The sequence below is a fragment of the Xenopus laevis genome, chromosome 7S, assembly GCF_017654675.1.
Source record: "Xenopus laevis strain J_2021 chromosome 7S, Xenopus_laevis_v10.1, whole genome shotgun sequence".
NCBI lineage: Eukaryota > Metazoa > Chordata > Amphibia > Anura > Pipidae > Xenopus > Xenopus laevis.
The window spans coordinates 57,198,996-57,343,174 of NC_054384.1; positions in this window are offsets into that span (position 1 = coordinate 57,198,996).

The following is a 144,179-nucleotide window of genomic DNA, read 5'->3' on the forward strand; positions in this document are numbered from 1 at the left end:
AAATGTGTGAATTCTGACACCAAAGTAAATTCAAATTTACTATTCAACTGTTAATAAAACTGCCCCTTAATAAGTGGAATAGAGTAGTCTTTGTAAATCTATCTTGGAATCATTAAGATTCATATACTTTTAATAGAACTAAAGTGGCTACATGAATTTAGGGGCCGATTCACCAAGGGTTGTATATCAATGGTTAATTAACCCTCGATATTCGACTGGGAATTAAAATCCTTCGACTTCGAATATCGAAGTCGAAGGATTTTAGCGCAAATAGTTCGATCGAACAGTCGAAGGAATAATCCTTCGATCGACTGATTAAATCCTTCAAAATGAACGATTCGAAGGATTTTAATCCAACGATCGAAGGATTATGCAACAGAAACTTTTCATAAAGAGCATACACGGGAAGAGTAAGAAGGCAAACACACAGGTTTACAGGTCAAACATGACATGACATTGCTAAGCAACAATAGACCCTCCCTGCATTAAGTAACATGCACTGGAACAATTACTGTCAGTTGTTTTCCAACACCCCTTCTCAACAGTATCGAGATTATTCCACAAAATCCATTCTTTCAATCAGTTTCTCAAAATGATCCTTGGGTAATGGTTTGGTTAATGCATCTGCCACCATAGTCTCTGTTGGACAGTACTGCGATTCAATGATGCCCTGATCTTGAGAGTCCCTCAAAAGGTGATATTTCACATCAATGTGTTTAGTATGCTGGTTCACCTTTTCTGTTTGTGACAACTTTATACATCCTTGGTTGTCTTCCAAGAGTAGGGTTGGTTCATGTATGTCCATACCCAAGTCCATCAAGGTGTGATTTAACCAGATAACTTCTTGACAAGCTTGTGCTGCGGCATTATATTCAGCTACTGTTGATGATAAGGCTACTGTGGCTTGTTTTTTACTGGTTCAACATATGGTGTCTTTTCCAAGTTGAAACAAAAATCCTTTAGTTGACTTGCAATCTTTTACATCATCTGCCCAGTCTGCGTCTACATAACCAGTTAACTTTGCTATGTGTACTGCTGGCAATTTCAACTTCTTATTGATAGTCCCTTTTCAAGTATTTTATGATACACTTTACCACATTCCAATCACGATGTGATGGAGATGAAACCTTTCTGCAAAGTATTCCTACTGCTGCTACAATGTCTGGGCTTGTCACTGTCGCTATGAACAACAATTTGCCAATAACCTTTTGGATATTGGTGGTTGTCTGTCAACAATCGCTCACCGTTCTGCCTTTCAGATATTCAACTTCCATAGGTGTTTTCACTTCCTTTGCTTCCTCCATTCCACAATAGGTTATCAGTTCTTGAATTTTATTTAAGTTTTAGTTAAGTAGGAGACTTCTATCCTCATCTCTCCCAATTGGTATTCCAAGGTTATATGTGACATTTCCAAAATCCCTCATTTAAAAGTTTGAACAATATCATCACTGTCCCCTTCTTGCTCATAACAGCCTAGCACATCATCCACATAGCTCAATACATATATCCATCTGGTGGTTCTATCTTACTGCAAAAACATGGATCTGCATTGCTTCTGGAAAATCCTCCATGTAAAAGGACTTGATTTATATCTCATTCCAGGCTCTGGCAACTTGGTTAAGTCCATATGGGCCCTTCTGAAGCTTGCATACCAAATATATGGTTTCTGGATTCACAAAACCAGGTGGTTGCTCCATGTATAGGTTTTCATCAGTTTCACCATCAAGAAATGCAGTTTTTACATCTAGGAGTCTTACTTGCATACCTTTGCTGGCTGCCATTCATAAGTGTTCACACAGTTGTATGTTTCACTACTGGAGCAAAAGTTTCATCATAGTCCTGACCAAATTTTGGTGACTAATCTAGCCTTGTAATGCTCAACTTCTCCATTTGCATTGTATTTCACTGTAAATATTCACTTACAACCTATTGCTGATTGGGGTTATGGCTCGGAAGGTTCTGACCGTTAGATCCTAAGGACCCGATGGCAGGGAGCACAGAGGGCGGCTGAACCAGAATAAGCGTCAGAGCACCGCTTGTTGCGGTTCCTGGCTTCCACCTAAAATTACTGCTCTGAGCGGAAGGAATTGTCTGCACTTAGTATATGCCTGCACCGCTCGCACCAAGTATCCAGCCCCACAAAGTATCCAGTCGGACCTTGTTCTCGCAACAAGGTTTCCGCCAGGTTCCACAACAAAGTCTCTCTCAGACAACTTAAAGACAGCAACTCGCTGAAATAAGGAACTTAAGTTTTAGCCACCAGCTTATCAAGTAACAGAATTAGCTTTTGTTTCGCAGAGCTCTGAGCACTAACAACCAACAAGGGTCAGGTGATCACAGACCCTAAAAAACCTCCAATGGACTAGGATTGGCTGCCAGACCAGATGGTCATTAACCATTGCATGCCTGACCAGCAATCCCTAATAATAAGAGTATCTGGAAACTGATATCCCTTTTGTGATGTGGGTTGACCTTCACACTTCAGTTTCCTCTGTGACCTTTGGTTGTTGAGGTGTACTTTGTGAATTTTCTATCATGTGCTTCATAGAGTCGCCTGTTTTGGCAAGTGGTTTTACCCCTTCTGTCACAGACACTGTCTATTCAGAGGATTCAGGTACTGTATCATGGTTTTTGATAAGGAAGACTCGTCAAAATATACGCTGTGGCTTACTGTCACTTTGCAGGTTTTAGGATTTAGAACTCTGTAAGCTTTACTTTGCTCACTGTATCCAACCAATACACCTTCTGTAGCTCTGTCTCCCAGTTTGTTTTCTCACTTGGAATGTGCACATATGCATGCAACCGAATATTCTCAAATGATTTACACTAGGTTTCTTATCATTTCACAGCTCATAAGGGGTAGCTGTTATAGATTTTGTTGGTAGACGGTTCTGTAGGTATGTTGCTGTGGTTATTGCTTCTCCCCAGAATTTGTTTGGCAAATTTAGCCTTGTTTTCTCCACATTTGAGACATACGTCTTCTGTTCCCTCAGCTATCATTTCTGAACCTTCTGAATTGTGCATACTTTGCCTTTAAAATGAACAGAGAACCCTGCATTTGTTAAACATTTCACTGATAGGAGGCTCCCCTCTAATTCTGGAACATACAGTACAGCCTTCACAAGTATATTCCATTTTTGTCCTGTGGTTCTGACACAGTTCACATAGCCTTGACCAATTCCTTTCACACGATGCTGTTCCCATTTGCAAGGAACACTTTCTCATTTGTATCACAGTCTATTTGATCAAAGAAATGCTTATTAGTGATGGGCGAATTTGCGCCGTTTCGCTTCACCGAAAAATTCGCAAATTTTGTGCGAAATTCGCCCATCACGCGACGGCGCCCGTTTTTGACCACAAATTTTCGCGGGCGGTTTCGCAAATTCGCCGCGAATTTGCGCCTGGCGAATAAATTCGCCCATCACTAATGCTTATCACTTGTTATGTGACTTGTTGCTCCTGAGTCAATACACCCGTTTGATGAGCAGTTATCTTGAGTAAGCTTGAAACATCCACTCCACTGTGTATATATACTATCTGGAGTTTTATGTGCAACACCCTTTGCAATTTCTTTTGCTGTCTTTGCCACTGCATGTTTTTGTTCATTTTTGTATATAAGACAGTCTTTCTTTAAATGGCCTGGATTTTTACAGTGAAAACACATTCTGCTATGTGCATCTCCTTTTGCAGTTTTTCCAGCTTTAAGAGCTGTTTCTGGTGCTATAGTTTCTTTCACAGCTTTTCTTTCTGCGATTATATTCATCAATTAACTTGCCTTTGACATATTCTAGAGTTATTTCTGACTCTGGTCTGACTTCAATGGCATTTATCAGAGGGCTATATGATTCATGAAGGCTGAATAGAAGGAGAGTTGCTAAATGGCTGTCTTTAATTTCCTCTACAATTCCTCTGAGCTGTTCAATGTGCAATTCTAAAGTTGCATTGAAATGTTCCTCCATTTCCTGATTTGTCTGCAGTCTTATGCTGTATAGCTTATGCAGCAGGTACAGTTTAAGTTTGATCTCTCGTGGAATGCCAGTGCATTCCACATACCTTTTGCTGTAGATTCTTTCCTGATGTGAATCACTTGATCATCTTCCAGTAGTAGGCTAATAATGACTTTAGCCTGTTTGTTTCTTTTATCCCAATCCTCCGGATTGTTTTCTGTTTTTTCTGTGCCGAGTACCTCCCACAGATCATCCTTACATAAAAGAATTTCCACCTTAAATTTCCATAGCTGATAGTTGCTGTTATTCAGTTTTGCTACGCCTGAACTCCAGACTAGCTGCCATTTTACCATGTGCTCAGCTTCTGTCTGTCTCTCCAGAGATTCTAAGGATCAGATACCAGTGGTGCTGTGATCTGGGCCCATAACCTGTTAGCAGAGAGCTGATCTGAACATCATGTGCAGATTCTCTGTAAGTGAGGACTGACACACCAACTTCTGTGTGAACAGTAACTTGGTTGCTTTATAGAACTCATCATAATCACTTCAGCATAACATGTGTGCAACATGAACTTTTCATAGAGAGCATACACAGGAAGAGGAAGAAGGCAAACACACAGGTTTACAGGTCAAACATGACATCACATTGCTAAGCAGCAATAGACCCGCCCTGCATTAAGTAACATGCACTGGAACAATCTCTGTCTGTTTTTTCCAACACTGATACCATTATATTCTAAGGGGTATCGCTGCGTAAAAATGGCATCATTTTTTAATGTGCTTATTCTTTGAGCAACTTCTACTGGAACTTACTTACAGAGGTCTGAAACAGAGTAAAATAATGGCAGCAAATCTGGCAATCGCATGGCATAAAACACACCTTGATAAATTCACCATTTATTTTACACATACACCGTTTTTTTTGGTGTACACAGCATAACAAATTGGCCCCTAACTGTTTTGTGTAAAATTGTTGTTGAAATTTCTTTGGTGTATACTGTACTGCTCCCTGAGGAGCTTTCGATTTAGATACAGTTTTCAACCAGGATAGCTGTTTTGCATTTGACCTCAAAATGCTTCACTAAGCTACTTCACATTGTTACAAAAAAGAAAACATCTTCAATTAATTCTCGCAGTAGCAACAAGTTTTGGCTGCTAAAGGGGCAATATACCCTCTTATTTTGAACATTCTTTTTGTCTACTGTTTTAGTCATGGAAAATCTATATTTTTTGTTATTTCTTGCACTAAAAAGGGCAAACAGAGAGCTTTGTCGTTGTAAGCTAGATAATTACCAATATATAACTTCCTTCCTCTCAATAACTTACAAGGACCAAACATGGAGTAGTCTCAATTTCCTTGTTCTCCCTGTTAAGCTCAAGAAATACAAAATTTTGTGATAAAAATAACAGGCAAAACAAATGTTCAGCACAAGGGGGTATACCGCTTCTTTAAAGGGAAAATAGACCCCCTTTTTTACATCAGATATTCAACTGGGCTATGTAGAAAAGGTGCATAAATACTATCTGAACTTCCAAAAATAAATATAAATATTTTTTCCATCTCCAGTGAGAAAACATCCTTATCCCACAAGGCATAGGTTACACAGTAGGAGATAGCTAACTCCCCAGATGACAATGGCCATAAAAAATGTGATATGTTTAACTTACTCTAAAAATAACACTGATACCTGACAGCTAATGAGGTTCTAAATCATTTAATACTTTAACCTTACTTTTTCCTTTAGTGTACATAAATTCCATGTTACTGGGTTACAATAAAATCACAACAACACTCTATTCAAGAGATGCATAAAACCTGTAGAATTTACCTGCCTCATAGATATTTAGTAATTTATTAGGATTACATTTCATGGCAGCACAGGAATCAATGCAGTCTGCACCAGAGACAATTAATAAACCAACTTGTAGCTGCAGGTTCTTTTGCGTCTTTGCTAGATGTAACCTTACATTCTGCTAATATTGTGATTATTGGCAATGATCCTTAAGATCAGCATCTCTACATCAGACCAGAGCACAAGTATGTTGAATGCGGACTACACCAGAATGATGGTCTGCCATTATCAAAGAGATGGGTAGTAACAGGGCATAATGTATTTAATGGGCATAGGGTTTTCCTTTTGGTACAGCAAGAACAGACATAATTTTAGCCTAATTCTTTATGAGTCTTTAAAGTAAAAACAGTTCTGATATAAACAATAAGTTGCTTATTCATTTGGCTCAACAAGACGTCCTTTCTAGAAGTTGGGAACACATTTACAGCAGTTGCCTATAGACAGATATATATTTTTTACACAATGGATAGACTTTATTTGGAACTGCATCTCTTACATGGCAGCTCTGTGTCCAGTGAAAATGAGCAGTTTCGGACTGGCCCACTGGGATACCAGGAGAACTCCCGGTGGGCCCAGGTGTCAGTGGGCCCTCATGCTGCTAAACGCTTGGCCTATTTCATAGCCATTCCCTATTTCTATGAGAACAAAGAGGTTAAATAGATAGAATAATAGATTATAGTATATAAAGAAAAGAAACTAGGAGAATAGAGGTTGAGTGAAAAGAGGAAGAAAATTGTACTGAGGGTGAGGCCCTCATCTAAATTTTTTGGTGGGCCCTTGTCTAAGGTATTTTGGTGGGCCCTTGGTGTCCCAGTCCGACACTGAAAATGAGATATTGTTTCTAGTAATTGAACTGTTATTATTCAGTTACATCATTCCCGTATGCTTGCAATGGAACCCAAGTGGAGTGTGTTTATAAATATAGTGTAAGTAATCCGTGAATGCATAGAGATAGTCTGCAATGTAACAGGAATACTGTTTCTTGGTGGTGCAAAACATTCTACATCTGTCTGGGAGGTCAGAAAATCTAGACACAATAAAACTAATGAAATAATGCATTGACACCTAAGACATTTAGCGATTGGGCAATGCCACACTGATATTTAGCATGATTTATTATATGCAGAACAGTTTATGAGTTGGACTGAGCACCAACATAAAGCAGAAATCAAATGTTCAGTGCTGGAGGGTGGTTGCAGAGAACTGCAGAACAATTCCTGCTTTCGAATACCTTCCTTTCTTTACTCTGCTTCTTTAACCTGGCTCTCGAGTGTGGACGTGCAGTGCATTATGCATGCAGAGCATCTTTAGAACAAGCCCCGTGGGGCAGTGTGTTGTAAGGAAAGCTGGAGAGATAAAGCCCTGGCAGCTCGGCGCCTCCACTGAGTGTATATCATTGTTTGGCATTAAAATTTAACTGATGATGAATTAATTGTTCTTGGAGGATCTGATCTTATGAGTTCATCGAATAGCAAACTGCCTTACATGGCACCCCAGCATGGTGTTTCTATAGCAACGTAGTGACTTTGATACACTCTGTATTGGCATTCAAAGAGTTAATGGACTAGATTTGGCACATCATATTGCCATGTTTATCAGAGAGGTGCATAGCATATGCTACATATATGTTTGTGGGATTATCCTAATTATTTTTTTTCACCAAAATATTCTTAATATTCTTTTTACTACATAAAAATTGGATACATTTGTGCCTTCAAATCTAAAATCAGAACAATATCTTTTTGTTTTATTTTCTAATCTAAAGCGTTATATTTCAAAAGCTTTGTGATCAGGCATGGTCACAAGGTATGTAGAACATATAAAAATTGCACTTACATAATTCTTACAATATACAGCTAATGATGGAAGCAAGCTTATAATAGTGATAATAATTCTGCTGCATGTATTTATATGAAATGAATAAGAAAGTTCACGTTGCATCTCATGCAAGTACCATGATGAGTAGTAATCTGCATTAAAGGCATCAGTTAACAGTGCTGCTCCAGCACTGAATTCTTCACTGAAATCCATTTCTCAAAAGAGCAAGCAGATTTATTTATATTAAATATGACATGGGGCTAGACATATTGTAAGTTTCCCAGCTGCCCCCAGTCATGTGACTTGTGCTCTGATAAACTTCAGTCACTCTTTACTGCTGCACTGCAAGTTGGAGTGATATTAACCCTTCTCCCCCCCCAGCAGCCCATCAGCAGAACAATGGGAAGGTAATCAGAAAACCACTCCCTAGCACAAGATAACAGCTGCCTGGTAAATATAAGAACAGCACTCAATAGTAAAAAGCCAAGTCCCACTGAGAGACATTCAGTAACATTGAGTTGGAGAAACAAAAGCCTGCCAGAAAGCAGTTTCATCCTAAAGTGCTGGCTCTTTCTGAAATCACATGACCAGGCAAAATCACCTGAGATCTTGTCAGGATAAGCCCAGGATCGATCCCTGGTTTCCTGGGTTCTGGACACGGCACCTTGCCAGATGAGCCACCAGGGGCTCTTGGGGCTCATCATGAACTCTTGTTGTTACTTATGTTATCTGCCTGTTCACAGTTTGTTCTTCTGTTCCTCCCTATTCTCCACCCACCTCGTTTACCCTCATGTGTTCCCCATTCCCAATTACCTGCCCTTTATTAACCCCGCCCTGAGCTTTGCTCAGGGCTGAGTCATAAATGTTTCTGTGCTGTTGGATCCTGTGCCCTAAACGCTTTGGACTTTGATTACCTTGTTCCTGAAATCCTTGTTTCCTGTGTGAGTACCCCATTACCTCGTATCCCGTGGAACCCCTGTTTTGACTTTGGCCTGACCCTATCTTCACCTTGCCCTTCTTGCCTTTGTTTACCCTTTTGTTGCTATTAAATCATCGTTTCAACCCTGCCCATGCCTCCTACCATCTTTGGCTACACCCCAGGGCTTCCCCCATATCCGGTCCCCAGGGAGTGGCTCTCCTCGATCACCCTGGTTCCCAGCGGTGATCATTACAGATCTCCTACACCAATATCTTAAATTAAAAAATATACACTTGCTGGTTCAGGAATTAAATTTTACATGGTAGAGTGAATTTTTTGCAGTGTAAACAGTGTAATTTTGAAATAAAAAGTACACCATAAAAATCATGACAGAATTCCTTTAATAAACTAGTTGAGTATAGGCACTAGTGATGGGCGAATAAATTCGCCCGGCGTGAATTCCGCATTTTGCCGCCATGAATCTTTAGCAGAAATTTGTCTGTGAATTCCAAGAACATACAGGTAAATGAACTCCTGTTAAATGAAATAGCTCCTGTTTCAATTTAGTTTGTGAAAATGACTATAAACTGAACCGGAGCAGTGAATGAAGAACAATGTTTGCATCAAAAAGTTATTTGCTATAGTAATAAAGGACAATTATAATAACAGAGTAGTAATACAGCATGGAATAAAACAGAATAGTATAGTTATCTAGAATTAGACATTTTTCGAGAATCTGTGGAAGTTTCATCTGGGTTATGGGTTCATTAAATCTTGCCCAGAAAGATATCAAGGGCAGATCATTTGTCAATTGATGCAGAGGAAAATGTACTGTAATTTAAGTTTTGGCTATAACTGGTAGTTAAAGACTAACATGTATGTTAATTAGCACTATTAAATACATGAGACTGGAAGTAGCTAGTTGGCAGTGTGTCAGGATACACATTTTCTCATAGTGCTGTAAGGAAAAAGTGACATAAAATTCCTTCATACATTTTACATCTTAGATCTCTGACACACTAAACAGAAAATGCAACATGCTATAAACATGTAAACAATCACCCTCATGTATTTCTACAGAAGCCTTTAAGGAAAATCCAGCATTCCTGTTTGAAACAGAATCAGTGTCTCTATGTATTCAAGTACCTCAAGTAAGACTCTGTCTGAATTTAGTGTGGCTGGGCATCAGAAAAGCAGCAACTGATGCATCCACACCAGGGACATGTTAATGAAGTAAGTGGGAGTAAAACATGGACAAGTGTGTGATTAGCATAATAATGCAAGGCACAGCAAAAGACAGCACAATAATTCACTACCCTGATCCTTTAGGGGTTTGCTGAGCTAGTCAGAAACAAATTTGCCTGAATGGCAATCATTTAATTCATAAATATTCTAAATTAGAATTTTGAATCAAAGCATTGAAGGCAGCTCTGCATGCATCCCAATTTTCAATGAAGTTATCCCAATGTAGAATAATGTGATTTCATTAAAATCAGGCCTGTGCTTACTTAGATCAATGGGTTCTGCAATCACTCTCAGAACAGAGAACAGAACAGAGAAAGCTTCTCCATAAAGTAGTAGTTCTCATGTACAAGATTTCTTTCGTCACAAGCATGACCAAGTGCTGGTCAAAGTTTGAAGCTGCATCTGAGTCTGGAAGGACTAATCATCCACCAGAGATACTGCCTGGATACCATTTAGTAATTTCTGGTCACTTTTGAGAGTGCGAGCTAAAAGGAGGTGGTTTCTGAACCTCTGTGTGTTCGTCATTTATTAAAGGAACAGTAACACCAACAAATTAAAACTTTTTTAAAATAAATTAAAATATAATGTGCTGTTGCTCTGCACTGGTAAAACTGATGTGTGTTGGTTCAGAAACTCTACTATAGTTGATATAAACAAGCTTCTGTGTAGCCATGGGGCAGCCATTCCAAGCTGGAAAATGAGAAAAGGCACAGGGTGAACATCAGATAATTTATATAATTTATGTATAATTATAGTATACAATGGGATTCTTCAGAACTTATCTGTTATCTACTGTGTATCCTGTTCTTGAATGGCTGCCCCCAAAGCAGCTTGTTTATATAAACTGGTAAATCAGAAACATTAACACTAAGCAAACACAGGTTTACCAGTGCAGGACAACAGTACATTATATTGTCATTCATTTTAAACACTTTCATTTGTTGGTGTCCATGTTCCTTTAAGTCGCCACTGGCAGAAACTGGCATTAAGGTTCCTTGAGTTATTCAGGAAAAAACAGTGATCAAGTAAGTAAGGAGAGGTGCATTGTGCATGTTAGGCACCATGAGAAACTGAAAACAAATGATCTAATTCATTCACTCACAATTTTACTTGTAACACTAGAATGTACAGTACTGCAGTCAAGTACCCTTGGATTACCTGGAAAAAAAAATGGGCACCCTGTGGGATGCAGGTAGAATTTTTAATGTGGATATGGATGTGGTTCTACTGATTGCAGGTCATATCTATATTTCTTATCTTATATAATCAATACTATCTATATTTTACTCCTTTAAACATTTTTACCCCCTTTTATGCCCCACCCACTTCTGATGATGTAATTTCTGATTTGCAACAACAGCACTTTCTGTTTAATGGTCAGCAGGTTGTGGATTGGGTTGTGGATAAGGCAGTTGCAGGTCGGGTTGGGTAGCAGGTCCAAGCAGGTAAAAAGGCAGCTTGTGGGTTTGGGTTTCAAAAATTGGTTCTGCACAGTACTCATTTTTTTGGTTTCAATGATATGGATATAATCAAATTTATTTTCACTGCGCAATAGTGACAACAGGGACTTTCGCCATAACCACAGGAAGGCGCTCAAAGGACATTTTTTGGAATACAGCCAATTTCGCTGCTCCACTATTCGTCTTGCCCTTCGACCTTTTCTCTAGAGTCAAGATACTTTCAGAGATGGGGTACGATTTATTGCTACGGTACCTTCCTTTTCCTATGATGTAACAACACTGTGTAATACAACCACTGGGACTATGTTCAATTGATCACCATTTCCCTCGACTAGGCTCTCTACTACAATATTCTGGGATCCCCATCACGTGATGGACAAATACCTTGGACAACCTACCACCATGACTTCACGCAGGACAATTACCAAACCTAAAGATAAAAAGCAACCTCAGGAAGTCGCTCAGACTGAAAGTGACACAGAAACTGGGATTCAAAATGATCCTCCCACCTCTCAAATTGATGACATGGTCCATGTCCTCGGCCCTTTGCTGGACCAGAAACTGGCCGGCATCCGGGAATCTGTCTCTGAGATTTTGCTACAAATGACCAATCAATCCCACAGATTGACTCAGGCGGAAGACAGAATATCAACTCTGGAGGACAATTTAACTACGGCACAATCTACTATTGATCTCCAACAAAAGGAAATCTCTATTCTATCGGATAAAGTCGAAGACTTGGAAAATCGTAGTAGAAGAAATAATTTGAGGCTAGTGGGGATCCCCGAATCGGTCAAGACCAAAGACCTGGAGAAACTCATACATGAATGGCTTCCTACCGCTCTGGGCATTGAGGATCAACATCTTCCCTACTTAGTGGAACGATTTCACAGAATTGGCCCGCCGCCTGCTAAGGACGCACAACGTCCATGACAAGTCATTTTCAAACTTTTGAATTTCACTGATAAAACCAGATTATTGGAAGCCTATAGAACGAAGCGCAATCTCAACTATGACGGACATACTATCCTGCTCTTCCAGGATTATTCTGCTTCTGTTACGGCTAAACGCAGAGAGTTTGCACCTGTTTGTAAAAAGCTCTACGACTCAGGATACAAATTCTCCTTGTTGTTTCTGGCGAAATTGAAAAGATACCGGTAGGATTCATATCTTTGAAGACTCCAAACTAGCGTCCAGCTACATTGACTCTAAATCACAAAATTGAGATGACAGTCAGCTCTCTTCTCTGTGGAGTTAACACTTTCGTCTTCTGACGATTGTTTCACCTGCTCTCACCTTCATGGCACTCTACTCCGGGGGATGGATTTGCACTTTTCCGCTGAATTACTGCTGCATGTGCCCTCTTTTGATGTCTTCGGACTGGTCTCCATACAATGGAAGGACAGATACCCCCACTTCACGGACATTTCTTCATTTGTACTCTCTTTTAGGAGACTTTTGCTCAGGGAGTTGGTCCGACGCTTTGCCGCTGAGTGGCTATTTGGAAATGACCTCGGGTCAGTGAACTGTTACTATGCCTGGTTAAACCCTGAGATCATTGACCATATCTCTCCACTCTTCTATGGTTTGCCCGGATTTTGAGACCATGTTGGCCCTCCTACCACTCAGTCTTCATCTGAAAATGTTCTTCCCTGGTTTTCTTTTTTTTTCTTTCTTTTCGTGTGTACCATGCAACTGATGCTACCTTTCCATGTTTTCCTGCATGTCTCCATGCCTTTTTCCTTTCCCTTTTACCATATGACTTGTTTATTGCTACGATGCTAGTTCACTCAATTGAACTTTTCCGTTTTATAATTGCAACTTTCTTATGTTTATATTTACCAGTGAGGTTGTATTCGGCACCTACCGAATATTACGACCACCTTAGATTACCCTTTCTCTTCACTGTATGTAGTTATTTTGTTATTACTTTGTCAAGTGATTAGGATAGATTTCCACACGCACCCCTTCCATACTTACCATAAAGATTGCCCCGGGTTGGCGTCTGCTCGCTGGGACAGACTGCCTACCCCCAAATTACACTGGATCACCCGCCTTGCCCCTAAACGGGGAATTGGTTAATAATGCTAAAATGGGTGAACCTACCCCGCATCTACCTCTGAATACTCCGCCCAGACACCTTAAATTGCTCTCGTGGAATGTAGACGGCTTAAACACCCCGATAAAAAGACGGAAGGTCTTGGAATTTCTAAAACGGGAAAGAGCCCATATTACACTTTTGCAAGAAACACACTGGAAAATTACTGACCAGACAATTTTGAGAGACTCTTGTATACAGGAGCAAATAGCCAGCTTCCTATACGACAAAATCTAGGGGTGTGGTAATTTTACTGAGTAAATCACTAAATGGCTCCGTGACTAAAACATACAAAGATAAAAATGGTCGCTATTTGATTGTGGATATTGAAACGCCAGACACAAAATATACTGTAGTTAATGTGTATGCTCCAAATGACGAAAACAATTTTTTCTTTTCAGAGTTAATGCAAAGGATTGACTCCTGGGGACCCACTAATCTGATCATAGGTGGTGATATGAATACAGTGTGGGACCGCTTCATGGAAAGATCGGATACCACCTCCAGCTACCCGAGCAGAAGGATCACGCCATTGCACACATTCTGTGAGTTTTTACAATTGCATGATACATATAGAATTACCTTTCCCGACACCAAGGACTTTACGTTTTATTCTGGGGCACATCGAACACATTCCAGACTTGATTACTTCTTTTTGGCTGAATCCCAAATTTCTAACATCTTAGACGTCGCAATAGGCAATATAGCTGTTACTGACCACGCCCCAGTCACTTTGACTTTGAAACAGGTAGTTTCCAAAACGGCATCACATAACTGGCGGTTTCCTTCATATCTGACTGAAAATACCGATTTCCAAATTTACCTTAAGCAGCATTGGGCGAACTACCTGGATGATAATTTGCCGCACTGGGACGATCATAACCTACTTTGGGCACCTTCCAAGCCTGTTCTGAGAGGCCATATCACGGCATACTTAATAAAACAGAAAAGACGCTTCAACGACAGGTATACGTCTTTGCAGAAAGAACTTACCACACACTATAAAGCCTTCAAACGCACAAATTCCGAAGACGACAAGAAAAAATACACAGATACAAAGGCTTTGTTTAACACTTTATTACATCACAGAGCACACTACAAAATTTCTCATACAAATAACAGGTTTTATAGATGGGGAAACAAACCAGGCAGGCTTTTGGCTAGATTGACCAAGCTTAACACCACGTCCCATTTCATTAAGAAACTGAAGACAGGGGGGGTTGGGTTCAGGGAGATACTGAAACCATTGTAGCGGAACTTGAATCTTACTTTAAACAGTTTTACGAAGAAAACCAGGATCGTCCGGAGGAAGGTCTATCTTTCCTGCGTGATGCTCAACACTCTAAACTTTCAGTACAAGATAGGGAGATCCTAGATGCTCCTGTAACTGAACGAGAAATCATGTCTACAATAAAACATCTAAAAAATGGAAAATCCCCAGGCCATGATGGTCTGAGTGCGGAATATTATAAAATCCTCCTCCCAGAGGTCGCCCCTTTACTCACCACGCTCTTTAATGATATTCTACAAGGCCATCCCCTATGGAATGAGGCGAATGAGGCGCGGATCATATTAATCCCAAAAGAGGGCAAGGACCCCACTCTCCCATCCTCATATAGACCCATATCTCTATTAAACCAGGACTTAAAAATTTTGACTAAAATCATGGCAGATAGGCTACAGCTCATTCTCCCACACATACTTACCACCCATCAAGTAGGATTCCTTAAAGGGCGATACCCAGTCCAAGCTCTCCGGACGGCAATAGCTACTATGTATCAATGCAACCTGGAAAAGAGAAAACACGGCATACTGATCAATCTAGACGCTGACAAGGCTTTCGACAGAATAACTCACACTCACATCAAACGGCTGCTTAAATTCCAACATTTTGGCATCCATATGCTCAACCTATTTAGAACCTTATATTCCCAATCCTACACTCATGTCACGGCAAATAGATTGAATTCGCATAGATTTCTGATACGGAGAGGCACTAGACAGGGCTGCCCCCTTTCACCATTGCTCTTTAACTTAGCTCTGGACCCCTTACTGAGACACCTACTTAACACTGACACCTTTCAAGGCATTCAAGTAGGCACACAACAGATAAAACTGATAGCGTACGCGGATGATATTCTCCTTTTTTTACATAAACCCCGTACTGAATTGCCAGTAATCTTACAAAAGATCAATACCTTTGGCACTATAGCTGGATTCAAAATCAACCTGGGGAAATCTGAGGCCCTACGCCTACAACATACCACTCCGTAAGATTGGACTAGTCCGTTCCCATTTACAAAAGCCAAAAACCATATAAAATTCCTGGGCATCCATCTCACGCAACACCACAAAGACATGTACAAATCTAACATTAGACACACTATTGGCCAAATTGAACAAGACACTCGGACGTGGTTACACACGAACCTCACTTTTTCGGGACGAATTCATCTAATAAAGATGACTTCATTCCCTAAATTACTTTACAAGTTACAGATGTTACCCTATCGTATCTCCACGACTGATTGCAAAAGACTTCAACACATTTTAAGGACTTTTATATGGAATAAGAAACGTCCGCGTATAATATTTGCCACACTTCAATACCAGAAACATGACGGTGGCCTCAACCTCCCCAACATAATGGAATATAATGATGCTGCCCTTCTTAGATATGTCGGTGACTGGCTCCACCACCGGAATATTTATACCACCATATCTTTAGATACTGCCCTGTCTGACGGATTGTCACTTAACTCGCTATTGCACACTCCACTCCCGGACATCCCCAAAAACATGCAGGAAAATCCTCTTTTCATCCACACATATAAAACCTGGCACTCCATTCGGAAAAAAGCGTCGAAAAAGACGTGATTACCCCTACCAACACAGTCCTACCCGTTTCGGCCTTACTTCAAAAGTACCCATTCCTGCAGATGCACCAATTTTCACTGCTCCAGCTCTTACATTTCATCACACGGCAATGGGCCCAGCTAACGGACATTGATAAGAATAACCCAATCATTGCCAAAACATGATACTATCAGATCCACCGCACATATTTACAAACTAATCAGGACGACTGTCGATCCGGATAATACCACTATGGCCTTTACGAAATGGAAACTTATCATCCCACAGGCTGACAACGCGGACATTCTTCGGCATCACACACGGATGATGAAACTTTTGCCGGCTAGTACATACCAGGAAATGTCCCTGCAATTGCTACACCATGCTTACCTTACACCCCTGAAAAGGTTTCATATAGGCACAACACACTCAGATAGCTGCCTGAAGTGTGAGGCGCCCAGAGCCGATATGATACATTGTCTATGGTCATGCCCTCTTATACAACAGTTCTGGAAGGAAATTGCCAGTTATTGGGAAACCCTATCGGGGAAGTCATTTACCGTTAATGCCACGTGGGCTATATTTAGCAAATTGCAAACTCCAAACATCTCCAAGCCGGAGAGAGCCTTAGCAGAGAGACTGGCGGCGGCAGCCAGGAAGGCTATCTAGCATACCTGGCTGTCCCGACTTCCTCCGCCTCTATCTTTGGTGCGCCAGAAACTGCATCACATATTTCATTTAGACTGGATTGAAACCCTGACGAATAAGGAGAAAAACACTGAACGGTTTTTTGACACTTGGTTGACTTACATTAACACCTTCACTCCATCCACAAAACTACTCACTATCCAAACTTTTCAAACCACCACGTGGTATGAGCGGGAGCTGTTGCTGGGGTCCGATCTTGTCTGTGGGGCGAACCAACTGCTCAGGTCCGTGGGAATGCCGCAACAATCAGCTGTTATGGGACCCCCCAGGAGTCATCATCTCAACCGACTATTTACTGCCGCCCTATCTTGATCATAAACCTTCATGCTCTGTCTCATGGTCTACAGGTAATACACAGTGCGTAACTTTCAATATCTACAACTAGGAGTGTACCTATCCATTTCCCCCTTTTCCTGATCACTTGACTAGTTTTTGGATTATTATTGTCTATCCTGCTTTATCACATTTAAATCTGTACTTGACTGTTTACCTTATTTTATTTTCCTTTCTGTTCCTTTTTTTTTTTTTTTTTTTCCTTATATGCATATTAAAAAACAAATAAAAACATTTGTGAAAAAAAAAAAAAATTTATAAGCAAGTCTCCAGAACAAACCTGCAATAACAAAGGCTAAAATTATTAATGACAGGATCAGTAATATCGAATATTAAAATGACTATCATGTTTGGTTCCATAAAGAAAATAAAAAACTTTGGGGGCTGTCCTTAGCTTCTTCCATTTCTTCTATCTCAGGAAATCACTCATCTTGCTAGGTGGTTATTCATACCATTAATCAGTGGGTGCATAATCTAGGTGCTCCATTATAATAGGGATACTCAGTTTACTGAATTCCCACACTCCACTTAAACCACAATGCCAATGAGACTTTATGAGTAGACCTTTGATTATACAACAATACAGTTATTATAGCTATTTTCAGCTCTCAGAGAAATTTTACATGTGGCATGTAGATGTATCTGGTATGTCAGCACAGGTTAACCGCTTTCATTGTATGGCATTATTGCTCCTCCTAATATACTGTCACAGTGTGCTCAGGAAAAGTATTAATTGCACAGTTGTCAGTCACGTGACCATCATTAACTGTAAACTACAACTCAGTAGCAGGTCAGTATGCTGGAAATAACTAATGCCTGAATTGTGATATTGATATGTGTTCATTCAGTTACTGCAAGATTCTTTATTAACAGGCTAAGCAATCATATCCCATAAAATTATTTTATGTTCCAAATCTTAAATGTTATAAAAAGATATTAAGAACAATTAAACATCCTAAAAGTACAATTTTGGTGCTATGCAATAAACTGGCTTTAAAATTGCAGAACAGGATAGGGCAGAGAAAAGCTGTAAATATGTCTACCATACAGTACATCAGCATAAGCGGGCTGGTGTTCCGCAGCTAGCTTCCTTTGTATTGTACTGCAGCAGCAGGCTCAGAGAGTGAGATTAGCACAGGAAACTCACTTCATTTAAAAGAAAATTGAATGCAGTAAAGAGAAAGAGAAGGAGACTCGCCAGTGCCCAGCAGTTTTAAAGACAACAGTTTTAATTTGTTTTTTAGTCACCTCCTCCCTTTGCTGTCTGCACCCCCTCTCTCCTGTCATTTGCTCTATCCCTCATTCATTCTCTCTGTCACATTTTCACCATCCTCTTTTTTAAATGATTACATTTGTGTTGAGTTTATTAATTCTCTTAACTACCTTTCTTTCATTTAGACAATCTGGTTACCTATGATGCCATCAGTTCTTCTGGAAAATAACGCTTTCTGTTATATAGCTCATTTCTAGCTCATTTAATGTGGCACTTTATAATTTGTAGTATTAACCCTATAAACATAAAGGCGAGTGTGCCATTAAAATTATCTTTAGAAAAATTAGGAGTTAAATGTACTCATAGCGTGTAAGATTATTTCCATGTATCTTGGTTTCCTATCACAGTGTAATATCCTTCTTGTCATTTCCTTCCATTCCTATGGTTTTCTCCTCTATAATCTATCTCTCCCTCACTATTCCTTTCCCTTCATTAACTCCTGCCCTCTTTTCCTCTTTATCATTCTGTGCATCACAGACTCTATCTATTCTCATCTCATTTGTGCTCTCATTTTCTCTATCCAAGTTTCTATCACAATCTCTCATCTCTGCCTTTCCATGCTTGCTATCTGAATATCTCCCTCTGCCGCTCTCAAGTATTTATTTTCTATTGCGAACTCACTGTCAGTTTCCCCACTGTCTTTCCACCCACACTAAAACTCTCTCTATTTGTTTTCTTGTGTCTGCCTCTTTTTTGTTTTTGTGTTTTGTCTGTGATGCTCATTTTGTTCATCAGAAACTGTGAGGAGCAAATTTGAAAGAGAATAAGAAAGGTTGGAAGGTAGTAATACAAAAGAAATTCCTGCAGAAAGCAGAAACACTTATATTGATAACCTCTTTCTTGCTAACTGAGAGACATGTTTGCCATTGTACAGAGCTAGCTGCCTTGCAGAGTCTATGGCAAGTCAGTGGGTCAGCAACTAAACTGTGCTCATCGAATATAAACATATCAGACTGAGAAACAGAAACAAATAGAGTGGAGCAGTAATTAGTGCTTGCCAAGTAAATTCTCAGCGGGCCTACAACGTTTGTGAATAAGAGATCAGGGCTAAAGAAATACTTTCTAAAGAATAACAGATGTTGTAATTGTTGGCAAAACAGAAGACAGAACATTTTTCTGACTAACTCAGGTCAATCATAAGCATACACTGATCAGCAGCTCAGCATACAAACCTTCAGAGTGCCTCATTGCTATCATATGTATAGTTTGGGAACAGAATGTTCCAGTTGAGTTATTTTAATTCTCAGCTACATGAAAAAAATGTTGCATTCCAAAATAAAGTAGAAACAAAAAGTGTGAATGAACCCTAGTTTCTGGCAAAAGTCCAAAGTCATTTAATATTACATATCCATAAACAACAAAAATGCATCATGGTGTATGGGAACCAGTTTTGTAAACTTAAGACAGAGAGTAAGAATTTGGACCAGAAACAAAACATAGCTTTAAATACAAGATCTGTCTACCAAGTTCTTTGCCAAGATTTTCTTTAGGGAACATAATACCTAAATATAAATATTGGTATGGTAATTTTCTTAAAAAGTAATTAGTGCTCGCAGTAACCCACAGCAGCCAATCAGTGATCACGTTTTTTTGGCTAGCTACAAGAAGAACACGGATAGGAAATATTTGATTGGTTAGTATGAGTTACTGTCTATTGTTTCTTCTAATAGTTTTTAGAAACTAGGAATTCAGGAAACTTTTAATGGTTGAAGAAAGAGGATTACTTCTGGAGTGGAGTGCAGTGTTGCAGATCAGTATTTTAACAGTACAATCGGCTGTGGCACCAGCCTTTCTCAACGTGAGAAATGCCAAAATGTCAGTTTTTTGTGCTCACAATAAATACTTTTTGGATTTTTCCTAAGACATGAGAGTGCTCCTTTCATGGACTATATACAGTAGCTACACACACTGGAGGATTGCACTCAGGCACCCGTTTTACTCTTTTTCGTGAGTGCCGGGAGTCCCCAAATTGATACATATATATATATACAAGCCAGGTACTCCGATCCTATAGTCCAGCTCACATATTGGAGTTCACTTTCCACAGGAAGGCTGTTCCGTGGAAAAGTATTTAATTCTAGTGACACTGTTAGGCTACCTGCCTGCGCGAGGCACTCCCAGAGTTGCCATGACCAAGTGATAGAGTGAGTGAGAGTGAGTCTGAGTGAGAAAAGCAAGGAGGTTGAGCAATCCCCCAGAGGGTTATCCCCGAAACTTTGCATGCCACATTAAAATTAATTTAAATCAAGGGTTTCACCCTGCCAGCATTACCTGTGTGCCAGTGAACCTTTTTGCTCTATATCGTTGATGGGTTGCCGATACCCTATTTGCTGAGCACCAGGGATCCATTTTCTCCAGGAGGGTCAGGGTGTGCGTCTGCATTTGGATTATGAAACACTACATAGAACATGCACTTGAGGCACCTGAATGGTTCATTTAATTCATGCATTCAATCATTTGCCCTTTAAAAAAAATCTGAATTGTAGGAAAAAGAATATAGTAAGAATGTCTTACTACCCCATGGAGGAATTAAATAAAGGATTCCAATTTTAAAATTGAGCTTCTCTTTATACATTATCTTAATATTAAGTAACTGTCAGCACTAAACTATTGTGCTTCTAGGAGCGAACCTTTTACTATTCCAGACTGACAAAAGGGAAAGTAGCAAAGGGGAATATACTGTACAGCATATGGTATATGTTCAGTTTAGACAGGGCCGGATTTACATAGTGGGCACCCCTAGGCCCACTGCCATTCGTGGCCCCTGTCCCCTCCCCTTTATTCGTGCAGATTTTCATCATCTGGACCACAGCAATGGGGATTGGTGCATGGGAATTTAAAAAATGATTGTATCTCCAGCGCATCCCCAGTGTTTTTGAACCAATGTGGGTGTGGTTGGGCAGCATGCCGTCCCCCTAAAATCCTGCCACCCTAGGCCCTGTGATAGTGACCTTTCCACAAATCCGGGCATGAGTTTAGATGTATGATTGCAAACACCTTTGCAAAGTGTTATATAAGGAGCTGTGTTCATTTCCTAAGACAAAGATTGTGGACTTGATTAGTAAATATAAATAAAAAAATCTGGACTTGATAATATAATAATAAATATGTTTATTATAAGAAACGCTAGGTAGGCAGAAGTAGTAACTCATATTATTTTTATTGGTGCAATAACGTTTGAGACTAGATGGGTCTTTGTCAAATATTTGTCACTTTGTCTACTCATCTATAGCACCCTTAGTGCCAATCAAGGCAGCACTTCTGCTTGGGGAATGGCTGCTCTGTGCACAGCGATATGTCAGAGGACCAGGCCAGCCCTGTTGTAACAGCCTGCCATAGGGTAAGCAAGTACAGTACAATACAATATTGAGTACAATAAGGAGACGCAAGGTATTAAATAGTGCCGGATTGGAAATATATGGGATTGATTAACTACTGTTTTGATGTCCTAAATCAGTGCTGTCCAAGTTCTGTGGTACCGAGGGCCAAAATTTTACTGGCCTATGTGGAGGAGGGCCCATAATGGAAGTCAGTGTTGACCACTCCCCCTTTTAAACCACACCCACTGTAAACCACACCTATATTACCACAAGAACTTTTAAGATCATATCCACATTAACGGTGGTAAAACCATATGGTTGGTGCTCACTGCAGGGAAATCACTCATATGTGAAAAATTGAAGTCATGTTAAAAACATACCCTTAAATCCATATGCCTCATCCTCCCCTGTGGATAATACAACAACCCCCAATACATGATTAAACACCTTAGGGGCCCTTAACAACAATTTCCAAATGCTAACAAACCCCTAACAGGCTTACATCCCACAGGTAGGGTAGGGCAAGCAGCACTGGGCAAGCAGAGAATGGCACACACAGGGAGGCAGGGCAGGGCCAAGGTATTTTTGCACCCTAGGCAAAGGCTTCAATCAGTGCCCCCCCACCCAGTCCTGCATTACAATTTCCCACCTTACCAGTCATATAGCCCCCTGTACCTGTGCCAGCACCTATCATATTGCCTCCATTTGTACCTATACCAATGGCAGTCAATCCCTCAGATTGCCCCCAGGCCCCAATCTGTACCTGTGCCAGCATAAACCAAAACATCCATCATATTGTTACCCCCAATCTTTACCTATGCCAGCGGCAACCAAAAGAATCCATCATATTGCCCCAATTTGCATCTGTTCCAGCAGTAGCCAAAAATCCATCATATTGCCCTCAAACCTCTGTGTACCTGTGCCAGCAGCCACCATATTGCCCCATGTACCTGAGCCAGCAGCAGCCAATCCCTTATATTGCCCCCAATCTGTACCTGTGCCAGCTAGTGATGGGAAAATCTATTCGCCAGGCGTGAATTCACTGCGAATTTGCGCGATTCGCTGCCAGCGAATACATTCGCGAAACGCCCACGAAAATTCGCCAAAATTCGTCAAAAAACTGCGGAAATTCGGCATCAAAAAACGGGCGCCAGCGTCAAAAACAAGACGCCGGCGCAGTTTCGCAAATGTTTCACCGTTTTGCGAATTTCGTGCGAAATTCGCTAATTTTTCGGCGAAACTACGCAAATTCGCCTATCACTAGTGCCAGCATCAGCCAAAAAATACACACTATTGCCTCCATATATGTACTTGTGCCAGCAGCAGCCAAATATCCATCATATCATCTATTTACGTGTGCAAGTAGCAGCCAAGATATTGCCCACAAATATGTACCTGTGCCGGCAGCTGTCAAAAGGGAGCTGGGAGTGATTTTGTCTGGAACAGGGGGTTTATAAAGTTGAAAAACTATTAAAGGCCAAGCAAAGAAAGGAAATTCCCCTTAAAAGTGTGCCCCACCCGTGATTGCGCCCTAGGTAAGGTGACCAGATTTTTGGAAAGAAATCCGGGGACAGGGGAGAATGTCACCGGTAAATTTTTAGACCACGCCCACTTTGTAAAAAACACCCCCACTAACCACTCCCCATTTTATAAATACACCCTCGGTGAATATATAAATGAACATGGCATGTACAATACCCCAGAATTCATAGTAGGGTGGCAAAGAGGCAATTCCATGTACAATACCCCCAGAATTCATAGTAGGATGGCAAAGAGGCAATTCCATGTACAATACCCCCAGAATTCACAGTAGGCTGGCATAGAGGCAATTCCATGTACAATACCCCCAGAATTCACAGTAGGCTGGCATAGTGATAAATTCAATGTACAATACCCCCAGAATTCATAGTAGGATGGCATAGAGGCAATTCCATGTACAATACCCCCAGAATTCACAGTAGGCTGGCATAGAGGCAATTCCATGTACAATACCCCCAGAATTCATAGTAGGATGGCATAGAGGCAATTCCATGTACAATACCCCCAGAATTCATAGTAGGATGGCAAAGAGGCAATTCCATGTACAATACCCCCAGAATTCACAGTAGGCTGGCATAGAGGCAATTCCATGTACAATACCCCCAGAATTCACAGTAGGCTGGCATAGAGGCAATTCCATGTACAATACCCCCAGAATTCATAGTAGGATGGCATAGAGGCAATTACATGTACAATACCCCCAGAATTCATAGTAGGATGGCAAAGAGGCAATTCCATGTACAATACCCCCAGAATTCACAGTAGGCTGGCATAGTGATAAATTCAATGTACAATACCCCCAGAATTCATAGTAGGATGGCATAGAGGCAATTCCATGTACAATACCCCCAGAATTCACAGTAGGCTGGCATAGAGGCAATTCCATGTACAATACCCCCAGAATTCATAGTAGGATGGCATAGAGGCAATTACATGTACAATACCCCCAGAATTCATAGTAGGATGGCAAAGAGGCAATTCCATGTACAATACCCCCAGAATTCACAGTAGGCTGGCATAGAGGCAATTCCATGTACAATACCCCTAGAATTCACAGTAGGCTGGCATAGAGGCAATTCCATGTACAATACCCCCAGAATTCATACTAGACTGGCATAAAGGTAATTCCAGGTACAAAACCCCCAGAATTACAGGTAAGGGAAGGGTTAATGGTGGCACAATGGGAGAAACTAGGTGAAGCAGCTAAAACTTCGCAAGAGCATTGATGAGAGAATAGTGGGGAGGGAGTGAAACTGAGTGAGACAGACAGAGAAAAAAAACAGAAAATTATCAGCATTCTCAGCCTGCCACTGATCGTCTGGGAGGAGGGGGGAGAGGGGCAATCAGGAGCATACATACTGGATACTGGAACATGATCCTGCAAAGTCCTCCAGACTGAGGTGCATAGGCGCTCCTTTCCTCTTCACAGTCTCCTCGTGGCTGTGCTGGTGATGTCATCAGCCTGCTGCCTGCTTGCTCTCTCCTGCTCCCCCTGCCTGCGTAAATATGCAATGCGGGCCGGATCGGCTGCTTCACGGGGATTTTTTTAAGATAGTGCTGCAGACAGGGACGCTTCACGGGGCAATTTCAAACGGGGACCGAGGTCCTGAAACGGGGCCTGTCCCCGTGAAACGGGGACGAATGGTAAGCTTAGCCCTAGGTGGGCGCCTACTCTGCCTGCCCTTAGTTCCGGCCCTGCAGGGAGGGAAGGCAGAACAAAGCAGGAGACAAGGAAAGCTATCAGTCTCATATGTACTACATATAGTGTCATAGCGCATGCGGCGCGCGGGCTGCCCGTTGGACAGCCCTGTCCTAAATTAATCACACACCAAACACAATTGAATGCTGCATTTAAACTCAAGCTAATTCACCTTTATGTCTGTGCACAATTGCTTACACTGCATTTGCTTCAGATTTTGGATTACAAGGTGGACAGATTTTGAGGTTAAAATTTATAACAGCATACCTCAATACCTAAAAAAATCAGGATGGATATTTCTTGACATTGGGAATATTGTAACTACATGGAGGCATTCATTATTTCAACAAACATTGAGTTATATACCCGTTAACAACATTAACAACCCTTCTGTCTCTAAACTTCTTTCACTAACCTCCTCCCTATGCTTATCTTTGTGCTCAGACTCCCCCTCTCACTCCAATGGTAACGCTCTGGATCTCATATTTACCAGACTCTGTTCAACCACCAATTTTACTAACTAACCACTTCCCCTCTCTGATCACAGTATGCTCACATTTCAACTCTCACTAACTACCTCCTCACCCCCTGCTATTCCCCAAACACGTACTTACCGTGACTTGCAAGCTGTAGACGTGTCACATCTCTCTTCTTCCTTTGACTCTCTTCACTCTAATATCTCAGCCATCTCTTGTCCTAATGTGGCTACCTCTGTCTACTATAGTACTCTCACCACTGCCCTTAATGAGCTTGCTCCTATAAAAACTAAACGTGCTATACCCAAACCACTTCAACCTTGGCATACTGCTCATACAACAGTGCTCCAAAGACATTCACGTGCACTTGAGCGTCGCTGCGCAAATCCGACTCAGGAACAGACTTTTGGAGCTACAAATCTGCTACAAATACCTTGGCATTGGTTTTGAGAAGGGAAAAAGGCTAATATGATCTGCAATCAAGAGGATCCTTTCCTTCTTTTGGGATGTTGACTATTAATGCTTCATTGAAGGAAAGAGGGAGTTAATCTCCTTCAATTGCATCCATTAGGGCCTTATCTAACCAGAGAGAAAGAATTTCACTGGAAGTTTGTACCAGTCTGGTGGAAGGCCATCGGGACCGGGTGTCTTGTTGGAGAGGCTATTGCTTCTTGTTCTTCCACTACGGTAATGGGTTCATTCAGAAGGGCTACCTAGTGTTGGGGGAAATGTATAGCATATAGGTAGGCTGATCTACTGTATAGTTGGTTTGTTGGCATATCGTTTTTTGTAGTATGATGTGAAACAGTCGGCTATGTGGTTGGGGGTTGTGACTAAAGCACTTGAGGGGGAGATAATTTTAGGGATGTTATTAGATGGGGTTTGGGAATTGTAAAGGTAAGCTAGGATTTTCTCATTATTCTCCCCTTTATTGAATGTTCTTTTGGTAGTGTACAACAAACTCTATTGAGTCATTTTGGGCCTAGCTTCCTCTATTGCTGTTTGTGCAGCCCTAAATGTGTAGAGTGTGACAGATCTGGCATTTTATATGTAATCTGCCTTAGATAGTTTCCTCTGCTTCTCCATTAGCTCACAAGAAGCTTCCTTTATATTTCCTTCAATTTCTAAGGTAAGTACTCTCCTCACTGTTGCTTTGCAAGTTTTCTACACAGTTACAGTTCCAGGGTCCCAAAATAAGGGCAGCATCATTCACTTCCCTAATACTGGCTTGTGACAACGAAACCGGGCTATGACACCAGTGTTTCTGACTAGTTTTTGGGATCAAGTTAGTTGTACCAATGGGGGGTGAGTGGTCAGACACAGCTCTAGGTAGGTACTCAACTGAAATCAGCCGAATATGTTCTGAGGGTCAGCCCGGAGCAGCGAGAGGTCAAGCTTGATTCCCCCCTCAAACTAGTCTGATTTCTAACCATTTACTATCTACAGAGTTCATAAAACAATGTTAATAAGACAGGGTTAATATTGATCTAATTGCTTTTTAATAAGTTGCTTTAGTGGTTATGTGAAATCACTCTGTTTTAATAAGGTACTGGAAAAGCACGTACAAAGTCTAACATGCCTCCAGTCAGCCTTTGGTGCTATGTTCTTTTTAGCGTAATTAATAAAATATAGGTTTTATTGATTGGGACACTAGAGAATAGTGTTCCTGATTTTATCGATAGTGGTATTCGAGTCTGTTATGACTTGATGATTTTTTTTGTTTTATAATTAAATGAGACTCACTAACTTTGGCACTTGCAATCTCCCTTCTCAAATAAACAAATAACGTAAGATTGGGCATTCAACTTGCATGATTAATCACATACTCTAACGTTGCACAGATTAAATTAGCCATGGGGAAAAAAGAGAGAAAAGAGGAAACATGACTGCATCACATACAGTAATAAGCCATTGTTATGGTGTATAAATAATAATTGCTCAAAACAGCTATAATCTATGGTTAGTCAGACAGCAAAGCATGTCTAAATATGTCCTAAAACTTTAATTGAACAATATAGACGATGACAGGTTAATAAATATCTAAGTTATTGCTGCGATTTCAGGTTTAAATGGCAAATAAAAGCCCATTTTATGAAGTATTTTTATGATAATCACTGGTTATGAACCCTATTTAAATAGTACAGCTACACAAATAAGAAAGTGGGTTATTTGTGCATCATAATCTTCAAAAACATGTCATATGTCTGGATATAATATAATAAAACCACAAAATGTATTCTATACTGCATTAAAATAATCATGGACTCATAGACATATAATAACAATGAATTTGAAGAGATCTACTGTATACTGAACTATGCCAAACTACACACACATACACACAAATATTAAACTGTAAAATAAACTGAGGCATCACTTCCTGTAAATGTTCAGAAATATGTTTCTCTGTTTTTATTTACAAAATACTTTGTTGGTTTATGTCAGTGATCCACAAACAGTGGCTTGTGAGCAATATGTTACTCTCCAGCCACTTGGATGTTGCTCCCAGTGGCCTCAAAGCAGGTGTTTATTTTTGTATTACTGGCTTGGGGCAAGTTCTGGTTGCATAAAAAACAGGTGCGCTGCCACACTGAGCCTTATGTAGGCTGCCAGTCCACAGAGAGACTTATTTTGTACACCCAAGAACATGTTTCATGATTATGTTCCTCCCTGACTCTTTTTACATCTGAATGAAGGGTAAAAAAAGTTGGCACCCCTGCTCTGTGGGGATATAGCCTCTATTTTTTCTTACATGGGATGGAATCTTGGCATGCTCTTTCTCTTATCAGAAGACTACTGTCCCTCACTATACTCTGTCAGAATAGCAGACAAGATTATTCTTCCTACTACAGATCTACTTTCCTGCAAGACGCATTATTAACTACACACAATAAGAACAAACACGAAAAAGAGAAAAACATACATGAAATAACATTTTTATTTCTAAATTATTCTGTTTACACTGCAAAACATTTTCTCTACCATATAAAATTTTATTCTTGAACCAACAAGTATTTTTTGTTAGTTATGATATTGGTTTGTAGGCAGTAATCTCGGGTAATTTTGCCTGGTCATGTCCTTTCCGAACGAACCAGCACTTCATGATGGAACTGTTTTCAGACAGGCTATTGTCTCTTAATTAATGTAACTGTAGAAGTTGCAGTGGGACTTGGATTTTTACTATTGAGTGTTGTTCTAACATCTACCAGGAGCCATTATCTGGTTACCTTCCCATTGTTCTGTCAATTGGCTGCTGGGGAAGAATAGGAGGGGGCGGTGAAGTGAACTCTAATGACTCAGAATGTATAGTAAATGTGCAAGTCATTGAACCTCTGGGTGATAGTGACCATAATGTGATCTTAATTTTTGGTGCAAAAAGCAAATATACACTGGAGCAACAAAACCCTGAATTTCAGAAAAGCACATTTTAGAGCTGGCCTTCAGAGCATAGATTGGGGCATTATGGTTTCTGCTAAAAACACAGAAAAAATGGCTGTCATTTCAAATATTTAATCATTACTTTTCTCAATGTATTCCCTTAATAAGTAAACGTAAAGGCACCAAGAACCACCCTGTGTGGCTTAGTACAGAATTAAAGACATTAATAGTATTGAAGAGAAAGACAAAAACTATAAGTCTGTAGGGACACAAACTGCATTTAATGAATATATACACTATAATAAATGTTGTAAAACAGCAATGTGGAAGGAAAATATAGAAAATGAGGAGCCCATTGCAGCAGAGGCTCAGACTAACCCCAAAAATATGTGGGTTGAGAGTGTTGCTTTCTTTAAATAATGATGCCAGTATGGTATTATCAGATACTGAAAAGGCAAATTTGCTGAATCAGTTATTTTCTCAGTGTATATAATAGAGGAGCCAGAGTTCCAAGACCTACAGTACCTCATAGCTACACTGTTGGCTTACCCTAAACTTTGCAGTTTAGGATATGGTACAGAAAGCTTTACTAAAATATTAATGTGAACAAGGTGCCAGGGCTAGATGGAATACCAGGTACGAAGAAAGCTTAGTTTGGTTTTAGATCGGCCTCTATTTCTGATTTTTTCGCTTTTATCTGGTATGGTACCTATGGATTGAAGGAAAGCTGATATAATTCCTATATTAAAAAAGGTATTACGATCTCATCCTGGCAATTAAAGGCTAGTAAGTTGACATCCAAGGTGGTCAAATTATTTGAAGGCTTGTTAAAGGAAAACTATACCCCCCAAACAATGTAGGTCTCTATAAAAAGATATTGCATAAAACAGCTCATATGTAAAATCCTGCTTCATGTAAATAAACCATTTTCATAATAATATACTTTTCTAGTAGTATGTGCCATTGGGTAATCATAAATAGAAAATTGCCATTTTAAAAAATAAGGGCCGCCCCCTGGGATCATAGGATTCACTGTACTCACAAACATACCAACAAACCATACATGTTAGGTCACATGAGCCAATTAACAGACAGAGTTGTGTCTTTTGCTTCCACACTTCTTCCTGTTACAGTTAGATTTGAAGTATTTCAGGTCAGGTGATCTCTGAGGCAGCACACAGACCATCATGAAATGGTGGCTCAAGGCAAGAGATGTAAAAGGGCAATATTTACTTAAATATATATTCCAGTTTGTTAAGATTCTTTAATATGCCACTTAATATGATATGAACTATCTGTTGCTTAAGTGTTCATTTTGGGGGTATAGTTTTCCTTTAAGGAATCACATTGAAATTTTTCCTGACAAATAGCGTTATGAGTAGCAATCAGCATGACTTTATGAAGGATAGGTTATGTCAGACAAATTTAATTGTTTTTTATGATGAGGTAAGAAAGATGCTGGACAGCAGGGGCAGTCGATGTGATCTATTTGGATTTTGCCAAAGCCTTTAATACAGTGCCCTGTAAACGACTGCTTTCTAAACTAAGGGCTGTTGGGCTTAATGAGGATGTTTGCACATATATAGGAAACTGGCTACAGGATCGGGAACAAAGGGTGGTTGTTAATGGTACATTCTCTACTTGGAGTAAGGTTCTTAGTGGGATCCCTCAGGGCTCTGTATTGGATCCACTTTTATTTAACTTGTTTGTTAATGACTTAGGGGAGGTTATAGGTAAGTAATATATCAGTGTTTGCAGATGACACAAAACTGTGCAGCCCAATTAATTCCATCTATAATGTAGCATTCTCACAGCAGAATCTTGACAAACTGGCAATATTCAATACTGATAAATGTAAAATCATGCACCTGGGATGTAAACATATGCAATGCACTTATACCCTTAATGGAACTTCACTAGGCAAATCCATAATGAAAAAGCACATAGGAGTTATTGTAGATAATAAACTTGGCTGTAGCAATGCCAGTCAGCAACTTCAAGGGCAAGGGGCATAGATTTGCTGGAGGAGGGGTTATTCTTCCACTGTACAAAGCACTGGAAAGGCCCCATCTGGAAAATGTCATACAGTTTTGGTCTTCAGCACTCAAATGGGATATTAGTGAATAGAGAGGGTCTAGAGAAGGGCAACTAAGCTGATAAAATGTATGGAAAATCTCAACTATGAGAAAAGTCTGTCCATGTTGTTGACTCTGGAGAAGAAGAGCTTGAGGGGTTATATGATAACTATGTATAAACATATAATGGGATCATATAATAATCTCTCTAATGTTTTATTTACCAGTAGGTCTTTCCAGCTGAAATGTGGGCACCCATTCCAAGAAAGGAGGTTCCGGCTAAATGTTTGGAAGGTTTTTTTTTTCACAGTGAGAGCTGTGAAGATGTGGAATTCTCTCCCTGAATCAGCTGTGCTAGCTGCCCATTGCATAGCTTCAAGAAAGGGTTGGATGGCTTTTTAGCAAATGAGGGAATACAGGGTTATTGGAGATACTGTAGCTCATAGTACAAGTTGATCCAAGGACTGGACGAACTGCCATCTTGGAGTCAGGAAGGAATTCTTTTCCCGTCTGTCGTAAACCAGAGAGTGGGGGAAAAATACTTTTTTATTTAAAAACTATTTTGAAAGCAAACTAACACCATAGAAACTGACTCCAGAAAACCATGTGTTTGGGAATTAACTTTTCTGCAAATATTTTGCATGAACTCAAGCCTTGAGGGCTCATAAATCACCTCCCTAGAATATTAAATAAAGTAACATTATAACACTATATTTGTTCAAAGGAAAGCAGTTCATCTAGTTTTTTGGTTGTGTTGAATGGAAGAAAACATGTCACATTTTCTGAGACCCAAACTTCCCACAGCATTAGCTTTCTGCATGTCATATCTTTTTATGTATAGAATGCAGATGGATTTCTACAAATTCTTGTTCAGTATGCAGTTAGTAAGACTGTGCTGAGATCTATGCAGTAAGTAAGTGTCATTGCTTAAAGGGATACTTTGGATTGCTCAGTGTACATACTGTAGGGATTTCAGGTAGTGGGATGTTGGTCTCCTGGGGCAGACCAGACTCACTCTTGCTCAGAAAACCACAAAACATCATGAGTTACAAAAATAGGGCACAACTGACCTGCAGTCAGTTTTATTCCTGAAAAGGAAAAACAGAAAATAACAAAACCTAGGCCAACTTAGCGCTATCTAATAACGAAATCAACCATCTCTGTAAAGGAAGAGGCCTAGTGCACGGCCCTTCCAAAAAAAAAAATACAGTTTTTAGGAAAAACAGAAGTTCCAACAAGTTCTTTACTTGTTTGCATCTCCTGCTTCCCCAGGCACAGACAGCCAGACTCTCCAACTGAAGCCCTATTTAGCAGGGACCAGGCCTCTATTAAGCAGCTACCTGGCTGATCAGCTGCAAACTCTGGTCAGAATATAGAATGTACAATGGAGGGCCCACTCTACTTTCCCTCCATTTGCTCCAGGGACCCCTTATCCAGCTTTAGAAAGCTGGATAAGCATTTACCTACTCGAATACTATACATTTTCCCCTCGAGCTAGTGCATGTACCGTATGAAATATACACCATCTACTATCTTCCCAGCACTTCTCTTACAATACCCTAATTTGATCTAATTTTGTATCCTCGCTAATGAAAGATCAGACATTAGCCACTACTATGCCACAAAAGTAAAATGTAGGGTTAAGACAAAGGGGCTGATTTTTAATAAATGTAACATTTTAAGAATCAGAATCACCTTATTATATTTACAATTCGCATGATGTTTTTAACAAATAATTGACTGATTTGCTTTTTCTCTGCAATATTAAGACAATATATTTTTCTTGAATTTTACTGGGCTGTTACAAATCCATACTGATGCTTAAACAATCCTATAGGGGTTTTCGGCATGTAGAAGGATTTTAGTAGCTTTAATGCATACTACAGAAGTCCCCTTTAACCCAAAATGCTGTATGTGTCTTAATAATGGCTAATGAACCCCCTACTATATAATTTATTGATATATTGTGAGTTTTTTAAAACTCCCCTAAACTCCCACAAATTTGACTTACCGAAATTAATTAATAAAATCGATTTAATTCTAACTCGGGCATATTTAAATGACCCGAATATTCGAATTTAATCCGAAAAAATAGAATTTTTCTCCAAAAAAACTTGAATGTCAGGAAGGCTGCAAACATCTCCAAACTGATCCCTGGACCTCTCCCATTGATTTAAAAAAAGTAATTTGGCAGGTTTTAGGTGGGAATATTCAAATTATATAATCTCAAAAATCAAATTCAAATTTTTTAAAAAAAACTCAAATTGAATTTGGATAGCCCCTTAGTTGAATTTGATATTTTGACCATAAAAAAATTTGAAAATTTGAATTTGATTCTCAATAAATTTGCCCCTTAATAGCTTTATACATTTTAGCAGGGGGGTATATATTTGGCAGTTTTGGTATAAAAAGATTCCTAAAGAGAATACATTATCTTTTAATAAAGTTTACTAAATATAAAGATTCAGAATAATTAGATTTTTTTCGAAAGCAAATGCTACACATTTCATACATTATTACAGTGTTACAGTGTACAAACTAGAAATATTTTCCTTAAACATGATTAAAGAGTGATAAAGTGGCAGATAAAATCTCTCTTGAGATCTAGACTCTTGATACTCCAATCTTATTTTCCATCATCCAACAATCATGCAATCATGCAAGTTCATCAATTGAACATGATTTTAGGTGAATTTGTAGCCTGTAGCCTGTATCTACTTTTTTTTACGCTTGTAGGCATTATGCCAAGTCTGAAGTGTAAAAGTGTAAAATAATGGTGTAAATACGGTGATGGGAATTATTTTTAGAAATACCACAACTAGTTATTTGTAATGGATGACAGCTAGAATTGGAATGGACATGCTTGAATAGAAATATACAGCTTTAAAAATACATCATTTCATTTACACTGCTTTTTACACAGTCCAGTACACATCATTTTCCACAGCTAGATAAATAGGCTCCTATGATACTGTATCTCATGGATATAGATTTACTTCCAGACCCATAAAAATATTTGTTGTTCTGGGTAACATGGTTATTATTGTCTATATACATGGAGATCTGAACTGTGTTGAAAGAGGGCAAATAGGAATGACTGCACTGGCCCCTGCCTATATTGTGGCACCCACAAAGCATTTGTAGGTGGAAGTTGTGTTATTAGTTGAATGGCCAAGCAAAATTATGACAGTAATACCCCATTAAGACTGTCTTTTTACAGGGCCCAGCTTAATGGAGAATTCCACTGAAATAGTAGAACAAGAATATATAATTCTAACCAACTTTTTAGTTGTGCTGAATATTTTTGGTGTTTTGGGTTCACACAATGTGACTTTTGAACACAATTCTTTAGGCACAAATTTGCTGCATCTATTGACACAGGCCACTGTGGGAACCCTGGATCTTCCTCCACCCTCTCCTGCATCACCAGGCACACTGCATATCATTTACAAAAGGGGGTGTAATGGATTCAGAAGAGGAGGTGTGATGGACAGAGTAGCAAAGCAGAACTATACAAAAGTGCGAGGATAGCTTAATGATGCAAGTTCTGTATCTTAGATAAATGTGTAAAGGTGTATATTTTTCCAACAATTGCGGCCTACAATCATAAATTAGCCCTTTTGCTTTTAAATAGTAGTTATGTTTAAAACCTTTGAAAAATCTTTAATTGTTTCTAATTTCATTTTCTTTTATAATGCAAAACTATTTTTTATTCCTTGTTTGAAGTTCCTGTTAAAGGAAAACCACAACAATGTAGGTCTCTATAAAAATATGTTGCATAAAACAGCTCATATAAAACCCTGCTTCATGTAAATAAACCATTTTTAGAATAATAACTTTTTAGTAGTATTTGCCTAATCCCAAATAGAAAATTGCCATTTTAAGAAATGAAGGCCTCAACCTGTGATCCTACAATTCACGGTGCACACAAACAACCAAACAATCCATAAATGTAAGGACACATGAGACAATTAATGGACAAAGTCCTTCCAAACTTCTTCCTGTTACAGTTAGAGCTGTTTTATTTCTGGGCAGGTGATCTCTGAAACAGCACACAGACCATCACAAAATGGTGGTTCAAGGGAGAAGATGTAAAATATATATTAATTAATATTACAGTTAATATATATTCCAGTTTGGTGAGATTCTTTAATATGTCACTTAATATGATAGAAACAATCTGTTACTTAAAGGGGAACTCCGGGTTCCAAACCAAAATTTGGTAAAGAGGCCCACATAACACAGAAACCCCTAATATATCCATCACAGTTACCTGTTTCTTCAAAAAGTATGAATAAATGCCATTTTCTATGCTGAAATCCAGCTGGTTAAAAGTTCTTCTGTTTCTGCATCATTGGAAATTCTGGCAGGGGAGGAGGGACTAAACACTGATGTTACAAATTGTAAGAACTTCTCCACAGCTTACAGACAGCATGCAAAAACTACATAACCCACAATGCATTGCACTGTGATGTTTCATTCCTTATTGAAATTACATGTGCAGGGAACTGTGGGGTTTGGAGGATGCAGGCTGAGGACAGATGGCTGCTGATACAAAGTAACAGTAGTCAGCAAGCTCAGCAAAGTAGTCAGACAGATCAGCAGGAGAGCAGGGAGCTAAGCTTAGGAAATTGTTCCAAACCATTAAAAATCATGACAAATCTGCATATTTTTTAATTGATGTATATTGCAAAGTTGCTTGAAATTATGTTAACTTAAAAAACTTAAGTTATGTTTTTGTGGAATTCCCTTTTAAGTATTCTTTTTGGGGGTTTATTTTTCCTCCAGCTAAAGATGACATTGAAGTTGACAACAAAGGGAAGAGAGAAGAAGAATCTTTAAATAATTGCATGTTCTGTGCCTTCCATAGTTCAATGATATACTGAAAACAGAATGTTGTTTGCAACTTGTTTTATTGCAGTTAATTAAAGGGGCACTCTGACTGTGGATATAGTATCTGTAAATCTTCAATTAGTTCTTCATTGCATTTCTGCAAAAAACTGAAGACTCAGTAAGAGCAATAAATTCCTAGTGACAATTGGGTGGGCATTTACACCCAATAAAAATTCTGTGTGCTCTGAAACATGTCCCTTATTGTTGGCAGCTTATGCTGTAATACTAAACACTCCAGACAAGGAGGGGATTTTACCAGCAACTAGCCCTCATTTTGATTAGCGCTAAAAGTATTAATTTTTTTTTAGAAAATGTTACATGTGGATCCTTCAGTAACATTGGAGTAACCCATTCCCAATGTAAAAAATTTAGTATATTTTTCTAAGTTGTGGTTTGCTGTATTTCACATAGCATTAAAGCAGCTGCTTTATTTTAAGCAGGAATTTTACATGGAGAATATTTACTACTAATATAGAAAATAAATACTAATCCTATAATAATTTAATAAATATATATATATATATATATATATATATATATATATATATATATATATATATATATATATATATGGGTTAAAGTGTGCTGGGAGCTATAGTTATGCAACATCGTGCTTGTGTTATTTTATAAAATAATTGTATTATTGTTCGTTATTGCTTGATAAAGGTTTAGCAACATCATTAAAATGCAAAATAATCCTCCAAGAAGAATGGCAAATTGTCTGTATAAATCTGGCTCAATATTCTTTGTACCTACAAATAAAGAATTCTGTTTTTTTGTCATCGTCTTCCTCCTAATGGCTTGCACAATGGACCCCAGTCCCTGTCCACCAGGTTCCCAATATATCTGGGTTTGTCTTTACTTGCCTCTGCAACACTTCATTAAATCCAAAAATGCCTATATGATGTCCTGTTTCTCAAACAGTGCATCATTGTTGCAGCTGCCCTGACTGAGGATCACGGCATGAGAGGCCACTCCTTCAGACAAGAGGAAAAGATCTTTAATTTGAAGCAGAATACGTGGTTCTTCACAGTGAGGGCAGTGAAGTTGTGGAATTCCCTGACGGATGCTGTTGTGAAGACTGATTCTGCTTTTAAAAGGGGCTTGGATGATTCCTTGGTCAAGCATAATATCCAAGATGATTGTGATACTAAAATCTATAGTTAAACTATAAATACCAATATCTATGTGAGTGTATAGAGGGGTCAGTGTGAGTGTGTGTATGTAAGAATGCTAGGTTTTATTTGGAGGGGTTAAACTTGATGGATTTTGGTTTTATTTCAACCTGATTTAACTGTGTAACCATGTATATGAGGGGTGTCTAACTGTACATAACAACATGCACTGTACATATGATAGATCTGACATTATTACAGAACCCCAGACATAGTACAGGAGATCAGACAAGGTGTGTTACATTAGGGAGCTTCTCAAAACTAATTAATTTCCAGTAACTTTCCCATCCAACAGATATTTGCTGAAAAGTCTGGCCTAATTTAGGTAGGTGTCTGTGATATAAGAAGAGTTCCACTGACTGAATCCCCTTGACAAAGGATTTAGGGGGTTATTTACTAAGCTCCAAATACCCGAAATTCCACGAAATCTGAAAAATTTTTGATTCTTTTATAAAATCGGAATTTTAAAAAAATCACAAATTTTTTGGAATTTATTAAAATTATTTTGACATGCAACAATTGTGACACGATCGACAATTTTTATACGCGCGACTTTTGTCCAAAAGCAATAAAGTCAATGGGTGTCAACTTTGACGCACAACAATTTTTATGCGTGTGACAATTCTGACGCTTGGTAAAAAATTTTTGCCTCAGCAAATTTTTCCATGGCAAATTTTCGCAGCAGTTTCACAAAAAAATGTTCGGCAATCGAAGTATTGAAATTCATTAGTTCATCACTAGTTATCCGGAAATCTGTTATCCAGGAAGTTCCGAATTCTCCCATACTCCATTTTATCCAAATAATCCAAACCTTTAAAAATGATTTTTTTTTTGCACCCAAACTCACACATTCGAGTTATATTTTCAAAAAACTCAAATGTCTGTCAGTTAATAAAAAATTGAAAATTCTAAAGTATATTTTAAACAGCTTTCAGGTCTCATGAGATATCCCTACAAACAACCATGTACCTCTAAGCTATCCATGTTTTGTTTTGGTTAGATCCTTTGTTTTGTTAGGAGTTCACGATATTGATATGGTGATATATCTAAATATGTACCTAGCAAGGACCAAACACTGAGTTACTTCAATGTCCCTCTTACATAAAGACATAAAATGAATAGCAAATGCGGTGTTCTTCCTGACAGCATAATTCAGCAATTGGGAATGAGTGAAAGATTGGGAAACAGATGACAGGGCCAGTGTTGGATTTATTGGTCTAAAAATGCTCCATTAAGTGTTTTCATGCCATTATTGTCGCTATGAGAAATTTTCCATTTAAACAAATGGAAAATGAAAAAAAAAATTAAATGGGATGGTTTTAGGCTTATTAAAACACATTCATATTAAAACACATTCACATTCTGAGAAGCACAATTCAGCAACATCAGGGATTGAGTCCTACAGAGTAAATCTTCCCCAAGCCCTCCAGGGTGAGTAGCCCATTTAATTCTAGTCATAATCCTGCATGCTCTACATAAATGTGTCCTGCCTAATATTCTATTAAAGTGTAATTTTGGCAAGTCAAAATTACACATTAAAAATGAAATAACAGTAGCACGATCGATACTGATGGTAAGCATCTGTAATTAACCTTGTATGCCTATTTTGGCAAGCTAATGGGTGCCAAATGGGGAATTTTATGGTAGGTTTACATCCACTTCATTCTTTTCTTTTTTATTTTAAATCCTTTATCTCCCCTGTCATGTTATATTTTTTTTCTTCATTTTATTCTGCATGCTCTACTGAGCAAATTGGCAAGAGTTTGGCAGAATGAACTATTAAATATTATCCTCATTCTCATAAAATGGAAAAATGAAAACAGAATTTTTATCTAATTATTATTAATTATAATTAATAGCTGCACTGAACTATGCCTATTTTTATACCTAGAGCTGCAGGTTACAGATATTTCATTTAATACAGTAAATACACTGTATCAGACAGATTAAAATACAACAGCCTTTTAATAAACTCTCAATACAACTATGATTTAATTACAAATGATTCTTATTCTAAGAAAATGTCACGTATATCTAAAAGATATTATCATATTTATTAATCATTTTGCAGTTGACCAGTAACTCACATATCATTGTACAGCATTCAATTCATCAGTATTTTGTAGACACAAAGCATTGGACTTCCCAATTTCTTCTTTTTAGTTACTTTTGGGTATGTGAGGAAAGAGTATCTAGGGGGGCTATTTATTAAATAGATTTTTCCAATATTTTGATAATAAAATTCTGGCTTAATTTACTAATAATTCAGATAGAAAATTGCCGGTGCAACAAAATTGTGCAACAATTCAAATTGTCTCCCAAAAAACTCAAATTATTCAGATTATTGAACGAAAAACTCAAATTTATTGGATAATAATAAACTAGCTTCAAACAACCAGAAACGTTCAACAAACATCAAGGCAAAAGACATATTCCAATTGTTTATGGGATCATCTGCCACTGACTTTTACATTACAGGTTTTAACTGGAAAATTTAAATTTTTAGCAGCTTTGGAGTATATACACCTCAAAAAATATGTGTTTTTCTCCCATAAAAATTTAGAATTTTGAGTTTTTTAATTTTTAAAAAATTAGAGGTTTAATAAATAGGCCCCGTAATGTAAAATCCAAATATACAGTATAATATTCTTACAACTTGTTTATTTGGAGCTGTTCTAGCATATGATATTACATCTGCCTATACCTCTTCCATTGACTGTAAGTATACCTGTGGTTATTTGCCTTGAAAAATTAACTATCACCCTTTTTGTTTTACCCTAAGAACCTCCTGGCGTCCATCATTATTCCTATTTTTACTGCACAGTAGCGTGAGAGTTCTACTACATGCTTAATGAATTCTTCCATTTTGCAAAAGCCCTGACCTGAAGTGTTGAGTCACATGTAACCGATGCTCCTATCATTAGCTGGACATTAACCCTTTTTTGGTCTGCCTAGCCAAATTAGCGTTACACCTGCATGCAGTGTTTTTCAAGCTGCTTTCAGATAAACATGTGCAGATCTATCCATGTGCCTCCGAGATTGCTAAAGAATGTCTCATACTTGTCAAACATGCTTCCCATGTTTAATGCAGACACTAATGAACAGAAAAGTAAATCACTGACAAGCAGCATGACATGAATCAAGTGAGTCTGATACATCGCTTTCTTTAATTCAGCATATATATAAAGGTAGTGTGTGCCACTTCGCATTATGTCTTCCCTAATGGCAGGCACATGGAGAGATGCTATTTCCAAGCAATATTTCTATACAGAGAAGCCCATCAACAGAGATAAGCAAAATAATTTTTTCTGGCTGTCTGTAAAAGAGTTTTAAATAAATCTCCAGAACATTCATAAGGCAAGAAGAGAACGAATTTTCAATATTAAAATGTAGTATTAGCCACTTTACCACTAAACAAGAAAGATGCAGACATAGAAGGAAAATGGGAAGTTGTACTATTTGAGGGAATGATTGTTAACATGAGGAATGTTTTCAAACGTTTATTCAGTCAAAATTGAATGGAAGACAGGAAATATTTCTACAGAGATGTTTTGTTCTTGACACTGTTAGTTTGACAGGCTAACAAATATTATGTTTTGGTCCCTACCTTCAAAGTGACATGTACGTTACCTGTAAATAAACATACATATACTGTACATAGTCATATCAAATACTAACAAACTTTATTATTTAACGCAATTATGCTTTGGTAAAGGCATATAACAATATAATGTGGAAAGAAGATTATATTTATTTTAATGTATACATATAGTTACAAAAATGATGATTTTATATAAGACATTAAGGCTGCATTAACAATGTAAAGATGTGTGCAGGATATTTATGTATAAAACAGATGACAGGCGGCAGTAGAAAGCAACAATATCACCTGAATAAAATTAATTTGAAGATAACCACTCATTTGTTATACAGGCACATAAAACAGGCCAATGAAAATCACCTATTAAAACATTACTATAAAGATTAACACTATATAATTAGCGCATTTGCTTTCAAGTTTAAGCAATCTGGTTTTCTAACATCAACCAGTTCCTAGAGCAGCATAATTAGTAGTTCCTTATGCAACAAAACCTTTATAGTCTATGAAGCGTGCATACAATGTTTTGGTGTGAGAACAAATGGGGCGAAGCTTGTTGACAAGTCAGGTTGATTAAAAAAACTTCCTATGTTTTTTGGAGATTGCTGTCTATTCCATTGCATTATGCTATAGTATTGTCCCAGACACTGCTTACATGTAAGAAGTCTATATTTTGAAATTAAATAGAAAAAATAAACATGTTTATTTCCAGACATTGGCCATTGTTTTTCTTCTGTTTGTTAGTTTCTTTTTTTTTTGTAACTTTTTTTATTAGAAATTTTCATCAAATAAATTGTAACCCTTGCATGAGAAGTCACTCAGCAACTCAGAAGGAAGTTTTGTGGTGATAGGGCCAAGTTGTCTTAGTTTCGCCCCTCTCCTACCAAAACCAGCAGCTATAAGAAATGCCAGCACTAGTTGAACAATGATGGTCTATGTCTTCTGGGTGAAAAGCAGGCCACAAAACTTAATTTTTTTGCATGGGTCATATCTCCATGGAGATAACTCTTGACAACATTTGCCAATTCAGAGTATGGCAATGCATAGACACAATGAATTATAAAACAGGGTACCAAATTCTGTTGCCATAACTGCAGAATGTTGACACTTTCTGATTCCTGGTTGAATTAAGGGGGTTAAAGGTTCATTCACACATTTTTCAATGTCAAACAAATGCACTAGATTAGAAACTATGAAAAACAACACAATTTTTAAGTCTTTTAGAAAATCATGTAAAGATTAAATCTAATAGGCTGGTATGCTTCCAATAAGGATGAATTATATCTTAGTTTGGATCACATACAAGGATCTGTTTTATTACTACAGAGACAAAGGGAATCATTTTTAAATAATTGGTTTATTAGGATAAAATGGAGTCTATGGAAGACAGCCTTTCCATAATTCTGGATAACAAGTTTTCAAATAACCAATCCCATTCCTGTATAACAATTGTAAACAGACTTAAAATGTTTTTAATTTCTTCATTGCCTAAACATGTGATAACAGTGTAGGTACAATTTTAATAAAGAAAAGATATTTTTTTACATTACAACAATTTTATGAATATATTAGTGCTTCTGTTCATTCTTTAAGAAGATCATTGATTTTCTTTCTCCAAGGGGATGAGCGACACATTAGCAGCAAAGGAAATAATCCATCCCCGTTTTTAGCTTCTAAGAAATCGAAAATGGCAGAACCCTGAAACCCTTAAAAAGATCACTACTTTGCAAGAATTAACCAGTCTAAATGCTAGGGCCTAATTACTTTTCATATTGATGTAAATCTAGAGTTTACAGGAGCAGTAAAAGATATCTGCCAAACCTGTCACTGGATTACAATACACTATCTTATCCTAGCATACTTTATATCTAGATCTGCACTATGCCTAAAATGTATTGTACACTATCACATTATATGCCATCACATATATATTAATATTAATGATCAGGAAATAAAAGGGCTTCTGCAGTTCATGGTAGAGCAGGTATGGGACCTGTTATCCAGAAAACTCGGGACCTGGGGATTTCTGGATAAGGGACCTTTCCGTAATTTGGATCTTCATACAGTAAAAGGCACATTTATTAAAGGTCGAATTGCGAATTCATGTTCTTTAAATTAACATGTCCAAATTGGTCCCTGGACATCTCCCATTGACTTATACATGAACTCGGCAGGTTTTAGGTGGCGAATAGTTGAATAAAGGGCCAGAATATTATAAATTTTGAAATTTGAAATTGAGTTAAAACTTCTAATTTGAGAGTTCTGACCATCAAAAAAATTGTAAACATTCAAATTTCCAATTAGACCACTAGAAAATCAATAAACATTAAAGAACCCCAATAGGCTGGTTTTGTTTCCAATAAGGATTAATTATATCTTAGTTTGTATCAAGTACAAGGTACTGTTTCATTACCACAGAGAAAAAGGAAATCATGTTTAAAAATGTGAATTATTTGATTAAAATGGAGTCTATATGAGGGGAGATGGCCTTTCCGTATATTCAGAGCTTTCTGGATAATGGATCCTATACCTGTACTTGCAAAAATAGAAACAAAAAAGCACTTGATCTGATTGACAGCTGATACAGAGTTTATGAGCATAGGGCTATTCTTTTTGGCTGGCAGAAAGGAGTTGTTCACCTTTAAATTAACTTTTAGGGGCCTATTTATTAAGCTTTGAATGTTTTTAGTTGAGTTTTTAAGAGAAAAAACATTACATTTTTAGAGTGAAAATAAAACTCAATTCTTTCGAGATTTATTATGCTCTGTAGGGGAAAAGTCTTGCAGGCCTTGCTTGGCCCCCCTTAATGGATTGAACAGTTTCTGGGTGCCCATGAGGCCCTTCTAGAAACTGTTCAAGGTTATGTGTAACATCTGTGAGAAGGTTCGTATTACTGTTATGTTTTTGTTCTCAGTAACAAGGTGCAATATCTTTGAAGCTCGCACATAGTGGTACTCCCTTTATTTTCACATAACTAGCTAATCACACTGACTTGTACTCCTCCTCACTCCCTATACTCCCTTCCGTACTCCTTTCACATACCATTCCCATGAAGTTCCCCACCAGAGGGTATATAATGTGTGGTCAATCTTTTGTTTCTCTGTTCTGACCTACTTGTGTATCAGAACCCACGGAGCTCGTGTATGTTTATTATATAAATAATAAACTTGGATTATTCCTTTTACCTCGGTGATCTCCGGTCTTTGGATTATTCCCTATCAGCACCAAAGCTGCAAAAAATTGGAATCCGAAAATACTTTAGCTAAAACCTGTCAAAGTCATATAAAAGTCAATGGCAGATGTCCCCTTTAACAATTGGAAGATGTTTTTTGCCTTCATGATGTTCAAAGGTTTCAGGCTGCTTTTCGTGTATTCATTCGAATCCAGCGGGGTCGCATGATTTTGTCAAGACTTTTCCCGCACACAATTTTCATTCAGATTTTTTAATACATTTAGCCAAAGTTAGGTTATTTTTCACATAATTAAAGGAAGTAGAATTGGAAGCTGATCTGTAATGGGCCACCTGTGGCTGGCAAAGTCTTTTCTCTCCACAAATGCTTTGCCCTGAGAAGTAGGCATGGCACACATAGATGAACCAAAACAAGACTTTATTATAGCAGACAATGATACAGACTTTTTGTACATTCAAAAATAAGCCCAACCCAATGGCACAGCCATCAACATACCTGTGTGGCCCTTAAGCATTCATGGCTGATACAGCATGTGGCCCCTAAACATTTAATGACTGACATAGCGCGTGGCCCCATAAAATTCCATGGCTGACATGACATGTGGCCCAGAGCACTTCATGACTGACACAGAGTGTTACCTGAAAGCATTTTTATGACTGACACACCATGTGGTCCCAAAGCATTTCATGACTGACAAACTGTGTGGCCCCAAATCATTTCATGACTGACACATGGTAATGTCTCTCTGTAACTCTTGTATTGTGCACAAAGGCTATTTGTTTGCAGCCAATTACTAACAAACGTGTGAACAATATGTATATGTTTATTTCTATTGCAATGTCAGAGATAAGATCCTATCAGCTTCCTGAAGCGCAGTGTCTCAACTGAGAGTATTTCTGTGCCCTCTATATGCCTGTATAATTGCTCTCTCTGTCAGTCAGGTGGCACATTTGCTCGGTGCAATTCATTTATCAATATGAGAGTAGCATGTATTCATTGGACAGGTGCACTCTCTCTTCCCCCATGACTGTGCTCCACCCTCCTACATCTTGCGCCCTGTGCCCTTGCCAATTTTTTGCCCCAGAAAATGTGGCAACCCTAGTGGCAACTCATTATTAATATATATATAGAGAGAGAGAGAGAGAGAGAGAGAGAGAGAGAGAGAGAGAGAGAGAGAGAGAGAGAGAGAGAGAGAGAGAGAGAGAGAGAGAAGGTGCACACTGGGATTTTAAATAGTATTAAAACTTCATCTTTTATTGTTTACATTACAAAGAAACTGGTAAACAATAAAACAAATGTAAACAATAAGAGGTGAAGTTTTAATACTATTTAAAATCCCAGTATGCACCTTTACTCTTTGGATTTTTTGGATTTACAGCCTTAATTAGTAGCACCTGGGTCTTTGGCATCTGTGGATGGAGTGCGCTGGAACTTTGGATTTTGTGTATGTGTATATATATATATATATATATATATATATATATATTTATTTATGGGAAAGTTGTGCTCACCACTAATTTTTAAAACCATTAGGCAGGGGTGCAATGAGGCTGTGACGACAAAATACATATAGACAAATACAAGAGTCCTCTGCACTCAACCCCTTATCAATATATTTAAGACATTGAGACATTTTGTGCATACAGCTACTAAAAAATGCCTTAACCTTTAAACAAAACAGGGATTGTTTGTCTATATATTGCAATATATATAAGCTGGCCAACTACGTCAAAGTCATAACATATCTGGCCAGTCCTATGCTCAATTTTCATCTGATTCATTAAGAATTCTATTGCGTCATTATACATTTTACAAAGGGACTAAGTTTTACATGCAACTTACTTGCTGTTTTCAAAGTAAAAATCACAATCGTAGTTGCCCTTTTATTAGACACCAGTGGGATCACCTGACTATAGCTGGGAAGGGTGGGAGCTACAACATGGAGCTGGTCACTGCTCCTGTATAAACTATAACAAACAATGGAAAGTTGTGCTCACCACTAATTTTTAAAACCATTAGGTGGGGGTGCAATGAGGCTGTGACCACAAAATACATATAGACAAATACAAGAGGTCCTCTGCACTCAACCTATATCAATATATTTAAGACATTGAGACATTTTGTGCATTCATCTATATACTGTACGTACACATACCTCACCTTCTGTACTGATCTTGCAGAATGGAAACATTAGCAGACACCCCATTGTTCTGAGAGACAGGGCTGCACATCAGGATTTCTATGTGACAAGAATCTTTTCTTTCAGCTTACATATTTCTGTAAAACTGAAAAAATAGCAGGCTAAGTCTGCGTAAATAGTTAAACAGACACTTTGAGCTACTGTGGGAACGGTATTATTGATAAAATACTGTTTTTATTATTCTCTGTGGTTATTGATTTCATATTAGGGTTATGTTTAACCTCACAGATTCACATCCTTTATGTAGCATGCTGCAGGCCAAAGAGAAATAGCTGAAAGATTTGTTTTTATGATTTTATGTCACTTTGAAATGAATGATTAAAGCTGTAACACCAACACCAACATAAGAGTTCACTCAAAACTTCTGTGTAATACAGTTTAAGTCACAGGACGTACAGCATAATGATAGCTATCTCAATGCTTATTATATCAAGCTTCATACACAAGCACACAAATACACACACACACACAAACCAGCTTCAAGCCAGTAATGTAAGGTAAAAAGAGCACTGAAACACAAGCATCACAAGAAGGACAGTATAATTATTTCAAATAAATTTTATAAAGTGATTTCTGGTTAGGATAGGACTCAAAAGGTTGGGACAATACAATGACAGTATTTGGAATATTAATTGCACTTTGCACACTGCAATTAGTATGCCCATTTATTGTCTTTAAAAAGATTGGATTTTCATTGGGAACTTTTTTTCAAAATGTTAATTATACTTTTTTTTGCCAGTTTGAGGTTTGCTGTTAAACTGATAGCTCTCTGGGCTAGGGGAATGATTCCTCTGTATCCATATCCAATAATAAAAAAAAACATAAATGAGTGTGATTATTTTCATACTCATGTGTCCCAAAACATGCAGATCCTTCATTAATGTCTGCATTAGTGATGGGCAATTTTGTCCCGTTTGGCTTTGCCGAAAAATTTGTGAATTTCCCATGAATTGCAAAATGCATTGAAGTCAATGGGCATCAAAATTATTTTGACGCGCATAAATTTCAACACCCGTGACAATTAATTGCATTCAATGGGTGTCCGAACAACGTACAACAAATTTTATTCTGACTCACACCCAAATTATTTTGACGCAGTGAATTTTTTCGGCTGCAAATTTTCTCTGCAGTTTTGTGAATTTGCGCCTGACGAATTTATTCGCCCGTCACTAGTCTGCATCATCTGCAGACTTTACAATCTACAGTACATGAAATAACACTGGAAACTCTCAACACTACAACACTGAAGCAACACTACTGCTCATGAGTGTGGGAAGTGATCTCTTACCCCCTCACCCACCCAGCTTATCTGACAGATTTGCCCATAAGTATCTGGCGGCAGGGGGATTTTATTTTTCTTATTAAATAAAATTAAAATTTGTCATATAGGCACCCGAGGGCCATCCTTTTAAAGCTGCCACTCTAGGCATAGGTACCTATACATAAATACGGCCCTGTTTGGGCCCAATATTTTACACCGAAATATTGATTGTTATACTAGCTGTCCTTTTATTGTGGGCAGTGGAGAAAATTGTTCCTCACAGCTGTGTGATGCCTGTCAGCGGAGTGGGAATATGAACTGGTTTTATTGCACTGTAGTATAGCCCAGAATGTTATTGTCACGACCGGCACCCGATACCAGAACAAATGCCAAGCACCCTGGTCTCGGCTCGGCTTCACCAGTAGTGTGACCACCGTTGGGCTTCGGGAGGAGCCCTCAGCTTACTTGGGTGCCACCTGGACTTAACGAGGGGTGCAAGGCAAGATGTTCTGGCTGGCGAAGGGGCACGGCTGTTAGCAGAGTCTTTTGGGCCAAAGGTCACGGTACAAATGGAGCAGGCTAGAGAATCGTCAGACAGGCTGGGTCGAGGCAGGCAGATATCAAGAATCGTCAGGCAGGCAAGGGTCAAACCGGGTTGTCAATCAAGGGGTTAAGCAGGAAGAGTTGTCGTAGGCAGGCAAGGGTCAGGATACAGAATGCAGAATAGACAGGAACAGGCTGGGTCAAACACGGGTAATCAAAGACTAGATTCAGAACAGATCAAACGCACAAGGCTCAGGAACCACAAGAAACAAGTTCTATCACGGGCACTGGCTGGGAGTAAGAATGGGCCTTAAATACCTCCAAATTTCGCGCCAAAACGTGCGCCAATGCGCGCTGGCGTAATCGCGCCAGTGCGCCTGTACCTTTAAGAGGCGCGCAGGCGCACCGCGCGCGCACTAGAGAACTAAGATGGCGCCGGCGCTGGAGGCCGGAACCGGAGCGCGGTGGCCGTCCACGCCGCCGCACCACTAGACCACCAGGTGATTTTATTACATTACCCCCCTCTCCAGGGGGGGCCACTGGACCCCCAGGCTTCCCAGGAAACCTTTGGTGAAATTGCTTCCTAAGACGATGTCATCAACTGAGACCCAGGAGTTCTCTTCAGGGCCAAAGCCCTTCCATCTGGTAAGATATTGTACTTTACCACGCACAAGGCGGGAATCAAGGAACTCCTGGATCTCAAATTCAGGCTGACCTTCAACCAGCACAGGGAGAGGAACAGAAACAAAACGAACATGGTTAGCAGGTTTTAACAAGGAAACATGAAAAGAGTCTGAAATCTTAAATTTAGCAGGTAACTTAAGACGAACACAAGAAGGGTTGATAATTTCAGAAATGGGGTATGGACCAATGAATCTAGGCCCCAATTTGAGAGAGGGAACCTTCAGTTTAATATCCCTAGTAGAGAGCCATACAGAGTCTCCCACTTTATATTGGGGTGCTTCTCTACGGGTTCTGTCAGCAGCTTTTTTCTGAGCTGAGGAAGCTGCTGACAGAGAGTCGTGAACCTGCGACCAAACCCTAGAAAAACGGTAAATACAAGAATTAGCAGAGGGAACAGGGGAACCAGACCCAGAAAATGAAAATGCCCTGGGGTGCAACCCATTAACCACAAAAAAAGGGGACTCCCCTGAGGAGGAATGGGTAGCATTATTGTATGCGAATTCTGCCCAGGGTAAAAGCTCTGCCCATGTGGACTGGTTATCTGAAACATAACACCTGAGGTATTGCTCAAGGGACTGGTTTACCCTTTCGATTTGACCGTTGGTTTGGGGGTGATAAGCGGAAGAAAAGGATAATTCAACCCCAACCAAAGAACAAAAAGCACGCCAAAACTTAGATACAAACTGAACCCCCCTGTCAGAAACAATATTTTCAGGAAAACCATGTAACTTAAAAATGTGAGTGACAAACAGATCAGCCAAGGTTTTAGCAGAAGGGAGGTGTGGAAGGGGTACAAAATGGCTCATCTTGCTAAACCTATCCACCACCACACAAATCACAGTTTTCCCCTGTGAAGGAGGTAAATCAACAATAAAATCCATCGAAAGATGGGTCCATGGCTTTTTTGGAATAGGTAAAGAAATTAACAGACCCTGGGGAGAATTTCGAGAAGTCTTGGATCTCTGGCACTGGACAGGAATTAACAAAGGCCTTAGCATCCTTTTTGAATGATGGCCACCAAACATGACGGGATAACAGGGATACCGTTTTAGCAATACCTGGATGTCCTGCCATTTTAGAATCATGAACCTCCCTTAATACTTGCTCCCTTAACTCCTGTGGTACAAACCATCTCCCCGAAGGGGTATCTGTAGGAGCAGATGTTTGAAGAGGGAGCAACAAAGAAGAAAGGTCAGATTCAAGGGTTGCTATGATCATTTCTCTGGGAATAATGGGAGTACACTCACTAGAGTCAGAAGAAATGGATTCAAAACTCCTAGAGAGTGCATCCGCTTTGGTGTTTTTAGTCCCAGGCCTGAAAGTCAAAGAAAAATTAAACCTTGTGAAAAATAGAGCCCACCTAGCCTGCCTCAGATTAAGACGTTTAGCAGACTCTATATATAGAAGATTTTTGTGGTCAGTATAGACCGTCACTAGATGTTTAGCACCCTCAAGGAGGTGCCTCCATTCCTCAAAGGCCCACTTAACTGCCAACAACTCCCTGTTACCTATATCGTAATTCACCTCAGCAGGTGAGAATTTTCTGGAGAAAAAGGCACAGGGATGTAATTTGTTGGTAGTCGGGTGCCTTTGAGAAAGGACTGCCCCAGCTCCTACCTCAGAGGCATCAACCTCAACAACAAAAGGTAGTGCAGTATCGGGGTGTCTGAGAATGGGGGCTGAACTGAACTCCTTTTTGAGGAATTCAAATGCTTGAACGGCCTCAGGGGGCCACATGCTGGGGTCAGCACCCTTTTTAGTCAGATTAGTGATGGGGGCCACAATGAGGGAAAATTTTTTGATAAACTGCCGATAATAATTAGCAAAACCAAGAAATCTTTGGGTTGCACGTAACGAAAGGGGTTGGGTCCAATCCAGGACTGCTCTCACTTTGCCTGGATCCATTTCTAGACCCTTGCTGGAAATGTTAAACCCCAAAAACTGAACAGAAGAAACCCCAAAAGTACATTTCTCTAGTTTCGCATAAAGATTATTCCCCCTTAGCCTTTGTAAGACTTCACAAACATGATTTTGATGTTCCTTCATGTTGGAGGAAAAAATAAGAATATCATCTAGGTAGACTACTACGAAGATCCCCAGCAGGTCCCGGAAGATGTCATTGACAAACTCCTGGAACACTGCGGGGGCGTTACAGAGACCAAAAGGCATAACAAGATACTCGTAGTGGCCATCCCTAGTGTTAAATGCAGTCTTCCACTCATCACCCTCCCTGATTCGAATCAAGTTATAAGCCCCCCTAAGATCAAGTTTGGAAAAGACTTTTGCATTTTTAACTTGATCGAAAAGTTCAGAAATTAGAGGGAGAGGATAGCGATTTTTAATGGTAATCTTATTGAGCCCCCTATAATCAATACAGGGGCGAAGACCACCATCTTTTTTCCCAACGAAAAAGAAGCCCGCCCCCGCAGGGAAACTAGAAGGTCTGATGAAACCCCTTTCTAGGTTTTCCCTTATATATTCCTTCATTGCCTGGGCTTCGGGCAAAGAAAGAGGGTAGGTTCTACCACGAGGAGGAGTGGAACCAGGAGTAAGGTCAATTGGGCAGTCATACTGCCGGTGTGGGGGTAGAGTTTCAGCAGCTTTTTTTGAAAAAACATCAGCATACTCAGCGTATGCGGCAGGTAACCCTTCAAGAGAAGTAGTTGCCACCACTGAAGGAAAGCAAACCCCACCACACTTGGGACCCCATTGTACAACTCCCTTTGAGACCCAATCAATTAGAGGGTTATGCCTCTGGAGCCAGGGTAAACCTAAAATTAGGGGAGAGGAAGCAACCTCAATGAGGTATAAAGCTATCTCCTCACAGTGCAGATTGTCAGTACACATAGAAAGAAAAACAGTTTGTTTTGAAACCACACCTGACCTAAAGGTCTTTTGTCCACTGCCCATATTCTCATGGGGGTAGTTAGAGAAACCAAGGGAATTTTGTATTTGGCTGCAAAAGCAGCATCTAGAAAGTTTCCCTCCGCCCCAGAATCCACAAATGCGGACACCTTGACAGAGCCCGTAGGCCAGGTTAGTTTAACCGGAATCAAAACCTTGGAGGCAGATTGGGGAGAGGAAACTCCTGCACCCAAATGGAGCTCCCCTTCTCCATTTAGGCTTCGGAGTTTCCCGGCCTCTTAGAACATTGGTTCAGAAAATGACCCTTTTCACCACAGTATATGCAAAGACCCAGGGAACGCCTGCGTGCCTTTTCCTCAGGAGTCAGGTGGGATACGCCTAATTGCATAGGCTCCTCCTAAGGTAGAGGCACAGAGGGGTTAGAAGATTTTACATTGGTTACCATATTAGATCTGAAATTAGTAACCCCTGAGAAGCTTGTACTCCTCTCACCCCTTCTCTCCCTTTGCCTTCTATCTACCTGGATGGCGAAGGACATTAGGTCATCCAGGTTAGAAGGTAGGGGATAATTAACCAAACTATCTTTTACAGAATCAGATAACCCCAAACGGAATTGACTCCGTAGAGCTAAATCATTCCACCCAGTTTCTACTGCCCACCGGCGGAATTCGGTGCAGTACACCTCCGCATCCCTTTTCCCGGAATCGCGGAATCGGCAGAAGATGCACGATCTGGGTCATCGTAAAGAATTGCCATGTAGAAAGTATCAAGGGAATAACGAGCAGGGTCAGAGGAAGGCAGCCTTAGGGCCCAAATTTGGGGGTCACCCGAAAGCAGGGTCATAACGAATCTTACTTTCTCCTCACCAGATTGGAAAGAGTGAGGAAAGAAACTTAGGTACAACTTGCATGCCTCTTTAAAGACGAAAAACTTGGTGCGATCCCCACTGAACTTTTCAGGGAACACAATTTTAGGTTCATTGAGTTTGGTGGAACCCACAGGAGGAGGAAGAGGAGCAGAAACAGGAACAGATTGCTGCTGGGAAGCTTGCGTAGTCTCCAGCTGTCGGGTTAGGTTGTGGAAACCCTGCAGGAGATAATTTTGCATCTGTTCATGGTCCTCCAAGCGCTGTAACAGTGTGGTAAGAAGCGCTTCGGTGGAAGTTGGAGGAGCAGCAGCAGCTTCATCGTGACTTTCGTCCTCCATGGCCCGTGATAATGTCACGACCGGCACCCGATACCAGAACAAATGCCAAGCACCCTGGTCTCGGCTCGGCTTCACCAGTAGTGTGACCACCGTTGGGCTTCGGGAGGAGCCCTCAGCTTACTTGGGTGCCACCTGGACTTAACGAGGGGTGCAAGGCAAGATGTTCTGGCTGGCGAAGGGGCACGGCTGTTAGCAGAGTCTTTTGGGCCGAAGGTCACAGTACAAATGGAGCAGGCTAGAGAATCGTCAGACAGGCTGGGTCGAGGCAGGCAGATATCAAGAATCGTCAGGCAGGCAAGGGTCAAACCGGGTTGTCAATCAAGGGGTTAAGCAGGAAGAGTTGTCGTAGGCAGGCAAGGGTCAGGATACAGAATACAGAATAGTCAGGAACAGGCTGGGTCAAACACGGGTAATCAAAGACTAGATTCAGAACAGATCAAACGCACAAGGCTCAGGAACCACAAGAAACAAGTTCTATCACGGGCACTGGCTGGGAGTAAGAATGGGCCTTAAATACCTCCAAATTTCGCGCCAAAACGTGCGCCAATGCGCGCTGGCGTAATCGCGCCAGCGCGCCTGTACCTTTAAGAGGCGCGCAGGCGCACCGCGCACGCACTAGAGAACTAAGATGGCGCCGGCGCTGGAGGCCGGAACCGGAGCGCGGCGGCGTGGCGGCCGTCCACGCCGCCGCACCACTAGACCACCAGGTGATTTTATTACAGTTATTTAGGGGTATACCAACTGTGATTCTTCTGTCCTTCTGACATTGCTCTAAAAACACATCTGTACTTAAACAATTGTCTTATTTTTCCCCCTAGTTCTGCAGTATTTCCAGATAAAATTATGCAGTTGGGATAGAAGCAGCAATTACTCTAGCAGAGGAAAGCTTAGGGGCCCATTTACTAAGGGTCTAAGTGAATTTTCGAATTAAAAAAACTTCGAATTTAGAAGTCATTTTTGGGTACTTCGACCATCGAATAGGCCAAATTCGACTTCAACTTCAATTCGAATAGAAAATACTTCACAAATGTGACCATTCGAAAATCGAAGTACTGTCACTTTAAAAAACGTCGGATTCGACACTTCGCCACCTTAAACCTGCTGAGTTGCTATGTTAGCCTATGGGGACATCCTAGAACCTATAGCCAGTATTTGGCTAAGTTTTGAGAAGTCAAAGGATTTTTTTGGAAAATCGCACGATCGTACAATCTTAAAAATCCTTCGACTCCGAATGTTGGACTACCCTATTCAATGGTCGAATTTCGAAGTTTTTTTCACTTCAAAATTTGACCCTTGATAAATCTGCCCCTTAATGTATCAGAACCTCAGACTGTCTGTGCCCTAAGGGTTTTAATGAGAGCTGTGTCTCAAATACTTCCTCTAAAATATTTATGTATCTCCACAGGTACTAACAGTCAGTTAGCCTGTGTAGTACTCCTGCTGTGTGTACAATTTATTTTGGGGTACATTACAGAAGATAATTTAGATGTTGTGAACATTAGTTTCTTCAATGTTTTTGAATAAAAATTGCTTTAGTAAATATATCTTGTACTTAACCCTTTAAGTGCCAGCAGAATTTCACATTTTGGTTACGCGAAATGCCAGCCGTTTTTGAAACATTTTGTGCTCTCTCACTTTAGGGGCATTTTCTGAGGGGAAACCTATAGTTTACCTAGGAAAACTATACATTGTTTTTTTCGGTAGAAACTGAGCTTTCTAAATCTGCCTGAGTTTTCATGTATTTCCACCTGTGCAAAAAAATTTATAGTGCTAAATACCAAAAAAAAATGAAAAATTACAATTTTTCATCGTATATCAATTTATACCAGAAAAATATTTCATTTTACAGATGAAAATCCAACTGATTTGGAAAGCCTTATGTCTCTCGAACGTGCCAATACCAGATATGTATAGTTTTAGGGAGATTTAGGATTTCTGTACAGCAAAAACTCCCGGCAGTATATTACCGAATTTTGAAAGCACTAAGGCAGAAAACGGCATGCTTTAGATTCCAAGGCAAAAAAATCCTGAAACCGTAGGTTTACCCCAGAAAACCATACATTTTTGAAAAGTACACATTCTGCCGATTACAAAATGGGTAACTATGTCTCTCTACTCCCAACTACCAAACATAAAAGCTTGTCTGAACATAGCGGTTTTTCAACAAAAAATTCAAAATTCTGAAAAATCATTTCAAAGGTTTTATTTTGCTGCTCCGCATATCCCAAACTATATTAGGTACCAAGAAAAAGCACCTGAAATATGATTGCCAGGGGTCCACTGAACAATTTGATACCCATTATGCATAGGTTTACCAAAGTATCTGGCATTTAGAGACACCAATATGAAGTTAGCACATCCAAATTGTTCAGGACTTTACTTCAGCTACTGAGAAATCAACACATTGACTGCATTTTTTGTGGGGTAAAAACACAGAAATATATGTTTACCCGCCAAACCCATATATTTTTGGAAAGTACACATTCTACTGAATCTAAAATGGGTACCCATGCCTTTCTGCTCCAAACTACTGAGTCGCAAGGCTTTCCCACAATTGTCGGTTTTGGTGAAATATCTGAAAATTTGCTCAAAGCTTCAACTTCCCAGCACCATATCGCCCATGTATCATTACGTACTAAGAAAAAGCACCCTAAATATGATTGCCAGGGTTCCTCTGAACATTTTGGTGGTCATTGTTCATAAGTTTACCAAAGTATCTGGCATTTAGAGGCCCCAAAATGAAGTTAGCGCATACAAGCAGTCCCGTGGGTAACTTCAGCTAATGAAAGATCAACACATTGACTGCATTTTTGTGGGGTAAAAACACAGAAATATATGTTTACCCCCCAAAACCCATATATTTTTGGAAAGTACACATTCTACCGAATCTAAAATGGGTACCCATGCCTTTCTGCTCCAAACTACTGAGTCGCAAGGCTTTCCCACAATTGTCGGTTTTGGTGAAATATCTGAAAATTGCCTCAAAGCTTCAACTTCCCAGCACCATATCACCCATGTATCGTTACGCACCAAGAAAAAGCACCCTAAATATGATTGCCAGGGTTCCTCCAAACAGTTTGGTGGCCATTGTTCATAGGTTTACCAAAGTATCTGGCATTTAGAGGCCTCAAAATGAAGTTAGCGCATACAAATAGTCCTGTGGGTAACTTCATCTAATGAAAAATCAACACATTGACTGCATTTTTGTGGGGTAAAAACACAGAAATATATGTTTACCCCCCAAACCCATATATTTTTGGAAAGTACACATTCTACTGAATCTAAAATGGGTACCCATGCCTTTCTGCTCCAAACTACTGAGTCGCAAGGCTTTCCCAAAGTTGTCGGTTTTGGTGAAATATCTGAAAATTGCCTCAAAGCTTCAACTTCCCAGCACCATATCACCCATGTGTCATTACGTACTAAGAAAAAGCACCCTAAATATGATTGCCAGGGTTCCTCTGAACATTTTGGTGGCCATTGTTCATAAGTTTACCAAAGTATCTGGTATTTAGAGGCCCCAAAATGATGTTAGCGCATATAAACAGTCCCGTGGGTAACTTCAGCTAATGAAAAATCAACACATTGACTGCATTTTTGTGGGGTAAAAACACAGAAATATATGTTTACCCCCCAAAACCCATATATTTTTGGAAAGTACACATTCTACAGAATCTAAAATGGGTACCCATGCCTTTCTGCTCCAAACTACTGAGTCGCAAGGCTTTCCCACAATTGTCGGTTTTGGTGAAATATCTGAAAATTGCCTCAAAGCTTCAACTTCTCAGCACCATATCACCCATGTATCGTTATGCACCAAGAAAAAGCACCCTAAATATGATTGCCAGGGTTCCTCCGAACAGTTTGGTGGCCATTGTTCATAGGCTTACCAAAGTATCTGGCATTTAGAGGCCCCAAAATGAAGTTAGCACATACAAACAGTCCCGTGGGTAACTTCAGCTAATGAAAGATCAACAAATTGACTGCATTTTTGTGGGGTAAAAACACAGAAATATATGTTTACCCCCCAAAACCCATATATTTTTGGAAAGTACACATTCTACAGAATCTAAAATGGGTACCCATGCCTTTCTGCTCCAAACTACTGAGTCGCAAGGCTTTCCCACAATTGTCGGTTTTGGTGAAATATCTGAAAATTGCCTCAAAGCTTCAACTTCTCAGCACCATATCACCCATGTATCGTTATGCACCAAGAAAAAGCACCCTAAATATGATTGCCAGGGTTCCTCCGAACAGTTTGGTGGCCATTGTTCATAGGCTTACCAAAGTATCTGGCATTTAGAGGCCCCAAAATGAAGTTAGCACATACAAACAGTCCCGTGGGTAACTTCAGCTAATGAAAAATCAACACATTGACTGCATTTTTGTGGGGTAAAAACACAGAAATATATGTTTACCCCCCAAACCCATACATTTTTGGAAAGTACACATTCTACAGAATCTAAAATGGGTACCCATGCCTTATTGCTCCAAACTACTGAGTCGCAAGGCTTTCCCAAATTTGTCGGTTTTGGTGAAATATCTGAAAATTGCTTCAAAGCTTCAACTTCCCAGCACCATATCACCCATGTGTCATTATGTACTAAGAAAAAGCACCCTAAATATGATTGCCAGGGTTCCTCTGAACATTTTGGTGGCCATTGTTCATAAGTTTACCAAAGTATCTGGCATTTAGAGGCCCCAAAATGAAGTTAGCGCATACAAACAGTCCCGTGGGTAACTTCAGCTAATGAAAGATCAACAAATTGACTGCATTTTTGTGGGGTAAAAAACAGAAATATATGTTTACCCCCCAAAACCCATATATTTTTGGAAAGTACACATTCTACAGAATCTAAAATGGGTACCCATGCCTTTCTGCTCCAAACTACTGAGTCGCAAGGCTTTCCCACAATTGTCGGTTTTGGTGAGATATCTGAAAATTGCCTCAAAGCTTCAACTTCCCAGCACCATATCACCCATGTGTCATTACGTACTAAGAAAAAGCACCCTAAATATGATTGCCAGGGTTCCTCTGAACATTTTGGTGGCCATTGTTCATAAGTTTACCAAAGTATCTGGCATTTAGAGGCCCCAAAATGAAGTTAGCGCATACAAACAGTCCCGTGGGTAACTTCAGCTAATGAAAAATCAACACATTGACTGCATTTTTGTGGGGTAAAAACACAGAAATATATGTTTACCCCCCAAACCCATACATTTTTGGAAAGTACACATTCTACAGAATCTAAAATGGGTACCCATGCCTTATTGCTCCAAACTACTGAGTCGCAAGGCTTTCCCAAAGTTGTCGGTTTTGGTGAAATATCTGGAAATTGCCTCAAAGCTTCAACTTTCCAGCATCGTATTGTCCATGTATCATTACCAGCATAAAGCATCCTAAATATAAACATATGGGTCTACTAAACAGTTTGATACCCAATGTGCATAGATATACCAAACTATGTGGCGCACAGAGACCCCCAAATGACAATATGTATAGACATTTTCACGGCTGACGCGCTGGCTGCTGCAATATAACCACCCGGTGTGTGTATTATGCGACATTAGCCCACCTAACAGTACAGAGACCCCAGAAAACCATATATTTTCAGAAAGTACACATTCTGACGAATCCAATATGGGTAAATAAGTGTTTCTACTGCAAACTGCCAAACTGCAAAGCAATGCTGAACATAACGGTTTTTATCAAATTTCGGAAAATCATCACAAAGCTTGAATTTTACCCCATTATATGCCACACATTTCGTAACGTATCAGCATAAAACATCCTAAATATGAACGCCAGGGGTCTACTGAACACTTTGATGCCCAATATGCATAGATATACCAAACTATGTGGCGCACAGAGACCCCCAAATGCCAATAGTGTATATACATTTTCACGGCTGACGCTCTGGCTGCTGCAATATGAGCACCTGGAGTGTGTATTATGCGACATTAGACCCCCCTAACAGTACAGAGACCCCAGAAAACCATATATTTTCAGAAAGTACACATTCTGACGAATCCAATATGGGTAAATAAGTGTTTCTACTGCAAACTGCCAAACTGCAAAGCAATGCTGAACATAACGGTTTTTATCAAATTTCTGAAAATCGTCACAAAGCTTGAATTCTACCCCATTACATGCCACACATTTCGTAACGTATCAGCATAAAACATCCTAAATATGAACGCCAGGGGTCTACTGAACACTTTGATGCCCAGTATGCATAGATATACCAAACTATGTGGCGTACAGAGACCCCCAAATGACAATAGTGTATATACATTTTCACGGCTGACGCGCTGGCTGCTGCAATATAAGCACCTGGTGTGTGTATTATGCAACATTAGACCCCCCTAACAGTACAGAGACCCCAGAAAACCATATATTTTCAGAAAGTACACATTCTGACGAATCCAATATGGGTAAATAAGTGTTTCTACTGCAAACTGCCAAACTGCAAAGCAATGCTGAACATAACGGTTTTTATCAAATTTCTGAAAATCGTCACAAAGCTTGAATTTTACCCCATTATATGCCCCACATTTCGTAACTTATCAGCATAAAACATCCTAAATATGAACGCCAGGGGTCTACTGAACACTTTGATGCCCAATATGCATAGATATACCAAACTATGTGGCGCACAGAGACCCCCAAATGACAATAGTGTATATACATTTTCACGGCTGACGCTCTGGCTGCTGCAATATGAGCACCTGGAGTGTGTATTATGCGACATTAGACCCCCCTAACAGTACAGAGACCCCAGAAAACCATATATTTTCAGAAAGTACACATTCTGACGAATCCAATATGGGTAAATAAGTGTTTCTACTGCAAACTGCCAAACTGCAAAGCAATGCTGAACGTAACGGTTTTTATCAAATTTCTGAAAATCGTCACAAAGCTTGAATTTTACCCCATTATATGCCCCACATTTCGTAACTTATCAGCATAAAACATCCTAAATATCAACGCCAGGGGTCTACTGAACACTTTGATGCCCAATATGCATAGATATACCAAACTATGTGGCGCACAGAGACCCCCAAATGACAATAGTGTATATACATTTTCACGGCTGACGCGCTGGCTGCTGCAATATGAGCACCTGGAGTGTGTATTATGCAACATTAGACCCCCCTAACAGTACAGAGACCCCAGAAAACCATATATTTTCGGAAAGTACACATTCTGACGAATCCAATATGGGTAAATAAGTGTTTCTACTGCAAACTGCCAAACTGCAAAGCAATGCTGAACATAACGGTTTTTATCAAATTTCTGAAAATCGTCACAAAGCTTGAATTCTACCCCATTATATGCCACACATCCTAAATATGAACGCCAGGGGTCTACTGAACACTTTGATGCCCAATATGCATAGATATACCAAACTATGTGGCACACAGAGACCCCCAAATGACAATAGTGTATATACATTTTCACGGCTGACGCGCTGGCTGCTTCAATTTGAGCACCTGGTGTGTGTATTATGCGACATTAGACCCCCCTAACAGTACAGAGACCCCAGAAAACCATATATTTTCAGAAAGTACACATTCTGACGAATACAATATGGGTAAATAAATGTTTCTACTGTAAACTGCCAAACTGCAAAGCAATGCTGAACATAACGGTTTTTATGAAATTTCTGAAAATCGTCACAAAGCTTGAATTTTACCCCATTATATGCCCCACATTTCGTAACGTATCAGCATAAAACATCCTAAATATGAACGCCAGGGGTCTACTGAACACTTTGATGCCCAATATGCATAGATATACCAAACTATGTGGTGCACAGAGACCCCCAAATGGATATATAGTAAATAAAATTTACAAGGCAAAACAAAATAAGGCAGTAAAGAGTGAAATGCAAAAAAATCCAATAAAACCACAAAAATCAATGTTTTTTTTCCAGACTCGTGTTATCGGCCGTCAGAATCACAGTTTGAATATTTTAGCTGGGCCAAACAGGTTATATGGCTAGAAACAAGTGAACACAACATACGCAGAGCTGAAAATGCAATAAAATGGCTAAAAATTCAATAAAAATGCTAAAAATGCACCAAAATACCCAAAATTGCAATATAATCACCGAAATAACATAAAAAAGATATTGCACAGTACGGTTAGCGAATACGCTATTCGTAATGGCAATAAAACATTTTTTTCAGCCAAAAAAAGAAACGATGCGATAAGAAAAAAAAAAAAAGCCACAATGCCATGTATGTGCGTGTGCGTGTGTACAAATGGTAAATTACATGTTATGTGCGCGTGTGTGCGTGTGCACATGTGTGTAAGTGCAGTGAGTGTAAGTGACCCCCCCAATCCCCAAAAATGTATGTGTAAGTGTGTGTAAGTGTGAATCTAAGTGTGTATTACTGTAATAAGTGTGTGTTGGTGTGTTTGTGTGTGTAATTGTTGCACTAACCTGAAAAAATCGCTGGAGACTGTTGCAGGCGATCTGGAAGGGCCTCAGGAAGAGATCTGCGACGTCCTCTGTGTGCCTGTGCTGTGGGGGCGGAGATATCCAGTGCGGTGTAGGCTGCAGCAGCAGGACACGTAAGTTACACGTGCCTGCTGCTGTTTTTGGGCCCCTGGGCGATCGCGCCCCAGGGGCCACTCGATCCCCTGCTCTGCTCGTTGCCTAGGGGCAGGGGATCGATGCGGAACGGAGCGAGCGGCTCTAACAGCCGCTCCTCCGCTCCAGAACCCGGAAGTGCTGCAGAACGTAGAATCTACGTTCTGTGGCATTTCAAGTTACTTTTCCACAGAACGTAGATTCTACGTTCTGTGGCACTTAAAGGGTTAAAGTGTTACTGACACTAAAAATTTTCTTTTCAAAATATTTACCTACATTAAAAGTTTTGTTGATATTTCTGCTTTTGTAAGTAATTATTACTTGAAGTTCCTAAACCTGACTGTTTTGCCAACTTGACTGTCCCTTCTTAACCTGTCAGTTAGAGTTTCTAATGCTAACTGACTACTACTGCATAAATATCGCAGCCCCCTCATAGAGGAACATGGGGGTAAGAAAGGTAATGTAAAAGCATCAAATAATAACAACAAGAACTGTACTTGAAATGAATAACCTCAGAGGCTATACCTGGGTCACAATATAGTACCTTTGTATGCATGTGCATTCAGGTGCAACAGAAAAAGAGGATAATAATAATATTGCATGTTTCATCAGTAAATCATTTTCTAGTTTTACTGACTTTTAGTTAGAATGTTCCAGGAGTGCTCCATTGCAGAGTGCTCCACTTTCTAAACAACATGGCTGCATTAATGGCCGCTTGTGACATCACAATGCCTTGTTTTGGAGTAAAAATTAAAAATAAAAGGACACCAAAGATCCGGGTTCAATGCCAGAATGCAATTTGGCATTCTGTATGTTTCAAGCACCCTTGTGTCTCTCCTGCCTCTTTTACTGAATTGTGAGTAAATTAAGCTATGGACATTGCTGAACACTAAAATTCCAGTTTGTTCACAGCAGGCTGCATCAATAGGCACAACAGACTTTCACCAAAATTATCATGGAATTTTAAATCCAAGGTGTTATGTTTTGGGTAGCCGAGGATGAGTAGAGTATAACAGTGCTTTATTAGCAGAGTCCTGCAGGCATTACACAACAGTAAGCTTTCACTTTCACTTTCAAGCTAACAGAAGGTATGCACAGATAAATCTGAGCACAGTGACGTCTATAGGCCATTTTTATAAACACCACACAAGGGCTGTAAATGACGTAATTTTGACTCTGAAAATATAAGACAATGGAAATTATGCAATTTGATACAACACACAGCAACATCCCAGGAACCTGTTGTTATGTTGGAATTATAGGGAAAACTGCATTGTGGTTAATAATAAGATGATTTGCATCCAGAATTGCACTTTGCCCACTGCACTTGTGGTCATAAATGGTGCATTTCGTGAGCTAAACATTGCAAAAAGCGAAATTTAAGATACTCTGTTTGGCCCTTCCAAGGCAAATAGCAATGACAGATTAGATTACCAGTGCACAGAGAAACACGCTGCATAATGGATTCCTTTTAGCCAAAACATTCACAGCAAAATATGAAAACTGGGTTGTTTTCACAGAGCTAACTATCTCTAGTTAATCTGAGTCAGATAATTAATTGTAAGGTAGGAAGTATGAATGCAAAATTATTCTATTTACTGCTTTAAATTACAAGAATTTATTAAGAATTTTTAATTTAAAGCAGTAGGCATAATGCATTTTTAGCATAAACCAGTGGAAAGCTCATGTTGAAAAAAGTATATATAGCATATAAAGTATATATAATTCCTATTTCAGTGTCTCTTCTGGTAACTAACACAAAAAATAAAAATAATTTTACGAGTGTGAAGATATACAATGTGAATGATTCTACATTATGGAGCCATTTATCAAAAGTCAACTTTAAGGGGCACATTTACTAAAGGGCGAAGTGACTAACGTTAGTGAAAATTCACCAACGTGAATGTCATTTTGTTACTTCGGGCGCAGGCGTAACATCAAAAAACAGCGATGTGGCAATGGCGGAGCTCATCCCTGCACGCCAGCTCCTGCTAAGCCGCAGCTCTCGCGATGTGTCGGCTCCTTCTGACCGACTACTGCATCAAACCACTGTTACCGCTGCGGAGCGCTGATCAAAGCATTCTTGGAGTCTGATATGTTTAATATCAATGTGTCAGCTTTATTTATGCACTTTTAAAAATTACAAAGGAGGGGATTTACATCTAACGCATTTCGTGTCATAATGTCCCCTAAGTGTTTTTATCGATTATTTAAAAAAATACAGCGAAAACATATTAGTACCAATATACTCAAGAATATTCTTTGGAACCAAATAATATCCATTTATTAAAGATTAAAACCACAAAAATTTGCCAGAAAAATCTTAGCAAGTAAAGCTGGCGAGGTTCAATAGGAGTCAATGGGAATAGTCTCTAACAGTTAATTAGCCTCATTGAAAATGATTAGAACAATGTGATTTTCACTGGTGTGCACGGTAATATTCTGCATATATTTTTTTTTTAAAAAAATAAGCTACCATTCAGGAAAAAAAGTTTGTTGTTTTCTTGGCACTCACATTTTATTTCTTGACCTGGAAACTTAGTAAAAAGACCTCTATGGGGCAAATTTACTAGAGGACAAAGTGGCTAATGCTGGCGAGAATTCGCCAGCGTGACGTCATTTCGGCACTTCGCTGATTTATTAATGGTCGATGTCGTAATTTCGGTAGTGAAGGAGAAAGACTCTGGCGCAAATTCGCACTCTAACGCCAGGTGAATTTGCGCTCTGGCGAAAGAATGTTACTACGCAAATTCACTACGTTTTTGATTTTACTGACCGTTACCTCTATCGCCAGATTTGCCTTCGCCACCTCAGACCAGGTGAAGTGCAATGGAGTAAAGTCCTAAGTTCCAAAAAACTTTTTTGGGGTAAACGGTTTGTTTCTCCTTTAAGTGACATTAGTCCTTAGGACTAGTTATGAGTCCATTGCTTTGCCAGGTTTTGCAGGAAATAAACACCCCATAGACTCCAATGAGTGAAAAAGATTGTCATGTATCTAAAAAATCTTAGTAAGCCATTTACTTCAATGCATTTGTTGAATTTATCCCCATTTTTCAAATATTTGCCAAAGCAAAACAGGTCAGATTTGCCCATCACTACTGCGCCAAATTCTGGAAATTACAAGAATTAACCTCAAACTGTCTGGACTTGCTGCAGATGCTCATTTCATAAACACAAATGGTGCACTAGTGCTTGAAAGTCAGGCAGCAGCAACTATGGCAGCAGCATCTACAGAAAGAAATTTTCATTAAAACTCAAGCTGGACTCCACATTTTTCATAGACATAAGGAGCTAGCAATTATTGAACTTAAAGGAGAAGGAAAGGCTTGCAGCACTTGGGGGCAGGCCCGGACTGGCAATCTGTGGGTTCTGGCAAATGCCAGAGGGGCTGCTGTATGGTTCCATAGAAAGTTACCATATAGTGGGCTGGTAGGAGGCTGTTTGGGCCTCTTTGTACTTGGAATGGCAGGGCCTATTTTGACTCCCAGTCCAGGCCTGCTTGGGGGTGCCAAATGTTAGGCACCCCCAAGTGATTGTATTTACTTACCTGAAACCCCTGGCCGGTGCTCCTATCAGCAGAAAACTGCACCGGCCTGGAGTTATACCAGTGAGCACCACGGACTAATCTTACGTATCTTACATATTCCTCCTTCTTGCACAGCTGCGGATACGCAGTAGAACGAAAAGCTGAACTTTAACTAAAAAGTCAGCTATTTTGTTCTACTGCGCATGCATTTGACCCAGGAAATTCCAAGAAAGAAGACGGAAGAGGATCGCTTCGTGGTGCTCACTGGTATAACCCCGGTAGGAGTACCTGCCTGGGGTTTCAGTACAATCACTTGGGGGTGCCTAACATTTGGCACCCCCAAGTGCTGCAAGCATTTCCTTCTCCTTTAAGTTCAATAATTGCTAGCTCCTTATGTCTCTGAAAAATGTGATGTCCAACTTTTATGCAATATTCCAAAGCACACTGAACCAGTAAACTGCTATAGTAGAGCTGTAAGTACGTATGTGAATAGAATTCTGATGGATGCAAATGTATGTCCATTTTTGCACTTTGCATTTTCAATCATAAATGAACTCTTAGAATTGCATTAGTGGATATGGTTTATTTGTGCCAAATAATGAAATCCCTGACAGCTTCTATACTATACCGTCTTTTAAAATGTCTATTATATTTTCTTTAATGGAAGCCATCTGTAGGTATTGTATCAGGCTTTAAGTATAAGGCTACCAACCTTTATTGTCTTCTATTATAACACAACCTTGGCATTGTACTCCCTCTCTCCTTAAAAGGTTAACGCATGAACTGTAGAAAATGTATCCTTTTATTATATTATTGAAAAAGACATTGGGTCTTAATAAGGTAGCCATAGAATAGTGTGATTTGCTCAGGTTTCCTAGCAGAGAGGCAGCAGAATTTATTTGTTTGAGGTTAACAAATTATTCATATGCAAATTGGAAATCAATTTATTTTACCTTGCTTTGCATCAATTTAGAATATTATAAAAAAAATACTAGAGTAATGGGGTTTGTGCTCTCCAAAACACATCTACAATGGACCTTTACATTGACCCAATTAAAATGTCACTTCAGCTGTAACACAGAAAATATCACACTGCAATCAAGATAGAGGGGAAAAATGTCTGAAATGGAAATTGGAAAAATTATAGTTGTTAGAGTACAAAAGGTGATGCTTATCTGACCAAGGCAATCAACATCAAATATTCCAAAGCTGTAATCATGCTGAGACTCGCTAAAACAGGCATTAAAAGCGCCGTAGTTTGGCTTATTAATATCCAAATGTTTTTATCAATACAAACATGTCTTGGGATTAATTGAAACAATAATACTAATATGAAGGTCCTATTAAAACAATACAGAAGATAACCATATTTTATTATCTCGTTAATAAAGGCAAAGTTCAGATGATGGTTTCCTAGATATGGCACAACATCAGCAACAAATTAACAACCACAAAGAAATACCACTTTCAACTGTGCTTTAAAAGCTGCTGAATCCCTATTCAGAATAGGATGGTGTTTTTTTTTGTTTGGGGGAAGCTATTAAAGGGATGGTTCACCTTTAAGTTAAAGGTATGTCATAGAATGGCCTATTCTGAGCAACTTTTCAATTGGTCTTCATTATTTCTTTTATATAGTTTTTTAATTATTTGTCTTTTTATTCTGACTCTTTCAAGCTTTCCAACATGTGGTCACTGACCCCAGTAAGAAAAGCAAATACTCTGTAAGGCTAAAATCTATTGTTATTGCTAATTTTAATTACTTATCTGTCTATTCAGGCCCTCTGCTATTCTTATGCCAGTCTCTTTTTCAAATCAGTGCATGATTGCTAGGGTGATTTGGGCCCTAGTAACCAGATTGCTGAAATCGCAAGCTGGAGAGTTGCTGAATAAAAAGCTAAATAACTCAAAAACCACAAATAATAAAAAAAATTGTCTCAGAATATAACTGTCTACATCACACTAAAAGTTAAAAAAAATTAAGTCAAAGGTGAACCTTTAATAGGCGTGCTTTCAGCCATATTTATATATGGCATTGGGCCTCTTTTGGGGAAGGTTAAGCCTTCCTAAACGTTTATTATTATCTGCCTATGCCCCTATCTATACACATGATCAAAGTAAATTCAAAGGAAAAGTCACAAAAATTTAAAATAAAATATTCCACTTCATGGAAATAGGAAACTTTAATATCTAATACATTACCTAGGCAAAGGGAATACTCACCAGTGTATTTGACCTACAGTAACTGTCAATGAAAATGTGACTCTGAATCTTGCTTGGTAAGTGACATATTGCTGAGAGCAGGATACTGAAGACTAACTGAAGAATAACTTAATTACAGAATGATTATATTTAAAACGTTTCTTATTTCCATGACATGAAGTTCATCATCACAATTTGTACCATCACTCAATTTCTAAAGGGATTATAAAAGCGACCCTTATTACATATGTCCATCTACTTCTGTCCTTTAATGGCTTTTTTCCCTCACCAGTTAGTGAGTGAAAAGAAGAAAGATAGCTAGCTACGAAAAATAAATAAAAAGTAGAGAATTGGGTAGAGATGAGCGAATCTGTCCAGTTTTGTTTTTGAGAAAAATATCACATCCAATCTTCTGTTTAGATGCTCTCATATTAACATTTTAACTGCCATGTAGCTTAGATGCTTAGACTGCAGCTGAAATTTCCAATATAATTTCTAATATACTTTATCTTCAGCAAAATACTTGCCTGCCACGTACCATTTCTTTATGCCTACATGTTTTCTGCTTATATGATGTTTTTCAACTATATTAAAAATCAGACTTCTGAAGTTTCTGGCATCATTCCATTGTTTAAAGGAGGAGGAAAGGTTAAAAACGAAGTAAGCTTTCTCAGAAAGGTCTATATAAATACACCAGTAAACCCTCAAAGTAATGCTGCTCAGAATCCTCTGTCAAATGAAACACCACATTTCTTTCCTTCTATTGTGTACACATGGGCTTCTGTATCAGACTTCCTGTTTTTATCTTAAACCTCCAGGACTAGGGCTTGAGCATATTCAGTTTGCTCCTCTCTCTCTCCCTCCCTCCTCCCCTCCCTGCTGTAATCTGAGCCCAGAGCCCAGAGTGAGCAGTGACTCAGACAGGAAGTGATGTCACACCAAGCTAATATGGCAGCTGCTATCCTAAACAAACAGAGAGAGCTTTTACAGCTGTTTACCCAGGAATGGTAAAACATTCTGCAGAATAAATATAGTGTTATAGCTTGCACTGCTGTGGCTAATCTATTGGCAATAAACTGCTGTACTGGTAAAAATAGCTTGTTTATTTAAAAAAACACTAATATAGTTTATATAAATAAGCTGATGTGTAGCCATGGAAGCAGCCATTCAAGCTGACAGCATGAGTTAGGCCGAGCGCTGATGATTTATTTCTGTGTTTCCTACAAATTGTCGCTAGATATTGTCTAAAGCTACAATTCAGCCTTTAAAACAGAGAATTGTTTACAGGTTTATGTTAATGGGTGGGGCTTAAAAGCTCCCTGTTTTCTCACTAGAGCTTCTGAGTTAAGGGTATGTGCACTGTGGGGCCTTGACGTGGCAAGTGAGATTACTTATATTGGCCAAAGTGTGGTACCAACACCTCATTTGGTAAGTATTTTTAAAGGCAAACTGTGCTCTGGCAATTTTTCTCTGCTAAATGAAACTCATTTAAATGTAAAAAATTTTTTTTTAGGTTTTGACATTAAAAAGTGTCACAATGCTGACTTTCATCTTAAAAACATTTCCTTGCACCGATCTGCATATTAAACTAATTGTTGTTCAGCGTAAAGCCTTCTGAAAACAGAAGATATTTACCTGCCTAGTGCCATATACATAGCACTTAACACCAAAAATGAGAGTTTAACTCTAACTATCGTATGGAATTATGTGTGGAGACATGCAAATCACTCCTTTATGTCCCTGTGACAAACTATGCATCCAGAACCTCTGATTTTATAGCACAAATACAGGCTAATACAGTAGTTCAGAGCCATATATCCAAACTTGCAGACAGCCTGTTTTGATCTTGTTGGATCTCATCAGTGCAATTGGAACATGAATTCTAAGTGGATAGGACTTGTGGAGTAGAGAAGCAGAGAATCTAACCTGGTTATGGTGAAACAGGCTAAAAAAAGCCAAAGAGCCCTTCATGTGCAAGACATGCAATGTAAAGCCTTCTGAAAACAGGAAGTATTTGTCTTGCACGTGAAGGGCTTTTTGGCTCCTTTTAGCCAGTCTCACCCTAACCAGGTAAGGTTCTCTGTTACGAATTGTTGTTATATTCCTTTTCAATTTAATCTAGCATTTTACTTAAATAACCTTTTTTCACTTGGGAATTAATTAGTTTGATAATTTGATTATATATATTGGTTGTTTATGTAAATTAATTTATTTGTAATTAATTTATAAACATCTAATTTATGAAGTACTGATCTGAAAATTATTTTAATTGAATAGCACAGTAATATTATTGCAATTAGTTGCAATATTTCATATAATATTTGAAATATTCATATTTGGGCAAAAAATTATTAACAAGGGGTTCTTTCTCTCTGTAACACTGAAGTAAATCAGACCTCTGTTTAATCAATAAAAGAAGAGTCACATATTGCAGGTAGATCAAATTCGCAACTATATTTCTGTGAATATATTCATCAATTAATTTGCCTTTGACATTTTCTACAGTTATTTCTGATTCTGGTCTGGCTTCAATGTCATTTATCAGAGGGCTATATGATTCAGGAAGGCTGTATAGGAGGATAGCTGCTAAAGGGCTATCTTTAATTTCTTCTCCAGTTCTTCTGAGCTTTTCTGCAATTTCTAAAGTTGCATTTAAATGTTTTTGCCTTTCCTGATATTTTTGCAGTCTCATGCTATATAGCATATGTAGCAGGTACAGTTTACTGTCGTGGAGTGTCTACAGTGCATTCCACTTTCCTTTTGCCATAGATCATTTCCTGATGTGATCAGTTCATCATCTTCCACCAGTAGGCTAACAACTGCTCTAGCCTTTCTGTTTCTTTTATCCCAATCCTCAGGATTGTTTTCTGACCTCTCTGTGCTGAGTACTCAGCTATGCTATGCCTGACCTGAACTCCAGACTAGCAGCCATTTTTCTGTGAAAGGTTCTGTAGCAAAACTCATGCTCATGTATGAATTAGAAGAACATATGATAGTATATGGAGTGCTTTTCTGACTTAGTCTACATACCCTAAACAACTTGGGATGCAGTGAACAAAAAACATGCCTATCAAGGCCTATGAATGTGGTGTACCTCAATGTTAGCTTTTACACACTGAGTCTGTTTTGGGGAGCAATAGTAACTGACCTTATTTTTTTACATACTATTACAGCAAGTTCTTTCTGTGTGGGCACATTGATAGAAAAACGATAATTCATACATTATTGAAAGTAAGCTGGTACATGATCAATTACTTTTTGCTGGAAATGTAGACCTGAAACATCAGCAGGATGACCCTCAGTTTTAACATTACACAATGTTTTTTATTAGAATTGCTTGGCACATTTGACACTTAAACAATGATTTATTGGAGTAAGAAGACAGACTGCCTGTAGTCATGGCCTTTGGGTCACAACTGATGATTTTGCTGTCAAGTAAGTCCAAAGTTATGTGCAAATTCTGAACAGATATAACAAACAACCATGTGACAAGGCTAAGACAGGAAAAGCAAATAAGAAAGAAACAGTACTAAACAAAATTATATTAGCTGTTTGAAAAACTATTTATGAAATGTTCCCTTGGTTATTAAAATGCAACATGTACAGCATACAATACAGAGTCACTAGGCAATTTATGCTGCATTGTCCTTCATGCATGGAAAAACTGCCACTTTTGCACTTGAAAAAGGTGCAGTTTTTTTCTGAAGGTGGTGACTCCTTTCACTCTCAAATATAAGACAACAAAGGAGTTCAGTACACATTATATTATGTAATAGAAAAAAGAACAAATCTCAAAATTTAGTACAATTTATAAAAATGATATGTGATTCATTTTAAAGCAACACTGACAATGTATTGGTACAGTAGTTCTCCTTGTATTCCATAGAGGCCCTGTTGTTACTGTGGAGTCAGTGATTAATGGTAACAAACTAAACAGCCACCACCCCACCCCCAAATTTTGTGCCCCAGTTCCAAAAGCTTATGTAGGCAGGCAGGTAGGAAGCTGCTTACCTCCTGGCCCCCTGCCCAAAATGATATTATGTAGTGCCTTGCTCCATCTGCATTGGAGAGAAGAGGAAGGGTGCTAAGGTTGATGCTGACATTCACAATTTCAAGAAAGAAAAATCAGATAAAGTATTTATAATATATATAATATATGAGTGGTGCACCTGTTGCTAGAGAAAAGTCAATGGGAAAATCAATTATGCTACCTGTTACCAGTAGTATTCTGTCTTGTACTGTAAATACCTTGACTCTCTGATGGGGAACAGTTTTCTTCATTAACCGAAAGATGACATTATATGTGATCTACAGTATTAACGGTCACCTCAACAGCTACTGAGTAGAATTCTATTAGATTTCTTCATGACATTTAGAGGATAGAAAAAGTCTAATAAGTACATTTGAGAATGAATTAATACCCTCATTCAGATGGAAGACAATGAAAACACCAACGTGTAGAACTTGTATACATGTTACAGATACAGTACCTCAGTCTAATTGCATCCTCACCACAATATTTGAATTGCATGGGTGAGCTGAGATTTTGGCCTGGCAGTGGATATAGTGGTATGAAGCTGTATGAGGTATACATTATTTACAACTATTATTTCTAAAGATAGATATGCTGAATAATGGTTCTGATTTAATCATTTTCAGGTCCCATGCTAGACTCTATGAAGCATTCACCTTCACATATTAAGATATATTAAGTTTCTTTACATTAAATCAGTGCTTATTAATTTAAGTAAATAGATGGGCTGCTGAGACTCGTGCTTTATAGAGTGAAAATTAACATGTACAGGATAACGTGTGTTCAGTTAGATAACCATGAAATGTCACTTTAGGACATTCTACTCTATCTCAAGAGGGCATTTATGACCTGTAAACAGAATGGCTGTGCTTCCCTAGAGAATGAGTTCATCTTATTCATCTCCTTGAGCAACATTAATCATTTCCAATCAGCTGAATACAGTCATATTCTGTGTAGCTGTTTCAAATCTCATGCCATTAGGATACATTTTTATATGTCAACTTAGAGGAAAAAATGACATTGATTCCTCATAAGAAATAATATGCAATACTGCAATTATTTCCTCTACTACAGCCAAAGCTAATGTCTATTGTGCAACAACTGCCAACATATCTGTCCTAATGGCAGTGACATGCAAGAGGGCCTTAAGATATGTAATGGTTGGTTTAAAAATCATGTGTAATGCTCTAAGCAGCATTCAAAGGGCACAATGTATCCATATTTTGCACTTTGCACACTGTGTTCTGTGCTCTGTTTTGGAGCAAAGAGACCTACAGCTTTCCCCTCAAATAGAGCTATGTAATTAGAGCGAGGTGGATAGTGCAGAAATTTTCCTGGAAGAATTGCTGCCTGAATAAGGTTTGGCATAGTTATTTGTCATGAGAAGTTGAGGATGAGGCAGAAGGCAACAGACTACTGTTGGGAGAGCTGAAAGTAGCCTAATGGGGCTCTTTATTATATGGATACTTGGACTATACTTTGATTGTGAGAGTCTAGAGAATGGAAGAGAATTGAACAGACATACTCTTGATCAACTAGATAAGAGCTGAGGAAAATATATGGAGCAATGTGGCAACTGGGGAAACAGATTGCTGCTGGTTGGATGGCAGAATAGGTAGGGCAACTGGGGTAGTAACCTACTTAAACACAATTAGGTGGCAGAGAGGACACTGTGCATAGTAAGAGCATAGTCCTGTTTACTGTAAGTCAAATTAGATGAAATAGAAACATGTCATTTGCAGAGATTCTTCACTGAAGACAGCTTACTTAAACCCAATCACATTAATCGATTATGCATTGTGAGATAAGCATATGCTACAGCAGATAAAATTTGTTTCCTTTGAACCAATACAATTGTCTGACAGTACACCAATTCAGATAATAAAAGAATAACAAGATGATGTTATACAGGAATGCAGTACATCGGAAGTAAGTGAATTGCTAAAAACCCTTATAGACACTAATCAAATAGAAAAATCATAACTATATCTAGAAAAATGTATGATTGGTGGAATTGGCAGATTATGTGCTGTTTTTCTTTACTTTTTTACAAGACTAAAACAGGAATTATTTTGCCTGGAATCTGAAAAAGAGGAACAATACACATATATGGAAAAGTTGATAGGTACCAATATGTTAATAGGGGGGCTTTAGTTAATAATATTCGTGTGCAGCAGCTCCTAGATATGGACAAGTTCCTATGATCTTTATAGCAACGTGTCAATATCGCTGTAAAATAGTGTGGGTGTAGGGATTATGGGATATATACAGTATGTTTTGTGGTTATATGCAGTCTGCAACGGCATATGTCAATGCTGCCCATCTTCTGTGGTACCGTAGGCAAGAATTTTTCTGGCCTACGTGATGGAGGTTTGATAATGGAATCCAGTATTAACAACTCCTGGTTGTAAACCACACCCACTTTAAACCACACCCATGTTATCTCAAGAACCATATGAACATTAATGGTGGTAGCACACTAAAACAGCCAAATGGTTGGACAGCATTGGTTTATTTACTGTTTTGTGTTACTTCAGTTCAGAAATATTCTGATGAGTGGTTGATAATACTGTGTGTATGCTGCTGTTATTTTCAATACTTGAGTTATAAATGAAAGGACATGTAAAGCCTATGTTTTCCTACCATGTATATAAGTTGGGAACATCTTCCCCACTCAAATGACATTATTTGTACTGCATACATCCCCTCTTTTTGCCAGTGTCATTACATTTCCCTAAAAAATATAGCCATTTTCCCTCTGACACTAAATCTGCAAACAGCACATATGCAATGTAAAGTTCATGCAATTGAAGAATGCAGGTTAAAACAGGCAGCATTTACTTTTTTTATTAGAAGGAAAAAAATAACTCTTAAAATAAGTTAAATAAATGCTCAGACTCTACAGCCACACAAGGTGTAAATCAATTATAAAGAAAAAGGAGAAGGAAAGAAAAAGGACCTTGTTTTGTGACTGTATCAATTCACCAAACCTCTATAAATCAAACACTTCCCTCAAAATTTATCAAAAAGATAATTTAGTTTCAATTTGTTGTATGGTTTGGAAAAGGATACCCTTATCTTATTTCAGTTATCCGACTTGAAACTTTGTTTGCAGTCTTTAAAATAAACTGATAACACCAGGTTATCAAATTACAATGTTGCTTATTATTGGGATTAGGTGAATTTAACTCCTCTCTGCTAGATATAACGGCCTTCAAAGACCTCACAATAAATGTTTTTAAATGGAAAAAAACGTATCAATTGGTATCGTTTGTTATTTTATTCAGGTTTAACCCACAACATCAATAACCGCTAGGGATAAAATTTGGGGTTAATTACTCCCTATTCAATCAATTTGATTTAAGGTGCCAGTGTTTTATAAAGATTCCAATTCATTCATAAATTAATTAAATTCATTCTCAACGTTCTAATCAATTTAACCAATAAACGGGTTTGCTGTTACAGTTCATTAAAAATACAGTATAAAGTGACCTGTGCAATCGATTAGATTTTTAATAATTCGGATGTGCTCTAATTAATAAAGTGCCATGTGCAATCAATTAATTCACCAATTCATTTAGTGACTTGTGCAGCATTTACTATGATGACAAGTCCTGTTTGGATTGACCACTGTAATGGTTAATCTGAGCTCAGGAGAGGAGGTTTGTTGTTAAAAATAGGAGCAGACAGCTAGAGAAGAGTTTCTATGGGAACCAGCAATGCCATCTCTTCATTGGCTGCTAAACTAGAGGGTGTGTTTATTAATCTGACATCTGAGAACAACTGAGCATGCTCAATAACCACCAGCCAAAGGAAGGGGGCTGAATGGCTTAGAGGAGCAAAAGGAATTCTAAGTAATTAAAGGGATGCTGCAGCGTTACTATTAACCTTTGAAAAACCAGAGTGGCAGGTATTTAGAGATTTCAAAAAGGCCCTTCAGTGATTTCATTTTATGTGTGGGGGTTTACATGTCCTTTAAGATGCAGCCTTTCCACCCAAGTTGAAAAGGGTTCTGGAAGGGGCCCAAATCTGAGTATTTTAATAGTTTCAGACTATGATTAAACAAAGCCATTAATAGTTCATGTAAATGGCTAAGATAACTCTAGGCAGTACAAGCATTAAAATTTTAGCAGAAAAAAATAAGATGATTATTGTTGGGTTGGAATATGCATGGTTACTTAAAAATCATGAACACTTTTTACTTACAGTACCAGCTAGGGGCTTTTTTGAAGTAAAATCACATCAATACAATTAACCAAGAGCTGCTTAGCTCCATATTAACTCACAGAAAATTAAGTTACTGTATCTTAAAAGTAAGAAAGAATAAATGCTTAAATTTGTTAAAACCACTGGACCTGAAGGCTTTGCTGCAAAGATTTTAAGGATATGGTGGTGCAACATTTTATCAAGATAAATAATAAGGAAGCCTGTACATCAGCAGTAATTATAGCTCATTTACAATAATGTACATACTGTATATCTTGAAATCTGTACAAAAAATATAGAATTCTGAACTCAGCTAAACAATGGCATAATGGGATTTATTTCTAACAAACAAGTCATTGATGATACCAGAAAACCTCCTTGACCTCCTGCAAGATACATAGCTTTAAATCTTATTTTATCATGTAGCACAGATCCTTAAAGCAGGAATTAGATTGACCACAGTTCAGATAATGGGCATGCCAAACGTTCCCTGTTTCAATCAAATACAATCCATACAGTCTAAACCTTGTTATACAACCAACACAATAAAAAAATGGAAGTGGAAGTCTAAAAAGCAAATCAGGGATTTTATTTTAAGCCAATAATTTTGAAAAATGACAAAAAGTGAGTTTAATTTGAAACATTTATCACAGCAGCTTGGAGGTGGGGGTTGCATTTTCACATTTTAAGTTGGAAAAAGGTCACTCGCTTCCCTCCCTAGAATGGGGAGGGGACTGTTTTTGTTTTACATTGTTGTTTTGCTAGTCATCACTTATGTGGCCATTTGAAGGCCGGTTACACTAGTTATTAGCATAGAATAGGGAAGCTGGTATGGAGAGTAGTTAAAATTGTTATAAATAATAGGAGCATGCTTGTAACCCTTATCAGTTTGGCAGGGAGATCTGTGTGTGATGGCCAGATGCTAGGGGTATGCAAAAAGGGCATGTGCCTAGGGCACAATGGTGGGAGAGGGACGCTAGGCACAAATCTCTTTTGTCACCTACCCCTAGCCTGGATCCTTGTGACAGAGCTTGTTTGTGCATTTGTTCTTGCACCCGGCAAGAGTGGGGTGACGTGGCTCCCAGGGTTGCCTAGGGTGCCCGGCGGGCATTCATATTTATAACATCCAATATTTGTACATAAGAATAAATGAGACATACAGTAAGATGCTGTAAAGTGTAAGTGTAGGGGTGAATACAGAAACTTCTAACTTCAAAAGTTTTGGAGTTTGGTAATCTGAAATAAAAATCCATTTTTAATTTGTCAAAATGTGCACACCACCAATTTACTAAGACATGCTTCGTTTTTTTTTTTCAGGTATAAAAACAAAGGCAGTGCATTTTCCAGTCCAGAAAATTCATGTGATGTTTTTATTTTGGAGTATCCACGTCGCATGCTTTGGTCGATTGTCTATGCATCTACGGTTTAGAAGATCCCTGGCATTTATATTGATGTTGTTTTATCTGCCCCTTAATTTTACATCAGTTTTAAATATGTTTGTATATTTTGATGCGTAGGTGTGCTTGCTTGGTAGAATCTTTTTGAAGGGCAAAATGTAGCAAACCAGTGCTTTCTCATTGCCATTAAATCTTACAAATATATATTTTTTTCTGAGAAACATGACTGAAGTCTCTAGAGCTGAGCAGTGCAGGGAAACACATAACTCAGAAATGCTGGGCATATTGGTCTTGACTTGTCACGGCTCAACCAATAAGTTCCCATCCTCTGATAATATGTTAATTGCTAATTGCTGATTCATATCTGCTCTGGACTGTTAGGGGATCAGACCCATGGCATTATTGCTGCTTCCCACACGTCCCTGCACACATGGGCACATTCATTAACCAGGGTTTAACCTCTGGTCTGTGAAGGTTTGCAAACAATATCTGGTTAGGTAAAGAAAGCCTTTTAGAGTAAAAAATATATGACATCTTTAAATGAAAAATAATCTTTTTTTCTCAACATTAATTTTCTTTTTCCAAAAGAGCTTACATTGGACTGTGAATCAAAAGATAAACACAGCATATATGTATAAATATATGAATAATCAGAGACCACTTTAATTTACTTGTTTACTAATTTCACTTGTTCATGTCTCACATCATGCTTTATAACATATAGGACAGATTTACTGATAAACTGGTTTTAAAGTCGAGTAGTAACCAATTGACTTTTATTTTAACAGATAGATGTTTCTGTTAGAAGAATGAGAATGACTGCTTTGAGAAGTTGAACACATTAATTTTTTTCTGGATACACCACACATGTTGATAGATAGATAGATAGATAGATAGATAGATAGATAGATAGATAGATAGATAGATAGATAGATAGATAGATAGATAGAATGTTCAATTGTTTTAGAGGTGCCTGTGTAGCTTGAGTCTCTTGAGTGTCAGTGGCACTGCACATGTTCATTGTGCTCAAGGCTGCTTTGCTGTAAAGTGACAGTACATCTGTCAGAGAAGCTGATAATGCAAAGCTAATTAAGGGTCTATGCTACCAAATGATGTAAGTCTTCGAGGCTGATGTATGAAAAAAAAGATTTACAGGAACTTTCTTCTTTCTTGACCATACTGCTCTTTTCTAAAGTAGTCTTTCAAAAAGTTTGGATTTTTAATGCATTGTAATAATATTCTCAATACGACCAGCACAGGTACTGACGGTATATGGTTCTGCATCTCCTTTGATGTTGAAAATCTCAAATAACTTTGGCCTCGCCAAAGATCTGTTGCTTTGATCATCAAGCATCTCCATGATTTAAGATGGGGGTTGGAGACTGAGGACTGTCAGGAAGAGGAGTTGGATGCTTCAGAACAACATGCTTGTTAATGCTGCACTCTGTACACTTGATAACAGTCTTACAGTCCTTAGTAAAATGGGCACAGCACTATTGCAAACCCCATACTTCTGGAGAAGCTCCTTGTGCTTCTGTAAAGACTTTACTTTAAACCCATGACATTTCTTAAGTACATGTGGTTTCTTGTGAAGGCTTATTTATCAAAGAGTTATAGTGAAAGTTCACCATTTGAGAAATACACCTTTAAAAATCCCATAGAAATGAATGGAGAAAGGTGATATTTCACTCTGCGGCCTGTGGGGATCTCTAACTTTTCTCTTTGATAAATATACCCCTTGTGTAATCCTTATCTCTTCCTTCTCTTTAGCACTTTGCACTAAAAGGTCTTTCTCTTGGTCTAAGGCTTTAGTTTTTCTTTGCTCTACTGAAGATTCCTCTATGTTATTGCCTTAAGAAGTTAGCATATTTAGGCAAATCTTTTTAGCGTTCATAGGTAACAGATAGATAATTTATACCGTCCTTTAAATCAGCTGTGTCATTATTAGAATGTGAAAGAATGGACATGCATAGGGATGTAGCGAACGTCGGAAAAAAAGTTCGCGAACATATTCGCGAACTTGCGCAAAAATGCGAGCGGTTCGCGAACGGTTCGCGAACCCCATAGACTTCAATGGGAAGGCGAACTTTAACATCTAAAAAAGACATTTCTGGCCAGAAAAATGATTTTAAAGTTGTTTAAAGGGTGCAACGACCTGGACAGTGGCATGCCAGAGGGGGATCAAGGGCAAAAATGTATCTGAAAAATCTGCCTGTGTGTGCTTGGAAGAGATAGTGTAGGGGGAGAGCTGTTAGTGATTTCAGGGACAGATGATAGTAAGTTTGCTGGCTAGTAATCTGCTTGATACTGCTCTGTATTGGAGGGACAGAAGTCTGCAGGGATTTGAGGGACATTTTAGCTTAGGTAGCTTTGCTGGCTAGTAATCTACTGTTCTCTTTAAACAACTGCCATACGTTGACCTTGTAGGCATTGTTTGCCCAGTTTTTTTGGCCGCAGCCACTGAAGCACAGAGGCCAGAAAAAATATGCCATATAAATGCTGAAAATAGTCATTTTTTTGGTCGCAGCCACTGAAGCACAGTTGCCAGAAAAATTATGCCATATAAATGCTGAAAATATAAATTTTTTTGGTTGCAGCCACTGAAGCACAGAGGCCAGAAAAATTATGCCATATAAATGCTGAAAATATAAATTTTTTTGGTTGCAGCCACTGAAGCACAGAGGCCAGAAAAATTATGCCATATAAATGCTGAAAATATGCATTTTTTTGGTTGCAGCCACTGAAGCACAGAGGCCAGAAAAATTATGCCATATAAATGCAGAAAATATGCATTTTTTTGGTCGCAGCCACTGAAGCACAGTTGCCAGAAAAATTATGCCATATAAATGCTGAAAATATAAATTTTTTTGGTTGCAGCCACTGAAGCACAGAGGCCAGAAAAATTATGCCATATAAATGCTGAAAATATAAATTTTTTTGGTTGCAGCCACTGAAGCACAGAGGCCAGAAAAATTATGCCATATAAATGCAGAAAATATGCATTTTTTTGGACGCAGCCACTGAAGCACAGTTGCCAGAAAAAATATGCCATATAAATGCTGAAAATAGTCATTTTTTGCCATACGTTGACCTTGTAGACATTGTTTGCCCAGTTTTTTTGGTTGCAGCCACTGAAGCACAGAGGCCAGAAAAAATTAAACCAGTAGGGTTTGCACCCTAGTTTGTAACGGTGGCGGAGGGAGGAGGACGCTAAAGGACAGCTGTGTGTGGAGTCATGAGGCTTGAAGAGAAGGACAGCTGCATAGAAGTCAGAACAAGTCTTCCGGCGTGCAGTAACCCTCCGAGATCCACCCCTCATTCATTTTAATAAAGGTCAGGTAATCGACACTTTTGTGACCTAGGCGAGTTCTCTTCTCAGTTACAATCCCTCCTGCTGCACTGAAGGTCCTTTCTGAGAGCACACTTGAGGCTGGGCAAGACAAGAGGTTCATGGCAAATTGTGACAGCTCTGGCCACAGATCAAGCCTGCACACCCAGTAGTCCAGGGGTTCATCGCTCCTCAGAGTGTCGATATCTGCAGTTAATGCCAGGTAGTCCGCTACCTGCCGGTCGAGGCGTTCTTTGAGGGTGGATCCAGAAGGGTTGTGGCGCTGCCTTGGACAGAAAAACATTTGCATGTCTGACGTTACAGACTGGCCAAAGGGCTTTGTCCTTGCAGGTGTGCTCGTGGCAGGATTACTGGCACCTCTGCCCCTGGAATGTTGATGAGTTCCTGAAGTGACATCACCCTTAAAAGCATTGTACAACATGTTTTGCAGGCTGGTTTGTAAATGCCGCATCTTTTCGGACTTGTGGTATGTTGGTAACATTTCTGACACTTTATGCTTGTACCGAGGGTCTAGTAGCGTTGCGACCCAGTACAGGTCCTTCTCCTTAAGCCTCTTGATACGGGGGTCCTTCAACAGGCATGACAGCATGAAAGACCCCATTCTCACAAGGTTGGATGCAGAGCTATCCATCTCCGCTTCCTCATTATCAAGGACTGCATCATCCACGGTCTCCTCCCCCCAGCCACGTACAAGACCAGGGGTCCCCAAAAGGTCACCACTAGCCCCCTGGGAAGCCTGCTCCTGTTGGTCCTCCTCCTCCTCCTCCACAAAGCCACCTTCCTCCTCTGACTCCACTTCTGGCACCTCTCCCTGCGTTGCAGCAGGTGCCTGGGTTCGTTCTGGTGATTCCGACCAGAAATCGCGCGCTTCCAGCTCCTCGTCACGCTGGTCTACAGCCTCATCTGTCACTCGTCGCACGGCACGCTCCAGGAAGAAAGCGAAGGGTATTAGGTCGCTGATGGTGCCTTCGGTGCGACTGACCATATTTGTCACCTCTTCAAAAGGTCGCATGAGCCTGCAGGCATCGCGCATAAGCACCCAGTAACGGGGGAAAAAAATCCCCAGCTCTGCAGATCCAGTCCTACCACCCAGTTCAAAAAGGTACTCGTTGACGGCCCTTTGTTGTTGCAGCAGACGTTCCAACATAAGGAGCGTTGAATTCCAGCGAGTCTGGCTGTCAGAAATCAAACGCCTGACTGGCATGTTGTAGCGCTGCTGAATGTCAGCAAGGCGTGCCATGGCTGTGTAGGAACGTCTGAAATGGGCCGACACCTTTCTGGACTGGGTGAGAACGTCCTGGAATCCTGGGTACTTGGAGACAAAACGTTGGACTATTAAATTTAACACATGTGCCATGCAGGGCACATGTGTTAAATTGCCCAGTCTCAACGCTGCCAACAGATTGCTTCCATTGTCACACACCACTTTTCCGATCTGCAGTTGGTGTGGGGTCAGCCACCGATCGGCCTGTGACTGCAGAGATGACAGGAGTACAGATCCGGTATGGTTTTTGCTTTCCAGGCACGTCATCCCCAAGCCTTGAGCACAATGAACATGTGCAGTGCCACTGACACTCAAGAGACTCAAGCTACACAGGCACCTCTAAAACAATTGAACATTCTATCTATCTATCTATCTATCTATCTATCTATCTATCTATCTATCTATCTATCTATCTATCTATCAACATGTGTGGTGTATCCAGAAAAAAATTAATGTGTTCAACTTCTCAAAGCAGTCATTCTCATTCTTCTAACAGAAACATCTATCTGTTAAAATAAAAGTCAATTGGTTACTACTCGACTTTAAAACCAGTTTATCAGTAAATCTGTCCTATATGTTATGAAAGACCCCATTCTCACAAGGTTGGATGCAGAGCTATCCATCTCCGCTTCCTCATTATCAAGGACTGCATCATCCACGGTCTCCTCCCCCCAGCCACGTACAAGACCAGGGGTCCCCAAAAGGTCACCACTAGCCCCCTGGGAAGCCTGCTCCTGTTGGTCCTCCTCCTCCTCCTCCACAAAGCCACCTTCCTCCTCTGACTCCACTTCTGGCACCTCTCCCTGCGTTGCAGCAGGTGCCTGGGTTCGTTCTGGTGATTCCGACCAGAAATCGCGCGCTTCCAGCTCCTCGTCACGCTGGTCTACAGCCTCATCTGTCACTCGTCGCACGGCACGCTCCAGGAAGAAAGTGAAGGGTATTAGGTCGCTGATGGTGCCTTCGGTGCGACTGACCATATTTGTCACCTCTTCAAAAGGTCGCATGAGCCTGCAGGCATCGCGCATAAGCACCCAGTAACGGGGGAAAAAAATCCCCAGCTCTGCAGATCCAGTCCTACCACCCAGTTCAAAAAGGTACTCGTTGACGGCCCTTTGTTGTTGCAGCAGACGTTCCAACATAAGGAGCGTTGAATTCCAGCGAGTCTGGCTGTCAGAAATCAAACGCCTGACTGGCATGTTGTAGCGCTGCTGAATGTCAGCAAGGCGTGCCATGGCTGTGTAGGAACGTCTGAAATGGGCCGACACCTTTCTGGACTGGGTGAGAACGTCCTGGAATCCTGGGTACTTGGAGACAAAACGTTGGACTATTAAATTTAACACATGTGCCATGCAGGGCACATGTGTTAATTTGCCAAGTCTCAACGCTGCCAACAGATTGCTTCCATTGTCACACACCACTTTTCCGATCTGCAGTTGGTGTGGGGTCAGCCACCGATCGGCCTGTGACTGCAGAGATGACAGGAGTACAGATCCGGTATGGTTTTTGCTTTCCAGGCACGTCATCCCCAAGACAGCGTGACAATGGCGTACCTGGCACGTCGAATAGCCTAGGGGGAGCTGGGGGTGCACAGGTGTGGAGGAGGAGAAGGAGGACCCAGCAGCAGAGTAAGAAGAAGAAGAGGAAGAAGACGAGGTAGAGAGCGATGGAGGAGTAGAGGTGGTGGCAGAACCGCGTGCAATCCGTGGCGGTGACACCAACTCCACTGTTGTTGTTGAGCTACCCATTCCCTGCTTCCCAGCCATTACCAAGTTCACCCAGTGGGCAGTGTAGGTGACATACCTGCCCTGACCATGCTTGGAGGACCATGCGTCAGTAGTCATATGGACCTTTGGCCCAACACTAAGTGACAGAGATGCGGTAACTTGGCTCTGCACATGTTGGTACAGGTGTGGTATTCCCTTTTTAGAAAAAAAATTGCGGCTGGGTACCTTCCACTGCGGTGTCCCAATTGCTACAAATTTGCAGAAGGCCTCAGAGTCCACCAGCTGGTATGGTAAAAGCTGGCGGGCTAAGAGTGCAGACAAGCCAGCTGTCAGACGCCGGGCAAGGGGGTGACAGTCAGACATTGGCTTCTTACGCTCAAACATGGCCTTCACAGAAACTTGGCTGGTGGCAGATGACTGGGAATGGGAACAGGTGGTCAAGGTGGAAGGCGGAGTGGAGGGTGGTTCAGACGGGTCAAGGAGAGCAGAGGTAGAGCAGTAAGATGCTGGACCAGAAGGAGTGTGGCTTTTAGTTTGCCTGTTGCCTTTGAGGTGTTGCTCCCAAAGTGCTTTGTGCTTGCCGCTCATGTGCCTTCGCATAGAAGTTGTACCTATGTGGCTGTTGGGCTTACCAAGGCTCAGTTTCTGACTGCACTCATTGCAAATTACAATGCTTTTGTCAGAGGCACACACATTAAAAAAATCCCACACTGCTGACTTTTTGGAAGTGTGCGATCTGGCGGTAACAGTAGAAGTTGGCGGCATTGGCGGCAATGGCGGGTGCGTTGGCCGGCTGAACATAGGTGCCGATACATGTTGTTGCCCTACTGATCCCTGCGGGCTGTCCTCCCTGCTTCTTCTAAGTCTTATTCTCCTACTGCCTCTCTGACTCTCCGTCTCTCCATCTGAACTACCCTCCTCTTGCTCTCTTCTACTAGGCACCCACAAAACATCAATCTCCTCATCATCATTCTCCTCAGATGCATCAATTTCTTCTGACACATCACAGAAGGAAGCAGCAGCGGGGACCTCCTCCTCATCACTCATTATGTCCATCTCTATCGTGTTCTCTGCCAGAATTAAATCTGGTGTAACGTCCTCATCTCCTTCATCTTCTTCTGGCAATAATGGTTGCGCATTACTCAGTTCAAGAAACTCATGGGAAAATAACTCCTCTGACTCCAGTGAAGAAGGGGCACCGGTGGTGGAGGAAGTGTTACGTGGGGTGGCCATAGCAGTGGAGGATGAGGAGGATGTTGTGGTAAAGTTAGAAACGGTAGAGGATGGGGTGTGCTGTGTAAGCCAGTCAACTACCTCTTCAGCATTTTGGGAGTTCAGGGTCATTGGCTTTTTAAAACTGGGCAATTTGCTAGGGCCACAGGATTGCATAGCAGCACGGCCCCTAGCACGGCCTCTGCGTGGCGGCCTGCCTTTGCCTGGCATTATTTTTAAAAAAACAACAACAACAAAAACTCAGTTGGTTTTTCTGGAAACGATAATACACACAGCTAGATGGCAGTTTGAAGAAAACAGTGTGCAAATAATGCCTACAAGATCAACGTATACACTACTACAGCGGTGGATACGGATTACGTAAAATATATGAATGCTGCTTGAAAAAAAGTAACTCAAGTGGTTTTTCTAGAGACGATAATATTATCAATATTTAGACAAAATGTGAACAAGCTCACACAGCTAGATGGCGGTTTGAAGAAAACACTGTGCAAATAATGCCTACAAGGTCAACGTATACACTACTACAGCGGTGGATACGGATTACGTAAAATATATGAATGCTGCTTGAAAAAAGTAACTCAAGTGGTTTTTCTAGAGACGATAATATTATCAATATTTAGACAAAATGTGAACAAGCTCACACAGCTAGATGGCGGTTTGAAGAAAACACTGTGCAAATAATGCCTACAAGGTCAACGTATACACTACTACAGCGGTGGATACGGATTACGTAAAATATATGAATGCTGCTTGAAAAAAAGTAACTCAAGTGGTTTTTCTAGAGACGATAATATTATCAATATTTAGACAAAATGTGAACAAGCTCACACAGCTAGATGGCGGTTTGAAGAAAACACTGTGCAAATAATGCCTACAAGGTCAACGTATACACTACTACAGCGGTGGATACGGATTACGTAAAATATATGAATGCTGCTTGAAAAAAAGTAACTCAAGTGGTTTTTCTAGAGACGATAATATTATCAATATTTAGACAAAATGTGAACAAGCTCACACAGCTAGATGGCGGTTTGAAGAAAACACTGTGCAAATACTGCCCACAAGATCAACGTATACACTACTACAGCGGCTTGAAAAAAGTCACTCCGGTGTTTTTTCTGGAGACGGTAATATTATGGATATTTAGACAGAATGTGAACAAGGTCACACAGCTAGATGGCAGTTGGTTGAATAACACACTGGGCAAAAAATGCCTACAGGGCAAATAATGCCTAAAAGGTCAATTTATACACTAATACAGCGATGGATACGGATTTCGTAAAATATATTATGGCTGCTTGAAAAAAGTCACTCCGGTGTTTTTTCTGGAGACGGTAATATTATGGATATTTAGACAGAATGTGAACAAGGTCACACAGCTAGATGGCAGTTGGTTGAATAACACACTGGGCAAAAAATGCCTACAGGGCAAATAATGCCTAAAAGGTCAACTTATACACTACTACAGCGATGGATACGGATTACGTAAAATATATTATGGCTGCTTGAAAAAAGTCACTCCGGTGTTTTTTCTGGAGACGGTAATATTATGGATATTTAGACAGAATGTGAACAAGGTCACACAGCTAGATGGCAGTTGGTTGAATAACACACTGGGCAAAAAATGCCTACAGGGCAAATAATGCCTAAAAGGTCAACTTATACACTACTACAGCGATGGATACGGATTACGTAAAATATATTATGGCTGCTTGAAAAAAGTCACTCCGGTGTTTTTTCTGGAGACGGTAATATTATGGATATTTAGACAGAATGTGAACAAGGTCACACAGCTAGATGGCAGTTGGTTGAATAACACACTGGGCAAAAAATGCCTACAGGGCAAATAATGCCTAAAAGGTCAACTTATACACTACTACAGCGATGGATACGGATTACGTAAAATATATTATGGCTGCTTGAAAAAAGTCACTCCGGTGTTTTTTCTGGAGACGGTAATATTATGGATATTTAGACAGAATGTGAACAAGGTCACACAGCTAGATGGCAGTTGGTTGAATAACACACTGGGCAAAAAATGCCTACAGGGCAAATAATGCCTAAAAGGTCAACTTATACACTACTACAGCGGTAGTAAAATAAAAAAAAGTAAAATAAAAAAAAATGAATATTAAAAAAAAAAATTAAAGTTGGTGCTGCTGAACTACTAGGAGCAGCAGATTAGCACACCAGTCCCACTCCCCAACACTGCTAGACTAATAGCACTGGGCTCTTATAGTAGTAGTAGTAGTAGTAGTAAAACAACAAAAAAATAAATAAAAGCAGTCCTTACAAGGACTACTGTTATTGCAGCAGTCAGCAGATGAGATCAGAAGCAGGACAGCTGCCCACTGCAGCTACATACAGAGCACTGCAGTAGAAGGTAGATTACTAGCCAGCAAAGCTACCTAAGCTTAAATGTCCCTCAAACCCCTGCAGACTTCTGTCCCTCCAATAACAGAGCAGTATCAAAACGATTACTAGCCAGCAAACTTTCAACTGTCCCTGAAATCACTAACAGGCAGCAGCTCTCTCCCTACACTATCTCTTCAGCACACACAGGCAGAGTGAAAAAACGCTGCAGGGCTTCGGTTTTTATAGGGAAGGGGAGTGGTCCAGGGGAGAGCTTCCTGATTGGCTGCCATGTACCTGCTGGTCTGGGGTGAGAGGGCAAAAAAAAGCGCCAACAATGGCGAACCCAAAATGGCGAACGTCGTGCGACGTTCGCGAACTTCCGGCGAGCGCGAACACCCGATGTTCGCGCGAACAAGTTCGCCGGCGAACAGTTCGCGCCATCTCTAGACATGCAGTGCACAGCTTTATTCCATAGTTCAGATAAATTGCTTGAAAACTCATCCCTTGTAGCCTCTAGACTTCTGAGATGGTTTTGCACTTGGGCCTGACACTTTGTGCTGCAGTATGCATGGGCTTTTCTCCCAGGATGTCTGTGAGCTATGGCGCACTTGCTTAGATTTAGTTACAAATGATTGTACAGAGCCTTGCTGAGACATTTTGCACTTTTGTTGAAAATGGTTATTGTCTCTTTAAGAATATTACACTATGGCAGGGGTGCACTGCAGCAGTTTTATAGTAGGACCCGGAGACTAGATAATATGGCAGCTTAAGCAGGCAAAATAACTCAATCCAGTTCTATAAAACAGTTCTGAACATTCACACGGTGCAGCGTGTGTTTGTATAACCATGTGCTTGCAGGGAGCTGTTAGGCTGCATTAAGCTTGTTATAGAATTATATTCCTTTTGACTATTCTAACTCCAATTGTTGAGATAGTGGCTGATTTCCCAACGAGACCTCTCTGCCTGGCCTGTATGAAGCTGGTAACAACCACTGAGGCAATCTTTGCCTTATAGCTGAATTCACCAGACACTTGGAATCTACAAAGGTTCTTTATTTGTGGTGGATGGACAATTCTTGGAGATCAAAAGGAATATTTCCCTTCCTACTCTCTGGAGCAGTCCTAACACATGGAAGGCAGGAACACAAAAGGATGATGGGATGAACTCACTAGGTGGCAGCATAACAATGAGTAAGAAAATAAACATAAGCAAAAAAAAATGTTTTTTTTAAATTTATTAATCATAATACAACTTTTAACTACTAGGGCTGCATAACCCTTATGCATATTTGGTAAAAGCCCCACAGCCTGGACCCTATACAACAAAATACACTATTTTACCAAACAAAATCAGATTGGTAAATTTGGTGTCGTGTAACAGTACTGCCCAGTAGTATAAATGAGTGAAATTTTTCAGCAGGCATAGATTCCCTGCAAAATTCTGCATTTTGTGAAACCAACGTAACATTTTAGGGCAAAAAAACACTTTCATCACACAGAGGATTAAGGCACACAGTAACACAATATATACACATAAAAATATATTACAAAAGTTTGTAAAATAAAAACATAAAAGAGAAAAAACCTAAACATTACACTTAAGGTACGCAATGCACAGACAGACTAGTCCTAGAGGCAAGGAGAAAAAGCAGATAAACTCCCAATTAGAAAATTGGTCCTCCAAAGAAGATCAAATTCTAGGCCAAAGAGCTGTCTATTTTTCCTGTATTTTAGTGGCATCAGGTAACTGGACACTCCCACATGAATGCAAGGGGAGAGTCACCTTTAGCAGGACACAGCTTGAGTTTTTTATGACCTCTTGTAGGAATGGACCTTGCCAATAATAATGACCATAACTCTTCACGTGAGCTTTGTAGAGAAATTATATTTATTGGTCATATTTTTTCTCTGGCTTCATACACACAAAACATCAGTGCTTTGAGATAAACTGATAACTGAAATAATCTCAAATTTGGACTCAATTCATAGCTAATACTGCATAATATGTAAAACAAGTTTATCATACTGTTATTCTGTTGGCATAACATGTATGGATTCTGACGAACCTGCATCTCTCCACCTCATTAATATTAATTAGGTGGAGAGAAGCATATAGAAGCATATTTGTAGCTGATCCCAAAAAGGGCATAAAGACAAAATCCATCGCCACAGACACGGATGGACTGTCTTCTGTGTCAGGAGACTCTGCTCCTGCACCTGTTCCCACATACCCTCATCACCTCTCCTCAGTGCTGCCACCCACCATCCAAAGCCTACCCACTCCTCTGAAAGCTTTGTCCATTTCACAGCCACAGGGAGTAGGCGCTAGTGGGGATGCAGCCACCCAGAGTGAGGATCCACGTGTTCCACCCAGAGGGAGGGGGAGTACTTTGCGTAGGAACCCATATATCGCACCTAGGCCTGTTACTCCTAGGCCTGCCACACCCAGGCCTGCTACTCCAAAGCCAACCACTGCACCCACAGATGAGGCTTCATCCACAGTGGTTCCATCAGTATGTTCAAATTCTCAGCAGCCTGTTGCCTGCTTGTCTAAACCCTTGCTATCTCCAGAGGCACAAGGTTTCTGGGTCTCTCAGGGAAGGGACGACCCTATGAAGGCACGTACAGTTTCTCGGGTGCAACGCATCTTTAATGCCCGAGTTCGTGACCGTTGGGGTTATCCAATGCCCTATGCCCCTGAGTGGGTTTACGACGAAGTGGAGAAGAATTTGGAAGAATGGCTATATGGAGAACTTTTGAAGAAAACAGATGTGGGACCCAAGGGATTGTTCCAAAGGGATCCACAGAAGTGGCAGCGTGACATGGTCTTCCTCTGTGACACCCTCAGTGAATGGTGGTATGGGCGTACCATCTTAAAGCACCATGTCAAAAGTTGTGGGAAGTTTCAAGAGGACCGCTTCTTCAGCTTGTCGTCCACTCTGCCTAATGGAGGGAAGGTAGAGAAATCTCACCCTTCCTATTATTTATCCTATGAAAACACCCTGGAGAAGTATGGGGTGAATGTTTGATCTGTCCACAGTGGTTCCGGCTGGACCCTGTGTGTTGTTTTTCAGTATTCCTCTAAGAGTGAGAATTCCTCTTAGAGAAGATTTGTTTACACTTGAGGAAGTCGTTTGATGCCCCAAGTTTTGGGCCTTCTTCATATCCTGATGTTCTTCAAGATTGATGCCCCAAGTTTTGGGCCTTCTTCGTTATTTTGTTCACTCACTGTTCCATTTCTGGACTTCTGGACTTCTGGAACTTGTAAATAGTTGGGTTCACGAGACAAAGACTGCTGAGCCCCCACTACAAATCGTCTACATCTAACTACTCGATGAGTAGCACCTTTATTCTTTGCCTTTCTACTCCCCAAGTGACTGTCAGAAACTTTGGACACTTGGGTAGGGGGGGGTGTGATATGGAATAAAGCTTTTGGTTATGGTGGGGTCATGTAACTGAAATGAAAATGAATGTTCATGTGTGAAAAGAAATTTATGCTAATTTTTCTTTTCAGCCAAGCTGGACCTGGACCTCCTGATACACTATGGATGGTTCAAGTATCGTAAGTTAAGTGCCTGAGTGTTCCTATAAGGACCTCATGAATGTAATAAAGTTATACAACTGAAATTATTTGCACTGAAACTTATCCAATACAGTATTGCACTTTTGCTCTTTACTGTTTTCTTTTTCCACAGTATCCATTGTTACCAGGTACTCCTCGGGCGAGGTTCTATTTCCCAACACACGAGCCTACATTTTTATTAAATTACATTAATATGCCTGTGAGTTGTAGTTCTACTACATTTTAAAGGGGAAGCTTCCATTTGGCGAAGGCTCTGCCCTGGGTGTAGATTCACAATGTAACCCATGCTCACTACCTAGCTGGACACCCTTAACTCCTAATTGGCAGGATAGCCCAAGAAAGCGTTACATATATATATAGATTTCTTGTGTTTCTGTTACCATCAGGGTATTTATTGGATATCATGGCATTTTCAAGTCTATTGTAAAACTGTTCTGGCATTGCATCTATAATTTTTAATATCCACAAATAAAAATCAATATTCACAGCTCATAATTGTCTATACATATTTGTTTCCTAAAGATCATTGGCAAATTCATTATTTTAATGCAGGAGTGCCCATACTTTACTAATGCGGGTGATGTTGTTTCATGGTGTTTACTAAGATTATATTTAAACATCTTTTTCTTATCTAACCTTAACATAAAAAATATCTGAGTGATACATACATCCCAATGTTTAGTAACCTTAATGGGAATGTCAACCCAAAAATAACATTATGCCTAATAAAAGAAAATCTAATTCTAAGCAATTTAGCAAAATACATTAATTATATCATTAACCATTTTGTGTAGTTTTTAAGTCATTTGTATATGTAATGCTATTGAAAACAGAATTATCTTTCCCTTTCTGTTCTGTACCCTGATGGCTCAGACTGTTGAAACAATGTAAAACAAGGCAGCTGATTAACAGACTTGCCTTTGTTGGGGAACTAAGACACTTGCAAAATTGTTTAAAAAGTAACAACCAGGGGGCAGATTACTAAAGGGTGAATTGTCCTCAGTGACCAATTTGCACCCATCACTACACTTCGCCAGGTTCGAATGCGCTTAGACTACGCTAATTCACTAAAATGCGTCTCAGGCGCCGAACGCTGGCGACTTTTCGCTAGCGTTACTTCAGCAATGCGAACATTTGATAGTGAAGATGCCTAGCATAACTTTGCTAAGGAACTTGTGCTCAGGTCAATTTGCATAGGGTGGGAAATTTCTAGTTGTATGTGTGTGTAGTCTTTATGTTAAATGTTGTTGCATATACAGTACATACAAATTACACTTTTTAAAACACATGTCCAGGGAATCTTAATAAAGACTTTGATGCATTTTCGGCTCACAGAATATAATGGAAGTGACAGAAGATTGAGGAAGATCTAGCTACTTCAATGCACTTTGCCTGGTCTGAGGTGACAAAGGCAACTCTGGAGAAAGAGGTAACGTTCAGTAAAATCCAAAATTAAGTGAATTTGGAGAGCAAAAAGTCGCATTGCGAAAGAGTGCGAATGACCGCTAGCGCCAGTCTCTTTCACTAGCGAATTGGCACCTGCGCCCATTAGTAAATGGGCGATGTCCCTGCGGGCGGTAATGCAAGGGAATTGTCACTAGCATTAGCCACTTCGCTCTTTAGTTGAGCAAATGCTCTTTTCAATAGCAATTGTTTTTACAAAAAACTTTAAAAAGCACTTGAAATTTTTAATAAATATACAGTATTTTGTAAAGTTGCTAAGAACTAGGTTTCCTTTTCTTGGGTTGATAAAAGATCCATACAAGATCCATAAGACAAAATGGCATCCCACAAATATATATATATATATAAAATATATATAATCTTTACAGAAATCTTCTGTGGACGGAACTATATATATATATATATATATATATATATATATATATATATATATATATATATATATTTACGCAAAAAGGGAATCAGCACTACTCAGATCTTAAAAATTAAACAGAATATATTCAGTAAAATAGCAGCAGACTACTAAATAAATTCTGTTTAAATTTTAAGACCTGAGTAGTGCTGATTCCCTCTTTGCGATTGTATGGAGATGTTTGTTGATTTTGCACCCAGGCAACTTATTGCATCTTATCGAGAGTGCTGACTCCACATAGCTTTATGGGGATAATATATATATATATCCCCATAAAGTAGCAACTTCCTTTTAGAATATAACATGCCTTATGGAAACAGTAGTATATCAGCAGTGACATAAAGTTTATTTGATTAACAGAAAATATGCAATATGCATCATAACAAAATTAGACAGGTGCACCCCAACAGAGATATTACATCAATACCTTTGCAAATGTAACAGCCTCTAGATACCTTCCATAGCCTTTGATGAGTGTCTGGATTCTGGATGGCGGTATTTTTGATAATTTGTCCATACAAAATCTCGCCAGTTCAGTTAAATGTTATGGCTGCCGAGCATGGACAGCCTGCTTCAAATCATTCCATAGATTTTCAATGATATTCAAGTCCAGTCGTTATTCCAGAATATTGTACTTCTCCCTCTGCATAAATGCCTTTGTAGATTTCAAAGTGTGTTAAGGGTCATTGTCTTGTTGGAATATCCAACCCCTGCGTAATTTCTACTTTGAACATTCTCCTGAAGAATTTGTTGATATTTGGTTGAATTTATCTGACCCATGACTTTAACAAGGGACCCAGTCCCTGAACTAGCCCCACAGCCCCACAGCATGATGGAACCTCCACCAAATTTGACAGTAGGTTATGTGGTGTTCAATGTGGTGTTCTTCTTCTGCCATGCAAAGTGCTTTTTGTTATGACCAAATAACTAAATTTTTGTCTCATCAGTCCAAAGCACTTTGTTCCAAAATGACTGTGGCTTGTCTGAATGAGCATTTGCATACAACAAGCGACTCTGTTTGTGGCATGAGTGCTTCTTCTTTCTCATCACCCTGCCATACAGATTTTCTTTGTGCAAATTACGTTGAATTGTAGAACAATGTACACCAACTGCAGCAAGATGTTCTTGCAGGTCTTTGGAGATGATCATTGGGTTGTCTGTAACCATTCTCACAATCCTCTACATATGCTGCGCCTGTATTTTTCTTTGCCTGCCAGAACTGGGTTTTACAGCAGCTGTTAAATTCACAGATAGCGGGCAGGGGAATGTGTAAAATAAATCAATAATATATCAATAAAGCTACATAAAGCTACTAAGCTTTAAATTATTGGTTCCTATGTGGACATTTTCTGGTTGAGTCCGTACTATTTTCCTTGGACTGTCTGTTTGCCGCGGCCAGAGCGGAACTCTCGGACCCACTGTTTGGCGGAATACCTTTTGGGCTCCCACTCCTTAGCTTCCACGTTACCTTTCCTTTTACAGCAACTGTGCCTGTGGTCTTCCATTTCCTGATTACATTCCTTACAGTTGAAACATCTTTTTGTAGCCTTCCCCTAAACCATGATACTGAACAATCTTTGTTTTCAGATATTTTGAGGTTTGCTTTGAGGATCCCATGCTGTCGCTCTTCAGAGGAGAGTTAAACAGAAGCAATTTGCCACCTTTAATACCTTTTCTCATGATTGGATACATCTACCTATCAAGTTCAATGCTTAACAAGCTAATCCAACCAATTTGGTGTTGCCAGTAATCAGTATTGAGCAGTTACATGCATTCAAATTAGCAAAATTACAAGGGTACCCTAATTTTTGCACAGCCAGTTTTTCACATTAGATTTAATTTCATACAACTGAATACTGCTTCACTAAAAAGCTATGTTCTGAAAGAAAACCCAGTACTTAGATGTTCCTAGGAAATGAAAGACATACCACTGTTAACTTTTTTTTGTTGAAAATTGAGTAAATTATTATGCAGGCTTTAAATCCTAGTGCCAGATTCTATAAATGCATTAATTCATTGCATTTCCAGTTTTTAAAATCTAAAAACATTATCACATTTTTGTTTTGAAAATTCTTTATTTGTAGTTTATATAAAGGGTATACAGAAAGCAAGAAGCTAGGGGAGGCGGGGATAATGTATAATAACATTCATAAATTCAACTCTTACAGTATAGCAAGCATGATGACAACATGTCATAGCTCAATATTTAGTAATGTTAATGTATTAATTTCTTCAGGTACATATTGAAATTTTTATTCTCAAAGATATCAAGTACTTATCATTGTAATGGCAGTAATAGGATAATAAAGTAATAAAATGGTAAATTGTACATGGTAGTTAGAAAAAAGGGAGAAAACAATACTTAGACAAGAACAGAACCTACCTTTTATTTAAGTTAGAATATCTCTAGTATAGTTAGTTTCGGGTCTTAAAATATTTCAGCCAGGGGTACAAAATTTTCCAATATTTTGCACTTTGATTGTGTAATATATGAGTGATTTCTCCATTTGTCTTACTTCTTCCACAATAACCAACCATTTATTTAGCGTGGGAGCTTCAAGAGCTTTCCATTTCTTCAGAATTGGTACCTTTGCTGCTTGAAGCAGGTGTAGTGTGAGAGGATGTGAAATTATTTTGTTTCATGGAAGTAGTTCAACATAATCATCTCTTGGTTTTCGACCTGTCACCTGATTTATCACTTCTAAGACTTTATTCCAATAACCAAGTTTCACTGGGCAAGTTAGCCATATGTGTTCATGGGTTCCCTCAGAGTTGTTACATCTCTGACACAGCCCAGAACTAGAAGGTTTCATTGTTTTTAGTTTCATAGGTGTACAATGCCACCTTGTGACTAGTTTGTACATTGCTTCTCTGGTTCCCACAGCTCTAGATGATTTGTGTATAGATTTGAGAATTGTATTCAATATATTATCAGGTATTTCCAGCTTTAGTTCCTTATCCTGTTCTAAGAATATAGATCTAAGAGCTTTGAGGATGAGCTTCAACTAGTATCTTGTACATTTTTGAGAGAGGTTTATTAATATCCATAGTTTTTGATAAAAGTAGTTCCCAAGAAGATGTTTCAGGTCTATTCCACTCTCTTTTGTCTCTTGCTTGAATATACCCATGTAGTTGGTTGTATCCCCAAGTGTCTTTTGGGTGAGAACCCCACTTCTTTTGAATGTCTGCTAAGGGGATCATTTTGTTGTTTCTGATAAAGTCTCTAATCTTCTATCATTCCATTTTCCCCATCTATTAAAAGCCCCCTTTTCCATACTTGGGTGGAATTCTGGGTTGAACATTAAAGGTTGATGTATGGATGTTTTGTTAAACCTAATTTTATTTTTGTGCCATGTTTTTAAAGTAGCCCCAACTAGGGGGTGTTGTAATATTTTTTTCTGGATATGTTCTTTTTCAATTCATAAATTATTAGTTAATGGGAAATCTACTGTCATCTGTTCCAGAGTACACCAATCTTTCCTGTTGTCGACTTTCAACCAACCCAGTACCCAAACTAGATGTACTGCTACATAATACAAGTAGGAGTCCGGAAGGCCTAAGCCTCCTTTTTCTCATAAAGAGGTAAGTAGATTGTGTTTTAATCTAGAAGTTCTCCTCCCACCCCATATAAATCTAGAAATTAAGAATTTCACTGAGTTGAAAAAGGACTGGGGAACCATTATTGAGAAAATATAATAGTTTAGGAATAATTATCATTTTTCCCGTACCATGACAATTGTATTTTCTCCCATTTAATTATTAATTTCTGGAATGACAGGAAAAGAGCTAAGTAATTATCTTGGTATAGTTTACCCAGATCTGCCCTTTGTTTAATGCCTAGATATTTGATTGTTGTGTCTGCCCATTTGAACGGAAAATTTTGTTTAATTGCTGTGTCTTTTGGTTCTGTAATGTTTATATTTAATATCCCAGATTTTGAATAGTTTACCTTGAATAGTTTGAGAATTCTCAGAACTTTCCCATTGGCGAAATTATTTTTGGGAGAGAGATGGTTGTTTTTGTAATGTATAGTAGTAAATCATCTGCAAATGCAACACATTTAAATTCTTTTCCACCCACTATAATTCCAGATATAACTGGGTCGTTTCTTATGGAAGCAAGTAAAGTTTCCATAACCAGAATAAAAAGAATTGGTGATAGGGGGCACTCCTGACTAGTCCCATTATATATTTGTACCTTGGGAGAGAGTGTTCCATTAACTCCCAATACCCTATCAAAAGCCTTTTCGGCATCAGTGGTAAGTATAATGGAAGGTATATTTTGTTTTTGGCCATGTTCAATTAATGAAACAACTTGGGAAGTATTTCTTTATTCTGTTGCTTAAAATCTATATTGATCAAGGAAACGGGTCTATAGCTCAGACACAATTGAGGGTCTTTCTCAGGTTTGGGAATTGTAGTGATACGAGCCTCTTAGGCTTGTGGATGAAATCTGCTATTGTTTATTAACCTATTAAAATAGTCTAATAGCAGAGGAGTTATCTCTTTCTTAAACGCTTTATAAAACAAACATGTATAACCATCCGAAAATTGGCTTCTCCCTGGAGGTAGTGAGTCTATGCATTCTTCTAATTCATTAATTTCAAAGGGAATAACTTGCTGGTTTCCGGAGTCAATGGGGGGTCATTTATCAACACTGGGCAAATTTGCTCATGGGCAGTAACCCTTGGCAACCAATCATATAGCTGCATTCATTGTTTTACTTGTAGCTGGCTTTAAAAAGCTAATCACTGATTGGTTGCTATAGGTAACTGCCCAAGGGCAAATTTGCCCAGTGTTGATAAATGAGCCCCAATGTGTTGATACCTGATTCAAAAATAAAAGTATCTATTTTACTTATGGTATCGGCACTGGGGGGTTTTGACTTTAGTTTACAAAGTGCCTAATAATATTTTTGAAAGGCTTCTGCTATGCCTTTTGTATCATGGTGTGTTATGTTTTTCTCATCTTTAATTGACATAATATATGTTTGTGGCTGTATTTTTTTAAGAATCCTTGAAAAATGCTTGTTACAATTTTCTCCTAACTCGTTAAATCTTTGTTTCATCATGTACGCTTTCTATACTTTTTGGTTAATTGAAGCTTTTAATTGTAATCTTTTACTTTCTTAAATCACCAAAGTTGTATATATATACTGTATATATATATATATATATATATATATATATATATATATATATATATATATATTCTCTTTATGGGATTGTTCAGGTTTGGTTATATCTTTTAATAAATTAACTATCTATTCTTCCTTTTCTCTCTTTAGGTGGCTACCCATGGATATTAATTTACCTCGAAGGACACACTTTAAAGTTTCCCACAATGTAGTTGATAAAGTATCTGCTGTTTTATTTTAGTTTGGAGTATTGATTCTATCCCCGAGTGTATTTGCTTTTTCCTATGCTCTGTATGTATAAGAAATTAGTTTAGCCGCCATGTGAATTCTGCCTAGGGATGTCGCGGACTGTTCGCCGGCGAACTTGTTCGCGCGAACATCGGCTGTTCGCGCTCGCCGAATGTTCGCGAACGTCGCGCGACGTTCGCCATTTTGGGTTCGCCTTACCTGGCGCTTTTTTTTGACCTCTCACCCCAGACCAGCAGATACATGGCAGCCAATCAGGAAGCTCTCCCTCCTGGACCACCCCCACACCCCCTGGACCACTCCCCTTCCATATATAAACTGAAGCCCTGCAGCGTTTTTTCATTCTGCCTGTGTGTGCTTGCAAGAGCTAGTGTAGGGAGAGAGCTGTTACTGATTTCACTGATTTCTTTGAGGGACAGTTGATAGTAAGTTTGCTGGCTAGTAATCTACTTGATACTGCTCTGTATTGGAGGGATAGAAGTCTGCAGGGATTTGAGGGACATTTTAGGGTAGCTTTGCTGTCTAGTAATCTACCTTCTACTGCAGTGCTCTGTATGTAGCTGCCTGCTGTGGGCACTGATCTCTTCTGATCTCATCTGCTGACTGCTGTAATAACCCAATAGTCCTTGTAAGGACTGCTTTTATTTTCTTTTTGTTTTTTTACTTTGCTAGTTGCTACTATAAGCCCAGTGCTATTAGTCTAGCAGTGTTGGGGAGTGGGACTGGTGTGCTACTGTGCTGCTCCTAGTAGTTCAGCAGCACCAACCCGAGAAAAATATTTTTTTTAATATACATATATTTTTTTTTCTTTTACTTATCTTACTGTTCTTTAACGTGTACAGTGCTGTTGCTGTTCTTCATAGTAGTGCACCAATAGTAGTGCACTTGCAGGCATTATTTGCTCAGTGTGTTCTTCATTTTCAAACAACAACCATCTAGCTGTGTGAGCTTGTTCACATTCTGTCTAAATATCAATAATAATACCGTCTCTAGAAACACCACCCGAGTGACGTTTTTCAGGCAGCAATAATATATTCCGTATCCACTGCTGTAGTAGTGTATACGTTAACCTTGTAGGCATTATTTGCTCAGTGTGTTCTTCATTTTCAAACAACAACCATCTAGCTGTGTGAGCTTGTTCACATTCTGTCTAAATATCAATAATAATACCGTCTCTAGAAACACCACCCGAGTGACGTTTTTCAGGCAGCAATAATATATTCCGTATCCACTGCTGTAGTAGTGTATACGTTAACCTTGTAGGCATTATTTGCTCAGTGTGTTCTTCATTTTCAAACAACAACCATCTAGCTGTGTGAGCTTGTTCACATTCTGTCTAAATATCAATAATAATACCGTCTCTAGAAACACCACCCGAGTGACGTTTTTCAGGCAGCAATCATATATATCGTATCCACTGCTGTAGTAGTGTATACGTTAACCTTGTAGGCATTATTTGCTCAGTGTGTTCTTCATTTTCAAACAACAACCATCTAGCTGTGTGAGCTTGTTCACATTCTGTCTAAATATCAATAATAATACCGTCTCTAGAAACACCACCCGAGTGACGTTTTTCAGGCAGCAATAATATATTCCGTATCCACTGCTGTAGTAGTGTATACGTTGACCTTGTAGGCCTTGTTTGCCCAGTGTGTTCTTCTTCTTCATTTTCAAACCACTGCCACTTAGCTGTGTGAGCTTTTTCACATTCTGTCTAAATATCAATAATAATACCGTCTCTAGAAACACCACCCGAGTGACGTTTTTCAGGCAGCAATAATATATTCCGTATCCACTGCTGTAGTAGTGTATACGTTAACCTTGTAGGCATTATTTGCTCAGTGTGTTCTTCATTTTCAAACAACAACCATCTAGCTGTGTGAGCTTGTTCACATTCTGTCTAAATATCAATAATAATACCGTCTCTAGAAACACCACCCGAGTGACGTTTTTCAGGCAGCAATCATATATATCGTATCCACTGCTGTAGTAGTGTATACGTTAACCTTGTAGGCATTATTTGCTCAGTGTGTTCTTCATTTTCAAACAACAACCATCTAGCTGTGTGAGCTTGTTCACATTCTGTCTAAATATCAATAATAATACCGTCTCTAGAAACACCACCCGAGTGACGTTTTTCAGGCAGCAATAATATATTCCGTATCCACTGCTGTAGTAGTGTATACGTTGACCTTGTAGGCCTTGTTTGCCCAGTGTGTTCTTCTTCTTCATTTTCAAACCACTGCCACTTAGCTGTGTGAGCTTTTTCACATTCTGTCTAAATATCAATAATAATACCGTCTCTAGAAACACCACCCGAGTGACGTTTTTCAGGCAGCAATAATATATTCCGTATCCACTGCTGTAGTAGTGTATACATTAACCTTGTAGGCATTATTTGCTCAGTGTGTTCTTCATTTTCAAACAACAACCATCTAGCTGTGTGAGCTTGTTCACATTCTGTCTAAATATCAATAATAATACCGTCTCTAGAAACACCACCCGAGTGACGTTTTTCAGGCAGCAATCATATATATCGTATCCACTGCTGTAGTAGTGTATACGTTGACCTTGTAGGCCTTGTTTGCCCAGTGTGTTCTTCTTCTTCATTTTCAAACAACAACCATCTAGCTGTGTGAGCTTGTTCACATTCTGTCTAAATATCAATAATAATACCGTCTCTAGCAACACCACCCGAGTGACGTTTTTCAGGCAGCAATAATATATTCCGTATCCACTGCTGTAGTAGTGTATACGTTGACCTTGTAGGCCTTGTTTGCCCAGTGTGTTCTTCTTCTTCATTTTCAAACAACTCCCATCTAGCTGTGTGAGCTTGTTCACATTCTGTCTAAATATCAATAATAATACCGTCTCTAGAAACACCACCTGAGTTGTTGTTGTTGTTGTTTTAAAAATAATGCCAGGCAAAGGCAGGCCGCCACGCAGAGGCACAAGGGGCCGTGCTGCTATGCTATCCTGTGGCCCTAGGAAATTGCCCAGTTTTAAAAAGGTAATGACCCTGAACTCCCAAAATGCTGAAGAGGTAGTTGACTGGCTTACACAGCACACCCCATCCTCTACCGTTTCTAACTTTACCACAACATCCTCATCCTCCACTGCTATGGGCACCCCACGTAACACTTCCTCCACCACCGGCGCCCCTTCTTCACTGGAGTCAGAGGAGTTATTTTCACATGAGTTTCTTGAACTGAGTGATGCGCAACCATTATTGGCAGAAGAAGATGAAGGAGATGAGGACGTTACACCAGATTTAATTCTGGCAGAGAACACAACAGAGATGGACATAATGAGTGATGACGAGGAGGTCCCCGCTGCTGCTTCCTTCTGTGAGCTGTTAGAAGAAATTGATGCATCTGAGGAGAATGAGGATGAGGAGATTGATGTTTTATGGGTGCCCAGTAGAAGAGAGGAAGAGGAGGATAGTTCAGATGGAGAGACGGAGAGTCAGAGAGGCAGGAGGAGAATAAGACTTAGAAGAAGCAGGGAGGACAGCTCGCAGGGAACAGTAGGGCAACAACATGTATCGGCACCTGTGGTCAGCCGGCCAACGCACCCGCCATTGCCGCCAACGCCGCCGACTTCTACTGTTACCGCCAGATTGCCAGCCTCAAAAAGGTCAGCAGTGTGGGATTTTTTTAATGTGTGTGCCTCTGACAAAAGCGTTGTCATTTGCAATGAGTGCAGTCAGAAACTGAGTCTTGGGAAGCCCAACAGCCACATAGGTACAACTTCTATGCGAAGGCACATGAACGGCAAGCACAAAGCACTTTGGGAGCAACACCTCAAAGGCAACAGGCAAACTAAAAGCCACCCTCCTTCTGGTCCAGCATCTTACTGCTCTACCTCTGCTGTCCTTCACCCGTCTGAACCACCCTCCACTCCGCCTTCCACCTTGACCACCAGTTCCCATTCCCAGTCATCTGCCCCCAGCCAAGTTTCTGTGAGGGCCATGTTTGAGCGTAAGAAGCCAATGTCTGCTAGTCACCCCCTTGCCCGGCGTCTGACAGCTGGCTTGTCCGCACTCTTAGCCCGCCAGCTTTTACCATACCAGCTGGTGGACTCTGAGGCCTTTCGCAAATTTGTAGCAATTGGGACACCGCAGTGGAAGGTACCCAGCCGCAATTTTTTTCAAAAAAGGGAATACCACACCTGTACCACCATGTGCAGAGCCAAGTCACCGCATCTCTGTCACTTAGTGTTGGGCCAAAGGTCCATATGACTACTGACGCATGGTCCTCCAAGCATGGTCAGGGCAGGTATGTCACCTACACTGCCCACTGGGTGAACTTGGTAATGGCTGGGAAGCAGGGAATGTGTAGCTCAACAACGACAGTGGAGTTGGTGTCACCGCCACGGATTGCACGCGGTTCTGCCACCACCTCTACTCCTCCTTCGCTCTCTACCTCGTCTTCTTCCTCTTCTTCGTCCTCTGCTGCTGGGTCCTCCTCCTCCACACCTGTGCACCCCCAGCTCCCCCTAGGCTATTCGACGTGCCAGGTACGCCGTTGTCATGCTGTCTTGGGGATGACGTGCCTGGAAAGCAAAAACCATACCGGATCTGTACTCCTGTCATCTCTGCAGTCACAGGCCGATCGGTGGCTGACCCCACACCAACTGAAGATCGGAAAAGTGGTGTGTGACAATGGAAGCAATCTGTTGGCAGCACTGAGACTGGGCAATTTAACACATGTGCCCTGCATGGCACATGTTCTGAATTTAATAGTCCAACGTTTTGTCTCAAAGTACCCAGGATTCCAGGACGTTCTCAGGCAGTCCAGGAAGGTGTCGGCCCATTTCAGACGGTCCTACACAGCCATGGCACGCCTTGCTGACATTCAGCAGCGGTACAAAATGCCAGTCAGGCGTTTGATTTGCGACAGCCAGACTCGCTGGAATTCAACGCTCCTCATGTTGGAACGTCTGCTGCAACAACAAAGAGCCGTCAACGAATACCTGTTTGAACTGGGTGGTAGGACTGGATCTGCAGAGCTGGGGATTTTTTTACCCCGTTACTGGGTGCTTATGCGCGATGCCTGCAGGCTCATGCGCCCTTTTGAAGAGGTTACAAATATGGTCAGTCGCACCGAAGGCACCATCAGCGACCTAATACCCTTCGCTTTCTTCCTGGAGCGTGCCGTGCGACGAGTGACAGATGAGGCTGTAGACCAGCGTGACGAGGAGCAGGAAGCACACGATTTCTGGTCGGAATCACCAGAACGAACCCAGGCACCTGCTGCAACGCAGGGAGAGGTGTCAGAAGTGGAGTCGGAGGAGGAAGGTGGCTTTGTGGAGGAGGAGGACCAACAGGAGCAGGCTTCCCAGGGGGCTAGTGGTGACCTTTTGGGGACCCCTGGTCTTGTACGTGGCTGGGGGGAGGAGATGGATGATGCAGTCCTTGATAACGAGGAAGCGGAGATGGATACCTCTGCATCCAACCTTGTGAGAATGGGGTCTTTCATGCTGTCATGCCTGTTGAAGGACCCCCGTATCAAGAGGCTTAAGGAGAAGGACCTGTACTGGGTCGCGACTCTACTAGACCCTCGGTACAAGCATAAAGTGGCAGAAATGTTACCAACATACCACAAGTCTGAAAGGATGCTGCATTTAGAAACCAGCCTGCAAAACATGTTGTACAATGCTTTTAAGGGTGATGTCACTTCAGGAACTCATCAACATTCCAGGGGCAGAGGTGCCAGTAATCCTGCCACGAGCGCACCTGCAAGGACAAAGCACTTTGGCCACTCTGTAACGTCAGACATGCAAATGTTTTTCAGTCCAAGGCAGCGGCAGAACCGTTCGGGATCCACCCTCAAAGAACGCCTCGACCGGCAGGTAGCGGACTACCTGGCATTAACTGCAGATATCGACACTCTGAGGAGCGATGAACCCCTGGACTACTGGGTGCGCAGGCTTGATCTGTGGCCAGAGCTGTCACAATTTGCCATGAACCTCTTGTCTTGCCCCGCCTCAAGTGTCCTCTCAGAAAGGACCTTCAGTGCAGCAGGAGGGATTGTAACTGAGAAGAGAACTCGCCTAGGTCACAAAAGTGTGGATTACCTGACCTTTATTAAAATGAATGAGGGGTGGATCTCGGAGGGTTACTGCACGCCGGAAGACTTGTGCTGAGTTTCTGATTCTGACTCCCCATGCAGCTGTCCTTCTCTGCACGCCTCATGACTCCACATACAGCTGTCCTTTAGCGTCCTCCTCCCTCCACCACCGTTACAAACTAGGGTGCAAACCCTACTGGTTTAATTTGAATCCAGGTAAATCCTGAGTTTTTCTGGCCTCTGTGCTTCAGTGGCTGTGACAAAAAATTGAATATTTTCAGCATTTATATGGCATATTTTTTATGGCCTCTGTGCTTCAGTGGCTGCGACCAAAAAAAACAGAATATTTTCTGCATTTATATGGCATATTTTTTCTGGCCTCTGTGCTTCAGTGGCTGTGACAAAAAAATGAATATTTTCAGCATTTATATGGCATATTTTTTCTGGCCTCTGTGCTTCAGTGGCTGCGACCAAAAAAAACAGAATATTTTCAGCATTTATATGGCATATTTTTTATGGCCTCTGTGCTTCAGTGGCTGTGACAAAAAAATGAATATTTTCAGCATTTATATGGCATATTTTTTCTGGCCTCTGTGCTTCAGTGGCTGCGACCAAAAAAAACAGAATATTTTCTGCATTTATATGGCATATTTTTTATGGCCTCTGTGCTTCAGTGGCTGTGACAAAAAAATGAATATTTTCAGCATTTATATGGCATATTTTTTCTGGCCTCTGTGCTTCAGTGGCTGTGACAAAAAAATGAATATTTTCAGCATTTATATGGCATATTTTTTCTGGCCTCTGTGCTTCAGTGGCTGCGACAAAAAAAACAGAATATTTTCAGCATTTATATGGCATAGTTTTTTATGGCCTCTGTGCTTCAGTGGCTGCGACCAAAAAAATTGAATATTTTCAGCATTTATATGGCATATTTTTTCTGGCCTCTGTGCTTCAGTGTCTGCGACAAAAAAAATTTATATTGTTAGCATTTATATGGCATATTTTTCCTGGCCTCTGTGCTGCAGTGGCTGCGACCAAAAAAAATTAATATTGTTTGCATTTATATGGCATATTTTTTCTGGCCTCTGTGCTGCAGTGGCTGCAACAAAAAAAAATTAATATTGTTTGCATTTATATGGCATATTTTTTCTGGCCTCTGTGCTGCAGTGGCTGCGACAAAAAAAAATTTATATTTTCAGCATTTATATGGCATATTGTTTCTGGACTTCTGGTTCAGTGGCTGCGACAAAAAAAACATAATTTTTCAGGAAAGTACACATGCCTAATTTTTCAGGGTTCTGCAACAGTGGCAAAATCGCATCTTTTATGGTCACCGCAGGTGATCAATAAAGTAGACCAAAACTGGGCCCACACTGCAGAATCAGTGTTTTTTGGTTCACTTCACTGTACATTGAATTACCTCTGCCTGACAGTGCACGTGCGCACAAGCACGGTGACTGCTAAACACACCACTACAGAAATATTGCCACCAACAGGACGAACATCCTGGAGGTGACAAGCAACTAGTAATTAAAAACTATTATTTGCTCACTTGACGGTATCATTCATTAAAGCTCTTTGCGTCTTTTTGCGTTGCAGTAAGCACCGCGTTTCGTCTTTGCGTGTGAACAGGCTGTAACTTTTACACGACTTGATTGGCATGTAGACGCCGGACGTTTTAAAGCATTTTATTACACAGGTTTAGAAATGTAGTGTGATTTCTGCCCTTTACAGCACAAAACGCAGCGCTGTGTCAACAATGGATTTTTTAGAAACATTTTTGCCCTTGATCCCCCTCTGGCATGGCACTGTCCAGGTCGTTGCACCCTTTAAACAACTTTAAAATCATTTTTCTGGCCAGAAATGTCTTTTCTAGCTTTTAAAATTCGCCTTCCCATTGAAGTCTATGGGGTTCGCGACGTTCGCGAACCGTTCGCATTTTTGACGCAAGTTCGCGAATATGTTCGCGAACTTTTTTTCCGACGTTCGCTACATCCCTAATTCTGCCCTTAGTGTACCAGGAATTGAGAATTTAGTAAGTACTGGTGAGTGATCTGTAAGATAGTACTCCCTATATCTGCATTTGTAAATAATCTTAGCCAATATTGTGAGATGAATATGTAATCAATCCTTGAATAAACTTAATGTACTTTTAAAAAGTGTGTGTAGTCCTTTTTATTGGGTTTAAAACTTTTATATCTTCTACTTGCATCTCTGAGAGTAATTTTTTGATTTCTTTAAGTTAAAATCACCACCTAAAATAAGGTGTGCCTCAAAATTGTCAAGGATCTTCAAACATATTTTCAGGTAGGTTACTTGTCCTGTATTTGGTGCGTCTACATTTGCTATCGTACAAACCTGGTCTGCTAGTTTCCCCTTTACTATAACCTTCTTTATCAGAAATTGTGTCCAACTGTTTAAATGGAAGATCTTTATGGATTAGGGTAATTACCCCGGTAGCTTTCTTCATAGGGTTGTTACTCCAGTATATGTGAGGAATGGTGTACTTTCATTACCGGAATGCGATTTTCTTTAAAGTGGGACTCGAATCATTACAATCTTAGCCTAATGTTTAATGCATTTGTGAAAAATTTGGGCCCTTTTAATCGGTCTATTAATACCATTTACATTGAATGAGTAAATTATTCCTTTTATATTGTTTGTTTTAGCCATATTCTTAAGTTAATTTTAAGCTCAATTGTACCTTTTGTCATAAACATATTGTCAGCTTGCAAAATGAAGGGATAAGGGGAAAAGTTATAGAATAGAGGGTCACCATGGTACCCTGGAAAAAGGGAATTTAGGGGTTCAACTTATGCCGCAATAGACTTATCCTGGGAAATTCTCATTGCTGTGGTGGTGTGAGAGTGGCTTGGGTGCATAGCACCTTACTATAGGGGGTAGGTGGTTGATGGGAGCGCAGAGGGATCATCATGGGTGTTTTGCTACTAGCATTTTCATTTGATCCCGAACCAACCAGAACTAATATTATCAAGTTCACCTTGTGTTAAGATGGGGTATTTGGGAATAAATTTAGATTAAATTTGTAACTGTGAAATATAACAAACTTATAAAAAACATTTGAAAGAACATTTAAAGAAGTACTCATTCAATTAAACATGTACATTCTACAGCATTAACTTGAAAACTTTACTGATACCTTCTGTTCTTTGAACCTGTAAGAAAATGATAACAGTAATTTAACCATACGTTCTTAGGACTTTTTCCATGTTGGTAAGTGGTTTATGTATAGATGACATTGTCGTCTGAATAAAGTCAGTCTGACGTGATGACTCTTTATCAATTTCTTTAGGTATAGATATCTTACTTTTGTTTCTTTATTTAGTTCCAATTTTGAAGTTTGTGTTAGTAAATTTGTGTTAGTAATTAGTGTCAATTAGATGTAGGTGTTGACCTCTCTCTTGGGGTCCTCGGGGTCCTAGGTATTTACTTGTAATTGGATGTTTGCATCCACTATCCTTGAAATCCAGTTCTTTAATCTTTCCAGTGTTAGGTATCCATCCTGGTAATTCCATGCAGAGCTGGGCCATACTGGGCAGGCGCCCTAGGCAACCTGTCTCGCCATGGCGCCGGCTGAGTGTGCGTATGTGCAAGTTTACGCCGGCGTGCCAAAATGCCAAACACCGTGAAGGAAGATGGGGAGTGAAGGGACCGGACATGGGGTAGGCAACAGAGCAGGTATGTACCTGGCGCCCCCCCCAGCTTTACGCCCTAGGCACGTGCCTACTCTGCCTACCCCTAGTTCCGGCCCTGATTCCATGGCAGGTAAGTGAAATTTTTTCAGAAAGTTTTCTGTGTTGCTTGGGTTTCTTATAGTTGCTTCCTTACTGGTTGAGAGAGAGAACAGATATCCCTATCTGTGTTGGATATTTTGTTCTCTCAGAATATCCGTCAGTGGGTTTATCCTGGAGAGGTCTTGAAATAGTTTTATATTGCAGTCCTCATAAGACAGTTGGCTCACTTCCTTAGCCTTAATAAGAATTTCTTCTTTTAGCGATAAGGAGTGTAGCAGTAGAGTGTCAGGAGTGAAGCAAAACTCTGCGTATTTCTTCAAATTGGACAGATTCTTGGACTCCCCTTATTCTAATATTGTTTCTTCTGGTTCTGTTTTCTTGGTCCTCTAATTGCCTTTGGAGCTCTTGAATAATAATATCCTGCTGCTGTATGTGATTATATATATTCTTTTTAAACAATACGTTTTACTTTTGTGTAATGCCTAATTGGTTATGAATACTTGGAGCATTTTCACCCTGTTTCTTTAAAGTGTAATAGATGAATTCTTATTTGAATAATTGCTGTGTAGATTTGTTATTTGTAAGTTGAGTTCCCTTTGGATTTGTACAGTACTTCTAAAAATGTAATTGTGTGGGAGTGTGAATAAAGTGTAAGGACCCTCAAGGCAGGGTATTTATGAATTTGTAAAAGGTTAACAGACTCTGCTGTGAACCATCCCCAATAATGAAACTTTGTCAATGTAACATTGTGAGCAATATATTGCATGTTTAAAATTTTGCTTTCTGCTAGATGTATTGTATATAATTTAGCATGTGCAGTAGCTATATTGATTCCCATAGCAGAACCCTAAATATAAAAAGTATCTCCAAAAAAAAATTGTTCTTATGTAAGGTAATCTCCAACAGATTCAAATAAAAAAATGGTTGTGATATAGAATAATTGGTGGTCTGTAAGAATTGTTTTGCAGCTATCATTCCTAAAGTATTTGTGATGCATGTGTATAGACTAGATACATAAAAATGCACCAATAATAATTCATAATCAACTGGACATACATTAGCAAATTGAATACATTCTGGGATGCTGTTACCACTTACATTTTACCCACTGTAATTGCCAGCAATGACACTCTCACAATCAATAGAGCATATCTTACTCCTACAAGCCCTCCCTATATGATCATATTCCCATAGTTTTATGTTTTTGGCAGGTCCAGGGACATTATTCCATGTGTTCTGGACTTGACCCAACATAGACTAAAGGGTTAATGATGGTACATTGACAAGTTAGGAGCTAAATTTCTTAACTCCCTTGCTTATGTTAAAAAAAACAATTAATACTGACCTTTAAAGGGGACCCATCACCCCCAAAAAAATATTTAAAATCCTTTTTTATCACATTAGTTAAGCAAAACTAACTTTAATTACACTGTATAAATTATTTGAATCTTGTTTCCTTCAATCTGGGAATTCATAATTACAGCAAGCAGGCAGGAGCCATTTTGTGGACATTGTTATTAAGACAAGCAGTGACATCTAGGAAGTGCTGAATGGAAAGTGAAAGCAATTGTCTGCCCCGTCTCTATGCCTAGGCATAGAGGAGGGGCAGCCAATATTTGATTGACAGCTGAGATTTTTAAACAAGCTCACAACAGCTATGAATGCTTTAATAAAAAATAGAAATTGGATTTCATGTTTAATTTGAAAAAGACTTTTATTATACAGCTTTTTGTGTCTGGGTGACAGGTCCACTTTAAAAAAAAGAAAGCTCAACAGACAGGATTGTTGGTTTATGGTGTGTGGAAGAATGGGGTATTCTCCCACAGGCCAACTTATCTGCCTTGCATGCCTTAGGGCACCTAGGAAGCTAACAACATGTCTAGCCCTATATCAGATTTCAAAATGAAATAATAAACTGTTTGCTCTGTTTGGATTTCAGTGCAGAATTCTGCTGGAGCAGCACTACTAACCAATATGTTTTTTTATTTCAAATATAACAAATGAAAAACAGCATGGGACCCTTTTGAAGAAAAAAGTTTGGAATGAAAAATAAAATGCTGTTAAATTACTGAAAACTTAGGAAGCTGTAAAGATATAAAAATATTAATACCAATAATAATAATCTAACAACCTCATTGGAAGATTATAAGAGGTCCCACTGGCTTACCCCAGGAATGAATACTAACAGATTTTTCCTGTGGGCAAAAATCTCCCTAACAGAATAAAAGCATTCCACATACTTCAATAGGTCTACAATTCCCAAACAGAACAATACTGATATAGCCATTGTGAAATGTATATTCCACATTCAAAAGGAATACTCTTGATGGTGTACCAGTTTCTTTTTATACATGTGACAAAAACTCAGCCAACCTGTTGCTTAGCAGGTAGAAGGCCTTTGGGATGAATTTCCACTGGGACACTAGATCATTATTTAATACACAACCTCATTTGCATTGTCTATCCACAAAGAATTATCAGTTAAGCTACTCACACAATGTTACTTGATTTGTCAAAGGAAACAGAAAATGTATTTTACTTTTATGCTTCTATGTTTTAGAGGTTATTTAGAAATTAACCACATCATGTAAAACACTTGTAAAAAGCACTAAGGTTCAATAACCCATTTTTAGAAATCATTGACCAGTTAACAAGCACTTGCAGCTAGTTTGTTGTTATAAGTAAAGAGATCAGGCTATTACACTGGAATTCAGAGAAAAGAAATGCTGCATTGTTTGTAAGAAGTATAGCAATTCATATGCACATGATGTATTTTGCAGTGTTTTGGTATATAAGCCTTTCTGAGTCGACCTGTATCAATGGAAAGTTAAATCATACATTGCAGGTTTGTTATTTTTATTACTAGTAGTAATCATCATAATAAACCGCATTCTTGTATTTTTTTTTGCAAACAAAGCAGCTGAGAGAATGTGTCTGTGACATGTTAGTGGGCTTTATACAACACATGATAGGAATAACACCTCTGCTGTGCTTGTTCTTGGTGTCAGGTTTATCACCATTTATTTTATCTAGTATGAGGATTTCAGCAAGGTGCTGGGCTCTTTTCTTTCATCCTTTTCACATCCTGAAAATCAATATTGTTTTACTTTTATCTGTCTATGTGAATATTACATTACTTTTGTTCCAGGGTAATGTAATGATGTCTACCCCATCATAGGGTTCTATTTCTTAAAAACGATATGAAAAGGACATCTGTAAGGGAAAAAAATCCTCAATGCTGCTGTGGAACCAATCCTGCCCTGCAGTAGGGATTTTCCTTATTAAATGATAGGTTATAGACGCCCTAGTAGAGTGGCTTAGCAGACATGAATATTATAGACTATATTCATGTGTGGAATTCACTATATTAATTTTATGTATTTAATACTTCATATATCTATTATTTGAATGCTAGCAGCAGCTGCTGGAGCGGTAAATAAGGCCATATCTGACCTCGCTGCTTATTGATTCCTCAGGCTGTTTATTTACCCCTGACTTCCCAGCACAAACAATTAATACCTTATTATCAGGCAATGCTCACAGCACAGTAGGATAAGGCTGCCTGGCCTTTAAGCTACAGTACAATGATTATACTTTTTTTTCTGACTACAGAGAAAGCTTGAAGGAAAACGCTTGACTAGTTACAATCCAATCAAAATACTGCACTCACAAACAACACAGTATTAAAATCAGAGCATGCAACATGTTTATAATGGTAATTACCCCACTGCTGTATTTATGAATAATGTTAAAGAATAAACATAGCACAGGTTTAAGTGATGCATTTTTAACTCACGGAGCGTCAATGGCGGAGCCCGTCCGGACCGATACGTCTTCCTGCTAGGTCGCAGCTCTCGCGATAAGCCGGTCACTCCACACCGGCTAATGCTTCTAATCCGAAAAAACCAAGTCGCTATCAAGCGCTGACCAAGTATTCAGGAATCCAGTTCAATTAACATCAAATATAGGCTTTTATTCGCACATTTAAAAGGAATTACAGTGGAGGGTGTACAAGTCTAACGCGTTTCATGCCCCATAGCTGGGCACTTCATCTGATGAAGTGCCCAGCTATGGGGCATGAAACGCTTTAGACTTGTACACCCTCCACTGTAATTCCTTTTAAATGTGCGAATAAAAGCCTATATTTGATGTTAATTGAACTGGATTCCTGAATACTTGGTCAGCGCTTGATAGCGACTTGGTTTTTTCTAAGTGATGCATTGCCTATGTATTCGGATGAAGGGAAGTTAATACATAACAACATTTTTGCTACCTTTCTGAAATAATACAACTATGCTTTTTTTAAAATTTGGCTTCAATGATATGGTGATTTTGTTAGTGATCTTTATAAGACAGACAAGCTATGCAGATAAGAGAAATTACTGTATGGAATAAATTCCCCTTGATATGTTTTCAGTGGTAAGAAAGGGCTATGAACAGGAAGATCTGAAGAATGAAGAAAAAGTGATCTGAGACTGAAGAGGTCCCCAATCTTACTAATGGCATGCACACCAGTATTTCCCTTTTGTAATGTTAAAGGGGACCTGTCATACTGACACAAAAAGCTAATAACAAAAGCCATTTCAAATTAATCATGAAACCCAAATTAGTTTTTTTTTTAAAAAATCCATACCTAATATAAAAAGTATTTAAATGTTATGTCCTGCCTCTATGCCTCATTCTGCACTTCCTATATATAACTGCACATCTTTCATTTCCACATCACAGCCTACTGTATAATACAATACTGTAGCCAGTGCATGGGCAGAGGCATTAGGTCCCCCATTCTGGTGAATATAGAAGATTTTTTTTGGGGGGGGGATACAGAACTTGCCTTAATAATAGTATCCACAAAATGGCACCTGCCTGCTTACTGTGATTGTGTAATTCCAAGACTGAAGGAAACACAATTTAAATAATGAATATATTGTAAGCAAAGTTTATTTTGATTGACAAACATGATAGAAATGAATTTGGAATTATTTTCAAGGTGACAGATCCCCTTTAAATGTTGAGTGAATAGAAGCCACGTATGCTGCATAAGTTGAAGTTAGAAATGATAAAATATTCAGTTCAGGAATTAATATTTATATACGACTGAATTTTTACACCCTAATATAATTTTGAAGTGAAAACTTTCCAATATCTCATTGCTGCTGTTTGACAAGAGGAGTCAGAGTAACCCATCCAAAAAGCAAAACACACTCATTATTATATTCATTTCTACAGACAGCTTCTTCCAGTCCCATGCATAGGATTTTGAAGTGTTTGACATAAGTAGCTAGGTAATTTCTTTTACCTGGTTGACATTGGAACACCTTCCTCCATAAGGTACCATGCAGAAAGCATAGTTTTCAGGACAGGGCCTACAGCATCCTACAAGTACATGTTGATAAACTGTACCAGAATAACATATAGCTATACATTCTGGTATGCCTTGCTCCATTGTTTGACAGATTATTGTAGCTAGAATTGTGAGTTTGTTTAACTGTTTGGTAACTGACACACCTCTTTTTCTGTCATATAATTTGCACATTTTGAGACACATTGTGTAATATAGTTATGGGATCTGTTATACGGAAACCTATTATCCAGAAAGCTCCAAATTATGGAAAGGCTGTCTCCCGTAGACCTAATTATAATCAAATAATTCCCATTTTTAACAAATCACCTGACCCAGATGGGCTACCCTATCTGTATTATAAAACATTTAATAATTTATCGATCCCACATATGGTCACACTATTCAATGACTGTATGTCAGATTTACATATACCAAACACAGGGCTTAACTCATTTGTTACCCTAATCCCAAAACCATGAAAGGACCATACAGCCTGTGCTAGTTACAACCCATCACCTTACTCAATGTCGATTTAAAGATATTCACTAAATTTTTGGCTGCTCAATTTAATCTCATTCTCCAAAAATGACTTAATTTAGATCAAGTAGGGTTAGGACTAAAAGCAAGTGATACAATCCACAGAGCGATAACTATAATTGGTTATATTAATCAAATTTAAAAACTTGCAATCCTACTTAGTCTCAACACTGAAAAAAGTGTTTGATTGCTTGAGATGGAGTTTTATGTTCCACAAATTACAGAACATGGGCTTTTGCTATACTCTTCACCATCAGCACAAATAAAGCTCCCAGGAGCACTCTCAGAGTTGTTTTCAATATGTAATGGTAAAAGACACGGCTGCCCCCTGTCCCCACCACTTTTTGCTATATGTATTTAACCATTGGTGGCAGTCATTCAACACTCCCCCAATGTACACAGTATCATATTGGGGAAGGATATATACAAAATACTGTAGGCCTTTATGTGGGGACTATGAAAATATCTCTGGGTATAAAATCAACCACTATAAATCTGAGGCACTTCCATTAAATTTCACAGGACCTAATTTAAAAGTGATGTAGAATAATTTCCCATACCACTGGCCCCCAGATCATATTAATTATTTAGGCATCAAACTCACAACAGATTATACCACTCTATATAAACAGAACTACATTCCCTCCTAACCATTCTGAAACAGGACCTTCAAACTTGGAACATGTACAACCTATAATGGCTTGGCAGGATAGCTGCTGTTAAGATGAATCTCCTTCCCCGAATCTTATACTACTTTGATACACTCCCACTATCAGTACCAAAAACAGCACTGGACAAACACCAAGGAGCCATATTGAATTATATCTTGGCAGGCAGAAGACATTGTATACCCTGACAAATGCTGTTTAACACCATACACACGGGGGAATCACAGTCCCAAATTTAATGAACTACTAACAATAAGGTTACCCATATAACAGTTGTCCCATGTAGGAAAATCATATACATAACCACAGTTTCCCATTATGTTGCCATATTGCTCTTGAAATGATTGGACAATTAAACAAACTTTATGTTATTAAGATAAAAGAGAACTTGAGAAGAGAAAATGAGAAGAGAGATTACTTAAAGGGATGGGGGGGATAAGGTGAGAGTAGGTAAAGGAGAGAGGATTTGGCCTTTGCCCAAGCCTTAGCCCTGGATGTTTATGCTGAAAACAGGAAGTCTGACATAGAAGCCCTTGTAATGTTATGCTATGATTAATCCCATAACAGCTGCTTGATCTAAATGATTTCCTACACTTTGCCTTATCTATAGTTAATGAAACGTTAATCTCCTGTTCTTAAAATGCACAGCATTCATAAGATGTGTGAGTGGGACTCTTCCTCTATATCTGTGTGTGTGTGTATATACACCTATACAGACCTTTTACTCACATATATAAATATATACACATAACTATACTAAACTACTTGAAAATCTTAGAACACTATCAATAATGCCTATTCGTTTATTTTTAAAACTGTATGCTCAGGTCAAAATAAATGTAAAACATTGTGTTTTCATACAAAATTCATCAAAATATTGTGTGCACTGGGCTCAAAATTTGTGTGCGCATGCATGAGTGCACAGCTTAGAGGGAACATTGATCTCTGTAACCTTGTATAAACTGTAATGCTAATACAAAAAGTCATCCAAGCCATATTTTAAGGCATTAACATAATCTTCTATACCAGCATCACCCAAGGGTGCGTTCTTCAGCCTTCCTGCATTCCCCATAAAGAATAATTTCAATTGTTTCAAATAAAGTTAATTTTCTCAGTTTTTTTTTAATCTTTTCTATATGACATGTTATCTGTAAAGAGCGCAGTACTTGTAAAGTGTATTCATCTCCACTCATCAACCTCCAAGTAAAAATGATCCCACCCTGGATAGACTTTTCCCTTATTATGTATATATTTCTGAGGGTGCAGGCGATACAGACTGCAGTACTACAAATTACAAAAACTATGTCCGATACCGACTTAGCACTACAAATTACAAAAAACATGTCCATGTGGTTAGATGAACTTGAATGGGCTTTCATTGCTATTTCTTAATTCTGTTGTCATAGCAGCAGGAAAGAAAAAAATGATGAGAGCTAAAAGTTCAACATTCAAAACAAAGTGAAACTAGGGCAAACTATGAACAACTGAATAGTTCTAACCTTATTTTTTTCTTTTTATTTTCATAGCTACCAATAAATCTTGCTTATAGCTACTTATAATATATGATAATATTTAATAATATTTTATTCCTTCACTATTGAGGCCAGTATTGCAAAGCTAAAACCAGACTGATCTATGAACCAGCGTATTAAAGGAAAGCTAGGGTTGACTGAGCAATGGGATTAGTAAGAGATCATAGGGGAGGAGTGAGGCTCACATACAGTTAACCAGCTAGGGAGATCCCTCTGTTACAAGAAAAACAGACTAATAGTAACTTTAAGGGGGTTATTTACTAAAGTCAGATTTTTTTCTGGTTGGACTTTTAAAGGGGAAAACAATTTTTTTTCGTAGAATTCAAATTTGCGATTTATTAAACGCTGATAGTGTTAAAAGTCCGAATTAAAAAGTACTCCATCTATTGCAGATGTTCCTTTTACAACTGGAAGATATCCTGATCTGAGCTGGGTTTTGTTCAATAATCTGAAGACTTCATAGTTTTCAGGCGATAAGACAAAAGAGTCACAGGTTTTGGGAATCAAATCTGAAAAATTCAGATGTATCAGATTTTTTCAGTCTTTTCCAGTACAAGAAATTTTCATGAAAATGTATTGATAAATAGGGGGGGGGGGAGTCTGAGCGGATTTGGTCGGAATGGTTTTTAGAAAATCCAAAAACATTTTGGATTTTGATAAATAATGATAAATAACCCCTTAAATGTAATTCTCCATTAAATAATGTAAATACAGTATCAGAGGGAAAAGTAGTAACCTCTGCTATATGCTGTCAGGTAAAATGTGAGTGCTAGAGTTAACTGCATGTGTATGCCTTGAGGGATGAAATATGTGATTGGGCTTAAAGGGGAAGGAAACCTTGTCAGCGCAAACCCCCCACCCCCCCCTCCCGTTTGTTGCCCACCCTCCCTCCTCCCCCCTGGCCTACCCCTCCCGCTGGGCAAATGCCCCTAACTTGTTACTTACCCTTCTGCGCAGGTCCAGTCCAGGGAGTTCACAGACGACATCTTCTTCCACGCGATCTTCTTCCTGCTTTGAATGGCGCATGCGCAGTAGGATCATTTCACCGGTACCATCTACTGCGCATGCGTGTTACTTTTGGCGCATGCGCAGTAGATCCATACCAGCGAAATGATCCTACTGCGCATGCGCCAAAACGCCGTACACAGCAGGAAGAAGATCGCGTGGAAGAAGATGTCGTCTGTGAACTCCCTGGACTGGACCTGCGCAGAAGGGTAAGTAACAAGTTAGGGGCATTTGCCCAGTGGGAGGGGTAGGCCAGGGGGGAGGAGGGAGGGTGGGCAACACACGGGAGGGGGGGGGTTGCGCCACCTAGGTTTCCTTCCCCTTTAAAGAGGGATAAAAATGGGGGGGTTGTCTTTATGTAAAACCTAAATTAAAGCCATGCTCTCTCTTTTGGACTTGGTAATAACTAATAGTACCAAACTCATCTCTAGCATTTGTGCAGATGAGCATTTAGGGAATAGTGATCATAACATGGTCTCCTTTGAGATTATGTTGCAGGAAAAACTCTGTAAGGGAATAACTAAAACATTTAACTTTAGACGTGCAAACTTTGCCAGTTTAAGGGCATCTCTGCAACATAAGTCTTTTCACTGAGTTAAACATAGAAGAAAAATGGGATACCTTTAATATATCTGCAACATATTAACTGTGAAAGGCTTTTCAATGGGTTAAATACAGAAGAAAAATGGGATACCTGTAAAATGCTGCTTAATAAATATATGCCAGTATATTCCCCTTGAAAACAATGGACATTACCCAAAGCAAAACGAAAAGACGTGCTTATAAAACTTTCAAGTTATCCGGGACAGCTGAAAGGTTTGTCATGTATAAGAAGGCCAATAAATCTAGACAGACAAGCTAAAATTGATATTGAAAAGTGTATTGCTGAAAGGAGTAAAACAAACCCAAAAATATTTTTAAAATATGTAAATGGAAAAAAAAAATAACGCAGGATGGGGCGGGACACTTGTTGTCAGAGGGGGGTCAGTTGGTTGATGAGAACAGAAAAAAGCAGAGATTCTGAACTGTAATTTTTCATCTGTCTACACAAATGAGGAACCAAATAATGGCGGTTTCCTTCTAAATAGTCCAAATTCTATCAATACAACAAATTATGCATAGTTCCCACAAGAGGAAATTAAAAAGAGAGTGGAACATCTAAATGGAAACAGGGGTCCAGGACTCGACTCTACAATGGCAGTTGATGTAGTCTACTTGGACTTTGCTAAAGCTTTTGATACTGTACCACACAGAAGGTTAATGGTTAAATTAAGGAATATTGGCCTGGAACATAGTATTTGTACTTGGATAGAGAAATGTCTGAAGGATAGATTACAAAAAGTGTTGTCAGTGGAGTACCGCAGGGATCTGTACTTGGTCCTTTGCTTTTCAACTTGTTTATTAATGACCTGGTGGTGGGCATTGAAAGTACTGTTTCTATTTTTTGCTGATAATACTAAAATGTGCAGAACTATAAGTTCCTTGCAGGATGTTGCCACTTTGCAGAATGATTTGACTAGATTAGAAAACTAGACATAGGAATGAGGTTCAATGTTGATAAATGCAAGGTTATGCACTTTGGCAGAAATAATATAAATGCAAGTTATACACTAAATGGCAGTGTGTTGGGTGTTTCCTTAACTGAGAAGGATCTAAGTTTTTTTGTAGATAAAATGATGTTTAATTTCAGGCAGTATCATTCTGTGACTACTAAAGCAAATAAGGTTCTGTCTTGCATAAAAAAGGCCATTAACTCGAGGGATGAAAACATAATTTTGCATCTTTATAGGTCTCTGGATAGGCCTCTTCTGGAGTATGCAGTGCAGTTTTGGGCTCCAGTTCTTAAGAAGGATATCAATGAGCTGGAGAGAGTACAGAGATATGCAACTAAACTGGTTGGAGGGATGGAAGACATAAATTATGAGGGTAGACTGTCAAGGCTGGGGTTGATTTCTCTTGAGAAAAGATGCTTGTAAGCATACATCATACTCTTTATAAGTGGGCATTATGGATCACTAGCGGGAGAACTATTTTTCCATAAAATGGATCATCAGACCATTTTAAAAATAACTTTTATTTGAAGCAGCATAGGTAGTTCTTCCCAGTGGGAACTGTGAGGTTGTGGAATACACCTATAAGAGGCGCTTGGATGATTTCTTGTACAAGCATAATATCCACGGCTATAGTGATACTAAAATCTACAATAAATATAGATATTGGTGTATATAGTTTCAGTGGGTGTGTGTAGGTATGTGTGCTGGGTTTCATTTGAAGGGGTTGAACCTGATGGATTGTTTTTTTTTTTAAACCCAACTTAACTATGTAACTATGATGGAAGGAAAGGTAAATCTACTGGTAGCTTGGCAGTCCTACACATATACAGTATCTAACACTTCCTCATCCTTCATCCTGTTCTTAATACTTGTTCTCCCCAAAACCAGTTTTATACACTCATCAGATGTTTGCCTTTTTACATTAATTATTCAAGAAAAATAAACTGAAGCAAATAAACTGAAGCATCATGTATGAAGACAGGTCAATATGTGGAATGCACAAAGCTCCCTGTGTTTTTGCATTTACTATTTTGCCACAGAAGTTGCCCCTTTGGTAAATCTTTACACTCTTAGAACTGAGCAACATGAGTTGTATCTTGTTCTAAATACAGTGTTGCTTGCATTCACCAGTGCTGCATTCAGATGGTGCTGAGGGTGAAGGGCATGTAGGCAACCTCTGGAATGGCCACAAGACAGACAGACTGTAGACCCGTGGCAGGCATTAAGGACAGGGCTGCCTTGTACCCAACGGACACAAGGGGGAAAATTCACTAACCTCCGGAAATTAGCCAGTGACGGCTTTGCTCACATCGCCACACTTCGCCAGGCGAAAATTCGCCAGGACAACGCTAATTCACTAAAATGCGAAGTTGCATCCAGGGAGCTGAAGGATGGCAATGTTTTGCTAGCGTTAATTCGGCAAGCAAAGCAAAGTGGCGGGAAAAATTTCAATGGACGTATATGTTGCAGCAAATACATAACACTACACAAGCCCAGGGAACATCAATAAAAGAAAATAGAGTTGTTATAATGCCCTACACATGAGCCCAATGTATAGTTTATGTGCCATATGTAAGGAAATGTAGGGGGGAAGCCGGGTACCCTAAATTTACGATCTTCTGCAGCATATAACCCTGAAAAACTGAAAAGTCGCCAGTGTTTTTTGGGACTTAGAAAAATTTTCCAATTTTTTTTGAGAAACTCCTATGTAATCTATTGCACTTCGCCTGGTCTGAGGTGGCAAAGGCAAGTCTGGAGCAAGAGGTAATGTTCATAGAAATCCGCATCTTAGTGAATTTGCGTAGTTATGTCCATTCGTCAGACTGAAAATTCGCATGGCGTTAGAGTGCAAAGTAGCACTAGAGTCTATCTCCTTCGCTAGCGAATTTAAGCCAGCGCCCATTAGTAAATCATTGAAGTCCCAAAATCTTTGCCAGCGTTAGTCACTTCGCCCTTTAGTAAATTTGCCCCAAGGTGTGTTCAATAACCTGCACAGCCTATTGTACCATTGTCAATTTCTTTGTGGAAGCTTAGCTAGTCAGTACTGTCATGTCAGACCCCTTTGGCTTTGTAGGTTTATTGACCTTTATATTACCTCCACCCTGACTTAGGTTGTTTTTATAGTGGACACTGGGGGATTTAATATGTCCCTTTATACAGAACTTCAACAAGTTTTCCCTCTTTTTTTTTTTTATCAAATCTTTTTTATGAATTTTCTGAAGGGGAGGGGTACAGAAGAAAAAAGGAGGGGACGTGAAAAAAGAATGGGGGAATAAAGTTACAAGAAAGTTCCAGCATATATCTTTTTTCGTAAAAACATACATGCATTTACAAACACATTGTTATGACTTCCATGACAATTAAGCTGGCAAGGGAAGAGAGGAGAGAGTGATATACTGTAGTCCCATCTTACTCATATTATAGTGGAAACGTGCACCATCAATAATCTACAGTTTCACTTTTACTTTTATGTAAGAGGCCTAGCACATTTCCTTAGCAAGAACATGTGCCTGAGTGTATATCATACATATTGTCTATATGACAAATGACAAATGAATTCTTTACTTAATTGTCTAGTTGGAAGAATTTTATCCAGGGGTTCCATATCTTCCAATAAATCGAACTTTTGTTCATACCAAGTGCTGTCAATTCCTCCATCTTTCTAGTCTCTTCCACTAGTTTAACCCAATCTCGGTACCTAGGAGGTTTCTCCTTTTTCCAGGCCTTTGCGGCCTGTAACATATGTATCAGCAACCTATTTTGTATCACCTTCCCTGTCCCTGTGTCATAATGCAAAATTAATTTAGGTAAAAAATCCAATCCAATCCTTTCTTGTAGAATGATCTCTATTTTTTCTTGTATGGTCTCCCAAAATCCTTTCAAATTCTCACAAGTGTACCAAATGTGTGAATAAGTCCCCACCTCAGATTGACATCTCCAGCATACACTAGGCGCCTTTGGAAATATTTTTTAAATTTTTTCAGGCGTATAATACCACCTAGATAATAACTTATAGTTCATTTCCTGTGTCTTAGATGCTATTGAAGTCTTATGTATGGATCTATATATTGCTGCCCAGTTCTCTTCTGTTAGGGACACTTTTAGTTCTTTTTCCCATGCCACTCTGTGGCTTACATTCTTTGGTAGACTCTCTGAACTTAAAAATTTATATATGGTAGACATAGGTTTAGTGATAACTGAGGATGAGATTTGAAGTTTCTCCCACCACGACATTTGTGGATCATCCTGTATATGTTCTAAGCTATTGATGTAGTGATGCAGTTGATTATAGCACCATGAGTCCCTTGGGTGGATACCCCATCTCTTTTGGATCTTAGCTAGGGGTAAGACTCTTTTATTCCTTATGAAGTCCACTATCATAGTTGGTCTGTTTCTATATACACCCCAATGACGGAATGCCTGTTTATCTAGGCTTGGGGGGAAATTTAAGTTTTGCACCAAAGTTTGAGAGGTATATGGGGAGCTTTGCAACTGATATTTGTGACGCGTATTGTTCCACAGTTGCAAAGTTGCACCTATTGTGGGGTGTTGTCTAATATGTCTTGGGATATTACTTTCTTTCGCTCCAATTAAATTTGGCAAGGGTATGTTGACTTCTGCTTGTTCCACTTCTAGCCACAATTTATCTGTACATGTTGGTTTCCATTGTAGTATTCTAGATAAATGGGTTGCTACATAGTAAAGATATACATCTGGTACTGATAATCCTCCTTTTAACTTATTCAATGCTAAAATTTGATGTTGAATTCTCGGGTTTCTGTCACCCCAGATAAATTTGGATATTATTGATCTCATCTTAGTAAAAAACATTTTCGGGATATATATTGGGATATTCTGTACAAAAAATAATATTTTGGGCACTGCTATCATTTTGATCGCTTGGATCCTCCCCATCCAAGACAGACACAATTTGTTCCATTTGTCCAAAAGTATTGGTATTGAGTCTAATAGGGGGGCAAAATTATCCTTATATAGTGACGATAGATCATTAGATATTTTAATCCCTAGATACGATATTGTTTTATTTGTCCACTGGAATGGGAAGGAGTCAGCAAGAGAAGATACTATTCTGGCAGGTAAATTAACATTCAGTGCTTCCGATTTAGAAAAATTAATTTTGAAGTTGGAAACTTCCCCAAATCGTTTGAATACCGCCATCAGGTTTGGAAGCGAAGTTAATGGCTTAGTAATAAACAACAATAAATCATCAGCAAAAGCTGCAGCTTTATGTTGTCTATTGTTTACAACTAAGCCAGCTATGTCAGGGTTGTTCCGAATAGTATTCAAGAGGGTTTCCATGACCATTACAAAGAGAAGTGGAGATAAGGGGCAACCCTGACATGTACCATTATATACTTTAATTTGCGGCGATAACATGCCATTAACTCTTACTTTTGCCGTTGGGGATTCATAGAGAGCCATAATTCTAGAAATTGTAGTGCCTTTTAGGCCAAATCCATATAATGTAGTTTTCAAAAATTTCCAGGATATCCTGTCAAATGCCTTCTCCACATCAGTTGTCAATATCATAGTCGGGATGCATTTAGTTTTAACATGATGTATTAGAGAAATGACCTTGGTGGTGTTGTCTTTCCCTTCTCTGTTCAGAACGAAGCCAGTTTGTTCTGGGTGAATCAGTTGTGGGAGAAATTTTTTCAGTCTGTTTGCTATAAGTTTAGCGTATATTTTGTTATCAACATTAATAAGTGAAATTGGTCTGTAGTTGCTACAAAAATTAGAATCCTTGTTAGGTTTGGGAATAATCGTTATATGAGCCTCCTGTGCATGTTTGGGTATCGTACAATCAATTCCTAGGGAGTTATAATATTGTAGAAGGGGTTCCAATATAGTATATTGAAATGTCTTATAATATATTGCCCCAAATCCATCAGGACCTGGACTTTTTTTTGTAGGTAAGTCCTGTTAAGTTTTTAATAATTCCTCTTTCGTAAATGGGGAATCCAACCAATCAGCATCTTGTTGTGATATTCGTTTTATTGTGGAATTCTTAATGAACTGCTCTATATTCTCTGCCTCATTAGTAGCAAGGATATCTTTCTGAATATTATATAACTCCTGATAGTAGTCCTCGAAACATTCTGCTATTTTAGGTGAGGTGAAATGTGTTACATTCTTCTTATCTGTAATAGCTTGTACATGTGTAAGGGGTTGTACTGCCTTTAATTTGGATGCAAAGTACTTACTGCATTTATCGCCAAATTCGTATGTTTTTTGTTTGGCTTTCAGATACGCCTTATGCGAGTATTGATCTAGGAGGGCCCTAAATTGAAGTCTCTTTCCTTCTAGTTCATCCCAGGTAAGTAATGCTAATGATTCTTTGTGAGTACATTCTAATTTTTGAATTTCAGTGGTGAGAGTTCTCACCTTTGCTTCTCTTGCTTTTTTCTGATTTGAGCACATGGAGATGAGAAAACCCCTCATTACACATTTATGGGTTTCCCAGAGAATCCCAGGGTCAGTTCGGTGTGTATTATTTTCCTTAATAATCTGCTGTATATTCTGTTCAATTTGGGATCTATTGGATTCACTATGTAATAGGAGATCATTCAGTCTCCAGTTATATAATGGTTTAGTGGAATGTGGTATACAGATTTCTAGTAAGACTGGAGCATGATCCGATAAGGTTGTCAGTCCAATAGTTATTTTTTTCACTAAATGTAACCAATTCTGATTCAGAAATAAATAATCAATCCTATTGTAACAGTTAAACTGTATGGCTTAATGTGTATAGTCTTTTGTAGTGGGGTGATAACATCTCCATGTGTCCATTAGATGTAACCTTATTAATGCTTGTTTTACACGTTTCAGTTGTTTGTATGACAGACTCGTCTTTCCCTTTGAGGAGTCCAATACAGGGTTTAGCACCATATTCAAATCACCTCCCAAGAGGACCAAACCCCCGGCGAATGCTTCTAATTGTTGCAGAAAGTTAACAATAAAGGTAGATTGCCCTTTGTTGGGAGTGTAGATGTTAGCAATAGTGATTAACGTATTACCTAGTTTACCCTTAATTACTATATATCTACCTTCTGAATCTTTCATAGAATCTATATAAGAGAATGGTAAATTTTTGTGAATTAATATCATGACTCCTGTAGCTTTTTTATCTTTGTTGTTACAAGCATACACATATTTGTACTTCGACGTTGATATAGCGGGCATGTTATTCTCCTTGAAGTGCGTCTCCTGGAGGAGAACAATTTTGGCACCTATTTTGTTGCATTCGCCTAGGATTTGCGCCCTCTTTTTTGGTTCATTTAACCCATTGACATTCAAAGAATAGATCTTACATTTATCTAATGCCATTTATCATATTCAGAACATTCTCGTTATTTCGTCTATTTACCTTAATGTATCTCTTACATAATGCCGCAGAAATTTGTTTGTGGGACCACATACTCTCTAGGTCAGGGATCTCCAACCTTTTTCACCCGTGAGCCACATTCAAATGTAAGAAGGGTTGGGGAGCAACATAAACATGAAAATAGTTCCTGAGGATGCCAACAAAGTGCTGTGATTGGCTATTTGGTAGCCCCTATGTGAACTAGAAGCCTACAGAAAGCTCTATTTGGCAATGCAACTGTTTTTTATGCAACCAAAACTTTCCTCCAAGCCTGGAATTGAAAAATAAGCACCTGCTTTGAAGCCACTGGGAGCAACATCCAAGGGATTGAGGAGCAACATGTTGCTCACGAGCTACTGGTTGGGGATCACTGCTCTAGGTTAATAGTAAACAGTGTGGGAAGGAGTATAAGAAAAGTGTGAAAAGAAAACATATACATATAGTGTAACTTAACTTATCAAAAAAGGCCAAGCCAACAAAAGCTCAAGTGTATAGCCTTGAGGTTATTGGGCTAATATTGACCAAAAGGGTATTTGGGAGGGTAGTGTTCACCTACCGTGAAAGCTGGTCTATTGATAATGAATATACCTTTTAGACCTGAATGGGTGTTGGTAGTGGGTAACACCTTAAGCATATAATATGAAAAGAAAACATGGCCATTTAACTCAGCTAAACCGAGTTATCTAGCATTAACATTCACTCAACAATTGTTTAACTTAGAGAAAAAGCACTTAGTCAAACTGCATATTGCCTATATCAAAATGCAACATAGTCAAAATAAACATCAGTCATTTATATTTCTTGCAGACAAGCTATGCTCACGTATTCCTCTATTTCTTGGAGTGCGTGGGGTACGACCCGGGGTGGCAACTTTGGACCATTCCCCTTGAAGTTGAAAGTCCCTCTCCTGATCGTCATCTCTTTCGTCGTCCCAACCTGGTAGAGGGATTTCTTCCAGATGCAGATTTTGGAAAAAGGCCTTCGTCTCATTTGGTGATCGAAGTACGTGTTGGATTCCGTCTCTTCTTGCAATAAGACAAAATGGGTAACCCCACTTGTATAAAATCCCTTTTTCTCTCAGCCTGCTTGTAAGCGGTTTTAATTGCTTTCGTCTAATTAGAGTCATTCGTGAAATGTCCTGAAAAAGATGAATGTTATTCTCCTCATAGGTTAGGTCGCTGACGTCCTTCGCTTTTACGAGAATGTCTTCTTTTATTTTAAAGTCATGAATGCAGCATAGTATGTCCCTTGGAGCATTTATCGGAGCACCTTTTGGCTTTGGGACTCTATGTTGTCTGTCAATTGCGATTTCAGTGCTGGGGTCTTTATTCAACACGCCGTTGAATATTTGTAGGAGTACAGTGTGTATATCCTCTGTTTTCACTGTTTCAGGGACTCCTCTGACCCTTATGTTATTGCGAGTCGCGACGCCCTCTATTCTCTAAGTCATCCATATGTCTCTGCATCTCATCCATGCATCTCTGCTGAACTTTCAGTTTGGTTTTGCATGAGTGTGCCTTGGTTAGTCTCTATGTGGTCTGTTCTGGATGCTAAGGAGAGCATGTCTCTTTTAATATCTTGCAGCTCATCCTTAATGGAGGAAGTGACTTCCTGCAACATTTCTCTAATGTCAGACTTGGAAGGAAGTTTACTTAGGTAAGTGTGCAAGTCCGCTTGTTCCTCTCCTTCACTATCATTGTCTGATGTGTCTGGCTGCTGAATGTCTCTCTCCTCCTCGTGCTGCCGCGCAGCTAGCGGCGCCATTTTGTTTTGTAAGCACTCAGCTTTTTTCTTTAAAAATAGCGGCACTATGTCATTTTGGGGTAGCGGTTTTTTGCTCACTGGGGTGCTCTCCCTATCGGGCTCCTGTTTATGAGTTTTCCCCATGTTTTGCGTGCAATTGCTCACCCATCCAGGTCTTGTCAGCACGGAGCTCTGTATCAAGCAGCCATCACGCAGTCAGGCAAGCCACGCCCCCCCAAGTTTTCCCTCTTCATCCCTTTTCACAGGGTGCGGTGCCCTCTGGCAACCAGTGTTACAGTAGCATGAGAAGCAGACTGAGTACAAATTTGAATTGTATTATTAAAACATGAAGTTGTAATAGCTAAATTACAAAGTTTTTGAAATGTTGGGGGCTGAGATTTATAGGGCCCATAGCAGGATCTCTGTGCATTTGTTATGGGGATAAATGAAAGAAGACCTGTAGTGTTATGTGATGGTTTGGAAAATCAGGGACAATACCAATTCCTCCACAAAAGCTTCAGACAAATTTTCAACCCTAATTTGTATATTAAAATCTATTAATACCGATGGCGGTCTGAAACGCTGCCAAGTGTATTGGGGCCTGAGCCCATGTTTCAATAAAGACATTTGAAGAAAAGAAATCTACGATTAGTGCTGTCAATATTTAAAAATCATGAGGAGTTTCAGAACAATTCTGAACAATCAGAAATCAGAACTTTTCCCAACAATGAATAAGCAATAATTAGAAATGATATGAGATTGTCTAGTATTCTTAATTCTGACATATGAAAGAGATTATAGAAAGCGCTTTTTAGCTATATAGTGGTACCATTTCTCTTGTTTTATTGGCTTTATTAAGGAATATTCTGTTTCCCTGCAAGCTTTAACATCAAATAAGAGCCTGCAGATGAAGATAAGGTCATTGAAGATCACATTCATTACTTATTATAGTGCAAAAAATTTGTGCTGAGTGAATATCATATTTTCAACAGTTTAAAGGCAAGAACAATTATAGCTCCATTTCACAACACAGTTTTGTTGAGCTGTATATAGACATTAAATATTTTATAACTACATTCTTTCTGGAAAACAATAACCCATGCACAAGCCAACTTGTGGCATATATGATTGATCATTACCATGCTAAGGGACAAATTGCTCTAATTCAACAGGCTGGCCTGTAGCACATTGATCAGATTGATCATTGATGTCTGTAAAGCAGAGGCCCACACAGTCCCAGCCGGTCCAGACTAATTAACTTGAGCACAATGGCACTAGAGGTGAAACATTTAAATCAATACTTGTAAGGGTGATATGTTCCCAGACATTTGTTGAGTTTAGTCAAAAGTTAAGCATACATAACTTATTTGAATGTATATTGGAGAGCTATGCCCTAGAGACATAAATGTAAAAAATAAGCAATGGAAGAACAAGATGGAACTGTGTGGAGTGCAGTAATACACTGTCATAGAGTTATTGGAATTGGAGCAATGACAAATATGGTATACACGTTCAGCGTGCTTAGGGAATAATCTTTCCCTAGTAATTATTGAGGGCTTATAAATGATGGTTCTCTTGTGATATTGTGTCATGGCCAATATTGTTAGTATCCTTCTGGCTACACATAGAGGCATACATACTATAGGAAGTAAAAAGTGCAACTAGGAGGCAGCAGCAGAAGCATGCTCTTATTATGGTACTGTAATAAGTGTCCTTTTGTCTTTTATCACTCCAGTCTCCAGAAGTGTATGAGTCATATAGACACTGTTTGCTCAGAATAAGCAATTCACAGTTCATCAAATATCTTACAAAGATGTTGGGATAAGAGGACAGTAGGGGGACTATTAATGAAGCCTCAATTTTTTTCTGGTTGAATTCTTAGGGGTGAAAATCTAATTTTTAGAGGGAAAAAAAATTGAATTTATTATGCTCCAAAGCTGCTAAAAATCTATGTCTGAAAATACTCCAGCCGAAACCTGTTGAAATCATGTCAATGGCAGATGTGCCTTTAACCATTTGAAGATGTTTCTTGGCTTCATGATCTTTGAGGGTATCAGCCTGGTTTTCGTTGTATAATCCGAAAAGTGTAAAATCGAAAAAGTTGTGTTTTCCGGACATCAAATCAGAAAAGTCACACGATTTGAATTGATGCTCTATCTTGTCACAACGTTTTCTCGCAAAGATTTTATCGGAAATAATTATTGGTAAATTAAGGTGATTTGTAGTGATGGGCGAATTTATTCGCCAGGTGCGAATTTGCGGCAAATTTGCGCGTTTCGCCACCAGCGAATAAATTCGCGAAACGCCGGCGAAAATTCGCGGCAAAATTCGTCATTTCGCGCAAAATTCACGAATTTTTCTGCGAAGTGAAACAGCGCAAATTCGCCCATCACTAGTGATTTGCATTTGGGAGTTTGGTCAAATTTTTATCTTATAATAAAATAAGAAAAAGTTGAGTTTTTGTAAATAACCCCCTATATAAACCATCACAGAGTATGCTCTGGGAGATTCACAAAGATTCATAACAGGAAGTTTTGACTGTGTGTGAAAAGTATTATTGTTTTGGAGCAGATGGTAGATCATAGTATTTACTTGTGGAAATCAATTACTTAAATACAGTAGTGATTTAAAAGTTTTCCTAGTTTTCCTAAAATGCTGTTAAAGCTTTAAACCAAATATGACTTTGTACTCCTTTAAATTAGTGTAGCGTTCTTGGCAACACCATTTACATGGGGGTGTGAACATTTGGGGACCCTTAACATTAGAAACTAGGATTCTTGATGGCAGATAGCACAATATTAGAGGAAAAACTGTAGCAGTTATCTACTTTCCCATCGCACAATAAAATTATTTTTACCAGTTACTTGAGGCTTATTGTCTAGTCTGTAACACTGATCAAGATACTAATAATCTTCATTGACTTACTCTTACTAAATGAATAAGCATCTCACAAGTCAACTACTTAGTTTCTCAGAGTGGTCTGGTATTATGAAAAGTGTACAGGAATCGAGTTTAGGTATACAGTATATCAGTGCTCTAAATCAATGTACTATTATAATTGTATTTTATGATTTTACATGCTCCAGTGCAGGTGCATACATTATGTTCAACTGTTAGTCATGAAGAGAGACATCTCTAACCAGAGCCAATTTGTAGAGAATGGTAGTTCATGGTTGAGCAAGTGCAGTCTTTGAGAGCAGTTGAATGAAACCAATTTTAGAGGAACATTTCAAAGCCAAATATTAGAATAGAGAGATGTAGAAGGCATTAGTAGTGATGGTTAAAAATATTTGCAGCGAATTTCCGAGTTTTGCTGTGGGCGAAATTTTTCATGAAACCGCATCAAAAATTTGTTGCGCAATGATTTTTTTTACGATCAACAAATTTTGATGCCGAAGGCACCCGTGTCACACAGAACGCACAACAAATGAGAACGTTATTTTTGCCACCACTTACCTTCCACAGCAGCCAATTAGATGGGAGTCCTCTCACTGTCTATATAAGGAGGTGCAGAGGAGGCCTTTACATTTTTGGTAGTGGTTAGAGAGAGTAGAATATGGGAGCCCTCCCACTGTCTATATAAGGAGGTGCAGAGGAGGCCATTACAGTTTTGGTAGAGGTTAGAGAGAGTAGGAGATACCCCTGTTACTTTTGGCGTAGTTGGAGGGATACCACCTTTTCCCTGTGGGGGGGGGATCCCTGTGAGACTGAAAGTACAATGTCCACCAGCAAGAGTATGTTAGAACCCTGGGTATTGTGTCTGGATACCCACCATAGTGTGATAAGCTTTAGGGCAGAGGAGAGTGTGACAACCCCAGTAGGAGTTAAGTGCTGGTGGTGTGATGTAGTAAGGTTGCTGGCTGGAAGGGTGACCAACTGAAGGCATACTGTTAACTGTGGGTACAAGGCAGAGTTGCTGTTGCCCAGCAGTGATTTCACTAAGAGGAATATTGTGTATACTCTGGTTATCTGTGACACTGATGTGTGGGGACAGTGAGAAGGGACTGTTCCAAAATCTTGGTTGCTGCTCTCTTGGGAGAGCAGTATCAGCAGGTGCAGCCCCTAACCATGGAAGGGCAAGTCCATAGGTCGGTCTTTCAGAGGAAGAAGATTACACCCTGGAGAAAGAGTGTGGCAACCATATTGTGCAGCACGGAGGTAGCACCGGCCGCCACTCGTGGTTGTTACTGGATCTCAAAAGCTGTCGTGTCTGCCATCCAAAATGGTATGGTTGGAGAGGGAGCCAGCCCAGCATGGATGAAGGTAGTGCTATTGGGTGGACTACCCATAGTCAGGTGACTCGTGGCCCGGTTTGTGATATGGGAACCCATTATTTGTGGACTGGGGCCTTTGCAGAAAAGGTGATAGATTTTGCCCATCGACAGATTGTGCCAGTGTGCATCCACTGCGTTGCTGAACTTCGCTGGGCACTATAGGACTTGTGGGCCAAATGCCCTAAGTGTGGGCAGCCATTTTATTTTGGCCCTTTCTACACCTAGCCCAAGTACTGTATGTGCCAACTCCGGAAGTGCAGGCTATCTGTGTAGAGGCTCTGCAGGTGATGGTGTGGAAAGGTATGGTGTCAGCAGAGCTGGAAGGACGGATGCAGCATCTGGGGCAAGACCCGGCGGTGAGGCAAAATACAAGGCTCTTGTTACCTGTAGCAACTGCAGTTGCGGTGGCGGTGGGTCACCATGGATGCGGTTCTGCCAAGAAGTGGTGCTTTATGCCCACCAGCCTGGAGCCTGAGGCTGTAGCAGTAGAGCCACCGAACCAGGGGAGGCATGAGAGCCAGCAAGCCCTCCCGATGCCACAGAAGCCTGGTCGGGCATGGCATTGGCCTTGACTGTGACTACAGAAAAAGGAGGTCCAGCACAACAGGCACTGGAACAACAGACCAGACTCATGGAGGAGGTCAGCTCCAGCCAGAGTGAGAAACCACTGGAGCAGAGGAGCCCACCATTACTATGCTAATATTGGCAGTCCAGCCGGAGGCTAAAGGTGGCTCGGTAGCGGAGTGGGGCTTGGATGTACCAGTCAGCGAACCCTCATGCTCCGGTCATGAGGAGTCTGAGTGAGAGGAAGTGGCCATGGCAGGGTGGCTTTACTCTCTCTCCTCCTACTGACCATTGGAGGATTAAAGAACCTGCCTGGTAAGGCAGAGACTGGAAAGTTCCATGCTCTCTCAAAGGTGCAATGAGTAATACATCTTCAGATCTTCAAGACATATGGGTACTACATGCTATATGGCAAGGTCCAGGCCTATTTGGAGGGTTGGATCAAGCAGGACATTCTGACCAGCCACAATGTGGAGCCCAGTATGTTGGACTGAGAAGCAGCAACATGCCAGGCAAAAAGTGGAGGAGCAATTGCCGAAGTGGTGGTGGGGCCGTACCATATTGAAGCACACCATTAAAACCATAGGCAAGAGGGTGCCATTGCACTTCCTCAGTGTGGATGTTGCTCTGCCTGGGGGTTGTAAGACTGAGAAACCTGACCCGGCTTACTATGTCTCCTTCAGAGACACAAAGGTCTGGTTCCACCGTTTTCCACTGATTTAAGGGAGAAGTGCTGTGATCACCGGTGGTGCCCCTGAGAATTAGGACAGTGACTGTCTTTCTTGTTTGGCCATAAAAGTGCCTGTTAATAGTCTGCCTTGTTGGAAGAGCAGACTTTTCATACTTAAAAGCCCTGCTGAGAAGTATCAGTGGGGGCAGAGATTGTGTATCACGGTGCCTTAACAGTACTTGAAAAAAAAATTGCATCGTTAAATGTGATTTTTCTTTATGAAAAAAAAAAAAGTTTTCATATATAATTGTCTAGTACTGGGCCATTGGTCTGGTTTTACTGCATAAGTAAAAAGTTTAACATGTTTTGCAGCATAATCCAGGTGTTGTGTATTTTCTGGTATGTGATGGGGTAATGTGATAAAGAATCTGCAAGAGGTAGCTAAGTACTTATAGTGGGAAAGAGAGGCCCCTAGTTGAGGGTTAATAGGACTAGATCAAAATACAGTATAGGATGTTTTATTGTGTTTTTGGTTTGCAGTATTCCATTATATCAGAGCGGGCCAGGAGGATACTCAGAAGAGAATGTATAGGTATAAAGTGGTATTGCCACACGAGGAAGTGTCTGATTTTCAAAACGGTTGAGTGTAGTAAGTTGAAATCATAATTTATTTGAATGCTACTCAATTCAATAGCAAATTCGTCAAACTCAGTGCCCGCATGTTAAACTTGGCACGTGAGTGTCAAACTGCGTGTGTCAAAATTTGCGTGTGTGCGTTACGTGACACGCTCATCATACGCACGTCAAAAATGGGCATCACCAGTATAAATAACCAATTCCCTGCCCTTATGCCTGTAGGAGTGGAAAACTTTTCTAAAGTTGAGATGGCAGGTCCAGGCCTCATGAATAATAGATCCTTATAGATGTTGTCTAATTTTCCAGTAGTTACATACCTCATCCTGTATAATTCAAACTGTACAAATGCAAGTGGTGTATTACTTAAACTGAAAATCTTTCATTGTCAGTAGAGTGGATACAGGATGATCTGGCTACAGAATGGGCAGAAGGTGAGGCAGCTGAAGAGGAAGCAAAACTTGCTGCATATCATCCAGCACCTCCACCTCCTTCATATGAAGAGGCTCCCAGTCCCCAGAACTCAGGAGAGGAAGGAGACGTGGAGAGCGTGGTAGCAGCAGGAGCAGCTCATGCTGCTACTCAAACCGACCAGCCCCAGTTCCTTTTCGATATGATCTCTGGCCTGGCCCAGCAGGTCACAGAGATGAGGAGGGAATTATAGCAAGCACTAGACTTTAACAACCCTCCTCCTCCAGTCTAATTCTTCTTCTTGTTATTATTCTTCCTCATCTTCATAAGCACTGTTGTGTTTTTTTCTATATAAAAAATGTTGTTCAAACCTGTATATTTGGAGTTCATTTTTCATTTAACTACTACTCAGATGGTACTTGAAGTTGTCTTTGGATAATATGACACAGCTATGACTATTCCCAATTGGAGTCGTCACATTAAATTACATAGTATTTTAGATTTCTTACATTTACACATAAATATATGGTTCATTCATATAAATATCTGCTTTATTAATTTTAATGCGGGATACAAAGCACACAGATATTATGTTGTGTTCAGATTTATTATTAGTTGTGCCTGTGTTAGTAAGCTATTATAATATATATAGTAATATATAAACTATAGATGGTACTTTTTGGTTCAACAGCAATATAGCCTCTATAGAGTAGTAGTAGATACCATTACCGTCGACCAGAGCTAATGTAACAAACCACTTTCTTTTGAAAAGATAGGAGTCCTCTAACAATGTAGGCAGGGCATGTGTGTAGCAGTATACTGAGCGAAACACACGTGTGAATTGGTCTTCCCATTGACTCTAATGCAATTCAGCACATTTGGACACACAGCAAAACATGCCATATTCATAGTTACATAGTTACATAGTTACATAGTTAAATTGGGTTGAAAAAAGACAAAGTCCATCAAGTTCAACCCCTCCAAATGAAAACCCAGCATCCATACACATACCCCTCCCTATTTTTAATTAAATTCTATATACCCATACCTATACTAACTATAGAGCTTAGTATCACAATAGCCTTTGATATTATGTCTGTCCAAAAAATTATCCAAGCCATTCTTAAAGGCATTAACTGAATCAGCCATCACAACATCACCCGGCAGTGCATTCCACAACCTCACTGTCCTGACTGTGAAGAACCCCCTATGTTGCTTCAAATGAAAGTTCTTTTCTTCTAGTCTAAAGAGGTGGCCTCTGGTACAGTGATCCACTTTATGGGTAAAAAGGTCCCCTATTATTTGTCTATAATGTCCTCTAATGTACTTGTAAAGTGTAATCATGTCCCCTCGCAAGTGCCTTTTTTCCAGAGAAAACAAACCCAACCTTGACAGTCTACCCACATAATTTAAGTCTTCCATCCCTCTAACCAATTTAGTTGCACTTAGTCTTTGCACTCTCTCCAGCTCATTTATATCCCTCTTAAGGACTGGAGTCCAAAACTGCACTGCATACTCCAGATGAGGCCTTACCAGGGACCTATAAAGAGGCATAATTATGTTTTCATCTCTTGAGTTAATGCCCTTTTTTATGCAAGACAGAACTTTATTTGCTTTAGTAGCCACAGAATGACACTGCCCAGAATTAGACAACGTGTTATCTACAAAGACCCCTAGATCCTTCTCATTTAAGGAAACTCCCAACACACTGCCATTTAGTGTATAACTTGCATTTATATTATTTTTGCCAAAGTGCATAACCTTGCATTTATCAACATTGAACCTCATTTATCATCACAGTCTACAAAGCTTGAAAGTAAGGGAAAATGTTTTATTGGTAGCCCCAAAGCTGAAATAAGGTGACACAAACAAAACACCCATAGAAGTTAGGTTTCATCACATTGCATTGGCCGTCAAAAAAATAATGTCACTCGTTAAAACACAGGTGCGCGTCAGCAGAAGTGCAATGAAATTGCTGTGCGTGTCAAAAGTGCTTCACAAATTTTTTTACCGTTTCGTGAATTTTTTGCTAAATTCGCTAATTTTTCAGCGATGTGAAACGTCACAGTCTAACCCATCACTGGCCACTAGTATGACTTCAGAACACTGATTATTTTTCAAATTATTCTTGAAGTTTTTTTTTTTCAGATTTTTATGGAGTGTTGATATTGGTTGTTATGTAAGAAGTCAGAAACAATTTTAGCTGTAGATAATAGTGGGTAGAAGGGTGTTAGCTGAAGTGCCTTGAGGTCAAGTAGATATAATATTTATACCCTAATAAGTATTAATATAATACTTCCAACCCTGTAAAACAGGTATTTGCTTTTTTATTTTGAGGCCCTGTTCTATACTTAAAGGACACTATTCTATTTTGTCTGCTCTATTCATAGATGGTATAGCATTCACTTTAGTGGGTAATTGGTAACTTACGAACTATGTCTTACTACATTCTATAGCTGTACAGGTATGGGACCTATTATCCAGAATGCTCTGAATTACAGAAAGGTAATCTCCCATAGACCCATTTTATCCAAATGATCCAAATTTTAAAAAATGATTTGCTTTTTCTCTGTAATAATAAAACAGTATCTTAATCCAAACTAAGATATAATTCTTTATTGGAGGCAAAACCAGCCTATTTGATTTACTGTACTTAATGTTTAAAAGATTTTCTAGTAGGCTTAAGGTATGAAAATCCAAATTAAAGAAAGATCCGTTATCTGGAAAGCCCCTGGTCCCAATCATTTTGGATAACAGTTCTTATTCCTGTAGGTTGTAGCAATCTAGGTGGTATAGGCTAAGTGCATGGATGTTTGTTTTAGTAGTTGCTCAGAAAATACCACAAAGTGTTCACAAACTGGTCAAAAATTCTAAACCTATAAAAATTGCCGAATTTTTATTCAACACATGAGAGCTGCAGCACATACAAAAAGACTTGTTCTTGTACCATATTCAGTAAAGGATACATTTGGATGCATTACAAATAAATGGAAACCTTAATAAATGTATATAAACAAAAATAAAATAAATATCTAAATTGCATGCTAAAGGCTACACCTGTTTAAATGAACTAGATAGCATAGGGCCAGGAAATATACAGTATCTGTACTTCAAATGACCACTTAAACAGAAGAGAAAACAAATTGGAAAGTGTGGCCAGTTGCAGGTGAATATTAAAAACAGTTTTTGATAAATGTAAAGAGATATTGGGAATATTTGGAATAACAAAGATTTTGTACAGTCACACTTGCTGATTACATTACATTCATGCAACATTAACTTCTGTGTCACAACTGTTCTTAGTTTCCACCACAGTTTCCTTAGGGCCTATCCCAGATCTCAGGCAGGGTTAACTCTTACCATTCCGGACTCATCCACCACTTGGTTCGGTAATCCGGTGCACCTTAGCACCCCTTTACCATTCCGCCAAGCCTTCCCGTCTCAGTAATCCGGTGCTCGACCAGCACCCCTTTACTATTCCGATCGGAACCACTCACAGTCCTTGTTCTTGCCCCAGGCCTCTTTGACCCTATCCTGTGTCTTCCCTATATTCTGGGTCCCTAACTTGTGGGATGTCCACGGAAAACTAATTTCCACTACACTCCTAGGTGGGGCAAGAAACTACCCATGCTAACTTCCCTGTCTCAGACACCTAGTGCCTGCTAACTACAAACTACTATGCTAGGTTCTACCTTTCTTTTCTTCCTGCCGTAGATGTTCTTCAGGACCACTCCTTCTTCTCTGACAGCATCCTCCCATAAAGACACCCACTCTAGGGTGTGGCCTCCTTTTATATCCTCTAGCACTCTGGGCTCCCTCTGCTGGTGGGGGAATAAATTTCACCTTTTTACCCTTGAGCACGACCTGATGGCCACTTACCCAAATAACACTCTCAACAATTTTAACACATACACACATTATTCAATCAACTTTCAACCACAAATCAATTTCAATTTGGTTCACCCTCTTACATCTTTTTATGAAAAAAAATACTTTAAAGCACATGACTTTGTAAGCTGCAAATTTTTGTCTATAGCAGCATGTCAAGAAGAGTGTACATAAATTAACATAGTCTGTCAAAGTTAGACTGGGCAACTAGGACTGGCAACTAGGACATTTGATTTAATTGTAATGATGAAGCAGTTTTTGCTTTAATGACTTACCCATTAGATATATATATATATATATATATATATATATATATATATATATATATATACACTGTAATATGTGGGATACTATTTATCAGTAATAGCTGAAGTGAACAAAGTTTAAGATATAGTATATTTCACTAGGCATTTGGACATTTAGACATTTGTCTAAATTTGAGGCATTTGTTTACTTATATAATTGTTTTTTCTCTTTGCTTCATTTCTCTTCTTATCTTCTTCTTGTTTTTTGCTTATTATGTTGGATTTTCAAACCCACAAACATATTATAAAGCGTGGCTTGTTATGAAAATATACATCAAAGTTTGCTCCACTAGTCTAATTGTAAGTTATCATAATAAAACCTTTGTTCTACAATTAAAAACTCTCCAACTGATTTCTCTTTTCTATAGTCCAGGGTCTTGTAATGTACATGGGTTTACATGAGAACCATGGATTACTGCTAAGGTCAAGGCCAACTTTAGCTTTTATGCCACAATAAACAAATGCAAAACAAACACCTTAATTTCAAACAGTAATCCATGTTCCTATCTATAATACATTTATTGCAATAAATAATGTGACTGTACCACAAATCTTGACTTTAAGATATGAAAAGCGGTGGGTGAGCTCACCTTTGTTGTGTTCAAGAACAATGCATGAGGATCAGATACACTCTTAGTTGCAGAGGCTGTGTTTGTCTAAATGGAATGTAGGCTTCACCAGCACTGAACTGATCAATAATATGTGGAAAATACCCTCAGTTTAGTAAAAACATTTATTTTATTTTAACAATTGTCCACAGTATGTAAGAAATGTAATTTGCTAGGATCATTTTTTCTTTGCCCACAGACACATGTGTGTGTTTTGTCATTAGCACTAGTGAGCAGTGAATATAATAAAAGGTCTTCTTATGTCTTCTTGAAGAAGCAGTTACTTGGCACCTGAAAAGGTGTACAATTTTTAAGCAGGTATTAAAAATGTGCTATGTTCATTTAAAAATTATAATGCCATAAACTGCAGGGAACATTATTGCATTGTGAATAGCAATATTTTTTTCTTAGTTATGCATATGCTCATTCTGTTTTATTAGACACTAAACATAGCAGCTAATTAAATTATTGCTTTTAAACAGATGTTGCTACCTACTGATTTGTTTGCTATAGGTAACCTCAGCAACCTTAGTTGTGTCTTTGATTATATAACTCCTTTAGAGCAAAACACTATGTGCATAGCGATGTAGCACTTGAAATGTTAGAAAAATGCTAGTTATTCTAACCAAGTGCTTTATGGGTCTTGTTATTATTTATTTTTTTATTCTGCACCTCAATTTGTATTGTAAATTCTCTGAAATACCTTTTTCCTTCAAATACCTATTTCTTTTACATACCGCATTTACTTTTGTAAATGATTACAGTTGTATCTGGCTTTCTTTATTCCCATGGCATTGACATTCTCTGCAAAAGATGCTTTTTTTAACCTAGATGTTTTGTATGACGACTGCCTCAGCTGACTGTTTGACAGCAGAAACAGTTATTTCTTTTCTGAAATCCTTAGTTGTTCTTAGAACAATCTAGCTCTTGGAAAGTGTTTTCCTTGTTATATTGTGTACTTTTGCTAGGATCATCATATTCCAATAACTGGGAATCATGACCAATTTTAAATGTAGCATAAAAGCAGAACGTCAACAATGTATGAGGAGATCCAGAAGGGATCAGCAGTTTCTTAATATGTAGTTTAACTAATGTTCTCTTCGTCCTAGTTTTACAATAGAGAGACCGAAATTAAGGCAGTTTCTGGAGGCAAAGATAAAACCCTGGGTTCTTGAACTTATCTCAGTTTAAAAGCTGTTCTGATGAAGTGACTAGCACAGTCACGAAACGCGTTGAGCCGTGTACTCCCCTGCTCATCCTCCACCCTTTGTATGCATTGCATTTAAGCTTTTAGAATGATCAAATAAATTTGGATTTTAACCAGGACATCTGCTATGAGAGGCAAATCCTGTGCATTTAATCCGGTGATCTACAATTGTGTCTTTCCTTGTGTGCTGTATGGCTGCCAACGTGACCAGAATGGTATCGATCTACCAGATGGCAGGTAACAGTTTATCTCCCTGCCCTTCACGTTCCTATGCACATCCTATTTTTCTGTCCAAGTTATACCTCCATTATTTCAAAATCTAGTGCTCCCTCCTTAGGTTGCTATAATCTAAATATCACACCATTATTTAGAATTTGAGATATAAAGTTGTAGAAAACAAAATCTAGCACTAGCAATTACAGAGGTTTCTGTAATTGCAATATTTGTAACAGTCTCTGCTTGATTTAATAAAACTGATGTGCTTTATGAGTAATGATTAATTTATGGATACACAGCCCATTGTCTTACAGCCTTATTTTACTTGATAGTATCATGTATCCTTCTCGAGACATAATGCATCCCACATATAATGGGGCAGATTTACTAAGCTCTAGTGATGGTTTGACTTTCAAAAAGTTTGAATTTCAAAGTAATTTTTGTGTACTTTGACCATCGAATAGGCTATATTCGACCATTCGACTTAGATTTGAATGATTCTAAGTAAAAATTGTTCGACTATTCAACCATTCGATAATCGAAGTACTGTCTCTTTAAAAAAAACTCGACTTCATACTTCGCCAAATTAAAGCTACCAAAGTGCAATGTATGGGGACCTTCCAGAGCACTTTTCTACTTTTTTTTGGTAGGATAGAAATCCTTCGAACGATCTTTAAAAAACGCTCAAATCGTTTGATCGAACAATTTTTATTCAACCGCAGGATTGCCAAATTTGTTGAAAAAACTTCGAGTTCAATATTCGAATTCAAAGTTTTTTAATTAGATGCTCGAATTTCGAAGTTTTTTGTACTTTGAAAGTCAACCCTTGATAAATCTGCCCCTAAATCTGTAGGCCTCTTGGTATAAATAGCTTAGCTTATATGATTTTCAAAACTTAAAATCTAAAAAAATAATTTTAATGCAGAACAGAAAAGGTTGAGGGTCCTTATAAGTAAATAAACATTGATTAAAAAAAAAAAAATAAATAAAACCCCTGGTTACAAAGGACTGCTTGTTTAAACATCAGCATTATGGAAATTCCTATATGGGTCAATAATACACTAATTGCTTGTAAAATCCCCAAACTCTTTCTCGGTATCAAAGATGCAGCTTAGCTCAAATCCTGTATTACATCCAATGATCCTGCATTCTTCTTTTTAGTTGAAAGAATGTAGAATTCAAGCATTTTAACAAGTTGGCCTACAAGAGCATACATTTATACAGAAAGAAGACATGATTAGTAACTAAGTAAATTATTTAAAACATTGTTTCAGCTAGGTCAGACTTTTGCTGTAGTTATATGTATTACCACTGAATACAAAGTGTGCTATTAAACAGATACCTATTGATTGTAACCCAAGCATGGTATTTAGGTAGGAGAGAGTGCAGAGACGTGCAACTAAATTGGTTAGGGGGACGGAAGACTTAAATTATGAGGGTACACTGTCAAGGTTGGGGTTGTTTTCTCTGGAAAAAAGGCGCTTGCGTGGGGACATGATTACACTTTACAAGTACATTAGAGGACATTATAGACAAATGGCAGGGGACCTTTTCACCCATAAAGTGGATCACCGTACCAGAGGCCACCCCTTTAGACTAGAAGAAAAGAACTTTCATTTGAAGCAACGTAGGGGGTTCTTCACAGTCAGGACAGTGAGGTTGTGGAATGCACTGCCGGGTGATGTTGTGATGGCTGATTCAGTTAATGCCTTTAAGAATGGCTTGGATGATTTTTTGGACAGACATAATATCAAAGGCTATTGTGATACTATATAGTATATAGTAATATAGTAATATAGCTCTATAGTTAGTATAGGTATGGGTATATAGAATTTAATTAAAAGTAGAGAGGGGTGTATGTATGGATGCTGAGTTTTCATTTGGAGGGGTTGAACTTGATGGACTTTGTCTTTTTTCAACCCAATTTAACTATGTAACTATGTAACTATGTAACTTCATTAAATAAAATTGATCTACAAAAAATATTCATTTATGCACTGATCAGTCTTAGCAACAACTTCAGCAATGAGAGACTTTTTTCACCGACCAGATGCCCATGCACAGTACATAGGATTGTAGTGTTTTTTATTTTAAATACTGTTGATGATTTACACAAACGGCAATGATTTTGTGATACAACAAATTTTTTTCCGTTTTATATTTGCCAAAATATATGTAACTAAAATGAATAAACACCCCTCCCCCCAAAAACAGTTTTCTTTCATAGAATTATCATCTGAATGGATCACAGGTCAAGGAAAAGCAAAGCAGTGTGTTAAATCAAATCACTGGCTTCTTGTCTTACGTTGTTCTTTATCCGTGGATATTCTTCTACATGTTTACACAGTAGACCTCCTTTCCACCAGAAATGAAGGACACGAGACAAGGTGAAAATGAAGATGACAAAGGCAACAGAAAATCAAACAATAGAAAAGAACCTGCCAAAACAGAGATCAAAAGAAATGGCAGAAGGTAGGAAAAAAGAGAATACACAAGTAAATAGAAAAGTCCTAGAGAAAGGGCAACAAGAAAGTAGTAGACAAATTTAAATTAAAATACCCTGCAATTTATCAATAAATTATAAAATGACTTAACTACAGTACATAATATATATATTTCTAGTTTGTGAGTGTTAACTCAATAATAGCAACAGCAAAATATATTATCTATAGTCACAACTATTTGCATTTATTAACATTTATAAACATTTGCTGCTGTTTGAGGTTACTGTTACGTTTCACATGCTATAGTATTTTCATAAAATCAGAGAGATTTATGTACAAGTTTGTGACAACAATTTTGCTGAACTGTATTATAATTGGTCTGCTTTTTGATTGTTCATTTACCTGCAGTAAACAGTTATAATAATTAGATAGCATGCACATTTTTACAGTTACTGTATAACAAATTGCAGAACATATCTATGCAAAATAATTTTTACAAGACAAGAAAATTTATTTGCCCTAAGTTTTTTTAAGACTTTTCAAACAGTGGCCCTGAAAAAATAATAGCTAGAAAGACATGCATTTGATGCAGCATTTGAAACATGTATTTCAGGTATTCAGAGTCCTATATTCCATTATCATTGCAGATTGGCTTTGTTAAAGGGATCCTGTCATTGGAAAACATATTTTTTTTCAAAACGCATCAGTTAATAGTGCTACTCCAGCAGAATTCTGCACTGAAATCCATTTCTCAAAAGAGCAAACAGATTTTTTTATATTCAATTTTGAAATCTGACATGGGGCTAGACATTTTGTCAGTTTCCCAGCTGCCTCTGGTCATGTGACTTATGCCTGCACTTTAGGAGAGAAGTGTTTTCTGGCAGGCTTCTGTTTTTCCTCCTCAATATAACTGAATGTGTCTCAGTGAGACATGGGTTTTTACTATTGAGTGTTGTTCTTAGATCTACCAGGCAGCTGTTATCTTGTGTTAGGGAGCTGCTATCTGGTTACCTTCCCATTGTTCTTTTGTTTGGCTGCTGGAGGGGAAAAGGGAGGGGGTGATATCACTCCAACTTGCAGTACAGCAGTAAAGAGTGATTGAAGTTTATCAGAGCACAAGTCACATGACTTGGGGCAGTTGGGAAATTGACAATATGTCTAGCCCCATGTCAGATTTCAAAATTGAATATAAAAAAATCTGTTTGCTCTTTTGAAAAATGGATTTCAGTGCAGAATTCTGCTGGAGCAGCACTGTTAATTGATTCATTTTGGAAATTTTTTTTTTCCCATGACAGTATCCCTTTAAGTTTCTATCAGCCTCAATATGTGAGCTACTGTAACACCATGGTAATCAGACCAGAAAAAATGGTAGGGGCCATTTAACAACTGTGGGAAAATTTGCCCTTGGACAGCAACCCTTGGTGACCAGTAACATTTCTTTTATCAATGTTTGACTAACAGCTAGGTGAAAAAAGCCAATTATTAATTGGTAAATTTGCCCAGTGTTAAAAATGATCTGTAGAGTATCTCAATCACAGGGTAATTTGGAATGGTAACCGCATATACAATCATATACACTGTAATGAGAGAAAACTGTTTATTTTCTTGTTTTTTTTAATACAACATTAAAATAATCTATAAATGAAGGTGTTCATTTACAGAAATGTTATCTGTTGTGGGTTATCAGCTCAGTTCTAATTCAGTCATCTTTTATCTGTATCTAAACAAACCCCCACTTTGTCATTTGAAATAGAGCTTTAATATAATGGCATAGCAGACCTGAAACTGTCCATGATATAGTCCTGCATCTCACTAGGTTCCAGATCAACACCAGCAACATGTTTGGGTGGAAAAGTCCTAGTTCCCTCCCTGAATGTGCAAGAGGTCTGGGGCACCCTGGTTGGGTAATTGGGTAAAAAAAATCATTAAAACAAGATCTTCTACACAATGACTTATAACCCTCTGGAGTGACATTACAGTACAATTCAGTACAATTTCAGGCTTTTATCATTTTTATGCACAGATGGTTGTTGTGTTCCTATTGTTTTGTATCTTCTTCTGCTGCATTATAAAGGCTTATACACTTGGAAAAAGTATAATAAAGAATAAATGGACCTACTGTATGGCAGTTGTTTAGAATTTTCAGAATCATTAGTCAGAGCTCATTCAGTGAGTCACACAATTAGGCCTTTTAACAAAGATCCTCTTAGAGAATTATTTAATTTGGCATGTATGGATAGAATGATAATAAACATTACTATCAAATACCCTAGGTCCATGGCTGTTGACCTCGCTCAACCTTGGGTTCAGAAATACAGGGGCAATTTACCTCTTATATAAATGCAAATGTCGTATTTTCCTGTGTCATCTTATGTTTTTCCCCAAATCTCTGTATCTTTAATTTTTTCTATATTTCAACAAATCTCTCTCTCCTGAGAGCGCCTCTTAACACAACAGCCTGTTGCTTTGCTCACAGAATGTCCTCCTCTGCTCTTTGAATTTTTATTCTGCAGATCTCACCATGCCATAGGATTCAAAGGAGAGGAAAGAAGCACGTATAAATGAAATCCTGGGTTGTACAGGGCTGAACAATCTTATGAAGGACAGGGAATTCAGAATAACTGTAAGAGAATGCCAAAAAAAACTCTAGGCAGATATAAAGAAATCTGTCTTATGTCTGTGCATCATTATGTCCAGAATAATTTCATAGAAGACACAATGTATCTCTCGTATATCAATACCTTTTGCCCTCTTTTTTATTCTACCCTTCAGGCCTTGCTTTGAACCAAAGTTTGGATCTTGTTGATAGGGATGCCCCCAATCCCCGAATCTTTGGTGAAAGATTCTGCCGAATACCGAACCGAATCCTAATTTGCATATGCAAATTAGGGTCAGGAAAGGAAAAAGTGGAAAAAAATCTTCTTTTGTGACGAAAAGTCACGTGATTTCCCTACCCGCCCCTAATTTACATATGCAAATTAGGATTCGGATTCCGTCCAGCCAGTCAGAAGGATTTGGCCGACTC